General features: G+C 42.3%; 2 protein-coding genes and 2 long non-coding RNA genes across 11 annotated transcripts; 2 read left to right on the forward strand and 2 right to left on the reverse strand.

The window, feature by feature from the left end:
• Window positions 1-12,108: 12,108 nt before the first annotated feature.
• PKNOX1 (PBX/knotted 1 homeobox 1) lies at window positions 12,109-71,906 on the reverse strand. Of its 6 annotated transcripts, none has more exons than XM_063102502.1 (13): window positions 71,815-71,906; window positions 49,208-49,277; window positions 47,022-47,125; window positions 45,847-46,049; window positions 45,441-45,568; window positions 38,482-38,653; window positions 36,490-36,660; window positions 31,772-31,868; window positions 30,969-31,066; window positions 25,084-25,212; window positions 21,566-21,642; window positions 18,212-18,384; window positions 12,109-15,348 (listed from the first exon to the last, which is right to left on the reverse strand). In XM_063102502.1, exons 3-13 carry the CDS (start codon window positions 47,095-47,097, stop codon window positions 15,137-15,139), a joined length of 1,536 nt encoding a protein of 511 aa, XP_062958572.1. In that variant the 5' UTR covers window positions 47,098-47,125; window positions 49,208-49,277; window positions 71,815-71,906; the 3' UTR covers window positions 12,109-15,136. The 6 variants fall into 6 exon arrangements, with proteins under 6 accessions (XP_062958572.1, XP_062958554.1, XP_062958562.1 ...); XM_063102484.1 differs by having other exon boundaries at window positions 31,772-31,871; XM_063102492.1 differs by lacking the exon at window positions 49,208-49,277 and having other exon boundaries at window positions 31,772-31,871.
• Window positions 71,907-103,378: 31,472 nt separating this feature from the next.
• NDUFV3 (NADH:ubiquinone oxidoreductase subunit V3) lies at window positions 103,379-113,336 on the reverse strand. Of its 3 annotated transcripts, none has more exons than XM_063098800.1 (4): window positions 113,233-113,336; window positions 111,812-111,926; window positions 106,034-107,131; window positions 103,379-103,632 (listed from the first exon to the last, which is right to left on the reverse strand). In XM_063098800.1, the coding sequence occupies exons 1-4, from the start codon at window positions 113,278-113,280 to the stop codon at window positions 103,469-103,471; spliced, it is 1,425 nt and encodes a 474-aa protein (XP_062954870.1). In that variant the 5' UTR covers window positions 113,281-113,336; the 3' UTR covers window positions 103,379-103,468. The 3 variants fall into 3 exon arrangements, with proteins under 3 accessions (XP_062954870.1, XP_062954861.1, XP_062954880.1); XM_063098791.1 differs by having other exon boundaries at window positions 113,212-113,324; XM_063098810.1 differs by lacking the exon at window positions 106,034-107,131.
• LOC134379724 (uncharacterized) lies at window positions 106,706-109,104 on the forward strand. The gene is made up of 2 exons (XR_010023821.1): window positions 106,706-107,059; window positions 108,924-109,104. It is a non-coding gene; the product is annotated as an uncharacterized LOC134379724 (long non-coding RNA).
• A 140-nt stretch (window positions 113,337-113,476) lies between the features above and the next one.
• Window positions 113,477-114,220, forward strand: LOC134363520 (uncharacterized). The gene is made up of 2 exons (XR_010021755.1): window positions 113,477-113,693; window positions 113,815-114,220. It is a non-coding gene; the product is annotated as an uncharacterized LOC134363520 (long non-coding RNA).
• The last annotated feature ends 29,959 nt before the right edge of the window (window positions 114,221-144,179 follow it).

Below are 144,179 nucleotides of genomic sequence, written 5' to 3' on the forward strand. Positions count from 1 at the left end.
GGATCACCTCAACCCACAATCCACATCTTGGTGGGAGACAAGGTCACCTCCCAACCTCAGGACTGTATTCTCTACCCACCATCCTTGCAGCCAGGACTTGGGGCCCTGGCAAGCTGGGTGGATCAGATGTGCCACCCCAGACTGGCCACCAGGAGAACGTGGACATATGGAGGGTGGCACTTAAGTGTTTACTGGCAGTAGCAGCAGCGTGGCATCAGTCCATTCCTGGTGATGCCAGCTGCAAGTTGGCAGCCAGCTTCTGAGCCTGGCCCACCACCAGTTTCATGACCATCCAGAGTCTACCCAAGAGCCTTCCCAGGAGATCCCTTTTAGCTAGATGGGCCACAGGCTGTGTTTCTTGCAGCCAGCAGCCCTGGGTGGGAACACATTTCCTCCACCACGGACTTGGATGGTTGTAGTTTTAGTCCCTTCCCCCATTCTCTCTGACAGCCAAATGCACACTGGATTCCAGAAAGAACTTACTCTCTCAGGAGCCAAATCTGCTGGAGGAGGCATCAACTGTCCTCACGACAGTGTGAGGAGTGCTGACAAGACTCCGGCCCCGAAATAGTGCTTCCCAGGTTTTGTCACCTGGGCTTCACATATTGTTAACAAGACTTCATTTCTCAGGAGACTGGTTTGATAATGTGCCTTCATGCATGGTCAAGGACATGCAGGTTAAAAGCAAGATTCTTTTTTAGCTACCCAATTGAGGAGGACTAGGGAAGAGGAAGAAGGTACCCAGCAAAGGGGAGTACTGGGCATCCCCACCAGCTCCTGTCAACAACTGTAAGAGCAGAAATCAGTACAACCTTTCGGGAAGGCGGTCTGACAACACACAGAGCCTTAACATCTCAGTCACGCATGCATTCACTCATTCAACAGGTATTTACTGTGTGTCTGCTGTGGGTTCAGGCATCATTCCAGGCCCTGGAATTGCAGGGATGAATGAATCCCAACAAAAGCTGCCAGAGTTCCCCTGACAGTGGGAGGAACTGAAAACACGAAACAGATGAGTTGACGTGGTATGAGAGAAGGTGACCAGTGCTATCAAGAAGCAGCGAGAAACTGACAGGTGAATAGATAAACAAAACGTGGTCTCTTCATACAATGGAATATTACTCGGCCTTGAAAAGTAAGTTCTGACATATGTTACAGCACAGATGAACCTGAAGAACATCATGCCAAGTGAAATAAACCAGTCACAAGAGAACAAATACTGTGCAACTCACTCATAGGCAGTCCCTAGGGTAGTCAAATTCATGGACTCAAAAATAGAATGGTGGGTGCCAGGGGCAAGAGAAAGAAAATGGGGAGTGTTTAACAGGGACAGAGTTTCACTTTGGGAAGATAAAGTCCTGGAGATGGATGGTGGTGATGGTTGTACAATAGGAATGAACTTAATACCACTGAACTATACACTTAAAAATGGTAAGGGTGGTAAATTTTATGTGTATTTTACCACTATTAAAAAAAAAGAAAAGGTTGGTGAGTGCTGGCAGGCAGAGTAGAGTGACCGCATATCCCAATGGGCATCTGAGTAGAAGCTGGACAGAGGTGCAGCGGCTGCCCACTGGGGAAGAGCACTCCAGGCTGAAGGTGCAGCTGGAGCAAAGGCCCTGAGGCAGGAGTGTGGGTGGCCCTGTCAAGGTGGGGTGGGACATGCTGGGAGCTGGATTCAGAGGGTGACAGGGTGAGGGGCATCATCAGGACACGGCCTGCACTCTGGGAACAGGAGAGTCTCGACCTGACTGGCTGCTGGGTTGGGCCATTCTGGTGGGAAGATAGGAGCAAAGGCAGGAGCAGAAGGAGCTGTGGGTGCTGGTGAGGATGATGGAGAGGAGTGGGAGCAGGAATATCACAAGGAGGAGAGGCTTTTTCTGTAGGGTCTGCCGGCCCTAGCTGGCCGGTAACATTGAAAGTGGAGAGAAGCTGAGGAATCCCACATAGGGAGCCGCATGTGCTCATCCACATGTGGACTCTGATGGGCACGGAACTGTTGACCACAACCTGCATACCCATCCATAGCAGCCCTGATTTCAGATGGAGGTGATTGCTCATGTGCCTCCCCAGCTCTGCAGCTGCTTATGATGTGGCACCCCTCGGTTGTGGCTTTGGAGACAGTTAACTATAAATTTACCCCCAACCCACCCTGAAGGATCCTTGTACCCGGAGAGCCATGGAATAAAGGCAGTGAGGTGGCAGATGCTGATGGCTGATGCTTTTCCAAATGGCAGAGCCTGGTCTCTGGGCATCTCAGCAACTGCCTGAATTGTGCCTTGGCCTTGAACCTGCCCACGGGGTCGGGGCAGAGTCTTCCTATGGACACTAACAAAGGGCTCTTCTCTGCAGGGTGGTGACATCCCTGCTGGACTACAGTGCTGGCCTGGGAAGGCCCTGACACTCAGACCCTCCATCACGTGTTGTTCCTTGCAGCTCCTGTCAGTGGAGGAAGCCGACAGGTGTGGAGAGGCCATCAGGCCGGCACAACAAGGAACATACCTGGTCCCAGGCTAGCTTTCCCATCACAGAGCCCTGAGGCTGGAACCTCCAGCCTTTCCAGCACCCCAGCTCTCCGCAGGCACTTGGTTTTTGCCAGTGTTGAGCCCTGGCTAGTAGGCTTTTCCTAGGGCCAATGGAAAAGCTATTTTTCTCACCCTGCAGCCAAGTGATCCAGGGTCAGGCTGGCCAGTTAGAGGAAAGGGGACCAGGAATGGCTTCACCTGAACAGATTTCAAAAAATGGTCAGGAACAGGAAAGGGATGTGGAAATTAGGCAAAGAGAGACTCTTCCAGGAAACTGCATTTCGGTGTACTTGAGATACCCTGTGGGTGGGAAGTGGTGTGGACAGTCTTTGAGGGGTAGCAATCATTGTGCCTGCCTGAACCATGAGCTCACATGGGCCTCGGAGGATAGGATGGCAGGGCTCAGGCCCTGCACCTGCACACAGTCAGCACCCAATGAATGCATCAGTAACTGGAGGAAGAAGGGAGCAGGCCGCAAAGGAGAAGGGCACCAATCAGGAAGCCCTGCGGTGGGAGCCCTTGGGCATAGGGCACCGTGCTGTGGCTAGGACAGGGAGTGAAGAAACGGGGAAGGAGCTGAAATCAGCCCCTCGGGAGCTTTGCGGACAGGGAGGGCAGGAGAGGTGCCACTAAGTGAGGGCTCCAGCTGACCTTGGAAGGGAAGGAGGCAGGCAGGGCTTGGGCACCCTGCAGCTTCAGTAGCCCCTACCCACTCCAGTGCTGGGCGGCCATGCAGCATCTCAGCTCTGGCCTCTGCAAACTCTTTCAGGGCTGCAGCTTTGGTTAGATGACTTGATGTATTTTAGGCCATACTTGATGGAGTTTGGATGTGTTGTCCCTTCCAAAACTCATGTGGAAATTTGATCTCCAATGTGGCAGTGTTGGAAACTGATTGAGTCATGGGGGCAGATCCCTCATGAATGGATTAATGCTCTCCTTGGGGGAGGAGGAATAGTGAGTGAGTTCTCGCTCTATTAGTTCCCTTGAGACCTCATTGTTTAAAGGACCCTGGCACCTCCTCTCTCTCTCTCTCTCTCTCTCTTGCTTCCTCTCGCCATGTGATCTGCTTGTACCCGCTGGCTGCCTGCCACTTTCCGCCATGAGTAGCAGTCTGAGGCCCATGCCAGACAGATGCAGCTTCTGAGAATCGTAAAAGCCAAATAAACCTCTTTTCCTTATAAATTACCCAGTCTCAGATATTTCTGTTATAGCAACACAAAACAGACTAAAACAATACTAAAAACTGCAGACACCGAAATTCTCAAAAGCAATCTTTAAGCGTGGCATTAAATGACAAGTGCACCTGCTCCAGCAACCCTGGGGTGCTCACCTTCCACACTGTCCACCTTCCAAGGCCTTCTCTCCATCCATGGTGGATCTTGTGCATGGGCACAGTAGGAGCGAGCTGGGCCAAGGTTTCCACAGGGAATGCAGGGGAAGTGGCTGAATTTAGTCGTTCTTCAGTGCAGTCAAAATAGCAAGAGCTAAGGAATCATCCTAAGAGAGAGCAAAGCTGAACAGCGATTCTGCACGGTCAGCCCGTGTACATGTCTGTGCACATGGTCAGTTGCCCCAAGTGGGGGCCATCATTTGCACTTGCTGAGTGGGTGTGTGTTAGGCTCTGGAGCTGCCATGAGTCCCATGGACAGAGGCCCACTCCTAGCAGGCACTCATAGAGGCCACAAGTGCAGTCCCCCTTGTGGCTTGTGTCAGTTCCTCCGAGAGGCTGGGGGCTGTCATTCAGTTTGGCACTGTCTCCCTGCAGGAGGATCCTGGCTAGCGTGAGATTTCCTCGGCTGGGACATCTGAGGTGCCAGCTTCACTGGGGTCTTGCCAGCTCATGGTCGGGGTGTTCACACTGTTAACTGAGCAAGCTTGCAGTTAGAGGCCTTGGCCACCATCTTCTGACTCACAGTAGAGGCCACAACATCATGAAAGCAGAGGACCTTTCCAGGCCGGCAGAAGTTGCTCAGAGCGGCAGCACCAAGTACTTGTAACCATAAGAAAACCTCATCAGAGCAACTGTAACCATGTTCAGAAGAACAGGGGCAATGAGGACAGTGGGGAGCCTGCTGACAGCAGCAGCAGCTGCTAGGGAATCAGGGAGGAGGAGGAGCCAGATGGAGAAGGCCAGCACCTGGTGCTGGGGGTGGGGCGTGGGACTGCACAAAGGATAGCTCCAGTGTGCAGGTTGGTCCCCACTGGGGTCAAAACTGGAGGCTCTCTCCTAAGCGCACAGAGTTTTGCCCAGGCTCACCTGGGCAGGGTGCACACACATGCTCCTCTGCAGCCTGGCAGGAGCACCTCCTACTCATGTAGAGACCAACATGATGGGCATAAGGGTGGGGCAGGAAGGTAGGCTATCTGCAGGCTATTTCCTGAGGACTTGTAAAAGTTCTCTAAATTAATTTTTCTAGTTCAGAATTAAGTTAGAATTTCTGTAATATGTAATAAATGCATGTCAGCTATTTTTAACTTAATTCAGTGGATAAAATTAAGAATGGCCTCTAACTGAACATGTATTTACTTAATTAACGATTTACAACTTTAAAGAAATATAAAGACGAATGAAGCATGTGTGTGGACTTGGGAACTATGGAGGGCAAGGGCAGGAGACATTGGTCAGCTTGGATGCCGAGGCAACAATTAGAACACCTTGATGATGAAGACACACAGGGGAGAACTACTGGAAATTCAAAGAAGAGAATGCTACAGTCAACCCAACTACCACCAGAGACGAAGAACCAGCAGGCACAGCTGTGCCAGGTCTGCAACATACCTTGTAATCGCCATGGTTTGTGGGAATGTGAATCCATGCCAATCCCATTCAGAGACCCAGACACAGGGGCTGTGGGGTTTACTTTGATCCCATTCAAATTATCCAGGCACTTACTACCTAGTCACAGATTATCTAGGTACCAACTACCCAGCTGCAGATCAACAAGGCCTGACTACCTAGCCACAGATTATCGAGGTACCAACTACCTAACTGCAGATCATCCAGGCACTGACTACCAAGCTGAGGATCATCCAGGCACTGACCACCGAGCTGCAGATCACCCAGGCAATAACTACCTAGCTGCCGATTATCCAGGCAGTGACTACTTAACTGTGGATCATCCAGACAGTGACTATCTAGTTGCGGATCACCCGGGCACTGAATACCAAGCTGTGGATCACCCAGGCACTGATTACCTAGCTGTGGACCACCCAGGCAGTGACTACCGAGCTGCGGATTACCTAGGCAGTGACTACCGAGCTGTGGAAACTGAAAGTAGGAGCCAGACAAGGCTGATGTCAAACAAAATGCACAGGCTTTTAAAGAGAGACCATGTACCTAGGGACTACTAACCTTACTAATGTAAATTCCACTGATTTCAGAATGTGTAGTTACTGCCTTGGTCCAAAGTAAAATTCATATATGTACTGTTTAAAAAAGAAAAGAAAAGATTTTTTGAGCAAATGTCCCGCAAAAACAGTAGCACAAGAACACAAATAACCCACTTAAGATAGCAGATGGCTTCCGAGTCTCGGCTCATGTCCTGGTAGGGACATAGATGGTAGTTACAAATGGGCTCATTATTGAAATCAGGCCCCTGAAGACTTTGTTTTAGGGACACTTAGTTTGTAATCCTTTCCTTTTGCAAGTACTTTAATAACAGAACTAGTCTATTAGTATATATGTTTCATTCTTCTCATGAACTCAATCTGGCTTCTGTGATTTAGTCCAAAATAATCACGCTTTTCCTTCCCTGTGCTGAGCAGGAGCCTCCATCACTGCGTGCACCAGGTTGGCCCGTCCTTGGGAATCTTCCTCAGCAGATGAGGAGCATCTCGGGTGAGGGCCAGGCCGTTTGCAACCTGCATCTCAGCACCTGGCCTAGGGTGGGCTCTCAATAACCAGGGGCTGAATCACGTGAGCTGGCATGCAGAGCTGCCTTGCTGCACACATATTTGTAGTCAGGGCCCAGGCTGTCCCCCTGCTCCAGTCTTCACCCTTCTTCTCCAAGCAGCTGGTTCTGGTCTGGCAGGGGTAGCACACGACACACAAATGGAAGGAAGCCTCCAACATGCACCTTCAAGTGCCCTCAGTTCAGGGGAACGTGAGGAGCAGTGGTGGCTTCTGCCGGGAAGAACAGCCAGGCCTCAGTGGAGCTCAGATGGAGGTGGATGGCAGAGGACACAGGAAAGAACCTGCCAGTGGGCAGTGCGCCCAAGGGTATGGAGGAGGGGGCAGAGGCACTCTTTTTTTAACAAATGAGTACTTAATTGAGGCACATAGTGGCACTGAAATAACACTGAAAAAGATTTCTACAAAGATTTAGATTAACATATTTGACTTATTAAACCACAATTTTAGAAATGTTAAATGTGCACTTTTTTTCTAACAAAGTGTGCATGTTTCTCGGAACAGCTCTATCAAAGCTTCAGGATGCTGTCAGGATGAAATCAGAAACGGGTAGGGAGAACTAACTCAAAGTCCTCAGAAAGCTAGAGTGGGTAGTGAGCACCCCACAGCCAGATCCCCCATCTGCTCGAGTCCTTCTCCGCTTGCCTCCGCAGCCCTGAAGCGAGGGGAGCCCTGAAGCACGGTCTTCGGCTCTGCACATGCTGGAGATGGCACTGCAAGGGCACATGGCAGCTTCCCACATAGGATGGAACAGGTGAGTCCCTAGTGAGGCAGGCCATATGCATCCCATTCCCTTCCAGGCCCCTTCAAATGCCTCTTCATGGGCCCAACACCACAGTGCAGGCGCTGGTGAGTGATGGGATCCATTAATGCATAACACCTGGGTGGGCTGTGTGTCTTCCCTGTAGGTCCGCAGGTGGGCACTGGAAAGGCTGGTGCATGGTGGAGACGGCCCACCACGGTGGATGAAAGCAGGCCCGTACCAGGTGCGTCATACTGTGGCAGAGCACAGGTGACAAAGAGGCCTGCCCCAGCTGCATAACAGTCAGCCCTAGAAGGGCAGCTTTGAGCAATGACATTGCTTTTGCTCATGCATCTGCACCTAGAGAAGGCCCCAACGGGGGCCACTCACCCCTGCTCCACCACAAGTCAGCTGGCGCAGCTGGGCTCCAGGCGCCTGCAGCTTACTCTTTCTTGTCTGGCGCTTCTTGTTGGCTGACAGCTGGGATGCCTACACATGGCCTCTCCATGTGGCCTGGGCTTCCTTCCAACATGGAGGCTGGGACCCAAGGGTGAGCATTCCCTAACCTTTTAGTCATGTAGCAGTACCCACCCCATCCTGGTGAAGGTGGTAATGAAAACCTCACCCGGTGTCAAGAAAAGGGGACTCATTTAATGGGCAAAATTCTAAAAGCGCATATGGAACTAGAGGTATTACTGTGGCCATTATTGGAAAAACATACCCTGCCACAAGACCCTAGATAGTTCCAGAGAAAATATTCAGATACAAAGAATCAGGAATCAGAATGGCTTTAGATTGCTCAATAGTAAGGCAAAAGACATGAAACAATGCTTTAAATTCTGAATAAAAATGATTTCCAAACCCAAATTTTCCCCTTCCTCATTCCCATTTTGTTTAACTCTTGGATCTCAGGCACAGAGCTCAGTGCACACTCTGGGGCTCAGGACGAGGCCCCTCCCCCCCCACGTCTTAGGTCCCTCCTTGCAACCCACTCCTAATGCCCCCCTCCCCCGTGGGAATCCGTGGGGATGTACCTTTGGATGTGTGTGCATCCTTGAAAACTCAAGTGTGTGCACATGACTCATTTACCTCAGTGGGATGGTGGTGTAGGTCTGTTTCTGCTTCTTTTTTCTCCATTCAAACCTGTTTTTATTTTTGGAGGCTGCCCTGTACAGGGATCTGAACCCGTGACCTTAGTGTTATAAGGCTGCGCTCTAACCAGCTGCGCTAACTGGCCAGCCCAAACCTGTTTTAAAATCTTGTTTTTAATCACCATGTTGTGGTTCTGCTTCCGTTATGATGCAGAAGGTCATGAGAACACCGCTTTAACCCAACAAGGGGAAAAAATGGATAATGCACAAAATACTAACTGTTCTTGAGGTCAGAAACCTGTAGTTGCAAGGCCACCAAGTGGACAGAATTTCAAAGAGGGACAAACTCCTCCAAGGAGGGAGGGGACACAAACTGGTCCCCTTTGGCAGAACAGGGGAGGAGGAAGAGGATAGTTCAAACATTAATTAATTCCTAACAGTAAGTGTGACAGTTCAGAGTCACGAGGGCCCGGGTGCTGGTGAGGAGCATTGGGGAGCATGCAAGGGGGCTAGAGAGAGCCTCCTCAGATAGTGTACAGGCGCAACACACTACCTGCCATTCTGGTGAAGGACGATAACCTCCCTCCCCACTGCCTCCCAGAAGGACCCACTGCCCTGTGGGAGGAGGAGAAAGCCTTCTGGACCCAGGTCCTGCCTTGACTCAGGCACCCTCCTGCCCAAGCCCCTGCCCAGGTATAGGCAGAGTTTGGCAACAGAGGCAGGAGTGAGCATGAGCCCTGTGCCCCCCTATGACTGAGGCTAAGCCAGGAGAACTGAGAAGAGAGCCTTACAGAGTAGCCAGCAGCAGCCACCTTCTGCCGGGGAGGGGCAGGAGCAGGCATGCAGGCCTGCTGGTGCTGGAGGGGGCGCAGGAACATGGAGGAATCCTCCTAGCACACCATAGCAAGCAGGGTCTAGCCACAGCTGCTGCCAGAGGACACAGGAGCTTGTGGTGCCTAAGGTAACAGCAGCAGCACAAAACCTGAACCCAGCATGTCTGTGGACATACCCACACAAGGCCTGTCATAGGGGTGTGCCCATTTCTGGCCACGAGAACTATTTACCTTACTCTCTACTGTTCTACAAAAATATCTGCCATTCAATAAAAAATTATGACACACAACAAAGAAAAAACAACCCACTGCCAAGAAACAAAGTTGCCCACAGAACCAGACCCAAGAATACCCGCAGCGCCCAGCTCACCATGGCAGCGCACCCACCACCCCAGCGCACCCACCACCCCATTCACTTCTCCGCTCCACTCAGCACTGAAGAGCCAGGCTGCTTCTGCAGCTCCCTGCTACCACCACCAATGTGGTGGCGAGTGCCTCTGGGCTGAGACTGTAGGACCACACAGGGTGTGGCCCTACTGTGGTGTTCCTAATTTCATCAGGTGCTATTAGACGGACTCCAGCGACACTCCTCCCAGCAGCACACAGCGCCATTCCCCCACAAACACGATACCACCTTTCTGATCTCTGTCTGACAGACCCTGTGGTTCCAGTTTACACACCCCTGACTGCAGTGAGGCCGAGCACTTCTCCACATGCTTGTTGGCCACTGGTTTCTCCTTTCAGTGAACTGCCTATTAATGTCCTTTCATTTTTCTACTTATTTCCAGTCTTGTGGATTTCCAGGAATAGCCTCTTAATCCTAAATATTAACTCCTTGTCAGCTTTAGATGTTAAAAAACAAAGAGAAAAATGCTTCTCTCAGATTATTACTTGTTAACAGCCTATGGCATCCTTCATTGCACAGAAAAATCCTTAATTTTGATTTGGCCAAATCCACCAGTGTTTTGTCCTAGGATTTCTGCATTCGGGATCTTAAAAGAAGATATTCCTCATCCCAAGGAAACAAAGATAAGCTCCTACATAATCCCCTACTAGCTTCATAACCATTCCTCCTTAGAGCCCCAGTATCCGCCCTGCCCTTCCACGTCTCAGAACATGCTCCTCCAAGCCTCCACTCCTTCCTGCTGCCCAGTCCAACGTCCTCCCGTTGTGTGGCCTCCCAGCAGCAACCCGCACACCCAGTGCCCTGCCCCAGAGCTGCTGCTTCCCTGGATCCTCTGGCAGAATTCAGTGCAGTATTCCCTCAAACTCCCCTTGCCATTCTCCTCTAACAGAACTCTATGGTTTTGAAAACTCAGGTCTACACTCACACACAAGCTAACATAGACTATTAAAGGTTTCACAACTTACTTCTGACATGGACTGCTGTGTTACGATAATATGGAACAAAAGAGAGTTAATATAAAGCAAAACAATTAAAAATATACCTGGATTTCTCTAAAAGCCATCTTCTTAAATTGTCTAAGCAACTAAAGCCATCGATATCATTAAAATGTTTCTTTTCAAACATGCTGGAATAAAAGAATTCCTGATTTATATTAAAGCAATTATTGATTTTTACAGAGCTGAAGACCTGAGGTCATTCAAATAATGAGATAAAGAACAGAAACATCTGTGCAAGATATGATGCCTTCAAAATACTATTTGTATATAAAATACTAAATTATTCAATTAAGCAACACTGGTCCCTTATAGACTAGAAAGGTAAGACCCGGAAGAGATCTGGGAGAGGAGACAGTCCTGTAGCCACCTCTGTAGAGGCTAGACCTGGGCCCACATGAGGAAGAAAGAAGGCCTGCTGAAGGCACACATGTTTGCAGATGCCGCCTCCTGGGGCAACGCTCACATTTTTCAGTCACGTGTGTTTAGATGCTGTAGATCTACAGTTTTACCAATTTTAATTTAAAAATGATATGGAGATCCTACGTCTTACTGAAGGTGAAAAGATCTAATTGTACAGGGGAAAAATAATTTGCAGTAAAGAATTTCTTCTTAGAGCCTACAGAACCACATGTGGGCTAAACACAATATACGTTATTTATGATATTTGCATAATTTGATGAAATGCAAAACACTGAATATTTAATCCAAATATATTTCTTATTTTCAGGTTTTGTGAGATCATATTCATTTACTCGTCTCTCTCTAGATAAAATTTTCTTAGTCATAACCATCACCTTAGAGCTGAATTAAACCATATAAACAAAATTCTTCCTTCTCACAAGAGAAGTGCATGAAGCCTCCAGAGGCCAGGGCCAGCCCAAGGAACGACATGGATGAATTTCACATCCACTCTGCCACCTCTGACCCAAAGGAGTTGGTGAAACAATGTAGTGCCTCATTTTCTGTAAATCAGTCAATCAAAACATTTCCTGAAACAATATACTTAGCTGTCACTCCTAGTCACCAACAAGCTTCACAAGTTTAGAGGCACTTTTAAAAAGCATTTAAGTATGCTGACTTACTTTGGCCTCTGAGCATAAACAGTTGTTGGGAGTTATAACACCCTGAACAACCAAGAAAAAACCCTCTAAAATTATTTTAATGTGCCTCTGAAATATTTCCAGGTGCTGCCTTGTCATGAAATTTTACAATGTGAACTGTAAAAGGTAATATGTTATCTTACTGGTGAATCCTTTTCTTCTCATTTCTGTCACAATAATTAGATTTATAGAAAACTGCAAAAAGAAAAACAAAAAACCTGTTTCCAATTTTTCCCTGGAATACCACTGATTAACTGACATAAGCAATTTAAGATTCTTGAAAAAGTAAATGTATCTGAATGTTCCAGTGTGGTGTGATCCTAATCTTTAAAATGTGAAGGGGTCACTATGAACCCTAAGTGCCACCACAAAACATGTAAACAATCTGAATGTTTTACTTAAGATGGAAAAGCAGCTTTTGGTGACATGAGCTTTATAAAATAAAACATCCCAAAATCATGTTTCTATTTTTAATTTTTTTGCTTTGATAAATCAATTGCTTCACAAAAATCCTTATTAAAGACAACAATCCAAGAAAACATATTGTTACAGTATTCACATTTTAAAGATTGTCAGTTTCAAGACCGAACATAACCAAAACAAAGGGAGATTACTGAGTTAATTCTGTCACTAACTGCCAGAGATGGGCCTTCACGACGGGTAAAACACCTGCCGGGTATGCTGGAGTTTGAAAGAAAAAGTGCTCCACTGCTTCCTCACACAGGGAGGAAACGGCTCATTCAACAGGTTACACAGGAACAATTCCTGGAACCCTTGGGTAAAAGGGTTTTCTTTGCATACTGGATAAATACTTAGACTTATTTTACTATTTGGAATCAAAAACTGGACAGTTGAGTTAATCCACCAGCCAGCACTTGCTGGGATATGGCAAAGCCAGTCTAGCTATCTGCCCAACAGTTAAACAGTAGGAATAACAATAACATACTTACATACTTAAACTAGGTCTCATGACACACTCAAAAGGATCCTTTGTAAGGAAAGTATTTAACAAGAACAAAGTTGGGATAGAATCTGATCATTTAAAATGAAAGCTCAAAGGGGAGATACTTTCACAGATTCTCTCCACTGTCCGAGGGCTGGAAAACAGGTGTTTTTAAGGTTCGAATAACAACAAATACGCTGGGCAGCGATTTTATGAACCAAAACGGCTTGCCATGTGAAAGTTACTTAAAAGCACCTTAGTTATTCATTGAGACAGGCTAAAGGAAACTCAGGCTATGTCCGTAGGTGCCTTCTCTCTAAATGATCTTCATCCTAATTCCCCTGACTTTAGCAAGAATTTAGGGCTTAAGAAAACTGACTTCAGCCGGAGAGAATGCACACTGTTGTAAAGCATGGACGTTCAGACCTCAGGCCAGAGCCCCCGACATAGCCTTGGTCTTCAGGCAGGTGCAGCTCTTGTAGCCCTCTTACATAAAATCGACCGCTCCAGTGAACATGATTTCCAGTCGGGGAAAGAGGCAAAATAACCTCTACACGAGCCCATGTTCTGTGAATGTCTTCACCAATCTAAACTACAGAGCAGGGCAACTAAGAGACAGAGGGAGCTGAGGGAAGAAAGAAGGGAGAAGGGCTGGCAACTCTCACAGGTCTTAGTTTTAAGAAGTCCAACGAAGTTGGAATTTAAGTAACATTAAAATGATAAGACCTGACTTAAAATATTAAAAACTGTTTATAAATAAGGAATGCAATAGTTGCTTAAAAATGTTATTCTCTCCCCAAACCAGTTGATAACCAAGATGTTTTTAAAATTATAGATCCTAAAATTTTTTAAAAAAATTTCTATACATTTCTTGCTGACTTTTAAGTTACCTACGAAGTACTCCGCTATGATTAACTTTAATCCATATATTTGGGGGGGGGGGAACTCAGTTCCAGAAAAAAATCTGCACTAGCTCAAAATGTCCCTCAATGTAACCTTGGTCCATAACCAATCACTATGGTTGACTCTCAAGAACTGATGACGTTCCTAACCCTACAACTGTCCTTTATAAACAAATGGAACTTCGGGCACCCCATTTAAGATGATATAGAGATGTTCTGTATGAAACAAGGTGGCCTGTTTTCTCTCTGAGAAAAAGCCCTACTCCTGAGTAAATAAATGAAAACAAATCAAAAGCAAAGAAAACAAAACCCAGCCTACTCTTGTCTTGTCACCAAGAAACGGAAATCCTAAAATTATTCCAAATCTCATGTGATCAAGTGAGGGGGAGGGCTCTGGAAACCCTGAAGCAAAGGCATACAACAAGAAAACATTGACACCAGGAGACCACTGCAAATGTGTGTGACCCAGCTGGGTAGGGAGCCTGCCATCACAGTTATTCACTGCTGTGATTTCATGGTTGTCTGGTAATTATGTAATTAAGTCTAATGTTTGCTACCCTAGCTCTGAGCCAATGGGGTAAAACACGTTTTATATTAGTTTATAGTAAACATTCTATGCATAACATATTTTGACTAAAAATATTCTAAAACAATACACAGCTGACATGATAAAGCAACCGTGTAACTGTAGTCAAATTTAAATCAGACTGGAATATGAATGGTGAGAGCTTTTAATTGATTACTGGCTACCATTTCACCTCAATTACTTACCTGAAGTCCTATTTAGCAAATACCTTTAGATATATGTTTAGATCAAGTGTAAAATGCAATCTGAGCATTACATACAAACAAAAATTTGAAGATATCAAAATTTCATTAAATGTTGTTTTCTTTATAGTAGTAAATGTAAATCATTACCCAGGGAGAGCAGAGGGCCATGGGATGGTAGCTAACCTGGGGCAGGTTCATTAAATTGGGTCAATTCAGAACACTCCAAATTGCAATAACAAGCATGTATTGTTTCTTCTCTAGAAATTTTACCTTCGATATAGTCATAATCCAATTCATAATGAATTTATAAAAATAGCTTTTTATCCAATAATTCCAGCAAGGTAAAAATAGGAGTTTCTTTTTATAGATAGCAAATGAAACAGGCTCACTGGATAGGAGGGAACTTCAACTTGTTCCAGTCGCCACCCACTCACTATGACGTCGCACTCAGTCTGCTGTGTGTGCTGCTGACTCCTCACACTGGCAGTTTTAGGTGCAGAAGCTTCTTTCAAATCCATGGGCTACACAAATAAACCAGCCCACTGAGGTCTGCTGTAAACCACAGAACTAAATTTAAACTGCATAATTTTTTAGAAAATGGCAGCACTATTTCTTAATCTAATTAGGGACTTGGTGGGGGAGAGGGGTCATTCATCACTCCTCTAGAGTTAAACCCTTAAAGAATTTCTTTAAAAACCAAAACACACACACACGCACACACACGCGCACACACACACACACACACACACACACATTTGAAAGAAGTTGCTGCACCGGCAGAGATGCTCTTTAAGCTTACTATGAAATACAAAAGTGCACTCTTCTATATCTACATATAAAACATATTAGAAATAAAACTGTGTAAAATGTTTGCTGTGCAAACTATAAAAAGTCAGGCAAGTCCACGCCTCTGTCCTACTGCAGGGAATCGCTGTTCTCCAGGACGAGACTGCTGATGTGGGTAGGGGCCAGTGCACCCCCATCGTCTTCTGTGCTGTCCACAGACTCGTCCTCACTCTGCCCCGCCATCATGACCTGCTGCACTGCCAGAGTGGCCCCATCTGAGGACAGAGACTGGAGGCTGTCCACATTCATATTCACAGGCGTGGTGATGGTTACAACAGCTCCTGCAGCAGAACACAAGTTTATCACTATTTGAATTAGAACTCGTAGAGGAAAACATTTTATTGCCCAACAGGCTGCTGTTTGCTTGTTTGACTTAAAGTTGAGATACCGAAATATGTTTATGGAATGTTCGGCAGGGATTTAAGAAACTGTGTCTAGAATCGGCCTCACACTGACCATGCCTACCTAATAAGATCTTGGTCTAAAGATGGTCTCAGTGGAGGTTAGGAATATAAAACAGAACACAGATTCCCAGGGAAAAAATACTGCAAGGAGAGCGAAAGAAACCAAATGCAGGAGAACGACATACAAAAGAATATGAATGGGGAAGCAAAGTAAAAAGGAGAATAAGGTAAGAGGTAAGGAAAATCTGTTTGAAAAGAAAAAAAAGAAAACCGTGTTACATGGGTGTAAAATGCCCTGTTGTAGAGTCCAACAGCAGGAGATGGAAAATACTCACATATCTATGATCAGGGCCCAAATTAAAGACATTTAACATTGGAATGCTATGTTGCTATTAAATACAATACAGTGGATCTACATGGACTAATGTGTAAAAATCTCTAAGATGTATTTATTTATTTATTTATTTTATTTATTTATTTATTTTTTTAAAGATGACCGGTAAGGGGATCTTAACCCTTGACTTGGTGTTGTGAGCACCACGCTCAGCCAGTGAGCGAACCGGCCATCCGTATATGGGATCAGAACCCGGGGCCTTGGTGTTCTCAGCACCACACTCTCCCGAGTGAGCCACGGGCCGGCCCCCTCTAAGATGTATTTACAAGTGATGAAAGCTAGAGGTGACAATATTACATGATATGCTAATACACAGATAAAATGTTAAAAGGGATACATTCATTCATTCACGTCTATGCACAGACTATCATATTATATATCAGATATATATTATATATATCATATTATATAGACAGATGATATATATATGCACTGGAGAAAATACAGAAAGCTGGTAATAATGATTGTCTCTGGAAAAGATTAAAAGCCAGGATGAAAGAAAGATTTATTTTTCACTGGATATTCTTGTTTCAACTTCTTTCCCCAAAAGATAGATAATGCCTTTTGTGGGAAAGAGAGGAAGAGAGAGAAATGTTGTTGGGGCGGGGGGTAGAATAGTAATACCTTCCTAACTAATTCTCAGATGGTTTAAAAGAAAAAAGCAAAAACTTAAAGTATAAGGTCTTTAAATATAAACATAAGACCATTATACATCAAACCTAAAGGATGAAGCCAAAGCAATACTTTGGAAAACTTAGCTTTAAATGAATATGAGGGTACTTCAAAAAGTTCATGGAAAAATGGAATTAAAAGGTAGTATGAATCCTTCCATGAACTTTTTGAAGTACCCTCATATAAAACAACTCAGGAGAGGTTAAATGGAAATAAAACAAGTGTGATTTACAACCCATCCTAACCTCAAGACCAGCACTGCGTGGAAAAGTCCCCCCTTGTGCATTTAGCAGAGAACCCAGCATTGCACGCATGGGAGGAAATGACCCGAGGCTGGGGGAAACCATGTGAAAAGAGCACAGAGAACAGTGTGCAGAGCTCATAAAGACAGCCTGGAAAATCCATCACCCACAGGCACTGGGTGGAGAACTCAGGAAGGCCTGGCCTTGGTCGTGGGAATGATCAGCCCTATACTAAGCACTGCTGTGGACCACCAAACAAATCATAAAAGCCCGACCCAAAAGGATCAAACTGTTCCTAAGTAACCTAACTGCACTCCAGAACAAAGCTCAAGAAACTTACAGGAATACAAAAACATCCAGCACACAACAAGGCAAGATTCATAATGTCTGGCATACAAAGATTACCAGGCATGCAAATAGGCAGGAAAACCCATAATGAGGAGAAAAATCAGTCAGCCAGAACTGATCCAGAACTGGCAGAGATGTCAGAATCAGCAGAGAAGGACCTCAAAACAGTTACTGTATCGGTATTCTATGTGTTCAAAACTTAAGTAGACTCATGAAAGACATAAAGACTCAAATAAAACTTCTGGCGAGATGTAAACTACCATGTCTAAGATAAAAACACACTGGATGGGATTAATGCAAGATTAAACATTATAGAAGATTAGTGAAGTGGAAAGAGAGCAATAGAAACTATCCAAAATGAAACACAGAGAATCTAATAAACTGAAAAGAGCATCAGTAACTGTGTGAAACTTTTAACTACCTAATACATGGGCTATTGAAGTCCCTGAAAGAGGGAGGGTGGGTCAGAAAATATATTTGAAGAAATAATGGCCCCAAACTTCCCCTAACTCAATAACAGTATATTGCTGCATGAAAAAAGTAAGAAGCAGAATGAGATAATGCCACCATTTACCTACATTTAAAAATACATGCATAGAAAACAATCCAAAATATGAAGAACTCATGTGAACAGAAAGATGTGCATGAAACATACTAGAACGGTCACCTGTGATAAGGGAGAGACGGACAGAGGTCCAAGAGAATAAACAAAAGTAAGACGAGGGCACATGAACTAAGCAAGGGTAAATGCCAGGTTGGGAGAACAGGACCACCTCCATCCTCTGCACCCAAAGTCAGAGGGAAAAGAAAAGCAAAAATGGAAACAAAGGACAGAATACACTGTTGGTGACAGTGTCTTAGAGACAGAATTAATGACCTCATATACACAGTTTGTGTTTGTTTTAAACTCTCTACTACTGGTGCTACTTAACACCTACCTAGTGCTCCCTTTCGCGCACACCCAGAATGAAGCTGCCTCACGTCTTTGGTGCAGAGAACAGGCTGCACTCTGCTCCACAGCCCTCCTGAACACCGCAGCTGCAGCTGCAGCTGTGGTGGCCCCGCTGCCCGCCACAGCGCCTACCTTCTGGCATGGCCAGCTCGCTGGGCGGCGGCTGGACTGCCCCCGATGCGATGGAGTCGGGCCAAAACCTCTGCACCGGCCTGTTCTGAGCCGTTTTCTTCTTCGTTTTTGGGGTCTCTGAACAACTGGAATCTAACATTGGCTGAAGAATTCGTCTTCTAGCATTGATGAACCTGAGTGTCAGCAAATGGAAGCTCCCATCAAAAAGGCCTTTGTAAAAGGTGAAACTCAAAGTCCCCCTAATAACAAACACTTAAAAGGAATGGCAAGCATATTAATTATCTAAATGTCCAGAAAAATAGGGCCTGCTCTTTTAAAATAATTCATTGAAATAAGGACCAACTTTTCCAAGGTGCCTTTTTAAAAAAATTTTTTAACCTCAACTGATTTCCCTGTTTGTCAATTAGATATCCATAATGATGCTGACAATACTGTGAAATTTTCTCTAAGGAAAAAAAAAGGTTAAAGTACCAAACTTTATGTATCCTGTAGTCTTCTCACATCCAAAGACTATCAGGCAATCTGTCCCTGCCTGAACGTTATGAGCATGGCTTTGCCTCTGGCGTGGTGACAGGCCTGAGGCATCAGGGAAACATGACTGCCAACTCTGGTCTCAGCTCCCCACCTACCATGGATCTGAGGTAAGAGCTTCTTCTTTTCAAAAGACTATTCCAAGTGACGAGCCATTTCTTACATGATGGAAGTTTTAAGTCATTAAACTATCCTAAAAAGATGGCTAGCACAATACCTCCGTACTGGCCATCAGGAAATCTGAGGGACTTTGGCTGCTCTGTGAGACTGAGAATTCATGTCTACGATATGACCCCACGTAGAAAGAGACCAGCAAAAATTATAGGTTGGCAAGACAGGCTGGACATGGTTTCATGTCAAATGAATATGTCAGCAATCTTAAAATGATATGCTGAGAGAAAGAGTGCTTTCTTCAATCTCCATCCCTCCAACGGCCCAGCTATTGCCTTTAAACATGCGAAAGTTGGGGGAAAGGGTGCAAGTAGACCCAAATCCCCAAATCGGCTCTTCCTCCTGCAGTCACTGGGGCATGCAGACAGATCACATCCTAGATGTGCACTCTTACTGTGCCTGCCACTCTATGCCACGTACAGGGCTACTTTGCCAGAAAATGAACTGCAACAGACAGAAAAAGAATAGCCATCCCATAAAAGCCAATCAAATCAGAAACTGTTCAGATCTGTAACTAAAACAGAAACAGCTACACGAACCAAACTTAAGGACTTATCTGCCTTCTCTTCTCAGAAGTGTAAGTGATAAGGTAGCTTTTACTAGACTCATACATGCTGATCTATTAAAAGCTAGAGAGTGCTTTCACTATGGACAGCCTGCACATAGCTGAGGAGCCATGTTCACAGTGTCATGGAAATAAAAGCACTGATTTTATTTTTCTGTTTTGTTTTGTTTTTGGCAGCTGGCTGGTATAGGGATTGAAAAAAGCACTGCTTTTAGACTCAGATTCTATTTGGGTCTGTCACTGTGTGAGAACTTCTCTCTTTTAATGCCTTCTTCAGCCAAACAAAAGAATTAGAGCTGAACCAGCTCTAAGGTTGCTTGACTTTAAAATTCTAAGATTAAAAAATACCTAAAATTATATTAGGACACATTCAAATAATATAGACAAACTAGACTGATGCCACAGGGCTTCATTTGGAGTAAACTGTGTTCCTGGAGCACAAGCATGACTTAGAAAGTAGAACTCTGGACAAGAAGAGTCATGGATGCTCTACAGCCACACGAACCCAGTGGTGCCCTGGAAGGAAAGCCCCACTGCTGCTTTTCAATATTTGTTTCTTTATCCTTCCTATTCAGAGCTGCTAATAGGCAGAGGCATAAGCTAATGATGGTTATGTTCAATCTCATTCAAAGGTGTAATTTTTTAAAATATAAAAGGAAAGAAAATCCCCCAAAGTAAAAGTAGCTACAAATATTAGTAGATTTTAGAAATTTTAGAATTTAAAAAAGTCATGTTATTAAACTGTTATTAATTTAAAAAATTAAAAGTTGACATGAAACCTTCTAGATAAGACAATTCCGCTAACACAAAAGAATAGCAAGTTAAGAAACACAAGGAAGTCTTGAATGAGGACAAGTCGGGAGAGTGCTGAACACTGACCAAAGCACCAGAACATCAAGGAAGTGCATCTCTGTCCAACATTCATCTTCCATTGATTGATTGATCACTGTTGTGACTCAACCAAAACATGTTTCAATGTAAGACTACATAAAAACAACCAAGAACATGCTCAATATATTACAAACATCATAGCAACAACATACAATCTCTAAATTTTTAACACTCTATTTAAAAGATCTAACAGGAAATAAATCAAATAGTATAGTCTATTACTGCTACCCAAATCAAAAATAATGGCCCCAATGCAAGATAAAAGAAATACTTAATGCAGCACCAAAGAATAGTTCCTACATATATAATTGTATACATAGGAAGATTTTATCATTTATATTGGAACTTCAACATGTTTACATCTTAGCATAGTTAAAATAAAAAGGTAATAATGCTTATAAGTGGTAGAATTTGTGCTTTCTTTTCTTTTATGCATGCCAATTTTACTATGCTGAAATTGCTTCCTACATTTGAACAATAAGTAAATAAAAATGAGATAAATCTCTAACAACCAAAAGGGAAGTCCACCTATAAACCCTAACACCACTTAGTCACACGTACAAGCTCTTATTTAAGGGGAAACACGTGGCCAGGGTCCAAATGTCTACAACAATATGTGACAGTAGAATTACAAGAGGAAGTTTTATCTATAAATGTGAATGTCGTCCTGGGCATTTCTCTCCTAGGAATGGCTCCCAGGCCCTGCTGTGGAGCGGGACCACCATACCAACCAATGGCAAAGGGACTGCCTCCTCCATATGGAACTGAAAAAGTGACACAAGGTTTTAGGTTTTGACAGGTAGGACAGCAACAGAGGTTCTCATAAGAGGTCAGGACACCTTGCTCTTAACCACCCATCATATCTCATCCAAAGAGGCTCATCCATTAAAACATCACGGTTTTGAATGAATGTGGGGCATTGGGGCAATAATGCCATAGAGATACATGTCTAATGAGGCAAGTAGAATGTGGGCAAAAAGTCCATAGTGAGGTATGGATAATTAAAATGTAGGATGAAAGTGTATGCTGGTTTATTCCTAAGTATTCTGCCACTGATTCCAATACTCTGATAACGGAGTATTGCCAGTTAAAAGAACTCATATATTTTCAAAGAAATTTTACTACTTCTAGGTGTCAGGATTTCCAAGTGCTCTATTGTGTTAACAGGCATGATTTCAGAAAGCAGTGAATCTTACCAGTTGTTCACTTGGAGTAGTGTCAAATTTGTCTGAGCAGCAATCTGTTTTTTCTCATCCTCTGTTGGGTAGGGATGCTAAAAATAAAAAAGAGAGTTACCATGTACTTTGATTTTTAAAATGGAAATCAAGATCATCTAGGCAAAATATAAGCATACAAATAATCATTAGTAAAAGACTGCTAAGTATCAATAGTGCTTTTGGCCAACACCCAACTTTAGTCTTAAATCATTGTTCTGGAAATGCCCAAAACAGGATGAAGTATTTCTTCTAGCTGCCCAAGCATGTCCTTGCGCTGCAGTAGCTGATTTATACAGAGGTGAAGATGTGATCAATCACAACACCTAAAGGCTCAAAGGTGATGATAATCATAGTGATGTCACCAAAAGCAGCAGCCCACTGTGAGAGTGAAACTCTGTGCCAGGTGCTGTTCTAAGCACTTGATACAATCTGTAGATTTTGTACCAACTTTGTTGAGGTTGAATTTATGAACAATATACTGCATCCACTTAAAGTGGACAAACGGATGGGTTTTGACGCACGAAACTGCTGCCATGAGCAACACACAGCACATTTCTACAACCTCTGAGCACTCTATAGTAATTCACTGATTCCTCACAAGTACCTTCTCAGATGGACACGGTCATTATCTTTATTTTACAGACAAGAAAACTGAGGCACAGGGTATTTACATACTTCCCCCCCATCCCACAGCTGGTGGGATGGGTGGAGACAGGAAATGGCTAGGCAGGCTACTCTAGGGCCTGTCACATGGCAGTGACACATTCCTGTCATCAGTACCAGAAGAATAAACTGACACCAGAGCATGCTGATGTCATCTACAGCATTCTTAAGATCAATTCTCTGCTGGATTAATCTGTGTTGTCAGTAAAGAACTGAACCCAGGGCTGGGGATGCAAGTGCCCATTACATTATCCTTCTTTTATGTATAATGGAAGTATTTCACTTAAAAAAAAAAAACAACAGAATTAAACCTGAAGTAAACATCAAAATTCACAGACATACTAAAGAAATGCTGTTTTTGTCTATGGTAAGAATTTCTCCAAAATTGATTACTCTCTACACGTGGAAACCAACAAGACACTTACTCTAAAGTCTGCATGCACCAAAATCCCTTATTTTGGACCAACCGGGATCCCAGAGAGTGAATGGCACCTACTAAGTAAGAAGGTGGGAGTTTATTTTGGTTTTGAATTTAAATGAACACTCAATGATTTGGAAAAGTCACTGCATATTAGGGTGGGAATAGAATACCATCGGCTTTATCTCAGCAGCAGTCTTTGTTTCCTCAAACTAATTAACAGTCTAATTCAATTTCATATTGTGTATGAGTGTATGGCTCTGAGTTTGAAGTTATGGCAATATAAATATTGTTCTTACTCTTTAAAAAGCTTATCAAATAGAAACAAGGCAGGAAACATGAGCACACAGCCAGGGGGAAAAAAAAAAACTGTAATAAATGTTGCCCTGGCATGTGAGGAAAACCATGGGGGAGAATAGTCTTGCAAAGAAATGAGGGCAAGAAGGAACAGGAAAGGCTTTATAGGAAAAAAAGTGGCATTTTAATTGAACCTTAGGATCAGAGTTTATTGTTTTAGAAATTATTAAAACATTAAAGGAAACCTAAAAGGAAAATACTCACATAATCCCATCCCTTGTTTGTGTTATATCGCAATTATTCTATTACAGATATATTTACTGGTTGTAATTAATCACAGTATATGCAAAAATATGTGTTTTACTTTTCACTTACTGTCATTTACCTAGAACTTCTCTGCTTACAGCTCTCATTTACCATGTTAACTAGTTCTCTAATATTCCATCAAACTGACACGTCCTAATTTATATACCAACTCATCTTCCATTATTACAATGAACATCACTAATATTTTTATACACAAAACTTTTTGTTTTCTTGTGAGTAATCTTTTTAGGGTCAATTTCTAGCAGTGGCCACAGTGCTCAAAGGTAACACTGTTCCTCCTCTTGACATGTGTTGTTCATTGTCTGATACTGATGGACATGGCTCAGGAGAGAACAAAATACCACAGCAGGAGTGAGGAGAGAGGCTGGGGGACCTGGCACTTGGCAGTGAGGGGGGGTTGGGGGGTGGCATCCTGGGCTTCCCTTTTCCTCCCAGGACTGCTCAGTGACATCACCTGCTAGTTTCAAGCCCACAAGCCAGTGCCTCCCCAGACCCCTGCCCCCACCAAGGAGCCCGAATGCAGTCAGATCAAAGGGGGTTCAACAATGGATGAGGGCTACACCCTGCAGGGACACGAGACCAGCAAGACAGGGTGCTGGCTCAGGGGCTCCCAGCTAGGGGGAGGTGGAGACAGAGTGACAATGAACAGAGTGACATTGCAGGCCTCAGCCCCAGGCACAGGGTGCCTGAGAAAGATGATGGCAGGGGAGGGGCATGATGACTGGGGCTGCAGACGCCTCTGCTGACAGTAGAACACAGACAGGAAGATGAGAAGAAGTGACCACAGACCCAAGAAGACATGGCTCAGTGGCGAGGGCAGTGAAGAGCAGGGGACAGACTTGGGGTGGAGCTCGGCACACTCTCAGGAGCAGCCCAGTGGTGGCCAGGGTAGTGGCCTCGTGCTGAAGGAGCATGCAGAAGGAGCTGAACGTTAAATGGGGGCCTGCTGAAAGGCTGCTTCACCGTGCAGTAGAAGGGGCCAGCAAGAGGCCGCAGGGCAGCAGCCTGCCTGAGATGGACGTCTGTCCCTCTCCCCTCCTCCCAGGCACACCTGGGGCTCAGCAGGTTGCATCTACTTTCCCACCTTGGCCTCACTGTGCACTCCTCCAAGACCATACCTGCTCACTCCTGACCCTGGCCACCAGACCAGTGTGTCCCTCTGTAAGCCACCCTGGGTCAGTGTGCTGGCAATGACCATATTGCACAGCATGACGAGCATGTCTTCCCCATTAGCTCAGCAAGCATGTCCCTGCCCTGTGCTTCCCAAAACATCCCTGAGACAAGAAGAAGACACGGCTCCTGCTCACCCAAAGCTGAGACCCCAGGAGGAAATGGTGCACACATACGACTCATCTCAAGTTAAACAAGCCCACTGCTGGCCCCGCTGACGACATGCCTGACTCCACATCTCTATCTTCAGCTTTATCACATCTTCCTCTCAAATCCAGTTTGTAAAACCTCACTACTTTCCAAGGTTTTGCCCAAATGCACCTCTTCTCCACCCACTTCTCTAATTAAACTCACTTCGCCCCACCACTCTTCATAAGTAGGGTTTTCTCACACACATGCATACCACTACCATGAGCCTGATTTACTCCCTTTTCACCAGAGGGATCCCTTGTTGTATTTTAAGTTTCTTGAGCAGTGGCCTCTGTTTGTGGGTGACCCTCTTTCATACTGATTTTTAAAATCAGGCCTACTAGCCCATATAAGTGAATCGTTCCCATGACACATAAGCCAGAAACAAAGCATCACAGAGGGTTGCTAACTAGGAAATCACTTTTGTTCTTACCCCTATGTGCTGAAAGAGCCAGGATCTCATCACATTGGTTGCGTGCTTCGGCAGAACTCCCCTTTTATTCTTAGATGAGCCATCATCTTGATGCAAGATGCTTAGATCTTGGTTTAACTGTAACTGAAGCTTTTAAACAATTGAAAAATAACATTAGAAAACAGAAAAATATGTATATCCAAGTAGCTTATGACTTCAGATGGAGAAAACCGAGGATGTGACAAATAAATGACTTATTTACAGTAAAGGCAGATAAAATGAAACCCTGTACAGACTAATTTAGGGGGCACACGGTTTCCCCCACATTATTACTTTTTACACTGGTGACTCAGCTCTGCTGAGGCCCCTCATCTGGTGAGGCAGATGGGATGGACGCTAGGATGACCCCGGAGCCCCCTGCCAGCCATTGTACAGCAGGAGAAGCCTGCAGTCCTCTCTTCCACCGCTTTCCCACCCATGCTTCCTGTAGGGAGATAAGTGACACCCACTTCCTAGCCTCAAAAAAAAAAAAACATCTCAAGCAACCAGTGAGAATGGTCAGGGACACTAGAAAGGACTACTAACTGGAATAGGATGTGCCAGCTGAACAGAGGGGAAGAAACAGGAGCAGCACAGAAGGCAGCCCTAGGGACTGCAGAGCGCAAGGGGCTCAGGCTGACTCCTTCTCACTAAGATGCCCCGGGAGGCACTGAAGATCCCAACTTCCCTCCAGTTGCTGGGGAATTAGATTCTGCCACTTCTATTTTTTTTTTTTTAAAGATGTGTCTGGCACTTATTTAATAAACGTCTCATCACAAAAACACGAGGGAAGGCCTGCTGTCTACCAGGCTGTGCTCTAGCCCGTGCATGGCACAAGCATGAATTCTCCCTCCCAGCTCCACTGGGGGTGCTGCCATCATTGCCCACGGCACAGACCAGGAAGGAAGGGAGCAACCTGCGTGCCAGGCCTGCAACACAGCTAGATCAGGCCTATGTGAGAACTTACATAGGAACCTAACTTAATACATGAATGAACACAAAATTCTGCAAGTCAATCTCAGTATAATATACTTACAAACACAGTTTAAAGGATTTGGAAGTTTGGGGTTTTTAAAAATCTTTTAATTTTTTTAATGGCTGGCCAGTATGGGGATCCAGACCCTTGAACTTGGTGTTCTAACACCACACTCTAACCAACTGAGCTAACCAGTTAGCCCTATAAGTTTATTTTGGAGAGATTTTTAGTATATTATTTTACCTGTACTTCCTCTGGATTATACTTTTTTTGAGATATTCTTCAAAAATCTGGAGACCAACATCTAAGTAGATAGTAGACAGGGATGGAATTTTATGACCTTAATAGAGACATTAAGATCACCAACTGTATCTAAAATTTCCTAAAACTCAAGATTGTCACTGAGGGGTAATTATTTTTATGAGTGTGTTTTAAGGACTGAGGACAAATGGTATTAGGAACTGCCTATATACTCAAGTTTTTGTGTATAGGAAAAATAATGGAAATGAACTTTTAAAATGATTTCCAAAGCACCAGGGCCAAAATTTAGCTTGTTTGCTGTACTTGTCTCAATTTAATATACGATGATGATCTTAATGAAATATAACATGTGCCTCAGTGTTGACTGTTTTGGGTTCAGGATTAAAGCAAATGTGGTTGATAACAGGCAAAGCAATGACTTGACGCTGGCAGCACCACATAGAGGGGCCTGGGAGCAAGAACTAAGCCAGGGAAGGGAAGCAAGCTGAGGGCCTGAGAGGGGACTAGCCCATGCAGACCCCAGGGAATTCCAGAAAATCACAGGGACTGGACCAGGCAGGGGGACTTCGAAGCTGAGGGAACTGGCTGGAAGTCTGTAAGAACCCCTGCCCCATTCTCTGCAGCTAGATGACTCATCTTTCCCAGCCCCCAAGAGACTCGGGTTTATTTCTCAAAGAAACCAGAGGCTAGAGCTTTGGTGGGAGCAAGGGGCTAAGCTGGAAAAAGGGGTAATGAAATGGGAGCCCCAACCCATGCCTGCTCCAAGTAAGAAGTAGAGAGTATTTCTTTGGAGAGATGGAACAAAGAAAAGACTAACAAATGGCAGCGTCTGCAGGCCAGCCAACTGAAAAGCCAGCTTGCCACAACCCAGCACTGCACAAGCACCAACTAGCTTTCCAGTGGCTCACATTTAAATTTAAAAGGATAGCCAAGAGTCCCCAAATACTTGAAAGCCTCCATCACAAACAGCAGAGACCAAAGTGAATAAACTTGGGGATATGGGAAAAACAGAATGCAGAAACCAAAAGACAACTTCGACTATCCATGAACCAAGAGTAGAATACTACTTAACACACCCACACACACACAGCAAGGAAAAGCTCTTAGAAATTAAAAATATGCTAAAAATTTAAAATTCAGTAGATGGATTGGAAAATAAAATCTTTCAGAAAATAGAGAAAAAGTAGACAATTGGAGGAAGAAATATTAAAAAAAAAAAAAATCAAGTGAGTCAGTTCAGGAGGGCTAATGTTCAATTGGAAAGAATGTGCATGTTAAGGGGAGAAGGGGAAGGACTGTTGCAGAAAGTGATACGAAAATGCCCCAGAACTGAAGACCACAAGACTCCAGACTAAAGGACATGGAGGGTTCAGCATGACCAATGAAAAAGATCCACATCAAAAAATTCAGAGCACGGACGAGTGAGGAGGTTTTCAAGAGAGAGTAAAGCCGAGAAAGTAGAAGACATGAGAAAGGATGCTCAAGATGACATCCAAAGAAAGCGCCACACATGGTGCCCAGGTCTAGAGGGCAGCCCCTGGACACAGAGGCAGGGGCAGAGCACTCCAGGGAGGACCACGCAATGCTGATGAGTCATCTCACAGCTTGGACTGGAGGAAATTCCTGAGGGCTGCTGGAGAATCTGTGAAGAGTTAGCTACCGATGCAATGAGAACTTAGCAAACAGGAAGAAAAACACGAGCATGATTAACTTGGGTAGAGAGCACCATCTGAGCCAGAGGAGCACTGTGATCATGGCTGCACAATGGCTTGCAGGGCCAGCCATGACACTGTCAATGCTGAACGCTCATGTGACTCAACTGTGACAGAAGTGAAGCAGAGGACAGCAGGGGCCGTGAGAAAGCAAAGCCTTCCTGACCACGGCAAAAAGCCCGAACAAGGTATGTTCATGGATGAGTTAGGAAACAGGATTTTTATATAGCAACATGGAGGGAAACAGCAAAATAAATGGCTGAGAGATCTGGAGGGGCCTGAGGGGAGCAGAGATGTGGGGAGGCTGGGACCTGTGACAAGCACTCAGCATCCTGTGGCAGCTTGAGTTGTGACACATATCAACTTGATAAAAACATTAAAAATAACTGTACAAAGGAACACAGAAGTAAAACCTAAAATATATGAGTAACAGTTGTACAAATAAGCCTCTGCCAGGGAAAGGGGACGGGGAGTGAACTGATGAAATCTTACCCCTGGTTATTTCTCATTTTCTCAAGAAACGTTTTTCAGTGGGCTTGTCTAGAAGTACAGTTAAAGACTTTTCGGTAAAGACACCTTGGGAAGAGAGAGTCCAACCCGGCCTCCTTCTGCCCTGTGGTGAATGAGCCGGGGTTTCTCGCGTGGGCCCCGATTCCCTCCCAGGGAGCAGCAATGCTGCATTAAGATCACCCCATGCAAGCAAAAACACCCAACCCACCCAAGCCCACGACACACTGCCACCAGGCAGGGATCCCTGCGTGACAGAAGGGACACTGCTGTGGGTACAAGGTCACCAGGGTTACTTATGATTGCCACCACACAGCTGCTACTTCTGCTATGACTATTAATGAGATTCACCTGTAAATAGGGCTGACTGCTAGTGTGACACATGATCCAGAACAATCATCAATTTTCTTGACAAAATCAACAGAGAGTTTCTGACACAAAACACAGAAACCCTCATTGTTAAGTTACTCACCTTAATTACATGAAACATAGCAAGAACCCAAAATTTGGCCAAAAAAAGGGTGGGGGGGGGAACAGAGCCCAGCCTAGCCCAAATAGCTTTAATAGAATCATATATATGTGATGTACATATTTTATCGAAAGAACACCTCCCCGCAAGACCCTCAATCAAATCCATTTACTTTTAATATCAGAAACCCTACTCAGCTTATCTGGCTTCCCAGCTCTGCTATCCCGGAAGCAAGAGACAAAGGGGATGTGATACATGGGACAACAACCACACAGTGCGTTGCTGGGGACTCTGTGGACCAAAGCAGAGGCAGCTCACAGGCAGCAACACGGGATCATGTTCACTAGAGTCTGGTTAAGGGAGCTGGGGGAGTCATGCACATAAACCCTATGTGTGAGAGTGTCCTACTGAAATAATCCAAACATTGTAGGTTTGCTATTTAAATTAAACAAATTTTCTTGTAGACAAAAATTGCTAAGCAGAAAACTTCCTTCTTAAACAACAAGACAAACGAATCTCTACTATGTAAGTAAGGCATTTAACTTATTTTCTTCTACAAGAGTCTAATTTCATACTAGGAAACTGTTCTGCAAACCAGACACTGCTTTATTTTCACAGATATTTTAAATGGAAAACCACAGGGAAAGAAGGCTGGTTGGAGAACAGAGGGACAGTGTTGGTGGGGTCTAGCTCTTCCCCTTCCCGGTGCTAAGCCTGGGAAGCTACCTACAGCCCAGGACCACGTGTATCCAAAATGAGCTCTGAAGTCCCCCAACCTTCAGTGGCTCACTGCCCTGTCCCTGCTCCAGCATTCTATGACTGTGGCCAACTTTGTCCAACTAAACCTGTGAAGTCAAAGGAGGTAACCCCCAGATCTTTCGTATTTGCTACTGTATTCAGTAAAACCAACATCCCCAAGGCTGGGGACTCAGTTCTTAATAAGGATATAGAAAATATCTGTGCAGATGAAAGACAAAGACTTGACATAAAGAACAAATCAATGTTCTTAAAATAAGAACTGATAACTTAAACCCTGTCTTCCTGACTTAAACCTAGCTCAAACATACATATTTTTGTGTGCGTGTGTGTATGTGTGTGTGTGTGTGTGTGTGTGTATCTCCATAATTTAAAAAGGAGTCTTGCAGCCTGTCAAGTCCAATCTCCTTATCACAAAGGTACAGGGAGAGGGCAGGATGACCCCCAGATCACGGGCATGCCACAGGCATGCCACAGGCATCTCAGTTCTGTACCTTCTGCTTGTGAAGCTACCTCTCATGTTCTGGGAGCTGCATTTCCTGGACACCTTGACATCCCGGAGGCATGGGCCAAGGGGAGGGGCTGCAGTCTGGCCTCCTGGGAAAGGCCCTCAGGGGCAGTGTGAAGGGGAAGAGGGCTGAGAGCACTGCTGGTGGAACCATCTCAGGCTTCTCACCAGAGTTTGGTTTAACTGAGGTGCCCCAAACACACCGAGGACAGCAGAGAGGCCTGCAAAGCTTTCCAGAGCACGGCCCCGGCCCAACCCCACATTCTCACACTGGAGGTGTGGGCCAGGCCTTGATGGTCTGAAAAACTTGCCTGGCGGTTCTGCCATACCCTCCAGGGGACCCTGGGAAGAGGGCATCTGCAGGACCTCGAATCTCCTGATGGACACGCAAGGCAGACACACACACAATCCAATGTTCACACTGGAGCATGGGGCTGCTTCTGGGGGAATTATAAATGACTTTTTTTCCTCCTTCTTCAGACTTTTCTGAACTTTGCAAATTTTCTACAGTGAGTGTAACAAAGAGTAAAAAAAAACAAAACACTGACATTGAGATTAACTAGAGATTACTACGTGAGACAGATGATCTTCATGCAGAGGGATCGAAGCTTGTTCTGCCTGTGCCCCATATGTGTGCTCTACCCGCCCCAAAACCATTCCGCGAAACGGCACACGCACCTGGGAGTTCTGGATCCTAATCGTCCCAGGTGACAGTGCCTGAGTGACCACTTGGCCTTGAGGAGTGACAACCGTGACAGGCTGATACACTGTGCCACCTCAAAAGGGAGATGAAGAGAATTAAACTACTTTTAAGTAGCTGATAAACACTCTTCTCAATATGCTTATGGAAAGAATAAAATCTCTAGTTTTATGAGCTTTTTAATCATTTCAAATGATCAACAATACTTTGCCTGTTGACTTTTCACTATAAACTACCAAAACAAATTCCGTGGACTGGCCGAGACCAGGCATGTGGGGTGGTGGGCAGGTTGGCAGGCGCTGGGCTCCTCACAGCATGCCCAGCACAGGGCACCAATGACCGACCAAGGATTCACAATTCCCTTCTTCTGGCTTGCCACTGCTTTCTACTTTTTCCTTATATTAGTACATGTTAAGGATTTGGCCAAGTTACTGGATAATAAATAGTTTATTCTAGTTATGCTTTTTGATCAATGGTGCTTGTTTCTGTGAGGTTTCCCTTTGTGCTGCTTTGTGAGGTTTTTAGTGTAAGTTTCTACCCCTCCCTACATGCCCCATTCTGTTTTCAGGATTCTTTGTATTTGCAATGTTCCACATACACCAGGGAACTCTGAAATGTGTCCCCTTCCTGTAATGGTTTTTGGTATAGCAGTAACACTAAGACTAAGACTGCATTTTTACTTGATTATCATCAATTAATGATACAGCTTAAGATTTTCCAGGGGCTGCTAACAGCACAGTTAAACACTATGTCATCTGTTTCCATTTTTCCATCATCATACCTGCCATGGTTGCCATGGTTACGTTTCCCTGTTGCAGTGCAGAGGCCGGCACCACGATTCCTTGAGGGCTAAGAGTGCCTGTAATGGCACTTTGAATCTGCTGAAAGTCAGAACACACACATTGAAGGAGTTATTAGGAAACTTCAGTATAAGTGGCATAATGATATCATTAATGAAGGAAAGATGCTTGAGGCCAACTCAGATGAGGAGGCTTTTAGAAAGCATGCGTCAACCAAGAGGTGCAATGCTAACTGTGTATTAGATAAGATGACCAATCCTGAAATGTTAGTTTGCAATGTGACTTCCAAAAGATTACTTTTCATCTCACTGCCATATGCCACAAGTCTTAAGGCCCTGGAAGTGTGACTAGGAAGACCCTGCTTTCTGACTGCAATCGCTTAATCTGCTCAAATGCCTTTTTCGTTAGATTTGGCTCAGATGACTCTGAGTCTTTCATGGCCAAATCCTCCTTGACAGGATGAGCATGTTCAAAAGATTATAGCACAGACTTGAGAGGTAAGTGGAAGTGATCAGGGCTGAAGGTATTCCAAGCGGTGCTGGGGAGTCACCCGCTGGTGCCAGCCTTGACCACAGCACAGAACACGTGTGCCCCCCTCCCTCCAGGTATTTGTGTTTGTAGAGGGCTCAGGACTGGGCCTCGACTCCAGCCAGCTTCACACAGTGCTTGTAACCACCATATCAGAAACTTCATCCATCTGAAGTTAGATCTATATGGGCTGCTTTATCCATATACTGTGACGGCTAGGCTAGCGGCTGGCAGGGGAAAGGGGTGTCTAGCGCAGGCCTGGCATACACATGCTTCCAACACTTGAGCAGTTAAATAGCATAAGTGGATATCATCCAAAGGTGACTACTCTGAGGGCTACCATATGCTTAAGGCTGCCACCTTAATTTGGTCAAAATAAAAGTTAAGTCATCCAAATCAACAACCTAAGTTGCCACCTTAAGATCCAAGAAAAAGAGTCATAAAATGAACCAAAGCAAGCAGAAGGAAGGAAATAACAAAGACCAGAGCAGAAGTCAATAAAATTGAAAACTGAAAAACAGCAAAGAAAAGTCCATGAAACAAAATATGTGTTCTTTGAGAAGATCAAGACATAAGCAAACCTCTAGTAAGACTGAAAAAAAAGGAGAGAGAAGACACAAATTTCTAATATCAGGAATAAAAGAGGGGAGATCACTATAGTCCCTGCAGTCATCAAAAAGATTAAGAAGGGAACACTAGAACAATTGCATACCCCTAAATTTAATATCTTAAATGAAATGGACCAATTCTTCAAAAAACATAATCTACCATAACTAATCCAATATGAAACATAATTCAAATAGTCCTATAACTATCAACAAAATTGAATTCATAATTTAAAAACTCCTATAAAAGAACTCTTCAAGTCCCTGAAATTTCACTGGGGAATTCCATCTATTAAATGTTTAAAGAAGAATTAACACCAATTCTATATAATCTCTTCCAGAAAATGGAAGAGGAGGTAACACTTCCCAATCCATTTTATGAATCTTGTATTATCCTGATACCAAAATCAGACAAAGACAGTACAAAAAAGAAAACTACACACCAATATCTCTTATGAATATAGACATAAAAATGCTTAACAAAATATTAGCAAATAGAATTCAGGAATATCTGTAAAACAATTATGTGCCATGACCAAGTGGAGCTTATTCCAGGAATGCAAGTCTCATTCAATATTTGAAAAATCAATCCATGTAATCTCCCATATTAACAGGCCATAGAAGAAAAACCACTTGATCATGTCAATCAATACAGAATAGCATTTGACAAAATTCAGCACAATAAAAACTCTCAGAAAAACAGCAATAGAGGGCAATTTCCTCAACTTGATAAAGAGCATCTAGGAAAAATCTATAACCAACATAAGTAACAGTGAAAGGCTGAAAGGTTTCCCCTAAAATGGGGAACAAGGCAAGGAAGTCTGCTCTAGCCACTCTCATTCAAGACAGCCAGCACTGGACATTCCAGCCAACGTAAAGGCAAGGAGAGGAAATAAAAGGCATACAGATCAGAAAGGAAAAAGTAGAACAGACCCCATCTGAGGTGACTCTGCAGGTGACATGACTGAATAGGTAGAAAATCCTAAGACTCTACCAAAAAACCTCCTAGAACTAATAAGTGAGTTCAGCAAAGGCACAGGATACAAGATAAAGATACGAAAATCAATTTTATTTGTATATACTAGCATGAACATATGGACACAAAAATTAAATATAGGGCCGAGCCCGTGGTGCACTCGGGAGAGTGCGGCGCTGGGAGTGCTGAGACACTCCCGCTGCGGGTTCGGATCCTATATAGGAATGGCCGGTGCACTCACTGGCTGAGTACCGGTCACGAAAAAGACAAACAAAACAAACAAACAAAAAAACCCAAAAATTAAATATAAAATACCATTTACAATCACTCAAAAAAATGAAATAGGTGTAATTCTAAAAACACATGTATCAGACTTATGTCAAAAACTACAAAACATTGATGAAAGAAATCAAAGAAGAGGTAAATAAATGAAGAGACATACCATGTTTGTGGACGTGAAGACTCCACACACTAAAGACATCATTTCTCTGCAAATTGATACAGGTTTAAAACAATTCCTATCAAAATCCCAGTAGGATTTTTTTGTAGATGCAGACAAGATTATTCTCAAATTTATACAGAAAGGGAAAGGAACTAGAATAGCTGAAACAATTTTGAAAAGGAATGATAAAGTGGGAGAAATCAGTCTACCCAATTTTGAAACTTATGATATAGCTACAGTAATCAAGACTATGTAGTATAGACAATCAGTGGAACAGAACACAAAATACTGAAATAGGCCCCACAAATATGCCTGCCTAATTTTTGACAAAGGTGCAAAAAGCAAGTCAATGGAAGAAGGACAGCTTTTTCAACAAATGATGCTGGAGCAAATGGATGTCCATAGACAAAAAAAGGAACCTCAACTTAAACCTCACACTTCATACAAAAGTTAACTCAAAATGGATCATGGGTTTAAATGTAAAATGTAAAACTACAAAACTTCTAGAAAAAAATAAGACAAAATCTTTTGAATATAGGGCTTGGTAAAGAGTTCTTAGTCTTGACATCTAAAGCACAATCCATAAAAGAAAAAGTTGATAAATTGGACTTTATCAAAATTAAAAATGTTTGATCTACAAAAGACCCATTACTACAATGGAAAGATACTTAGCTACAGACTTTGGGAAAATATTTGCAAACTGTATGTCCAACAAAGGACTATTATCTAGTATAGGTAAAGAACTCTCAAAATTCAACAGTTTAAAAAAAAAAATCCAATTTGAAAATGGGCAAAGAAAAAAAAAAAGAAAATAGGCAAAAGGCATGAGCAGACACTCTACCAAAGATATACAGGTGGCACATAAGCACATGAAAAGATGTCCAACATCATTAGCCATCACGGAAAGGCAAACTAAAACCACAATGAAATATCACTACACATCCACAGAATGGCTAAAATACAACAGTGCTTCATCATGGATGAATCTTACGGGAATTAAACTAAGTGAGATGAGCCCGTCACAAAAGGACAAATGCTGTAGGATTCCACTTACAAAGACACCAGGAGTCATCTAATTCACAGAGACAGACAGTGGAAGGGTAGGTGCCAGGGGCTGGGGAGGGGGATGGGGAGTGAGTGTTTAATGGGGACAGAGTTTCCGTTTGGGAAGATAAAAAAGCTCTGGAGAGGGATGGTGGTGATGGTTGCCCGACAGTGTCAATGTACAGTAGTCTCCCTTATCTGCAAAGGATACAGTCCAAGAACCCCAGTGGACGGCTGAAACTGCAGATAGTACTGAAATCTATACATACTATGTCTTTTTCCTATATATACGTACCTATGACAAAGTTTAATTTATAAATCAGGCACAGTAAGAGATTAACAACAATAACTAATAATAAAAATAGGACAACTATAACAATACAAAATAATAGGAGTTACGTGATAAAAGTTATGTGAACGTGATCTCTCTCAAAACATCTTTCTGTACCATACTCACCTTCTCCTTGTGTACTGTCTATCTGATAACGAAGCAGGTAGGACATACAGTGTGGATACACTAGACAAAGGGATGATTCACGTCCCAGGCCAGAAGGAGCAGGACAGTGAAAGATTTCATCATGCTTCTCAGAACAGTGTGCAATTTAAAATATGAATTTTTATTTCTGGAATTTTCCATGTAATATTTTCAGACTGTGATTGACTGCTGGTAACTGGCACCACAGAAAATGAAACTAGAGATAAGGGAGGATTACTGTACTTAATGCCTCTGATCTGTACACTTAAAAATGGTTAAGATGGTAAATTTTATGTGTATTTTACATAATTTTTTAAAATAAAAAATTAAAATATTTTAAAAGAAAGAAAGAAAGAAATGAATGGTCTATATCTTCTGTATACATGGAACCAGGGCTCAGTACGCAGATTGAGGACTTGCTTCATACCCTGCAGGAAGCCCAGATAGACTGTCTCTCTGGATTGAGGGAGTTCATTCCCAAAACAAGCCAGGTTCAGGGGTCTGGAGGGTCCTTAAAAGCAGGACAGCCATTAAGATAGCCCAGCAATTCTGAAAGAACTGGTGGTATCACCAGTTAACACAGATGTCACAGTAACCAAGAAGTAGAGCAAGACCCCAAACATAAGTACCTGGGACTGTACGGGGGAGTATGGGCTTCCAGGCTCTCCACTCAACAGAGTTTCACTGTTCATTTTTGTTTTTAGACAAGCAATATATCGACTGCAGAAATCTTTGCAGAGTTCATTAACCTTTTCCAGCTCAAGAAGATGAATACGCAAAACCTGGATTGCTTTTACCATCTAGAAGCAGAGAAAATGAAGACTTTCAGAAGAGAAAAAGGTAGCACGATTATCATTATCACACATACCAGTTCTTAGTTATTAGATGAAACCATCTCTACTGCCGTCGACAGAAGAGGAATAACATCAGAACTCATACAAACTGACGAATCATTCTAGGGCCACTGACCTGTGCTTGGGTATTTGGCTGGATCTGCTGTGTGGGGAATACAAAGGACCACTGGGAGCGTGTCCCAGTGCAGTGAGTGTAGGCTCTGGCCCGCAGCCCAGCCCCACTACTGACTTGATCTGTGGCTGGGCAACCCTCGCTCACCCTGGCTCTGCTCCTGTCTCCGTATCCATAAATAGGGATAAATCTGTACCCACCTATAGGTGGTTCTTAATTTTGATATTTATCAACTCCACCTTTTATGGATCTTGCTTTTGGTATCAAGCTGAAGAATTCTTTGCCTAGCCCTAGACTCCAAAGATTTTCTCTTATGATTTTCCTAAAAGTTTTATAGCTTTATACTAAGTCACTAATTTGGGGGGTAATTTATCCCACAGCAGTAGATAACTAATACCAATAATGAAACCATTATTGTAAGCACCACTTGCCTGAGAATAACTCCAGGGCTGGCTGGTTAGCTCACACAGTAGAGCGTGGTGCTGATAACACTAGGTTTAAGGGTTTGGATTCTTATACCGGCCAGCCACCAAAAATAAAAAAGAGAACTCCAAAGCTGATCTCTTTGGCCTATAAGTGGTGGTAGTAATTCATATGTATTTGTGTAATGAATGAATGAATCAGTCAATCAATCAATCAACAAGAATTACCAAGCAACAAGTTCTGCTAGGCCCTGTGCTAAACACATGGCTGCACCACCAGGCAGGAGAACCTAGGTCCCTGCCAGCTTGGCAGGGTGTAGAGAACACCTGCTCTCCACTCACTGTGCCAGGCCAGGTGTGGGCCAGTGGAAGGAGAGATGCATGACAGAGAGAGCCTCTGATCATCAGCCCAGAAGGGCTCACACTGTTAATCTCATTTCAGAGAGGAGGAGACAGATTCAAAGTTAGTGAGAAATTTTAAAAGAAAAAGCTAAGACTTGGGTATTTACTCAGGAAGAAGTTTTCCAGAGACTGTTTTCTGCTATGGACCCCGTCTAAGGTTTTGATATGGGACCTAGAAGGCTCTAATGGAAATCCAGTGACCATACCCTGATGCTGGGTCTCTGTGTTAATCCCAGATCTGGGAGGCAAACATAGTTATGCTCAGGCAGGCGAGCAAAGACAGCGGCGTGCCCGACAAAGGCCAACAGCACTGCCCAAGCACCAAAAGGCAAAGCTTGCTTTGAGGTGCACCAAGGACATTAATGCCAAGGAAATCTCCATTTCCTCTATATAGCACAGAGAACCCTGGACTTTGGAGCCCTGGTTCTGGGAGGAGGGCACCACAAATCAGTGTCAGAGCTGTCTTGGAGAATAAAATTAAAGTCATATGTCCATGATTAGGGATAAGCCAAGAAGAGAAGTTGGGCGCAGACATGCTGCGTGAGCACCCCAACCCCAACGATCCTTGACAAATATTTAGAAGTGAATCCCCTAGACCATTTAGGATGAAGACTCAAATTATTTTATTTGCTTATCAAAGGAAATGGTAATAGAGAAGGCTGGAAGACTTGGGGACACTGAAGTTACACACCCTGTAAAATAAGTTATTTTATAATTGTACAATTCTCCCCTTCAGCAGAACTATGAAGAGTGTGAAGTTCTAATTAGAAGTTTAAAATTTCACAGATTTTTAATTTTGAAAAATAAAAATAAAACATTTACTGTACTTACTAAATTGTCAGTTTCTGGATCTTCACAAAAGAAGGGTTTCCCTTCCTTCTCTTGCTTCCTTACAAAATTTTCTATGTCCACATCAAAACTGGCAGAAGTCGTGCCTTCAGAGCCCTGAGTAGATTGTTCACATTTTTCAAACAACAAAGCTAATAATGGAAATAGTGGATGCCTGTGGGAGAAAAGAACAAAGAACAAATACATGTTCTACATCTCCATGAGAATGTTCTGGTGTATACTTATGTATTATTTTATAAAATACCTTTGCTGAGCTATAATTCACATACCATACAATTGATCTAGTTAAGTGTACAATTCAACAGTTTTTAGTATATCCATAGTTGTGCAACCATTGCCACAGTCAATTTTTGAACATTTTCATCATCCCCAAAAGAAACCCTGCACCCATTAGCAGTCCCTCTCCATTTTCCCCAACCGCAGCCCACCACGAATCTACTTTCTATCTCTATATATTTACCTATTCTGGACATTTTATATACAGATGTTCCTTGACTTATGATGGGGTTATGTCCCAACAAATCCATCATGAGTTAAAAACATCCTAAGTCAAAAATGCATTTAATACACTTAAGCTACCAAATGTCATAGCTTAGCCTAGCCTACCTTAACTGTGCTCAGAACACTTACATTAGTCTACAGTTGGGCAAAATCACCTAACACGAAGCCTAAAGTGTTGAATACCTCATGTAATTTATTAAATTCTGGACTGAAAGTGAAAAACAGAACGGCTGTACAGGTACCTGAAGTACATTTTTAGTGAATGTGTACCGCTTTGGCACCATTGTAAAGTTGAGGACTGTCTATAAATGGAATCATATGTGACCTTTGATGTCTAGCTTGCTTCACTTAGCATAATGCTTTTAAGGCTTATCAATATTGTAACACGTATCAGTACTTCATTGCTTTTTATGGCCTAACAATATTCCATTGTACGGATACCCAATATTGTGTCGGTCCATTCATCAATTGATGGGCATCTGGGTTGTTTCCATCTTTTGGCTATTACGAACAATACTGCTATGAACATTCATGTATAAGATTCATGGGAACATGTTTTCACTTCTATTGGGTACACACATGGGAGTGGACTAGCTGGGTCATATGTAACTCCATGTCTAGCCTTCTGAGGAGGTGACAGACCACTCTGCACAGTGGCCATACCACTTTACACTTGCACCAGCAGTATACGAGGACCTTAATTCCTCCACATCCTCACCGATGCTTGTTGTTTTCTGCTGTTAATGTCTTTTATTACAGTCACCCCAATGGGTGTGAAGTGGTATACGTCTGGAATTTATTTTTAACTACACAATGAATAAACACATACTTCCTGGAAATAATTCAGCATACCCGTCAAGCAGAAATCCTTTCAGATACCACTTTCACTCCACCCCTCCTTTCCTCTCCCCTCCTCCAAAAGGGATTGCTGTTAATGTTTGGGTATGTATCCTTCTCCAGAGGATGCTATACACTCACTCACATGGTTCTGTAACTTGGTTTGTTCTTCAAAATATATCATACAAACAGGGCCAACTTCAAGGGTGTAAGACTTGGGCAGCTGCCCAAGGCGCCATGCTCAGTTTAATGCTCTGCCATGGCTGATCTTAAAACTCTCAACACATTTGGAACAAGGAGTCCTGTGTTTTCTTTTTGCCTGGGCCCCACAAATCATGTAGCCAATGCTGCTTAAGAGACTATCCATGTCAGTTCACGAAAATCTGTGTGGTTCTTCAATGGAGCATGGCAACCTGTAGTATGAAACCCCAACAGTGTAACCATTTGCCTCTTGTTGGTCGTTTACATTGTTTGCAGTTTTCAACATTTACAAACAATGTAGAAGAGCCTAAGTTCTTGGGGAGCTACCTAGAAATGGAATTGCACGTATATTATAAAAGTTATTAGGGGCACACGCTACAACAGGGATCAACCTTGAAGACACTATGTTAAGTGAAACAATTTGTCACAAAAAGACAAGTATTATGATTCCACTTATATGAAGTATCTAAAATAGTTGAATCCATAAAAACAGAAAGTAGAATGGTAGTTACCAGGTGCTGGGGACAGGGAAGCGGAAAAGACAATTTGTATAGTCTCAGATTTGCAAGATGAAAAAATTCTGGAAATGTGTTTCACAACAATGTGAATATACTTTACGCTACCAAACTGTACACTTAAAAATGATTAAGATGGTAAATTTTATGTTATGTATCTTTTACCACAATTTTAAAAAGAAAAGAAAAAGAAACGGAAATCAGTTGGGGAAAAAAAAAAAAGTTAATGGCGTGCCAAAATGCTCTACAGAAAGGAACATGCCCAGTTATCTTCTCACTGACTGCCCCCAAACCTGGCCATCACCACGATTACTGATCTTTGTCTTGGCCAATCTGATGGGCCAAAATATATATCTCAATGTTGAACGTTTTTTCATGTCTGGCCATTTACTGTCCTTTTCAGAGACCTGCCTTCTTTGTCTCTTTTATCTTAGGCTGTTTGTCTTTTTCTTATTGATCACTTTAAACTTTTAGGATGCTAATACTTTATTACACAAATTTTCTCCCAATCTGTTACCTGTCTTTTAACTTGTTTATGATATCTTTTGTTATGTAACTGGTTTATATTGAGGTAATTCAAATCTATCAGTCTTTTCTTGTTTTTTGAGTTTGTGCTTTATTTAAGAAGGCCTCAATTCAAGGTTACATATATATTTTCCCAAAATTTCTTATATATTTTTAATCTTAAAAACATTTGGATCTTTAATCTAGCTGAAATTTATTTTTAATGAACAAAGTGAGGTAAGAATCTCAGGTTTCTTTCCAAATAGCCAATAGTCCTTACAATATTTATTAATTAATCTCTGCCAATCAATTTGAAATGCTCCATTTATCATACACTATGTTTTCATACATACACACAGCTCTTTGTCTGAACTCTCAATTCTGTTATACTGATCCATTACCAATATATTCTTTCATTAGTATCACATTAAATGACTGTGACTAATACATTGTTTTAAATTTCTTGGTGACTTTATTCATTTTTTTTCTTCAGGTTTCTCAGCTCTACTTGCACGTTTTCCTCTACCAGTTGAATTTTACAATCAGTCTTTTCCTTTTTTGATTAAAATCCTATTGGTCTTTGATTGTATTGCCTTAAATTTATAAATTAATTCAGGAAAGAGTGAAACCTTCATAACATTGTGTTCTCACCCAGGAATATGGAACAGCTCTCCACTGAATCAGGTTTTTGTGTACATTCTTCATTAAAATTTTTATAGTTTTCTCTATGTAGTTCATATATACTTGTTAGTTTTATTCCTAGTTATGTTATAGTTTTTGTAGCTAGTCTGAGTGGAATTGTTTTATAAAAAAATTTTAATTCAGTTTGTTCTTAGGTATATGAAACCAATTTTAAAAAAATTCTGATTACTCAAATTTTATTTTAAAAATTATCCAACAGTAAAGTTGGATAATGACTGTTGTTGGTGTACAGACACGTGTATATACACGTTGTGTACAGACACGATTTTAACACATGTATAGATTTGTGTAAGCACCACAATTAACACGCAGAACAGCTCTAGCACCCCAGAACACTCCTCTTGCTCTCCCTTTGCAGTCCCCCTCCCCCAGCCCCTAGTCCTGGCAACCACTGATCTGGTCACTATCACTGCAGTTTTATCTTTTCGAGAATGCCATATAAGTGAAAGCGTACAATATGGAAACCTTTGAGAAAACCTTCATTTACTCAGCATGATGCAGCTGGAATTCACTTAAGTTGTCGCATGTATCCACACTTCTTCCTTTTCATTGCCAAGTAACATTCCATTGCATGAATATACCACTGTTTGTTTATTCATTCACCAGTTGAGAAACATTTGGGTTGTTTCCAATTTTTGACAATTGTGAACAAAGCTTCTATAAACATTAGAATTGTGCAGTTGAATAAATATTTGCACACCTATGTTCATAACATCATTAACAATAGTCCAAAGGTGGAAACAACCCCAGTGTACAGTGGCAGATGAACGGATAATGTGGTATAAACGTACAGTAGAATAAAAGGAATGAAATCCTGACACATGCTACAACATGCATGAACCTTGAAGACTTGTTTTTGTCTTTTTCCGTGACCGGCACTCAGCCAGGTAGTGCACCGGACATTCCTATACAGGATCCGAACCCGCCACGGGAGCGTCGCCATGCTCTCAGCACCGCACTCTCCCGAGTGCCCCACGGTATGCTAAGTGAAATAAGCCACAAGAAGGAAAAACACAGCATGACTCCACTTATGTGAGGTACCTGGAATAGTTGAATTCATAGCGATAGAGACTAGATTGATGGCTGTCAGGAGCTAGGAGGAGGAGGATGAGAGTTAGCGTTTAATGGGTACAGAGTTCCATTTTGGGAAGATGAAAAAGTTCTGGAGATGGGTGGTGGTGATGGCTGTACAACAAAGTGAATTAACTTAATATCACTGAACTGTACATCTAAAAATGGTTATGATGGTAAATTTTATGTAATGCATATTTTACCATACAATTAAAAAAATATTCACATACAGGATTTTGTGTGAACTTAAATTTTCATTTTTCTAGGGTAAATACCAAGGAGTATTTGTGACTGCTGGGTCATATAAAAAGTGTATGTTTAACTTTATAACAAACTGACAAATCATTTTCCATACCGACAGCACTGTGTAAGGCTCTGGCTGCTCAGCACCATGTGTCAGCAGCTGGTGTTATCAAGATTTTTATGTCAGCCATTCTAACAGGTGCACAGTGCTTTCCTCACTGTGTCTTTAATTTGCATTTCCTGATGACTAAAGGTACCGAACACATCTTTTCATGTGCTGTTTGCCACCTGTGTATCCTCCTTGGTGAAATGTCTCTTCAAGTCTTTTGCCTGCTTTTTAATTAAACTGCTTGTTTTCTTACTGTTGAGTGTTCAAAGTTCTTTATATATGCTAGATACAATTTCTTGGTAGAAAATGTGATTTGCAAGTATTTTTTTTCCAACATTAGTTTGTCTTTTTATTCTCTTAACAGCATCTTTGGCAGAGAAGTTTTTAATTTTGATTAAGTCCAATTTACCAACTTTTTATTTTATAAATCATGCTTTTGGTGTCCTAAGAACTTTTGGCCTAACCCAGGTCTCAAAGATTTTTCTCCTATGTTTTCTTCTAAAAGTTTAGCTGTTTAAAATTTTACATTTAGATCTCTAATCCATTTTGAATAAATGTTTTATATAAGATGTAAGGTTAGGTTGAGGATCTTTTTTTCACACATGGATGTTCAATTGTTCCAACAGCATTTGTTGAAAAGTCTATCCTTTCTCCATCGAATTGTTTTTGCACCTCTGTCAAAGATCAAATGGATTATATATTTGTGTTGATCTATTTATGGACTCTCTATTTTGTGCCACTGATCTATGTGTCTATCCCTTTACCAATACCACAATGCCTTAATTACTGCAAATTTATAGTAAATCTTAAAAATGATGTAGACTGGTTCCATCAACTTCATTCTTCTTTTTCAAAATCATTTTTGCTGTTCTAACTCTTTTGTCTTCCATATAAAATTTAGAATTAGCTTGTCTATATGTACAAAAATATCCTAAGACTTTTTCTATAGTGAGTCTTCCAACACCTGAACATAGTATGTCCTGCCATTTTTCTTTGATTGCTTGCATCAGCATTTTATAGTTTTCAGCATAAAGATTCTATACATATTTTGTTAGATTTATATCTAAATTCTTTTGAAGCTCTTGTAAATGGTATTGTCTTTTTGATTTTCCAATTGTACATCACTAGTATGAGATAGGATTGGCTTTTGTGTGTTGCTTTTGTATCCTGCAACCTTACTAAACTCACTTATTTAGTTCTAGAAGATTTTTGGTAGGCTCTTTGGGATTTTCTATAGAGATAATCTCATGTCATTTACACGCACAGCCAGTTTTACGTCTTCCTTTCTGATCTGGTCTGCCTTTTATTTCTTTTTATTGCCTCCCTGCACTGGCTGGAACTTCCATTACAATGCTGAACAGGAGTAGTGAGAGTGGATATCTTTGCCTTATTCCCAATCTTAGGGAAAACATTCAGTCCTTTACCATTCAGTATGATGTTAGCTGTAGGTTTTCTGTGGATGCCCTTCATCAGCGTGAGAAAGTTCCCTGCTACTACCACTTGCTGACAGTTTTTGTGTGGTTGGTTGGTTTTTTGGCAGCTGGCCAGTACAGAAATCCAAACCCTGGACCTTGGTGTTATCAGCACCATGCTCTAACCAACTGAGCTAACCAGCCAGCCCCAGCTGACAGCTTTTAATCATTATTGGATGTTGAATGCTTTTCTACATCAATTGATATAATCACCGTGTGGATTTCATCGTATGACTTTTGAATACTGACTGAACCAGTCTTGCATTCCCAGGACAGACTCTACTTGGTCACTGTGTATTATTCTTTTTATATATTGCTGGATTTGGTTTGTTAATATTTCATCGATGATTTTTACATGTAAGTTAGTGAGAAATATTGGTCTGTGTTTTTCTTGTTTTGTATTGTCTCTGTCTGGTCTTAGCAGAGTGATGTTCAATTCATAAAATGAGTTGGGGAGCATTCCTTTATCTTCTGCTTTCTGGATGAGATTATGCTGACTTGCTGTTCTCTTCTTCTTCATATGTTTGGTAAAATTCTCCAGTAAAACCATCTGGGCCTGAAGATCTCTTTGTGCAAGGTTACCCAGAATGTAGATTTATATTCCAAAACTTTTTTTTAGATATTAGAAAAAAGTCATAATCTGAGAAAATTTTCACCCAAGTAGTTACCACATCATAAAGGCACCTCTCTACTCTGCCCAGCTAACAGCTCTAGTGTTTCACTTAACAAGGCTTTCTATTCTCTTTACTTCTCTGAAAACCCACAGGCTCCCCTCTCATGCACTACCTATAAATGGCCTGCTTGTCTGCATCCATTGGGGTCTGACACTCCACAGGGGGAGGGCTCACTCCTTCTGCATCAGGTTCAGAGCAGTTTGGATCTTGCTCTGTTTTTAACTCTGTTACTACTTGCATCTGTAAAAGAAGGACGACAATTTTTGTCACCAAACACAAAATAAACTGCTACTAAGTATTCTATTCTCAAACAGGAATGCAATCAGAATAGTAAATTGTCAGTTACATGACTGGCACAAATACATAAAGAATACTACCAACAAAAAAACACCTTTGAATTTAATATGCTTTAAAAATTGAAAGAATAAAGGTCAAATTTCAAGCTGTTTAAGAAGTGAGATGACCAATATCTGTGAAATGCTTATGATTTTTAAAATAAAATAAAAATAAATACATACCATTGAAGGGACCTGTACACATACAATCTCACTCTTGGATCTCTTCTTGCTACATATCCTCATATTTAGTAATACAATAAGAGTCGGATAAATGAATAGTCCAGCTCTTCTTATCTTGTCACAAAAATGACTCAAGCCCAATATGCTACTCATTTGTGACAGGGCTGAAATTCTCCCAATAATGAATCTCCCTCTGTCAATGCCTATAAGAGGCAAAAAACACTTAAAAAAAAAAAAAAAAAAAAAAAACCAACAAAAAAGGCCACAAAGGAAAGGGAGGCACAGCACACCTCAGCTCCTGACCACCCTTCTCACACCCCACTGGTGTGGTTCCAGACCCTTCTCACTAAAATCCTCCAGCTGAGAGAGGAGAGAGCCAGGGGTGCTCCATTACTCCTTCCTGACTCTGTAACAAAACCCTGTTCAGCAGGAAAGCAAACGGCAGGGCTGGATCTCTTCCGTGGAAATAAGCTTCAGGGCTCCAGAAGAAGAGGGAGAATGAAACACACCCAGCAACAGAGCCTGGAATAAGACCCCAGGCGTCTCAAGAAAGATAGCAAAGGCCTCAGCTGAACCTCTCCACCTGCTCCTCCTCCTCCTCAATCCCTTCAGGTCACAGAACACAAAATATGGTAGCTTCAAGTCTCACACACAGTCTTAGGACAGTCCAGAAGCCAGCTGTCACGGCACAGTCATCCAAGCTTGTGCAAGATAAAACGATCAAGCACTGAAACTGCTAAATATATTATTGCACAGTCCCCTCTCAAGCTTATAACTGGGGAGATGAAATCACAGGATTCCCTTTAAAAAGCTGATTAAGTAAGACACTCAGATTAGCAACTGGTCAACATGAAAATCTGTGATTATCCAAACGTTCAGCTTTTCTCTAAAAGCAACAATACTAATTAACTCTGATGTTAAAGAGGTAAATCCCCAAGAAACTGTCATATGATTTCGGGAGAATCAAAATCACTGGCAATCTTAGTATTACTTAAGGAAATAATGTGAATACTTCTATAGCTTATCCTTCTGAAAACCAACAGGTAACAAGTGAAGAGTATTCTTAAAATTGAGTGTGCGACCTCACAGAAACTGAGTTATGGGTATGCGCAGCGCAGCCATTCTTTGGCACCAGGCGGCTGCAACGGAGTGCAGAATAAAGCCCAAGCCCTCACCCGCCGCCCGTCCGGGTAGCTGTCTGCGCTCAGTGTCTGCGCAGCCATCATGGTCAGCAAGAGGTTCATACGACATCAAATCATCTTGAGCAGAAAGGCGGTGTCTGGGGAAACAACAGAAGAGAATCAGTTAATAGTTATAGAACATTCTTTTGTTTCCCTTATTCCACAGCATTCATACAATTTTTTTAAAAATACATATTTTTACAGGGGAAGAAAAAAACCATCCTAGCACTATGGTATAAGCCAAATCCTATCCCGTAGCCCTTCACCTACTTAGTGATCACTTATTTTACTGTCCTGGGCTCCCACTTGCTATATTCCATTTCTGGCCATATTCACTCACCACCCAGTAAACATGTGGTGAATTTCTACACATGCAAGACACTGTTCTGGGTCCTGGACACAGCAACAAGCAAGACAGGCAAGGAGGAGAGACAATAACCAGGAAGAACCTCAGGCTGCCACGCACCGAGAACAAGTGTGGGTGAAGCGAGAGAGGGTGCATGGCAACTTCCCTGGCTGGGTGGTCGGGCAGGCCTCTCTGGGAAGATGCCATTTAAGCCAACACCTGACTGCCATGCTGAGATCAGGGAGATGGGTGTTCCAAAGGGAAGGAATGGCTAACGCAGGGACCTAAGACAGGAATGAAAAGGACGTACTCAAAGGAGGCTAAGGTGGCACTCTTGTAAACAGGTGTATGTGATACAAATATGTAAACAATGGCCTATTTGCTCGATGACAGCATGAAACCTCAAAAATACACTGGTGAGCTGGAATGCTGGCCCAGGGACCCTACCAAGCGCCTGTGATGTGAATGTAGAAAGGCACTGCAGGGCTGGCATGGGGAGTGCGGGCTGGACCACATCTGGCACAGACTGGCAATGTCATGGTGCATGTCAGAGACTCCCCGAGAAGGTCATGTGGAGGTCAAGGGCAACCACATCACTTGTTCTGCACTAGCAAGACCACCAAAGGTCACTAGAGAAGTAACGCTTTAGGAGACTGTGCTAAACAGAAGCAAATCTAGTCCAAGCTAAGCAAGACGGGGAAAGAATCAGCAGCATGATCTGAGGGAGACAGTAAAAGAAATGGGGTGTTCAGTCCTCTAATAGTAGCAGTGGTGTCAGCAGCCAGGCCACCTCCTGAGCACATGACACATCTTAACTCAACCAGCCTTCACACCCACCCTGGTGGGAGGTACTCCAGTGTCACCCACTTTACATCTGAGGAGACTGAGTAATGTGGCCCAGGACACAGAGCTGACCAGAGGCCCAGCTGAGACTCAACCTCAGCAGCACGTGTCTGGGGCCATCACCAGGGAACAGAGCCTCTTACAGGCCTGATGTGCTAGCATGTGAGGGCGGGGGCTAATGAGGCAACTGCATGGAAAGCCATGGGGTCAAATGAGGTCATTCCTTCCTTCCTTCAGCAAATACTCATGTGTTGGGCACTGTCCTATGTACTGATGGAGTGTGGGCTCTAGGAGGTCACAGACACAAACAGGTAAACAAGGACCCAGGTAGGAGGCACAGACTCAAACAGGTCAACAAGGACCCAGGTAGGGGGCACAGATGACAAGGACCCAGGTAGGGGCACAGACAACAAGGAAACAGGTAAGGGGCACAGACACAACCAGTCAATGAGTATGCCAGGAGGTGATAAATGTCAGGAGGTGATAAGGGAAACCAGATGGAGACAGAGAATGATGGCGGAATGGGGAAGCTGGGGACAGTGAAGGCACCTGGGAGGAGAGACCTGACTGAGTGAAGGAGTGAGCTGCCTGGGAGACCTGGAGGCAGGAGGAAGCCTGGTGACAGATGTGGCTGAGCAGAGGGGTGGAAGAGGAGTGGGGTGGCAGGGAGGAGGGAAGGTATCTGAGCACGTGACATGGAACCAGACCACACAGATTCTTATGGACTGCGGTGAAGACTCTGGGTGCCATGAACACGATGAAAACCCATGGCAAGGTCGGAGCAGAAGGTGGAGTGTCTTATGCTGTGTGTGTGAAGAGCAGACTGTGTGACTAGGAGGGGTCACAGGAGAGCTGGGGCAGCTGCTGCCATGGACGGGGTGGGGGGCTTTGGCCAATGGGGGAGTCAGAAATGGAGGTGAAGCCAAGGGGTGTGGAGATGAATTGGAGTGGGGTGGAGGAGAGGGGTCAGGGATGAGTCTGAAGTTCCCACCTGAGCACCTGGAAGAGTGGAGCCACAGGTCCTGAAATGGAGCAGACAGGTGAGGAGCAGCTTCTACGGCCTGGGAGGGGAAACAAGTCAGGGCATTTTAGCTTTGAGATGTTTCTCAAACATCCAAGTGGAGCCTCTAAGCAAAGGAGTCTGGGTTGGAAATACAAACGTGGTTGTCATCAGAGTGTGATTAGTGTGTGCAGAAGCTGGGACCGTGTCCTCCGAAAAGACGTGTCCCAAGTCCTAACTCCTAATACCTGTGAATGGGCCCTTATTTAGAAGTAGAGTCTTTACAGATGGAATTATATTAAGGACCTTGAGATGAGATCATTCGGGCCTTAGGATCCAGTGACTGGTTGCCCTTGTAAGAGAAGGGAGAGGAAGATTTAAGACACACAAGGGGCACACCATGTGAAGATGGAGGCAGAGACTGGAGTGATGTGTCTACAAGCCATGGAAGGCTAAGATTGCTGGGAACCATCAGGAGCTGGAAGAGGCAAGGAAGGAGCCTCCCCTGGAGCCTTCAGAGAGAGCGTGCCCTGACGACACCTTGATTTTGGACTTCTAGCCTCCAGAACCATGACAGAATAAATTTCTGTTATTTATCCCACCTAGTTTGTGGTAATTTGTCACAGCAGTCTTAGCAAACAAATACAGTATGTAAAGCCACAGACTGGATGAGACAGCCAGCAAGAGGCAGGAGGCGGACCATGTGAGAAGCCAGTCTGGAGGTGGGAAAGATGGGAGGACGCAGCACAGGATGGGAGTAGCAGCCACGGCAGAGTAGAGCCATGCGCTGCCACTGGAGCCACGTGGAGGAGAGGGCCAAGGAAGCAGGAGTGCTAGCCGTGTTAGGGGCAGCTGAGAGTCAAGGAAGAAGAGGGCTCAGCATGGCCACCGTTGAGTGGGAAAGCCTGCAGGGAGCAGGCAGGGAGCAGAGCCAGGACCCAGCAGCCCCACTGCCAGCAGTGAGCCTCTCAACATGTGCACTCCCGAGACATGACATGAGAGCCTTTGAGATAGAAAAGGCTGGAAACCACTTGCAACAGAAGCCAGGTATAATGGATAACAATCACCCATAAAATGGAATATGTGCAATTATAAAAGCACAAAGAAACTCTTCATGAGCTGATATGAAATCATCAAAGTTGTCTTCCATTCCCCCTAGAATCCCCCATTCTTGACCCCATATATCTCAAACTCATCACTGAGCATCTCATGGTCTCTGCCTTGACCAAAACCTGCCTCTCTCCTGAATCCTCTGACGTCCTTGCCACTTTTGCTTCCATCTGCTCCCCTCCACCTGAATGCAGCGCCATCACCGTATACTGTGATCGTATACCATGATCATGGTAGTAGTCTCCTATATGGTTCCATGAGCCTCTAGGCTTGCCCTCCTCCAATCCATTCACCACACTTTCTAAAATGCATATCTGGTCATGTGACTCACCTGCTTAAAATCACTTCTGCCCACCACTCCCCTCAGGCATCAGTACCCCCTCACTGCCCTTCCCCCACGTCAAGCTGTACAGACAGTCAAAGCCATCAAGCTCAGCTTCTCCAACATGTCATGCTCTCTCCCACCCTGGGGCCTACCCAGCCTGGGAGCTCTGCCCAGTAGTCTCCCTTCTCTGGGCACAGCTAGCTCACGAACATGCTTCATCACCGCATCACCTTCTCCAGAAAGTATTCCCAGAGTCTCACTCCCACCCAGGGTGCAGGATGTCTCTCCTGGGCCTTCACATAGCACCTTCTACTCAGCCCTGCAGTATTTCCATGGTTTATTTAGACTATATGCCTCTTAAGGGCCAAGGGCCCCATCTTGTTGCATCCCCAAAACTACAAATAGCACAGTCTCTCATGTGCAATAAGCAATAAACATGTTTCTGGGCTGGTCAATTAGCTCATTGGTTAGACTGTAGTACAGACAAAACCAAGGTTCAGGGTCCAATCCCTTTATCAGCTAGCCACAAAAAAAAAAAAAGTAAAAAAAAAAGCTTCTGGGCTGATTGGTTTGCTCAGTTGGTTAGAATGTAGCCTTATAACAACAAGGTCAAGGGTTCAAATCCCATACAGGCCAGTCACCCTGCCCCCCCCCCCAAATGTTTCCAACAAACAACCTGAAACTAATCATGGATATAACAGATTTTTGTACACATAATTTACAACAGCTCTGCCTGCCTTGTGATACAGTTTGGATAAGTTTGTTCCCCTAAAGTTCATGTTCACATCTGATCCTCAATGTGGCAGTGTTGGGAGGTGTTTGGGTTATGGGGGTGGATCCCTCATTATTGATTAATGCCCTCCCTGGTGGGGGGAGGGAGGTGGTGAACACTGAGTGAGCTCTTGCAGGAATGGATTAGCTGTTAAAAGGAGCCCCACACCTCTCTCTCTTTCTTTTGCTTCCTCTCACCATGTGATCCTCTTGCACCCGCAGGCTGCCTGCCATGAGAAGCAGCAGCCTGAGGCCTGTGCCAGACGCAGCTTTCCCAGAATCATGAGCCAAATAAACTTCTGTTCTTTATAAATCACCCAGTCTCAGGTATTCTGTTATAGCAATACAAAAACGGGCTAATACACCTTGACACCCCTATCACCTTGTTCCATTTAAGGCAGATTTTAATTTTTATTATTGTTATTTAGAAAGTTGCTAGAGCATAAACTCCTGAGACCAGGGTCTGTGTCTGAGCCAACTTCCATCTATCCCCACAGAGAAAGGCAGATGCTGGCTCACAGCACTAGTCCAATAGAGAGTTACTGAAAAACAGTTGGAGGAGGCTTTGTGGGATGATCTGCAAGTCCCTAGCCTACTTAAGAAAAAAGAAAAAAAGAAAAAACGCCGACTTCTTTCCCCAGTAAACTTCTGTACAACAGGCAGATACTGAAAGTAACTCCGTGAATTCACAGCTTTACTTCCCTAGCCACAGGAGACCACTGAATAAGGGCATGAAGAGGAGCACGGGCATTCCTAAGTGCCCTTGTTAGATGGATTTGTCCACAGGTGCTACTCTGACCCTACACGTGCAGTAAGGAGGTACTGACTCCACCCTACAGAGAAGGCAAACAAAGCTGGGCAGCTCCGCCTGGGGAATGATGGAGCCGACATAGAACCTGGGAAATGGAGGTTTCTAGCCCTCAGCCAAATGGTGGTACAAATCTCTCAAAGTCTGAGACTGTTCAAGATAGAAAAGAAAAATATTTCACAAAACTTTCATTCCAAAATAGCTAAACTAAACAAAAAGATACAACTCCCTTATGTGGATGAGTTCCTTACCTGGCTATGCTGGGTAAACAAGTCCAAGTGACGAGCTTCTGCTGTTAATATCACCATTGCGGATTTTCTAGGATGTGGCCCAACACTAAATGCAATTCTACAGTGGACAGTTCTATGATAAAAGTTATGTCAGTCTACAAATATCAGTATCAAAGAGTCAACATTTATTCATTGACTGGTTTCAAAAACTTGTATTGGCTTCTATGCAATTGCTCTAGCTTCTAAACAGCTCCAACTAAACAAAACTTTCAGAATTAGCATCAGGAAAGGTCTAGATGAAGACAGAGCCACAATAGTCAGCCACTTTGTTGGGACATAATTGTCCATGAATATTTTCAAGTCTCATTGTTCAGGCTTTCTGAGCAAACTTGGTTAAAGGATGATGGGCCAACAATCACACCTGGGAAGCTGGGATCAGTGTATTTCTCAGGAGAGATTTAGACTCCCCCAGTTTTTATGTTCCAGGCATGCTAGGGACCTTCACCCTTCTCTCCCCCAAAGTAGAACTGTTTACAACCCAGAGTGAAGTGCTCTCATGCTCTCCTATGAACACACTCTTGCACTCTTTCTCTCTCTCCAGTGGGCAGGATGGGCCAGTGTTCAGCAGGCCTATATAAGCTCACAGTCTCATAACTTTGGGATTTCTCTTCTGGGGTACAACTCTGCTGCATGTGCAGGTGAACATCTGGCCTATAGTGTATTGCCATGTGGGGAACCAAGGGATAGGGAACCAGAGCTGACAGAGAGAGAGAGAGAGAGAGAGAGAGAGAGACACACACACACACACACGCACGCACGCACGCACGCACGCACGCACCATGTGCTTATCTACTGCTCTAGAAGTAGATGGAATGTTCAGCTGCAAAGCAAAAGCACCAAGGTAACGAGGCAGCACTGCTTCAGTTCCACATTTCTCCCTCAACATGCACAGAGCACATGAGCCCAATTCTGAGATCTCTCTTCCTTATGGTGACAATAATAGGTATATCACTTCATTTAGGCACTAAGTCACAAACATGTCCGATGGACAGGAAACTGGCAAGAACACTTACACAGAGCATCCTGTAACAATCAAGTGACATTCAGATTTAAAAAGTATACCTCCTTGAGTTTTGTCTTTTTTACTTAAAGGTTAAATAGGCAGAAGTTTTTTAAAGACTGGGGTAATTGTTCTAGCTTGAGAAATATAATGTATACTGAGAGCCAGGTTCTCAGTAACAGAGAATGGAGTGACAAACATGGAAAAGGGACAGGCTGGAATGTACCCCGTGGTGTTGGAATGGGAACGGAGGTGTCAGTGTGAATCCATCACATATATACATGCTTGTGTATGCATACAGGTGTAAAAGGACACACATACATAGTCCGCCTAGCTCTGTCCACTCAAAGGGGCTGGAAGTAATGACATCCCTGTCACAATGAGCACTTAGCACCTATATTTTGGTTGATAGATATTCTCCAGTAAAGGAAACCAAGGCTCCTTATAGAAAAGGCTGATTCAATTCCAGGCTTGGGACAGAAGTACAAGATCAGCCTAGAACTTATTGTGCTCAAAAAATCATGGGGACACATCAAAGGGACAGAAAAAACATAATGCAGGAGCTCTCCATGGCCAAATCTGAGACAATCAGAGCAACAAAATATGATAGTAACTGGAACTAAAATAAGAATCCATGAGTCCATACTGATATTAACAAACTATCTCTCCTTGACTAACTCTAGTCTGGCTCCTCTGAATTCTCTTTCCAACTAGGCCTCAACTTTTGAAATTCTGCATCTGTCTTTGTGTTACTTAATTTTAACAAAACACCTGTGTCAAGTAGTTTAGCCAGAACCCCCACCCTTGACATGTGATCACTGTCAATATCTAATCAAACTCCTCATCTCCCACCATCCCCCAGTCGATGTCTGATCACCCTGACCTGCATTTGAGAAGAATCCTGTTAGGTCAGTTTAGCAAGAATCCCCCGTACCCATGATGTTTCTTTTTAATGATTTTCTATCCACTGACCCTCACCCTGCTTCTTTGCTATAAATTCTCACTCTTCCTTGTTGCATTTGGAGTTGGGTCCAATTTCTCCCCCACTTCAAAGCCCCACTACAGTGGTCCCTATGCCTAGCTCAATAGTCCTGATGATACACCTAAACTTCTCAGCCTTACCATCTTCAACAAATGTCAGATTTTTTCCTTAACAATATAAAAACATAAATAAATAAATGGGGGAAAGAGAAATCTCTAAATTACAGCAGAATTTTCTTATGTGTTGATATAGTTTGGATATGTCTGTCCCTCCCAAAATTCATGTTGGAAACTTAATCCCCACTAGACAGTGGTAAGAAGATGGGAAATCCTATTATGATAATTGAAAGGTGGGGCCTTGAAGAGGTGGTTAGATTGTGAGGACCATGCCCAAGTGAATGGATTAATCCACTGATGGTTTTTGGTGGTTACAGGCATGGTTCTGATGGCTTTTAAAGGAGAGCATGAAGAGCTCTCTCTCTCTTGCTTCTGCCATTCTCAGCATGTGACACTTGGCCATGTGACACCCTACATTGCTGTGAAGAGTCACCAACCACCAGTGAAGGCCCTCCCCAGATGTTTTCCCTGGACTTTGGACTTCCCAGTTTCCATAACTGTAAGCAATAAATTTAGTTTTCTCATAAATTCCCAGTTTTACATATTTCCGACATAAGCAACAGAAATGGACTAATACAGAAAATTGGTACTGAAAGAGAAGGATGATGGTTTTTGAATATCACCACTTGGCAACCAGCACAGTAATCACTGTTTCAGGCAAGAATCATCAATGGGTGCTAACACTAGTCTGTGAAGGTATAATGAGAAACAGGAATGAATAAAATCTCAAAATATCTGCCACAGATACTTACTAATTACAAAGGGAAAAACAGTAACTTTACCATTGAAAGACCTTTCAGAAAAACCTTAACCATATGGTAAAAATTAAGATCACCAGTAATGAGACAAATTAACATCATGGGCCTCCCAATACAATGCTCTGAAAAGGACACCATATTAAATTTCTGTGTAGTCCTGCTGTAGTGGATTGAATTGTGTCCCCCCAGAACTCACTGAAGCTTGAACTGTGTGCCCCAATGTGGAGGGTACTAACATTAATAAAGTGCATGTATTTCACAGGGCCTTAACCTTTAGCTTAGTAGGACCACAGCCCTTAGAAGGACCACAGTCTTTAGATCAGGCTGTAGCTTAGTAACACCTAACTTTTTAGTACTGCACATAGAAATACTAAGCTAAAAGGTATGAGAGAAATTTACCAAGACTGTGAACATCCCTCATTTTTTCAAGGTTATGGGCTGCCAGGCACTCTTTCGGGCACCGGAAACATGACAATGAGCAGAAGTCAGTTCTGACCCCCAGAGCTCACTTCCTGGTAGATGGCTTTGCAAAGTGAATCTGTATTGAGATTCACTATATGCAAAATTTTAAATTATTAGATCTACTTGAGAAGGTTTCATTTGTTTGGTCAGATATTTAAGGTGCTTAAGAAGAAAATTACATCTACTAAACTTAAAACGATAGTTCAAAACATGTAAGAGAATTTAAGTTGTAAACGGAACAGATCATTTAAAATGGCATATTTAGTCTGATCAACTTGGGTTGTTCAATGGCTGTCTTAAAGGTGAAAGTTAAAACTTACTAAATTTGTAAAGAGAATAATAAAATTTGTAAAATTCTACATAAAAGCATAGAGAAAAACTAGGCCTGTAACTTTGTAGACTTAATAACAGTTTTTTTTTTTTGGTCTTTTTCGTGACCAGTACTCAATCAGTGAGCGCACCGGCCATTCCTATATAGGATCCGAACCCGTGGTGGGAGCGTCGCTGCGCTCCCAGAGCCGCACTCTCCCGAGTGCGCCACGGGGTCGGCCCTAACTGTTAATTTTAAAAGAACCTCAAATAGTCTTTTTTTGTGTTCAAAAGCTTCATCTCGAAGGGCATTAAAAACTCATGGCAAGAAAAGCCAGATGCTACAGACATTTTTTTAACCACAATAATAAAAAATGGAATTGAATCTACATATCCATCACTGGGAGAATGCTGAATCAATTACAATCACCCATGCTGTGATCTCTAACCATGAGGGCTAAGTGAGAAGGCAGCGGGGAAGAGAAGAGAGTGATGTCAAGTGAGAAGGCAGGGGTGCATCCTGCAGGCCTCTGACCGAGCTGCTGCTCCTCCCTCCCTCAAATATTTACTGGAGGTCTCCTCCAGGCCAAACTCTGTCTTAAGTGCTGGGATGGTGCGACAAACCAAACAAAGCCCCTGCTGTCGAGAAACCACTTTACAACAACTTTTGAAAGGTATTTATAGACTACATGGGAGAAGAGACATCTTTACAATGCCAGGTCATCCAAGAGCACAGGACTCTCTTCACATATTCAGATCCTTGCTTATGTCCTTTATTAGATTTGATGGTATTCTCTGTGGAGGTCTTCTGTATTTTAGTTTTTCTTGCTACTGTCACAAATATCACATTGTAATGACACTTTCTGGTGGCTGCTGGTTTAAGAAATGTCACTAGTTTTTCTCAGTAGATGTCATTATCTATAAGTCATGCAGATGCAGTCCCAATCAAAATTCCTGTTGCTTTTAAGAAATTCAAAAAAAACTACTCTCAAATGGAACAGAAGAAATAAGGCATTAGACTTGCCGGGGCTTAAAAACAGTGCCAAAAATGCATGAAGCTTTGTAATTTTGATGACTTTACAAAAATCCCCATAAGAACAACCCACACACAGACTGCAGGAACTGGGAGATGGGTCAGGCACCCAGGTGGGGCCAGCCCTGCTTTGTCTTGTTCAACAGTGTGGTGTGACCTGGACCCCCACAGGATGGACAGAACACCGTCTCCAAGCTTGCCATCGCAGTCTTGTGATGTAGTCCATGCTGATGCAGAGATGCACAGAGCAGGTTTTCCAAGAGGTGCAACCTTCACCTCGTAGTCAGTAGAAGAATGGGGCTTGTGGGGGGAGGCAGGGAAAGTGGGGGGAGGCAGGGAAAGTGAGAGAAGACAGAGCGCCTGGGTATCTACTACATGTCAGGACCAGTATGTCCCCCACTTCTCTGGCACTACTCCCATTGAGACATGAGGTCTTTGTCCCCTCCTCTGCAATCTAGGTTGACCTTAGTGACTCACTTGGGACCAAGAAAATGCAGTGGAAGTGATGGTGTGTGACCTCAGGGCTCGGTCATAAAAGGGAATGCAGCTTTCACCTTGTTCACAGGGACACTCACTTCTGGGCCCCTAAGCCCAACGTAAGAAGCTTGACTACCCCAAACCCCTGAACTGTGAGGAAGCCCCCCACCATTCCGTGGGGAAGCTGCTCCCCAATGCTATGAGGAAGCACCCCTCTTTCAGTGAGGTAGTCCTGACCCCTGCTTTTGTGAGGAAGTCTTCCCTTTCTGTGAGGAAGCCCCCCCACTCCCACTGTTGTGAGGAAGCCCCCCCACCCCCACTATTGTGAGGAAGTCTCCCCCGCCCCCACTGGGAGGAAGCCCCCCCAGCCTCCATTAGGAAGAAGTCCTCCCTTTCTGTGAGGAAGCCACTTCATAATGCTGTTAGAGAGCCCAGGTTACACAGAGAGGCCACATATAAGTGCTCTGGTCAGCAGCCCTTGCTTACGTCCCAGCTGACAGCCATCAACTGCCAGACTTGAGAAAATGCCTCCAAAAGACACCATCCCTGAGCCATCAAGTCACCCCAGCTTCTAAGTCTTTCCAGCTGAGGATGCACCCTTCATGGGGGAGAGACAGACCATTTCCTCCATACCCCGTCCAAATTCCTGGCCCACAAAATCCAAGCACGTAATGAAATGGTGGTTTTATGTCACTAACAGGGTACCTGGGTTCACCCTAGTAGTAACCAGACACTCTAGCAGATGCTTTGTAACATATAGAAAGTTCATGTGCTAGTTTTACTGATGAGGAGATAGAGGTACAAAGAGGTTAAGTAAATTTCTGAGACCTGCCCAGTTCCGAAGCCCTGCCACTTCTACACAACATATTCTCTGAGAATAAAATAATTTTGCTTCTAAGATAACACAGAACTCACAAGGAAATCAAGACAGTATTAGACAGTCTGTACAACGCTGATGCCTATAAAAGTTAATTTCATCAATCTATGAATTATGGTGTTATTAAAAATATGAAATGCTATTTAAGAGTTGATACAGAATATGATCCATTAGGTAAACACCACGAATGACTTCCAATTATGACAAGGATATATCTTTTGGTTTGCACACACGTGTAATTCTGGTCTACAAACATTTACTGGAATCTAAGGAAAATGATGGCCTGGTGCTTATTTGTTGAAGTGGCATCTCCTGATAACGGTGAAGGTTTGGAAGTTGGGCATCTTCAAAATACCATACCACAAATTACTGAAAAGAATGCTCCTCCTTCATGTCCCGTCAACACACATAAGAAACATAAGATGTAGCAAACATACAATGACAGTATATCATGGACTCCTGACACTACCCACGTGGGGTTATTGCAATCATGAAGGTATTTTTCAGAATTTTACTCTGGAGAAGGGTCATTGAGCTTTGATTTAACCATTCAGTTCACAGAAAACCTCAATGGCCTCACTGAAGAGTGGGTGAAGGCTCCCATCTCGTCACCATCTCCTGAACCCCCAGCACCAGCCTCCAGACCTTTCTTCCACATCATTCTTCCCACCCTATCCCAGAGCCCATTCTTCAACTCTGTAGCCCTAATGATGGGATTTTTAAGGTTTGCTTCTTTTCCTTTAGTTATCAGTTTTCAGAATAATGTGCCGGTTCCCTAGCATTCTCCAAACAGTGACCTGTGAGGCTGTTTTTAGCACATTATGATCTCATGGGTTTGAACATTTTTTAAATGAGTTTTATACATACAGTATGCACATATTTTTTGGTGCACCAAATTATACCATCTTTGGGCAATGCAAGCTCCTTCGATTAGCTCTTATAGCCTTTAACACAACCCTAATAATTCTTGATAGCTTTCTTGCTTTCAAGTAAAATGAGATACTCCAGGCTCATCTTGTGCATTTTCTGCACCAAACCTGGGCTCTGCCATTTACCCAAGGGGCTCTGATTCTTCACAGTGGGGATGATACTTCAACACCACAAGCTAGGGGCTATGTTTGTTCATTGCTACTGGTTGGTCACTGTTTCTAGGTCTTTTTAGTGAATGGAGATAGAAAATATTTTATCATAAACATTTTTTTAAAGCAAGTTAACATTGATATATCCAATTCAAATTTGGGATTAAAGGGTATTTGCTTAACTGCTTTGATTTCATATCTGTATGTCTTTTCTCTTACCCTGGAAATCTTGTTTCCTAATGACAAGTAAGATAATGACTTATTTGATTTACCATATGATATATATAATAGTTTCAAAATAACAATATAAATATTACTACTAACAATATAAGGTCTGAACAACTATGATTTCTTTGTAGTTCCTTTGTCTTTAGGATTTATTCCACTAAGATATCCAATACAATTTGTTTTTAGTCACTTGAAATGATCCCTTTCTGTATAGTTAAACCATCAACTCAATTCCTAATTAGATTCTTTGTATTTTTTGCTTTCAATTTTTAGACTACTTTTCCCACCATTTTAATTTTATTTTAAAACTATATAAAAATATTCATGGATTTTGATGGGGTTCAGGACATGCTGTCCCAAAATATGGCACACTGGCATATTGAAATATTTTAAGCTGAAAGACTTTGAGAAACAGTATATGCAGAAAAATTTCTCTGACCTACCCCTACCGTCCTCCCCTGAAGCAGGACATAAAATCTTGGAAGGGTTTTCTAAATTTCTTGGAAGCAGGTCATAAGACCTTCATGTGAGAGGTGCCCTTCCTGTACCTGGAGGAAGGGAACATCCTTACCTCCAAGACACAGAGAGAAATCGCAACGGGCCTTGCTAAATTTCCCCGTTTACTGCATTTCGCTCTACTCCCTTTGTCCTATCATATCCCTCCACGACTTTCCATTCTTCATCAAACCTAGCATAAAAACATTCGGGTTTAACCACTTCCTCAGGTCTGCATTTCTTTATGAAGGCTCCCATGTCACGTGAAACTTGCATTAAATAAACTTTTGTGGCTTTCTCTTGTTAATCTAACCTTTGTTACAGCCAATGAACCTAAAACAGGTAGAAAGGAAACATTTTTTCTCTCCTACTGTTACACAATCAAAACTATAGAAGACATGTCCATAAATCTAAATTACAACCCTGTCATCTCCCTACTCCACAGGGCACTCCATTTTTACTAGACGGGAAGTTAGCCTTCTTTTCTTAATCATAAGCAAACATTCATATGCCTTTCTTAAATAAAAGGCCATACTCTACACATAGTTCTGAGCCTTACCTTTTTTTGCTTACTATAAACCCAGCAGGGTAGAGATTACCTTCATTCCTGTTTAAAGCTGCAGCATTCTCTACTATGCTGACTGACCACAGGTTATTCAACCAGTTCCCTACTGTGGACATGGGCATGTTCTTAAGTCTTTGAAGAGCTTCTGGAAATCTCAATCTGATCATGATACACCTGTTTAAAAACCTTCAGGGGATCCCTACTGGCTACCAGATAAAGATCATAATTCTTTTTTGTATTTATTTTGTTCTATCCCACAGGCATGGACATAATTTCTAACAGTGCCAATGACTCTGGGCATGACTGGGCTCACGCCTTCTCTTCCTCCCTCCCTTCCCTGCCACCATCATTTCCTCTGCACTGCTGTCTTACTAGCCCCTTCCAGGTTCCTCTGAGCTCCACACAGTTCCCCAAAGCCTGTGAACACACAGTTCCCTCTTCTATCTGGAATGGCTTTACCACTCCTGTTCTCTTCTACAGTTCACATCAGTCATCCCCATTTTAGGAGAGCCATCCCTGACCTTTGATCCATAGCTCAGCAAAATGTGCCTCTCTTTTACAGTCCTTATCATGGTTGTGACTGTCCATTTATTTCGATGGGTCTTTGATTAACTTGTTTCCTCTACTACTTCCCGGCAGGCAGGAACTCCATCTGTTTTTGTTCATTACTGTATTCTTAGCCACTATCATAATGTCCTGTACATAGCTGGTGCTCAATTTTTTTGTTTAGTGACTGGTTGCTATAATTTATACAAAAAAAAAAAAAAATTACATGTTCCATGAAAATTGATCTAACTCACCCATCTGTGCCTTTTTAAAGAGAGAAATCTTTGACTGCCTTCCTTGATCTCATCTAAAATTTCTGGTCTGTACAGGTTTTCTACCCCAAAGGTTAATTCTGGTCTTTTATATCTTCATAAACACAGCTCCTCAAATTTACTGCCATCAAGTTATATAGGGTGTGTTCCTACTTGTAAAATTTCCATGTCTATAGTCACATCCCTTTTTAAAAAGTATTATGTTCTCATTTCTTCTTACTCAGATTTGCTGAAAGCAAAAACAGATTTGGCTCTATTTTCTCTGGGTTAGCTTCATTTTCCTAGTTTCTTAAGTTGAGAGCTGAATTCGTTTATTTTTCTTCTTCTCTAACACATGCACTTAAAGCTACATGCTTTCTTCCTCCTGAGTACTGATTCTGCTGCATCCACGGGTTAGGATGTGCAGCCCTCTTACTGTCACTCATTTATATTGAGTCTGAAGACAGTTTTTGATCTCCTCTTTAATCCAAGAGACATATAGAGGAGGGTCTTAAGATACCCAGGTAGATGTTTTTAGCTACCTTTTTCATCCTTAGGTTCTAACTAGGTTGCATCACTGTGGTATGAGATTCTGGCTTAAAGTTTACTTTTTGAAACTTGGGATTTTCTTTGTGTCCTAATATATGACCAGTTTTTGTTAAATGTCTCATATGATTAAAGAGAATCTATATTTTATGTTTGTTGGGCACAAATAGCTACATATCCATTAGCTCCAACATATTAGCTGTATTATTTAAATTCCCTATTTCAGTGGTTCTAAACTTGAGATGATTTTGGCCCGCAGGGTACGTTTGGCAATGTTCAGAAACATTTCTGGTTACCACAGTGAGGGAGAGGGGTAGCTATTAGAATCCACTGAGTTGAAGGCATGACACTGCTAAATATCCTACAGTGCACAGGACAGCTCCCCAACAAATAATAATCTGGCCCAAAATGTCACTAGTGCCAGGTTGAGAACTCCTACCCTACAGCCTCACTTCTTTGTGATCTGTTTGGTTTATAGATTGCTGAGAGTCACATTAAAGTCTCTCCATCTGTGTGTAGAATTGTTAATTCCTCCTACTTCTATCAGTCTTTATAAGTTTTGTTGTTAGGTATTATAAATGTTTATGATTTTTAACTATACGTTTGTTTAATATGTTAGCATCCCTTTAATGCTTTCACCTTGAGTTCAGCTTTGTCTGACACTAATATTGCTAAACCTGCTTTCTTTTTGTTAAGACTGATATACACGTTTTCCATCCCCTCATTTTCAATCTATTTGTGTTAGTTTTAGATGTATCACTTATGTAGAACATTTAGCCGGATTTCATTTTTCTACTAAATCTGGAGTTTTATGACCTGGGAAATTTACATTAACTGTGGTTCCTCAATATGAGGGTACTCCAAAAAGTTTGTGGAAAGATTTGTATTATCTTTTAATTCTATTTTTCCATGAACTTGTTGACATACCCTTGTATTTGGGCTTATTTATGCCATCTTAGTTTTTTTGTTTAAAAATACACCATGGTTAGAGAGCACAGCCTTGAAATATCAAGATCAAGGGGTCAGATCCCTGTAGAGACCAGTCACCAAATAAATAAATAAATAAATAAATTAGATAGATAGATAGATAGATAGATACCAAGCAAGCTTTTTTTTTTTTTTTCTTTCTCCTTAACTCTCTCTTGTTTTTGTTTGTTCTATTTTTTCCCTCTGGTAATTTGGGAGTTACATATCTTCAGTCATCTAATGGTTACTCTCACACTACCTAAAATCAACACTAATACCTATATCCCAATCTGCTTCTAGAAACAATCCTTGTAAAATCAATTAAATATAAAAACAGTTCATTATACTTCCAGACTTAAATTTGCTCTCTTTGGTGGCAGGGACTACGACTTTATATGCTCAGTGCTGACAACAAGTACACAAAAGTTTGGAAAGGTAAACGCATCTGGGATCATTTCAGAAACATTTTTTAAACCCTTAAAATAAATTTCAGAGCATTTAGAGGTTAAACTTTATTATCTGTCTGGTTCACTTTGCTGTAATGCTTCATTCCGAATTGATGCCTGTATAATACCATACACAAATTTAATACTGTACATATTCATCAATATATTCGTCAATACAGTATTAAGATGTCTCCTTTTACTGGGGGACCATATCAAACTTAACAAAGCATCTTATGATAAATATTTTTGATCATCCGATTATTTGGGCTGGCTAGTTAGCTCAGTTGTTTAGAGTGTAGCCTTGTAACACCAAGGTCAAGAGTTTGGTTCCCTGACCAGCCATCTGCCAAGGAAAAAAAATCTGATTACGTAGACTAGATAAGAATTAAGATAATTTTAATGACACCCTACCAGGAATATAGCTAAAAAGAGAAAATATTAAAATCTTTTTTTCATACTATAATTGTCACTTTCAATATTACTTAATATTAGATGAGCAAATTACATTAGAAAAACATTTTTTAAGTTTTGAAGGCAGAGATACTAGAAAGATTCCATAATATGTTATATTCCACTCAGTGAAAATAAATTCGACTGAATTCTCTACTTGGAACATAATTCACATAGAATACTTTTTTTAAAATAAGGAAAAATAACATATATTAAAGTGCAAAACTTTAAAAAAGATTTTTAAAGTTGAAAATAGTTACAGATTATATTCTTAGGATACACTGAACTGACATTAAAATTGAAACAGAAACAAATATCTAAATAAACAACAAGTAACATACATCCTCAGGCAAGTTAACTAAACATTACCCTGACCAGTCAAAAGGTCCATGAGGAAACTACAAAGTACTGAAAAAGAGCTGGGGATTATTCAGCCACCTTTTAAAATTCCTTTTACATAAGAAATGCTGAGATATCAGTACCAAAAAAAAGGGCGGAGGGGAATTCTAGAAAGAAAGGAGCCCTCCTGAGAAGCCAAAGATCAGTGAGGGAGACCCTCACCTGGTCCTCCTGGGCCCCCCTTCCCTACCCCAGCCTGCAGGCACTGACCAGCGCCCCAGACCTCCCCTCCCTCAACCAACCCACTAACATCTCACTCCTGAGCCAGCCCTGACCAAGCAGCCTTCCCTGCTTTCCCGGCAGCCTTGGGGTCTCAGCACAACTGCTCTGGTTGAGGCAGTGAAGCCACGGGAAAGAATATGACCCTCCATGCTGACTTCATCAGCAAAGCAGGGTTTCCCAGCACTCAATGGGAACCAGTCAGTCACTAAAGCAGAGTTCTAGACTGAAGCTGTTAGCATTTACTCACATGTATTCCTTTGATTCTAACGATGACTTCAGAGTTATTTCTACAGGCTCTATTTTTACATAGACAACATTATCCACTCATTACAGCAAGGTATGAGTGCACTGAGGAAAAATATTTTACCAATTCTCCGTTTGTTGTCCATATTTCCCTAAGTTATGCTATTTGATTCCACTTAGATCCAGACCTTCAATTTGTTTCAGTTAAAAATTGGGGCGGGGGTAGTGGGGCCAGGGGTCAGCAAACTTTTTTCTGTAAAGGGCCAGAAAGTAAACATATATTTTAGTTTTGCAAGACACATACTGTCTCTATTACACATTCTTTTTCTTTCTTTACAGCTCTTTAAAAATACATAAACCATTTTTAGCTCTAGGCCATACGAAAACAGGCCACAATGGCATCTGGCCTACAGGCCTCCAGTTTGCCAACCTCAGGCCTAAAGTATAGCTGTCCAAGGAGACATGTTATAGTTTTTTAAAATCTTACTATATTTCTTTTAATCCATCTAAAATGGGCTCTCTCACTTTTGTGACATCGTGTTGTGCCCTGGAATGTAATATACTAAACACTACTATGCCCGATGAGTCCAAGCAGCCCGGTCCCCCTCTCCAGCTGCCATACCTAGCAAATTACCTCCAGCAGCACAACCTCCTATCTGCTATCAGCAGCTGCATTAAGTAATGAGCACGCACAATTCCACTAACATAAAAACGCTCAAAATTCTAGGGTAATTTCGGTTCTAGTATCTGCAGAAAGCAAAGGATAATACTAAGAGAGACACTTATGAAGCCAGAAAAGAACTGGCAATGACAGCAAGACTCCAGAGACTCTCTCTCTAGAATTTTTGTTACTAATTTTTCCCCAAAACATTTAATTGATGATACTTTTCCAGACTAAACCTGTTTATTAATAAACCCACAAAAGCTGTCAAGGTATCTAAGAAACTGTCAAAATTCTCTATTCAAAAAGATACCTTCTATCTATTTTATTACGGTGGCTGGCCAGTACAGGGATCCAAACCCTTGACCTTGGTGTTACAAGGCCGTGCTCTAGCTAAGTGAGCTATCCAGGCAGCCCCAAGGTACTTTTAGAATACTAACTACCTCACTACAGATCAGTGAGTTTTCACGTTGTGTGTGAGAAGTTTTAGGCAACTGTGGCTCAGAAAACATAAGCCAGCTGTCCATCTGTTTTCTACCCTGGCCCTTATCCCAGAGAGGTGTTCAGTCAATAAATTACTCATTCTGAGCACATCTGTCAAGAAATCACTTTATTTTTCAAACAAGGTTTGGGGTGGTGCCACTTGAAGTTTAATATTTGAATAAAAACACACATATTAAATCCTGTAAAAACAAAACCCATGCCAAAAAAAAGTGTTTACAACTCAAAGGTACATGTATATACACTAAAGACAGCAAAATTCTAATAACAAAGGCATTTTAATAGTTTTAGAGTTTAATAGTCTCTGAGCTGGATGGTCTATTACAGCTGGTAAATTTAAATTCATATCAAAGCTTTAAGGCTCTGGCTGTCATTGGCATCATTAAAAACTGACACCAAAGCTTTCATAATGTACGTGTTTTATTAAGGGTCAATGAACGGAACCCTAAACCTTCGAAGCAAGGGCCCCTTTCACATGGACAATCTTTCTCTCTTCAGCACTATCTATGCTGAGGGACAGAGCACTGTGGAAATGGGCACCAGCAAGCCCTCCTTACCGACAGCTGCTGTCCTTCCTACCCACACTCTCTATCAATCTGGCTAGCACTAAGTTCGGGAGGTCAGAAGAAACCCAGCTTTCGGATGGCAAAACATAAAAAATGCCAAAACCTAAATGCTCAAAAGGCTCTGCAACATGAGGCATGGCCATAAAATAATACAAAAAAACCCTCAGATCACAAAATTGTGTGAGAAGAAATCAAATTTTTTAAATGAGAAATGTGTGGATTATATAAATACATGAAAAATACATAATGCTAACTAAAAATACAACACAAAATAGCTTAACTGATTAATATGTAAAAATGTATGTGTATAAACAACCAGATTCAAAAATGGGCAAAGGACTTGGATAGATATTTCTCCAAAGACACACAAATGGCCAATGAACACATGAAAAGATACTCAACAACACCAATCAGAGAAACGCAAATCAAAACTACAGTAAGATACCACCTCACATCCATTAGGAGGACTACTATTAAAAAAAATAATAATAATAATAGAAAATAACACGTGTAGACAAGAATGTGAAGAAATTGGAACCCTTGTGCACTGCTGATAGGAATGTAGAATTTTACAGCCACTGTGGAAAACAGTATGGCGAGTCTTCAAAAAGTTAAAAGTAGCTACCATGTGATGTGGCAGTTCCACTTCTAGCATACACCTAAAAGAATTGAAAGTGGGTCTCGAAGAGATATTTGTAACCCATGTTCACAACGGCCAAGAAATGGAAGCAACCCAAGTGTCCATCAATGGATGAATGCATAAACAGTGTGGTACACACATGCAATGGAATATTATTCAACCATAAAAAAGGAAATTCTGACACATGCTACAACATGGATGAACATGTGCTAAGTGAAATAAGAACATTAGGCTAAGTGAAATAAACCAGTTATAAAAAGACAAATACTGTATGACTCCACTTCTATGAGATCCCTAGAGTAGTCAAATTCAAGAGACAGAAAGTACAAGGGTGGTTGCCAGGGGCTGGGAGGAGGAGGAGTGGGGAGTTAGTATTTAATGGGTACAGAATTTCAGTTTTACCAGATGAGGAGTTCCGGAGAGGGATGGTGGGGATGGTTGCACACAATGTGAATGAACTTAATGCCACTGAACTGTACACTTAAAAATGGTTTAGATGGTAAATTTTGTTATGTTTATTTTACCACAACTTTAAAAACTGGGAAAAAAGTATGCATAAACACATAATTGAATTTAGAAGGATGTAAAGTTTGGCAATTTAATGTTGATCACATCCCTATTCCTGTAAAGTTAAATTTCTAATTTTTTTAATGCAAAAAAATGCAAACTTTCATAAAATGTCTCAGACAAAATATAACAAAATAGATTAAGAGCTTACCAAGCTCTCATTAAGGCATTATTTCTGTATAAGTTTCATTAGACTGTTCTGGCAACTGCAGTCACAATACCTTCCAATCCACAGCCCCTTCTGAGTGACCCAACTGCAACTGCAGACACCTCTCCCTGGCCAGGCAGCCCTCCAGCCCCAAGAGGCCAGCCCTCGAGTCAGTGCCTGGGAGGTGGTGTGCGGAGAGAGCTCAGTCACTCTCTCTGAGGTGTGTGCTGGGAAAACAGAAGAGGATGAGGCAGGTATAGTTGAGGACTGAGAGAGGCTGTGAGGCAGAGTTGGGTGGGGCCCAAACTGGGGGGGGGGGGGCCGGGGCAGCCAGCATGCCGAAAGGAGCAGACAGCGAAGAGCAAGTCTAATTTAATGGAGAAGGCCAAGATCCCTGGTGGGCAGCTGGATCCTGCCAGAGCCCAAACTGCAGTTCCACGTGCCCAGAAGCCCAGCAATATGGTGATCCCAGGGATCCCACTAGATTCCTGTTTTCTTTATTCCTGCATGATCCTAAACCCCCTGTACTTAGCCTGCTCCTTGCCATCTTTAGAACCTGACTAAAACAATTATTCCCGTGTTAGTCACAGATGGCAAATGGTAAAATCATCATGTTCAATACATGTCCCTGTGCAGCCTCACCTGTAGATAGCTTTACTCTGCTAGAGGGTGGGCCAACTAGCAGGACTTTTGGGTGATGAGATCACCCTGAGCAGAAATAATCTCCCCCAGAGATTATTTCTAACAATCCATGTGGAGCAGTGTCCCCTGAAAGGGAAGGCAGGGCCTGGAAGCCTGACCTGTCAGCATGACTGCACCATATCATTTTAGAGAAAGGCCCAAGACAAAAAGATGAACCCAGAATTGTTACTAACTTATAGACTCTCAGTCTCTCAACCCAGTGGATCAGTGGTTTTTAAGATTTTGAAAAAGCTGTTAACCCTTTTCCCAAAGAAGTCTTAGAATTAAGAAGTTCCTCTGTCCGCTTCCCAATACCCGAGGCATGACCTCAGAACTGCAGAGCTTTAGAGAAACAGGAGTTTTAAATCACAAATTAGACAACACACTTGCTGTAGTATCACGCTGCCTTCTGTGTGAATTTTCCAGAACAATAACTAAACTGGCAGGGGTTAACAAACCAGACCAACAGGCTACCATCTGCTGTGGGCAGGCAGCAGGCTAGGTGCTTTGCACATGCCCTCACTAGCAGGACAGGGCACGCGTCAAAGCCTCACTGACAGCCCTTGCAGCCAGGCCTATTGACTCCACTGAATGACCATGTCTCCCAGTTCTTTAAGATTTATTCTAACAATTTCCATAATGAACTTTTTCTACACTATATTTCCGCTTTGCATGTTGTCTTAAACAGCCTATACAAGATACAACTGTTAACTTATCCTTTCCGAGTCATCACACTGATGCAAAATGGTACTCCCCATGTGGCACTGGCTACTTCCCTCACGATGACCCCACACTGCCGAGTCCTGAGTTCCCTGTGCTGTTTTTATTCCCTTGTCATCTTTGCCATCAATATAATCATCTGAGGAAGGAAAAAAAAGGACACATACATATTCCTACTAATGGACAGGCTGAGAGTAAACTGACTTCTAATGAAGTTTTTAACTCGGTATCTGGGAACCTGAATGAAAGAAAAAAGTATCAGATCTTTATTTGCAATAACTTACAGCGAAAATTCAGCATTCCTTCAACTAGGAAGGCAGACAATAAGCCCTGGAGTTTTAGCAGGACCAGTGATAGGAAATTTCACAAAGCATTAGAGTTGTCATAGAAATTTCATCACTCTTCCTAAAGGAATTGCAACAAACGGAAAAGCCGGAAATAGGACGTTACTACTTGTATGTAGTACCTTTGTTTCTTCAATTCACAAGCAGTCCTTTTCTAAAGTTACAATACACTGCCACAAAAATATAAATATATGTAAACTAGAGGACAGGAATCCCAACAAAATGCGTTTGCACCCAGAATCACTAACCATGGAATCTGCTGACACTTAAACCATAAACACAGAACGTTAATCTTTGAAACAAGTCATGCTTCACCGACCATGTCTCATCAATTTAAAGCACACTCTTAAATCTCTGAAGATGGAAGCGTCTTTCAACTGCTGTGGTAAGAGAGCACTCCGTCAGGGGGTATTTGTCACCATATTCTAGCGTTTATTACACAATGGTGCATTTCAGATCAAACTATCGCAACTAGATGATCTACGTCACTCTCCACGCTAAGTAAACGAAGGAAAAAGTGATGAGAGGCAGATTTGAATCAATCTGCCATCGTCTAAATCAACGTAAAAAACAACTAGATTTGAGTGCAACATCAGCAACTGTACTGGCAAATATGTTCACATTCCACCTCAACGACTCCTCATAATATTTAGAGCAAACCCCCTTTTCAATATGCCAGGAAAAATCATAAAATTATACCTAACTAAAGCTGGGGTTTCTTTCACCCTGAAGTGGAAAGTACCCACTTCTTACGGACAAATCAGTTACTTTTATAAAATGCTAACTCTTACCCCCTTACATATGCCAAATATATCCTAAATTGTTGCAAGGCCCTGATCGAATTTAGCAAATGCACGTTTGCGTCCGTGCAGGCGCCCCCTAGCCCCCTCTGTGACTTCTCCCCTCATCTCTACAGACTTTTATTCTAGCAACACATTCTAAGATCCACTTTAGGAGTCAAGTATCACAAAGGAGAACGTAAGTGGTTAGGTCTCAGAGCCACTATCAAAATAGGGCGTGTCAAGACCCACTAAGATGAAATAGAGCAGACTCAGTTTTTCTCCATTTTTCTTAAGTGACACCACCTTTCTGAAAAGGAACGTGAAAATCCACTCAGCAGCCAGACCGTGCCACACACTTCGTGTTATCTATTTTAAATTAGCTGTTTTATACCAGTGTAAGTGATATATTTGTAATTCCAGAAAAACTGGAAACCGAACCCCACGACAGGAACCCCAAAGCACGTGCCGTCAAAAGACACCCCGGGCACCCCTGAGGTCAGCGCTCCAGCTCGGGGACTCCGAGCGCCCGCGCGCCCTCCGTTCAGCCCACCCGGGCCGGCTACCGCCCAGGACCGTGCCGCTCGCTCCCACCGCGCCAGGGCAGCGGGGCCAGGGTCGACAGCCGCCATCTTCTTGCCCCCGCAGGCCGGAGCAGAAGCCGCCGGGCAGGGACGCCAGCCCCGCAGCCCTGCGCTCCACCCGCCCCTGACACCGCCCCCGGCCCGCCCTAGAACTCCCGGCCCCGCCCCGCCCCGCCCTTGCCCGGCGCGCCCCCCTCAAGACCCCCGCCAGCCCGCCCCTCAAGCCGCCCCGCCCTCGCCACCCGCGCGCCCCCGCGGCCCCCGCCCCCGCCCCGCGCAGAGGCGCGCGCCGCGCTCCGAAGGGGACGGTTAGGAGCACGCGCTTCGAGCGGGCCCGGCGCAGCGGCGGCGGCGCCTTCCAGAAATTTCCGCGTCCCTCAACCCACACTGAGAAACTGGGCGCGCCCCCGCGCCGGCCGGCGGGCGGCGCCCCCTCCCCCGCGGCCGCCTGCTTCCTTCCATTCGCGACCCCCTCCCCGCCCCCTGCCCCGGGCGGCGGGTCAAGCGCGGGCCCTTTGGGCGCGGCCGGCCCGCCAACCGGACGGCAGCGGCGGCAGCAGCGGCGGGCGGCGGCCTCGGGCCGGTGTGATTGATAGGGACGGTGGCGGCGAGAGCGGCGGCGGCGGCGGCGGAGCGGTTGAGTGACAGCTTACCTGGGTGCCAATCTTCATCACACTGACAAGCGGCTGCAGCAATCGGGACCCGCAGTGCCGCGCCCGCGTCCAACCGTCACGCCGACGCTAGGCCACGCGACACAGCCTCGCTCAATGGGAGGAGGGCGACGCTGACGCGCGCCGCATCAATATTCACCGCGGGGGCGGGGCCGGCCGCGGCCCGGCCCCGCCCCCTCCCTGCGTAGCGGTGGGCGCGGGGCGGGGCTGGCGCTCAGGGGGCGGGGAGCGGGGCCGGGCGGCGGCAGGCCCCGCCCCCGCCTCGCGCCCTGCGTTGGGCCCCGCCCCGCCGGCCGCGCCCGGGCACGAGGAGCGGCCTGTCCCGCCCAGAAGGCCGGGCTTCCCGCCTTGTGGGTTTGCAGTAACAGGGCGGGGCCTCCGGCGCGCCACGCCTCCTCCTCTCGCCCCGCGCCCTGCCGCCCGGGAGAGGCGTGCGCAGCAGCCGGGAGAAACCATGTGCCGCGGTCCGGCGGGGAGCACGGGCTGAACCATCCGAGGCCCTCACCACCCTTTGGGTGCGGGCCCTCGGCAGCCTCGCTGCCTTCCTCCCCGGGCGCCGGGGCCGGGTGGGCGCGGACTGGGGCGGCACAGATAGAGCGCACGTGCGCCATAGCCCCCGGCGGCGGTTGTGCCCGGCTCCTGAGGTCTGTGCCCAGGGACGCGGCCTGACCACGGGCGCCGTGTTCCCGGGCGAGGGCTCCGGCACGCGCTCGTGATGTCCGCGCGGTGGACATGGGTGCTTCGGGCTGGCCTCGTGCGCCCGGTCTGCCCAACTACTCCTTCCCGCCCGGGTGTCCAGGCGGGCCGAGCTCCAGGTGCGGTTGGCCTCCCGCTGGGGCGCCCGCGCAGCGTGGTTTGCGTTTCACGCTGTGCACTGCGTGCGACCAGCGCACCGAGTCCGTGCCCAGCACGGAGAACGGCAGTTCTGCTGGCCCTCGCACTCCACCCGGAGAGACGCAGAGCCGGGACGGGGTGGGTCCAGCATGCACAGCCCGGAGTGACAGATTCCATGGAGCCACCGGCAAAGAGCTGGGGTGCTGCGGAGCCCAACTTCCAGAAAGAAGGGCTATGGCAGGGTCCGCCAAGGGGAGGCCAGTGAGACAAGACGGGAAATGCTGCTACATAATTTGCAGGACTGGTACAAAAGGGAAATGCAAAGTTCCTTGTTCAGAGATTGTTAAGAATTTCGAGACAGTGACAGCAGACCGTGACGCAAAGCACAGGCCCTGTGTGACCCATTTGAGGGGTGCCCATGAAGCTTACTCTTCGCAGTCCTGGCCCTGGTCTGAAGCTTTCAACTGGTTCCCATGCGGCCTGTGAGGCACCTGGCGTTCACAGGAGGACCTGGGTGCATGTGGTCACCCAGAAATGTCCAGAGGAAGACTGAGGCCCCCCCACCCTGCCCACCCCACTATCCGGCCTCAGAGCTCTGGTGTCATCAGCCCAGAGCTTTTTCTGCTGCATTCTTTCACTGCCCATGGCCTGCTGCTGCCGCCACCTTTACACCGGGCTGTCTCCAGAAAAAGGTGAAGGTGCTGGAAGCACTGTTAGTAATCACTTCCTCCAGGGTTGGGCCCAAGGCTCATACATTGAGGGGGCCTCCTTAAGAAAAATAAATCAAAATTAGGTATGTATGGGGCTTTGGAAGGGGCAAAGCCTCTTCTCTTCCCTGTGAGTCCACCTTCACCTCCACCCACCTGTCAGTCCGCACAGGGCCTCCTCCCTAGTGTTGAGCATAAGGGTGGCTTCTAAAGAAAACAAAAACACTTGTGCATTTAATTCAAATAACCAGCCATTCTGCCTATTCTCTTTCCAATATGTTTTCTGAGATTTGTTACTCTTCCTCAAGAACCATGTTTAGGTATAAGAAAATTTAAAAACATAATTTTGTATAGAAATATGAGTAGAATTCCTGCTTGTTGTCAGTTACACTGTACACTGGATTGAGTGTTCCCCCAGAAATTAGCCCCCACTGTGACTGTTTAGGGTGGGAAGGCCTATTATGGTAATTGAAAGGTGGGGCCTTGAAAAAGCGATTAGACTGTAGGACCCTGCCTAGTGAATGGATTAAAAATGGTGGTCATGGGTGTGGTTCTGAGGGCTTTAAAAGGGGAGCATGAAGAGTCTGTCTTTCTCTGCTCTCTCTGCTTCCACCATCTTGCAGTGCGGGAACCCTGGGTCATGATCACCACCTGTTTCTTGGACTTTGGACTTCCAGCCTCAGAAACTGTAAGCAATAAATTTTGTTTTCTTTATGCCATACCTAGTTCCGTGTATTTTGTTGTAAACAAAAGAAACAGACCAATACACACTAGGTACAACTTGGGGTGTTAAAAGAATGATCTTGGGACTTTTACCACTTACAAAACATACTGACATGCTCTTATTTAGTGATGAATACTCTTATGATTGTTCTTAAAATTTATCTTCATACTGGCCAGCTGCCAAAAAGGAAAAAAAAATTATTTTGTGTGGTTTTTCTAATTTTGTTTCACTCACTCTCCTCATTATCTGAGAGGGGCATTTTAATCCTAGGTGTGTTGATGAAGGAATATGTAAGCCCCACAGGTGAAACGGAGAAGGTGAGTGAACGGTTGACCACAGGAACTTAGCATGGCCTGGAGACGGTGCGCCTGGTGGAGGGTGAGCAGGCAGATGGAGGGGAACTTAGAAGGAAGCCACAGGAAGGGCAGAACCCTTTGCCAAAGTGCCAGCCAGAAGGACAGAGCACCCGTTGTGTGCTCAGCCAGGTCTCAGGCTGGTAGGACATATAAAAGAAAGGCAGAACAGGGACCCTGCCTGGCAGAGCTTATGACCCAGTGCACAAGGCTAGCAGCAGCCCAGATGGGCACAGTACACTCTGGTGCTGTATCACATGTGGGAGAAAATGAGAATAAGTCAAGAGGTGGGAAAAGGCAGGTCTTGGGTAGTCCCCCGAGGATGGTTATTATCTGGAGAGCCTTTAGTGAGAAAAATGAGCAAGAAAACCACTTAAAAATAGGGCAAGTCTCTTTATTTATTAAGGCGGCCAGTCTGGCTGATGGATAAAGTGCTCCATTTTGCATAGGCGGGCAGGGTGTGGGGAGTCACCAGCAAGGACCGGGTGCTGATCATTTTGAAAATCTATCAGACCACATCACTGCTCTACCCAACTCCTCAAGGTAAAAGCAAAGTCCTTACAGTAGACCATGAGGATCTACATGATCTTCGCTCTGCTCCCTGGACCTCTGACCTCAGCTCCCACTGGCCTCTGCCTCATCTGCTCTGCTCCTTGATCACTCCAGGTGCAATTCAGCCTCGGAGACTCTTCCCGAAGATATCTGCATGGTTCTCCCCACTCATTTCCCTGAAGTCTTTACTCAAAGTCACTTTCTCAAAAAAACCAAAAAATCACTTTTCTCAGGAGAGGTTTAAAACTGCAGACTCCCAACCTACTGCCCATCCTCCTGGCCCTGCCCTCCTCTCCATGGTATCTGAGTGGGCACACCTAACATACTCTGTAACTCTGGACTGAATGTTTGTGTTCCCTGGAATTCATATGTTGAAGCTCTGATCCCCCCCACGTGGTGATTTTTGGAGGTGGGGCCTCTGGGAAGTTATTAGGCTTGGATGAGGTCATGAGGGTGGAGCCCTGTGATGGAATTAGTGTCCTTACAGGGAGATGAGGGGACCAGAACTTTCTCTTCCTACCATGAGAGGATTCAACAAGAAGGCAGCCGTCTGTGAACCAGAATGAGAGCCCTTACCAGAACCCAACATGCCAGCACCCCGATCTCAGACTTCCTGCCTCCAGAACTGGGATAAACGAATGCCTGTTGTTTATAAGCCACCCAGTCTGTGGTATTCTGTTACAGTAGCCCAAATGGACTAAGACACTATATAACTTATTTCTTATGTCTATTGTCTAACATGCACTTCCTCCCCCCATCCCGCCCCCAAACACTAGAATTTATGCTCCATGAGTTCCATGTTCACTGATGTATGCCAAGCACTTGGACTAGTGCCTGGCAAACAGGGTTTGCTGAATGCATGAAGGAATGTTTCTAAGACATGGTGTATTAGTTATCTATTGCTGTGTAAAAATATATCTCAGACTTCATGGCTTAAAACGACATATATTTATGATCTCGTTTTCTGTGAATCAGGAGTCCAGACATGGATTAGTGGGTGCTCTGCTTCAGGGCCTCTCACAAGGCTACAATCAAAGGCTGGGGTCTCATGTGAAGGCTCCACTGCGGAAGGTTCTGTTTCCAGAGTCACATGGTTGTGGGCACCTTCAGTTTCTTGTGGGTGGAGGGACCAAGGGCCTCAGATCCTGCCTGGATATTGGCTGCAAGTCACCTTCAGTTTCTTGCTATATGGACTTTTCCATAGGGGAACTTACAACATTGCAGATTGTTTCATCAAAGCCTACGAGGAAAACAGTCTGCTAGAAAGATGGAGTTACAGTCTCACACAATCATGGAAGTGACCTTCCACCCTCTTTGCCATATTGTATTGGTCAAAAACAAGTCAGAGGTCCTGCCCACGCTCAAGGGGAGAGGATTACATGAAGACATGAATACCAGAGGAGAGGATCATTGGGGATCATCTCGGAGCTGGCTCACAGCTGGCATTTTCTATATAAAAGAGGCAGTTGTATAGAAAGAAGAGCCCTGAACTTGTGGTTCAAGGTCCTGGATGTGAAGCCTATCTTTGCCACTTACTATGTGAGTTTAAACAAGGTTATCTCACCTCCCTGGGACCCAGCTCCCTCCATCCTCAAGTGGGGGTGGTAGCCCATCTCTTATGGGATTATGCAGAGGAGGAAATGAGCTTCCACAGGCACAGCACCTGGTGCACAGTAGGCCCTGAGCTGAGCAGAGCTTCCAAAGCAGCAGCTCAGGCTGTGATGAGGAGGATCCACAGTTCTCCATCCCTGAGCTTTGGATTTTCTCAAGAAAGCGATTTCAGCACTGAAGTCCCTAAAGAGATCAGGGTAGGTGATGCTGCCCCAATAGGCTACAAAGATCCCAGCCAAACGCAGCAGGGAAATGGCAGCCACAGCCAGATGCAAATCTCATCAATGTTTTTTTTTTCTTTTTCTTTTTTAAAAGATGACCGGTAAGGGGATCTCAACCCTTGGCTTGGTGTCGTCAGCACCACGCTCAGCCAGTGAGCCAACCAGCCATCCCTATATAGGATCCGAACCCATGGCCTTGGTGTTATCAGCACCACACTCTCCCAAGTGAGCCACGGGCCGGCCCAAATCTCACCAATGTTAAAAAATAATTTTTATCACAGAAAGAAAAAAAATCATGACTCTTACAGATATGCAGTGAACACATGGCAAGTATCTTATTGGAATCATTAATTGAACAAGGGAACCTGTACAGTGTTACAACCAGTTCAAAGGAGAATGCAAACAACAGACACAATTGCCTCAAAGGCAATGAAAAGCGGAGTCAGATAGCCCAGGAGGATGAGGCGTGAAGAATGTGCAGTTTCCCATGGGAGACACCCAGTAAGTTTTTTTTCTCATTTCAAGTCTCCCTGTACCAGGTGTATTAGCTTCCTGGGGCTGCCATAACAAAGTACCACAAAGCAGGTGGCTTAAACAACAGAGGTTTAGTGTCTCACAGTTCTAGATACCAGAGTCTGAGATGAAGGTGTCAGCAGGATTGGTTCCTTCTGGAGCCTCAGAGGGACAATCTGTCCCATGTTCTCTACAAATTCTGGTGGTTGCTGGCAATCTTTGACATTCCCTGGCTTGTAGAAGCATCATCCTGATATTAAGGCTTCATCTTCACATGGCATTCTCCCTGTGTCCAAATTTCTTTTTATAAGAATACCAGTCCAATTGGATTAGGTCCCACCCCAATGGCCTCATTTTAACTTGGTAAAGACCCTATCTCCAAATAAGGCCACATTCTGACGTACTGGAGGTTAGGACTTCAACATGTGAGTTTGGGGGGGGGGGCAAAATTTGCAATACTATGATTTATAATAAGAAATATATATTTTGGTTTTTTTCCCTGGTTCCTGGCACCAAGCTTCTAAAACCCTTGGGATTTTCTGAGCAATAGAGGTGCTAAGAGGAACTTTTGTACTAATATTTGGTTTATGACCCCAGTTCCTGATGCAGAGCTCCTAAACCCTCGAAATTTTCTGGGTGATAGGAGTGTCTTTTGTTCTAATGAGGAGACTCTTGGTGGGCTTCTGGAAAGGGTGCTGGTCACCAGAAAGACCAAGTAATGTTCAAAAATTTGGAACTTTCAGCTCCACCCCCACATCCTCCTGGAGGGAGAGAGGGGCTGGGGATTGAGTTAATAATCATGCCCATGACATGAAGCCTCTATAAAAGTCCCTGAACTATGAGGTGCAGAGAGCTTCCAGGTAGCTGAACCTGTGGGAGTTGGTGCACCCCAAGAGGGGAGGAAGTTCTCCATCCCTTCCCCATACCTTGCCCTGTGCATGTCTTCCATCTTGCCGTTCCTGAGTGCCATCCTTTTATAACAAACAGGTAAGCATGAGTAAGGTGTTTCCCTGAGTTCTGTGAGCCATTCTCGCAAATGACCAAACCTGAGAGGGTGAGAGGGCAGGGGTCACGGGAGCCTCCAATTTGCAGCAGGTCAGTCAGAAGCACAGGTGTGGACAGTCTTGTGGGATGGAGCCCTTAACCTGTGGGATTTGATGCTATCTCCAGGTAGGTAGTGTAAGGATTGAGTTGAACTGTAGGACACCCAGTTGGTGTCTGCTGGAGAACTGATGCGTGGGAAAAAAGTCCACATGTCTGAGGTCATAGAAGCTCTCTGTGTTCAGTGTGTGTATGGTAGGAGAAAGCAGCTGGCTCTTTTTTCCTACTATACAAATTCAACCTGTGAAAGTTGTCAGAATCAACATGGAGGCGCTTGGGCCAAATCCTGACAAGATGGAGTTAGGAGGCCACAAGGGGGAGCTCTCACACACACATGCCTGTGATAAAACTAACAGGAGCACTCCGAAATCCACAGCCTCACACAAAGCATACTTCTGAGAGGACGTCTGCCCAACAGCTGCCTGTTCAACTTTGGGCTGATGCCGAAACAATTTATGAAACCTTCCCTGTTTTGCTTTTAAAAGCTTCCCCTTGCCTCAACTTCCCCAATATGCCTATGATCCATCTTAGTGTACATAACCCAGATTATAATTCCTTGCTCGTTCCAGAATAAACTCCTTGTTTCTTCAGAGAGCTCTTCTCTATGTTGTTATCTAGGTTCACAATCCCATGTCATCAGGAAATCTGGGCCTGTTGGTTGAGTAAATCCCAATCTAGAAACAGAACTGGCCATGCAGAATCGCAGGGGGAGGCCTCTGCCTAAGCTCTGGCTGCAGCGTCCAGTGGCACCAGGTCCTGGCTGTCTGAGGATTCTCATTGTTCTTCACCATCAATAGATCTGCACAGCCTGTGGCCCATCTCATGACAGGCCACTGCATGCCCACACTCGCCCACACCTGTCCATGCCAAGGGCTCTCCAATCAGTGGGCTCCAACCCTGGCACTAGAATGACATGGTTTGCTTGAAGCATCTCACGGTCAGGAACTTAAAATCTGCTCTTCAGTAAAATGCTTGCTGAGGGTCCACTCTGGAGAGGGGGCTATGATTGGCCCTGGCCTCTTGCTGGCAAGGCATGTTTACCTGAAATTACACCCAGCAGTCCAGACCCCTCGGGGTTCTGACTTCCATGGTTCCTGGCTTTACCCTGACTGCGCAAAGCTTTGGACAGCTTTCCAGGTGAAAAAGCCTTTGCCCCAACTGCCTGCCCCAGTACAACTGTGCTTCTCTGTCTCCCCTGTCTCCTTGGTTTCAGCCACGAGGTCATATACACGACAGCTGCCCACAAGCGGCAGAGTGGCCACCCTGCTTTCTTGCAAGCTGCAGCTTCCTGAAATGAGCTGCTGCTTCAATTTCCTTTAAGATGGGGTCAGTGTCTAAATTAGATTCACAAACAAGGGATATTGTTAGGGATGCCATTTTTGTAAAATCTTTTTCTCCTTGAAGTTACAAAAGTCACTCCAGGTCTTCGCAGGAGGAGCTGATTTTGTTCTACATCATGCCACCCCGCGTGGGGGCTGGGAGGCTGGTAGACAAAGCCCCCAATCTGCCTGAAGTTTCCTGCCTGGCTGTGTCCTGCTTGGTGGTCTGAGAAATGGAACCAATAAGTAGAGTTGAACTTCTCTTGGTCAATTACTGGAAGAGTGATCCATTTTAAGCCTTTCTCAAAGGCCACTGGCTTTTCACTTAGAGTAATCACCTCAAGGTCCATCCATGTTGTAGCGTGTGACAGGATATCCTTCCTTTTTAAGGCTGAATAATATGAGGGTACTTCAAAATGTCCATGGAAATGTTTTTATATCTTTTAATTCTATTTTTTCACGAACTTTTTGACGTGTCCTTGTATCCCATTGTATGGATACATCTTGCTTATCCATTCATCCCCCATGGACACTTGGGCTGCTTCTGTGTTTCAGCTACTGTGAATAACGCCGCTATGAATGTATGTGTACAATATCTCTTTGAGATGTTGCTTTCAATATTTGGGGGCATGTACCCAGAGGTGGAATTGCTGGATCATATGGTAATGCTGTGTGTCATTTCTTGAGAAACTGCCATACTGTTTCCACAGCAGCTGCATCATTTCGCACTCCTGCCAGCAGTGCACAGGGCTCTGTTTCTCCGCATCCTCGCCAACACTGGTATTTTCTAGCTTTTACTGGTAGTAGCCATCTCTCATGGGAGTGAGGTGGCATCAATGATTTTAAAGATCCTTTTGGTTCCAAAGCTTTTTAGCTCTCTCTCTCTCTCACCTCCTGAAATACTCAAGAGGTTAAATTTATGATAAAGAATTTCCTAAATATTAGGAATTGGGAAAGTTAGACTTAAATTTCCCAGAGCCATTGGGATGAGTCTATTTACACCATTGTTAGCTCTCCCGATTGGGGGCTGTGATGCTGCCCCTCACTGCCAGTTCATGGGTTCATGAAAGCATATGGCATGACAAATTAAAACTGAGAAATTGTTTTAGAAATTTTTATTAAGTTATTTTAAATTACAGTAAGAAATCGATTTCACGTTATCATATGATAACATAAATAACATTTTATGAGAAATAACTATTTTCCAAAACAAAAAATGATTACTGAGAAGAGTGGCCTTGTTTTTCATTGTTGCAAATCTCTTTAATGTCTGGCTGCATAGAAGACAGCTGGATTCTTCTCTCTGCTTCTGCTTTCAGTCTGTTGTGATCTACTGTTTTGGTTGACGTTTGTGAAGAAAATTTGACATATGTAAAGATTTGTAGTTGGAAAATGGAGGGATATTTATATAGTCTTTTCAGATAATCTGATACTCTGCCAAAACTCGGCATGTGGATGTTTCTTAAAGGTCTGTTGCAGTGTGGACTCCGACACCACATCGGTGCGCTGTTCTGCTCCGTCAGCATAAAAGCCACTGGTCTTTCTAGCATTCTGGATAGATCTATTACTCATGTGATTTTGTGACACGGCCATTGAAATAGGCAGATCTCACTGAAATATGCAGATCTTCCAAATAGTGACTCATTTCACCAGACAGTATAAAAAAAGCACAGTTATTAACATCACCACCTGCCTTGTCAGAAAAGTCATACAATATTGGGAAGTGGTCAAGTTCACAGTAGGAGATCCAAGTTTTCCAGAATCCTAACTTTTGTTTGAAAGTTCAAATTTTGTCATTGACAGCACATGCTGACCACTGGTTTCCTTGAAGCTCACTTTGCTCATTTCTAAAGAAACGTATGCCAACACCCAAGTCTTGAGTAACTAAAAGTTTGCAGGTCAGTTGTTCTTTAGTAAAAACGGTGTTCCATGAAGAGCCAAGCAGCCCATGGAGCATAGTTCGATCCCTGAACAAAGCTCTCCCGCCGGCAGCATGTGCACCGTCTGCAGCAGAGGCACCCTGTTGCCTCCTTCATCCTCACACAGGACATTAAGAAGTTGAGCATTCAAATTTAATAAAATAAATAAATTAATAAATTCTACTGCTCCATCAAGGACGTTCTTAGTGAAATTGTCGTGTTTTTTTTACAGCGAGTGTGTGGTGCTAAAAACAGAGTGCCAACTGGTAAGTTTCTTGCCACTGCCTTGATCCACGCTGAGGTGCCCACATTTGTACCCGGGACTGCTTTTGTGCCATCATTGCAACTGTCACCTTGGAAAAGGTGAGTAACAGCTTAGTACTATTGTAAAAATAGTTTTGACCATGCAGCCTCCCTGAATAGGTCTTGGAGATCCTCAGGGCCCGTGGACCACTCTTTGAGAGGAGTTGGTTAGACTTTTACATTACACAGAAGAATGAAGTTCTTGGAATTGATTTCTAACTAGTTGTTCAGCAGGAGCTCTTTTCAAAGTTGTTTTTTCCTCCCGTATGTCATGCGCATGCTTATAATCTGTCATTGGTGAGGCACCAGGTCCCGAGCTGGGGGCAGGCATGCCTGCTTTAGATCTCAAGTGCAATTCAGTTCTTACATGCTCCTCCAGCCTCTCACATGCCACATGCCAGGCGCTGTTCAAATTTTGTAAGTTAGTGCATGCTCCAATAATTCTCCAAATTACTTCATTCTATGATCCAATAAAAGCCAATTCTTAAAAGATATACTTTCTTGACGCAGTCGATGGACAGTTGTAACATGATCACCAACAGTCCAACAGAGCAAATCAGCAACGGAGGAGACCAGAGCAGGAGGAGGGGATGGAGAAAGCAAGACAGGGCCTAGGTCCCTGCCATGCAATGGCTGGGCCTGAGCCAGGCATGCTTCTCATTCCAAGGAAGGACACCAGCAGGGTGCCCAGGCGGGCATGAGGAAGCTCAACAAGCAAGAGCCTGATGCGTTCTTCCCGCACTGGGACAGGAGGACATTTCCTGAGCTTTAGTTCCTGAATCAGCCATAGAAAGGGTGCTTTCAAGTTCCTGTCATCCCACTTCTTATCTGCCCACAGCAGTGTCACTTAGGAAGGTGACTTCTGCCCTTGATGGCCATTCCAGGGGCTTGGGTCTGTACAGCACGTCTAGGGAGGTTGAAGGTGACCATGCCGAGGGCTGGGGCAAGCGGGGAGGGGGCTGGCACCCTGAGTTCCTATGCCCAGGACAGCACAGAGAACCACAGAAAGGAGCAACAAGCCGAAAAAAATTTTTTTTCTTCTTGCCTCCTCATTCTTGGCTGTTTCCTCATCATGCTGAAATGAATGTTTACCATCTCTTGAGACATCTCTCAGAGAACACAGTTCCTGTTTCTGCAACATATTTTCAATAGAATTCAAAAGAAAGAAGCAAGGTGAGGGTGGCCTTGTGGGCTTGGTCTGGACAGTGCGCCTACCTCGGGTGGCTGTGTGAGCCACCTCTCGCCTCCTGCCTTCCTGGCTGGACAGTACTCTTCTGTTGCCACTTCCACAGGTATTATGTTTCTGCAAGTACGTGCACTTTTGTGTATGTGCGCATACCAGTCAGGAGATGGAAAGATTAGAGAATAGAATTGTTAACAGGAAACAGAACATGCTCACGGAATTCTAGAGCTGGAAAGAACCTCTCCAGTTACTTTTATGTGGGAGAAAACTGTTCAGGAAAGTTAAGACGGGCTCCAGGTCCTGGTCCTCACCCAGGCTAGTGCCCTTCATGCTTAAGTGTACTGTTGCTTAGTACTGTTAGTGTGTAGGGGAGGGGAAATCTTTCTTTTTCTTCTACTCTTCTAGGTTCTTGCCGGGGCACCTCTTAAAAACACAGATTAACAAGAGAAAAACAAACATGTTAACTTATTAACATGGATCCCTCATATATACATGGGAGAAACTCAGGGATGAGGAAACTTAAAGAGGTGGTTTTAGAATTTGGGCTTAAATACTATCTTCAGCTAAAACGAAGGAAGAAGGGTGTTTTAGTCCATTTTGGTTGCTATAACAGAATTACCTGAGACTGTGTAATTTATAAAGGAAAGAGGTTTATTTGGCTTACAATTCTGGGACAGCTGCATCTGGCACAGGCCTCAGGCTGCTTCTCCTCATGGTGGAAAAGTGGCAGGCAGCCAGCAGGTATGAGCAGATCACATGGCGAGAGAGGAAACAAGAGAGAGAGAGAGAGAGAGAGAGGAGGTGTCAGGGTCCTTTAAACAATCAGCTCTTGTGGGAACTAATAGAGCGAGAACTCACTCACTACCTCTTCTCCTCCAGGGAGAGCATTAATCCATTCATGAGGGATCCGCCCGATGACTCAATCAGTTTCCAACACTGCCACATTGGAGATCAAATTTCCATATGAGTTTTGGAGGGGACAACACATCCAAACACCATCAAAGGGCATTGGGGCAGCAAATTAGAGGAAGGTAACCCATCTGGGAAAAATACAGTAAACAAGGGTAAGGTTTGTTGTGCAGATTCAAATCTCCATGATTTAATGTCATCCTTCTCTTCCTGATATAGAAAGAGAAACATCCTTACAAGTGGAAATTGCCTTTATAAATCTCCCTTACAAAAGGGTAACTTATACTCTGTTTTCAGAGCTTCTCCTGTGTCTGCTGATTCTCAAAATAATCAGCTCAAAATAACTTTTATGCCAAAGAGGCATATTTTGGATGGCACCTTGTGGCCTCCTGCAGCTGGGTGTCCTCCTGTGCCACTTTCAGTATGAGTAAGGGCCACAAACTCTTGCCCAATAAAGACCTTCAGAAGGCTTGCTTAACAGCTAGATGAAATAATTTATAGGTAGCTTAGCTTTTGCTGTTGTATATAAAAGTTTTCAAGGTCCTTTAGAAAGCATTTCTTACTTATTCAATGGATCCCCTTTGAGCCTTGTTTATACTATCTTATGACCCCATGACCAGGGAGTTTGCTTAACAAAGATAAGCTTCCATCCCTGTCTTGTTTCAATCATCAGCAATCGTGAGTTACCAAAGACTTCTGTATATTCATGTTTGCTTTATATTTTTTTAAAATTGTGAAGACCTTGAGCTACAGAATAATTTTACGTACTTTTTTCCCTCCAAAATGCAGCAAGATCTATACTGTCTTTCTTCATGATTAGCATCTCTGAAAACAGTTATGGATTCATCACTGAGGCATCGAGGACAAAACTGTGCTCTCTCAGCAGATTCATTCTTAGCACAGCAACATACATCCAACTCTGTGAGGGAATGCTATGGACGGAATGATGAGGCATTCTGTTCATTTCTGAGTGTTTTATAATAGAATTACTACGAGTCTCTAGATAGTTATCTTTACACTTTTATAGAAAGCTCAGGGATTTCAAAGAAGCCAACAATAATTTATTCTAAAATACATTTCTTTCCAAGAAGGGACCGGGTTATTCTTACTGATTTTTAATAAGTAACACATCGTTACGTTGCATTAAATGCTCTATCCTTCTATGTAACTTATCACCATACAGAGTTGGTGTTGTGATAGGCACAGTTTCCCAAATTTATGGAACTCTCTCATTTGGCTTCCTAATTTCTTAAACTCAGCAAACCAAAACAGGATAAGATGAGACAGTTTGGTGGAAATTAACCAGTTCTGCAAGAGCTTCTTTTTGTTTGGTGCACTCATCTGCCTCTGGGAGCCAGAGACTTATAAATAAAAATGTATAATTTATCATTTATAAGACTGGAAATGTTACACGTATGGAACTCCAGAAATAAACTGTCAGCTACTGGGCAACATAGTTTTGATATATTGCGAGTTTATTTCCTACATCACCAATTTGTCCAGATGGGCTTCCCATATTTTGTACTGAGATTAAATCCTCTGAGTAGCATCCCGTGCTTTGAAAGTTTTATCTCTGTCTTTCACAGCCATTCTTCCCATGGGCTCTAATCTATTTCCTATCACCTTGTCAATGATACCTCAAGGTGTGATGCCATCATTTTAGGGCCACAGAGTAATAACTCAATCACATGTTTATGCAGCATCTTTCTCCAGGGAGTGCTAGGTGCTCTAAGGACAGTGCCTAAAGTTACAGCATTCTTATGCATTAGGCAGGGCCAGGTATTGCATTTTTAAAAACTTTTTATTTCAGAAATTTTCACATACATGAAGGTAAAGAGAAAAATGGGCCCAGCATTCAGCTGTAAAATTGTTAACACTGTGCCAATCTTATTTCATATTTTTCCCTTAAGTATTTTAAAGCAAATCCCACTCATAATGTTATTTCACTGCAGCAGGGGTAAGTATTATTAATTCAATTTTATGGGAAAATAGAGGCATTGAAAAGTTAAGAATCTCATCCAAAATGATATACAGTCTGTGGAGAACTTAGATACCCAGATTGCTTTCCCTCCATCTAATACCTTACTCCCACTGCAAGCTAAAGCAAACTATCCCACAAGCTATCTTACTTAGTTACATACATAAAACTAATTTACTCCGTTACATATATAAAACTGAGTTACTTAGTTACATATATAAAACTAAGTTACTTAGTCACATATAGAAACCTGTTTATAAGCCTGTATACCTACTACAAAACCTCAACATGGCAATGACATTCACACAGATTTGTTTCAGTCCAAGTGTTTACTTCCTGAAACTGAAAATCAGAGTCCCTTTAAAGAATAAAGGGGAAGCTAAATCCCCAAAGTCACATACACTCATAAGAATATTATTAAAATCCAAATGTAAGGAGTCGTAAACAATACGCATGTGACCCTTTGGTCAACTGCAGCTCTAAAAATACTTTTTGTTGCTGCTGCATTGGCAATACTGGTGTTTCTGCAAAGATAATTTTTAGCAAACATCTCCTGCCAAGTCTTAATTCCCTGGGGTTTCTCCTGTCCAGTGATTGAGCATTGGTTACCACTGGCAAATCAGGGGTGCACTGGCAGACAGTTCAGCTCCCTGGGTCTCCCACAGGGATCTGGCTTTCAGGAGGGCTCCTAGAGGGGAGAAGGCTGCTTTGGGGGTTACTCTGGTCCCATGCATTGCCACTGGGAAGCTGCTTTATAACAAATACTTTGGCTGGTCTTTGTTCCTGTTTCCTGGTAGACAGCCTCTAAACCTCTGGAATTTCCTGAGTGATAGGAGTGTCTTGTTATTCATGGTGGACCCCTAGATATTTTCAGGAGGGAGCCAGTCATGCTGAAAAAACACAACCATGTCATTGGAGGGTTGGGAATTTGAACCACATATCAGGCTGAACTTCTGACCTCCTGGGAAGGGAGGAGGGCTGGAGATTGAGTTCCATCAGGTGGCCAGTTCAATCCATTATGTCTACAGAATGAAACCCCAATAAAAACTCCAGACACAGAAGCTCAGATGAACTTTCTGGTTGGCAACCACATTCTAGACTTACCTAGTCACTGTAAGTCCTGCAACCACCCCCAGGCCCCACCACAGCATCCAGCAGCCAGTCCTCTCTCCTTGGCCTACAGGCAATGCAGAGTCCTTTTAGAGAAGACAGTGGGAGATCTTTCCTGAGCAGAGGGATGGGCTCTCAGCTGCTCTAGCATTTCTCCCTGTGTTACCACTTTTATTGGTTTCTGTTTTAAAACAGTTGTATTAGATTTTATTACCAAATAAAACACACATTGTTGACAGTTCAACTATAGAATCAAATAAATAAAAACAGACAATCCAATACATGAAAATATCCTGTGTCCCTGAAGCCAACCACCACCCCCTACAAGCAGTGTTCCCATCAACTGTCTTCCAGGAGCTCCAATTGATTTGAGGAGGACGGTGCGGGGCTGGCCCTGGTTCCCATGGAGAGGCTGGCGGGTGATGCTGGCATTCCCCAAGCCCACCTGCTCTGTGCCCTGTGGTGCCACCTGCACAAGCTGCTCCCCAGGCTGCTCCCCTTCTGGCTTCCAGTTGGGTTTGGCCAATGGAGGAAACTGCCAGAATTCAGGGATAGGAGGAAAGTGAGATCAGGGATTTACACTGGGCTCACCCTGAGCACAGTGTCCTTCTACCCACTGCCACAGCTTCCTCCACTCACCTACTGCCCTGGATGCTGCTAACTGCTCCCTCCCCTTGGTCTCCAGGTGGTGGACCCTCAGCTCTTGCTAACCCCAAGGACACTGCAACATCTCTTAGCCACAGCTTGGAGACAGTGCCTTCTTGAAGTGTCCTCAGATTGCCCAGTCTGAATGTGCAGTGTGTCCTGCTGGCCTCTGAGTGACACACAGGAATGGGGAGGGAGCAGCAGAAAGCAGCCTGTGCTGGGGCTGAGGGGACAGGTGGCCCAGGGCCCTTTGGGAGCAGCCTATCACCTGCTCAGCACTAACTGTTGTCATGGAGATGTCCAAGCTGGTTCTGGTCCGACCAACTCCAGGAGAAAGGGGCAGGGGCCAGCGAAGGTCACTGAGGAGAGAAGGCAGAGGCCAAGTTCTCCTGGCTGGGCAGGCCATCCACACTATGGACCCTCTGTGTGACATCAGTCATGAGGCTCTTATCCATCATGGGGAATGTGCAGGATCACAGTCTCTGAAGTTTAAAAATCAGCATCATGAGCACAAATAACAGCAAATGCTGGATAGAAGCTGGGTGAGCCCTAGACAGCCTCACCTTGGGTCACCTTAGATCTTCACACGAGGGGCAAACATCAACCAAGAAGTGCCACAGGGAACCTGGGAGACACAAACGGCACCTGCATTGCTGTGCTGCCCCAAATCAGAGTTTCTCAAAGTGGGGTCTGGTTCTGCCTGTCCCTGAGTCACTGGGCGATTGCCAGAAGTACAGATTACTGGCAAGCCAACAATGAACTTTACCTGACCCTGTGCTCCTGCAAAGCAGGGCCTTAAGAAGTTCCCCGCGCTTTGTGTCCCCCCTTCCCATGTGACTCAGGAAGATGCCAGTGGTCACCTGTTATGAGGCTAGACCCAGACTCTCCGACTTCCCGTGTTTTGTCCCATGAACGGTTAGATTGGTGTGTCTCCCTGAAGCCAGTGAGACACAGAGATGAAGCTTTCCTACTCTGCCGACTGAGACTGCCCCTGATTGCGAAACAGGCCTTGCCATAAGGTGCTTGGCGCTGCCCTGCCTGGTGCGCACTGTGGAGGGGAGGCCCAGGAGACTCGCCACCCGACTCCGCCCTGCGGCAGCAGCCTGAGGACGATTCAGCCCCTTACCGGCTAGGTTTTGTCTTTGAAAGCACACACCCTGGGCATTTTAGCGAGTACCTTGGATGGTTCCTGGCTCAGGTGAGTTTGAGCAGCACCGCTGTGAAGGGCATGCTATCATGCGATGGCACAAGGGCCGTGCAGCTCACCTCACACCTGTTTTGTGCATTTGCAGGTGAGGGCACCTGCGCCCTGGCTGGGGCACCAGCTCTCTGAGTTGTGTTCTGTTCTCTATCTTTTGCTTGTAGGCTGCTCTGATTTGCCCCGAAGAAACAAACGTTGTAATAGAAACAGATCTAAGTAAATCAACAGTAGAGTTTTTGTTTTTGTTTTTTGCCACAAAACAAGTCTTAATACATTTAAAAGACTAAGATCATAGAATATATGTTCTCTGACCACAATAACAGAAGAAAATTTAGAAAATTCACAAATGCGTGGAAAGTAAACAATGCTCTCCTAAATAAAGTGTGTAAAAAGAAAAATCACAGGGACATTAGAGAGTACTTCGAGATAAAAATCAAAGCACAACATATCAAAGTTTATGGGATGCAGGGCTCAGGGTGAGAGTTTTGAGGCCTGAAAGCAGCTCTGAAAATGGCCTTCTCAGCATGGCTGCGACCCGCTCCTCTTTCTTTGCCAGGCTCTTCCCAGTCAGCCTGTTACTGGGTTGTCATCGTCACTCCTGCTGACAATGAACCATTTCCTCACTGGGAATATCACAAGAACTGTAGACGCGGCCAGAATTCTTTGGCACGAAATTCCTCTCTGAGTCAGAGCTGAATGCCGTTAGCGAGGAAGGTGCAGCTGCGCAGGCCAGGCATCTGCGAGCCATTTGAAAATTTTATGATGAATAAAAACTATCCATTACACAGACTTATACATTATATATTAACTTAATACCTCTGCAATTACGCTGCCAAGAGTCTCTTTTTGTTGTATGTTTTTTTCTAATGACCTTCTAACTCCAACAATAAATTCAAAAATCTAAAACTTTGAATATCCAGTAACACTAAATAAAATTTCCTACTCTGTTGTCCAATCTTTAATAATAATAATAATAAATATTGCATTCACTCAAAGGAGAAAAGAGAAGTGGAAACCCCCCAAATGCTAAAAGCATGGAAAGAGAATTTTGCATTTTAGGTTAAATAAGTGAAAGATTGAAAAAAATACAGAGAACATAAAGATGCTGAAAAATAACACTTAAAAATATTTCAAGCACCATAAGCTCTCTTAAGTTGTCTCCTGCATGTAGAAGACCTTAGTTTGCAATCTGTATCCGGAGATACAATCAGGATCTTTTAAAGGACTGGTGGCACATGAAAAGGGAGGAAGGATGGAAACAGAGCAGCCAGAAAGACAAGAAACTGCTCTAAGTACATGCAGCTGAGAAAGGGTTCCTCCAGCAGATGACTGTCACTGAGAGCAGCACATGAACAACTACTACAGATGTCCCCAGCCTCCTCCCCTTCCCTTTCCTGTGTAGGTATCTCACATAGGAACGATCAAATCCCCAGTCCTTAGGTCGGTTTGCAGGAGCTCCTTTCCCCTTTTTCTTTCTTTCTTTCTTTTTTCCTTTTCCCATAAACTCCATAGTTTAAATGTCTTCTCCTGAAAAATAGCTTTTGGTGGCATGAAGCTTTGCCTATTGTACCAGAGCATCCTTTCTAGAATTTCTCCTTTATTCTGGCAGCAACGACTTTCCATATGTTCTGGAAAAGACAGTGTTTTACTTTGGCTTCCCCTGGTTGGCTCAGAGCTGAGTATAATGTATTTTAAGCTCTACATTTAAAAATAAAAACCCTGGCAAGGGTTCTGATGAAATAAAAACAATATGATAGAGTCATCCCTTGGTATCTAGAGGGGGTATTGCTTCCAGAACACCCTTCTGATACCAAAATCCATGGATGCTCAAGCCCCTTATATAAAATGGCATAGTATTTGCATATAACCTACACACATCCTCCCATGTACTTTAAATCATGTCTAGATTACATACAATACCTAACACAATGTAAATGCTAGGGAAAGGGTTGTTACACTGTATTATCTTTTCATTTGTATTTTTAAAATTTTTTTCTTTTTTTGAGTTTGTTTTTTTCCTCTCTCCTTCTCTTCCCCCCTCCCTCCCTCTCCTTTCTTTCTTTTCCTTTTAACTTTTTTTTTGGATGGGGGTGCCGCTGGCCAGTGTGGGGATCTGAACCCTTGACCTTGGTGTTACAACACCTGCTCTGACCAACTGAACCAGCTGGACAACCCCATTGCTAGATATTTTTTATTGTTTTTTTTTTCAAATATTTTCCATCCGAGTTGTTTGAATCCACAGATACAGAGAACCAGCTGTATTTGTTAACCTGGGCTCCCATTAGCTTGGATTTCATAAGATTTCAAAGCCAGTGTTTGAAAGGAAAAAAAAAAAAGACTAGTGGAGAGGCTGATCCCCATCCCTTGGAGCATTTGTCCCACTTCCTGACACGTGTGCTGGCATCACTGTGACAGAGAGAGGGCTGGTCAGGAAGCTATGCTGTGGCCTTCAGGAGCCTCCAGGAGGCTCTTGCCATCAGAACCCAGGTGATCAGGCCTCGACTAACTAGGAAAGTGCAAAGAAGCTTCCCTTTTTCAGTGACTTTCTTCCTGAGTTTGCAGCCTTTAACTTGGTTTGTAAGATGCAGGTTTCCTGTTTCAGTCATTAGACTAGGAATGGCTGCTCTTGGCTGTGTTCTGTCCCTGGATTTGTCCCACCTGCTACATCCCTGGTAGGCTCAGGATTCAGCAGGCAGGGACAGCAGAAGAGACATTTTCAACCTTCTTTGGTAAGAAGAGTTGTTTCTCAATTGGAGAAAAAGCAGTTCACTCTCTGGGACACCCACTTTCATGTCTTCACCCTCCACGTGACTGTGGTCCACCTGCAGCGGCTAAGGGGGGGGCATTCAGTTTTCCCATCCATCCCCAACATTACTTATGCTAATACCTGCATAAAAGAGGTATTTTTAATATGCAACAGAACAGCAGTCTCCAAAGGTACACAAAGACTTTGTCAGGCGCACCTAGCACGGGTCGTTTGGAGGGAACGAGTTTGCAGACCCTCATCTTCTCAGCATGCTCTTGCTGCACAGCTGATGTCCTGGAGAAGCCCACAGCTGTGGCTGCTCTGGCTGACCTCCTGTCACCAGCATCATCCTCCTTTACAGAAGGAGCGCTCACGTCTCACTCAGCTGGAAGCTTACTTTGGAGCATCACCCCAGGGGTATAAAAATCTCTAGGGCACCAAGCAAAGCAACAATTCAAAATGTTGGGCAAAGCCTCCTTTCATCAGGGTGCCATGACTACACATGCTCATGTCTCCCCTGGTCTTATATGTGGGTACTTCAAAAGGCCTGTGGAAAAATAAAATTAAAAGATAACACAGATCTTTCCATAAACTTTGGAAGTACCCTCATGTGGAGTATACATAAGGCAAATGTATTTCACAGGGTCTGGTTTTCCAAAGCCTTGCAGTTTCAAATGTTAACCTTGCAAAAGACAGGAAATTTTCACCAGGCTATATAGTCTCTGTTGTAAGATAAAGAATTGTAACACAGCAAGGTTGCTGGTTCAAAGACAGACAAGTTACTGATTTATATGTAAAAATACTGGGAAATTGCTGTAAGAAGAGAATGTTTGCTAAAATCAAGCTATTGTTGGTGGATTGACTTAACTTCTTGCAAATTGCATTATGGAATGTCGCCTTGCTTGTTTCACTGAATGTTACCAGCTTCTATTGTTAAACTTGTTAAACTATACTTAGCAAAAACCCCACCTATGTTCTCTTCCTGTAACTTCCTGGTCTGGAGAATAAATGAGGGGAGAGAATCCCAATTCGTGGTTAATTTCCAAAATGGAAGGAATTCCTCTCTTTTGAGGGTTCTGGGAGATTAACCCCTTTTGAGGCTTCTCACTGCTCAGAAGAGATGGGCTTTGATTAATCTTTTGTGGCTCCATCACCCAGGGGAAACGGGGTGACAAATCCGTGGAAGGCAAAGCAACACCCTCATATATATATTTCTGTTAAGAACAAAATGTGGTGCTAGGCATGGGATATTTTGTCCTGTGCTGGCATGTTGTGTATTCAGGTGTGCGTGCTGTATGGATGAGGATGGTTGCTGATTGTGACCATGCCTCTTCCATCTAGCAGAGAGAACTAGTCAGAAGCACTGAAGAGCACAGTGCCTCGGTTCATCCAGGATAAAACTTTTGACAAATCCAAGACCTCACCTACTCAGTATCTGCAAAAAGCACTCTGGAAGCACCAGCCAAGGGGTGTCCTCTGCGTTTTTCCCATGAGGATGGACTTGGTGAGTGCTCTCGCTAACTGGGTCTCAGCTGCATATTTTGCATGATTTCAAAGATACAGGAAAAAGTGTATATTCACTTCTAATGGATCAATGTGATATCTTCAAGTAAAAGAAACAGATATTAGAGATAATGAATGTTTTGCATTTTCTTTAGGCTCACAGGGAAAACACATTCATTGATTTTTGCCAAAAGATAAATCCACACACATCCTTTTAGTTGGGGCCATTTTCCTTGCTGTCATGCATCAAACGTGTCACTCACTTAACCTTCATATGCAGATTAGATTTAGATAAACTTAAAAGAGAAGTGCTCTGGCTTTTAGTGTAAGCAATGCACTTAACCATTGTTAGTGCACGAGTGCAGAGGTGGATTTCCCATGTAGCTAATGGGGGTGGGGTGGGGCCCAGCAATGGCTTTACATGGCCATATACTATTGCCAAATCTGCAAACTAAGATATTTTAACCACAAACAATTGGAATGGATGTTTCCACTCCAACTTCCTCAGTCACATTCCCCTCTGTCTGGCATCAGAGTGTCAGTAGGCATGGTGGGACCTGGCCAAGAGGAAGTTGAGTTGGGGTTGTCAGAGCTGCTGTAACAAAATACTACTAACTGGGGAGCTATAAACAACAGAAATTTATTTCTCACAGTTCTGGAGGCTGGGAAGTCCAAGATCAATCTGCTGGCAGATTTGGTATCTGGTGAGGTCTGCTTCCTGGCTATTTTGTATGGGGATGACCAAAGGATGATTTCACAAATCATGTAGTTAATTGCCATACAAAGAGAATTTTTCTTAGGTTCACAGTGCTTGAAGAGGCATTAAGCATTGTGAACCTAAGAAAAATCTCACAGGGAATATACTCGGCAGATGTATTATCCACATGGTGAGTGAGTGCTGACATTACTAAAGTCTCACTCCTCAGTCAGGATGGGGGCAGGCCTCTGTGGAGGTGGAGTCTGAATGAAGCTTGAGACGTGCCTTTCTACGAGAGGGTTTCAGAGAGACTGGCATGACCAACACAGCAGAGACCCTTGAGGACATGCAGGTCCCTCCACACTAGAGGGCTGGTGTTGGTGGGCAAATCTTTCAAGATCAGCTCAAAGGCCAACAGGGTGCAGCCTGCAGTAGCCTGGGCTCTCAAAGTGTCCATCAAACTCCGAGGTTTCTATGTGTTTTGGAGAGGGTCATAGATCCCACATGGGGTTTGATAAGGTTGAAGTTACATTCTCCAGGGGATGGGAGAGTTCATGCCAAGCTCTTGTCACAGCAAAGCATGTGTCACTCATGTAGCAAACCATGGGTTTGGAATCATTTCAAAGCTACGTAACCCTGGTTCATAGATGGTGCCTTCTCACTGTGTCCTCAGACAGTAGAATGGGCAAGGCAGCTCTCTGGGGCCTTTCTTAAAAGGACCCTTATGATTCAATCACCTCCTAAAGGCCCCAACCTCTTACTAATACCATCACCTCGGGAGTCAGGATTTCAAAATATGAATTTGTGGGGGGATACAAACATTCAGACCACAGCAAGTGTACACTTCCTTTGGGTTCAGTGGGATGTTTGTGTGGGTGACACTTACTTCCCTGTGTGGCTAAGCTGCTGATGGGTGTCTGGTGTGGGAGTGTTCTACTTCTCGTTGAGCTGACCCCCCTGTGCTCCAGCACCCTGATGTGAAGGTGATAAGTACAGGGTATACTGTGACATGAATATGAACATGATATGACCATGTCCTGCAATGCATGGTACACGAAGTAGGTGGAGGAGGAGGACAAGCAAGTTTTGAAATGCACAGGGCCAGAAGCTAGTCAGTGGAAAACTGCTTCAAGTAATGAAAAACTGTACACACAGGATTTGGTCCCCAGCCAAAAATGGACAAGTAGAATTTCTCTCCTGTCAGGAAATACTCCATAATGCAATTAAATATAGCCTTACTTTTTATGTTTTGATGGGATCCATGTGAAACAAAATTTATCAGAATTCCTGTGTTTAAAGCTTTATTACACACAGCAAGGACATCTGCTTGTGAAGTAATTTTCTATGTATCCAAACTCTCCAAAAGAAAAAATGCAGGAGAAAAGACTGAATTATCTTTACATTCTAGCAAAATAGAACTATGAAATTGTCATGTGAAGGCACAATCAAAAAGTATGCAGAGAAAAGTTATTTTTATTAACTGCCTGAAACACAAAGAACCATGTCAGACCATTAATGAATAAAAATGCTATTTTTCTGGGTTTTCTGTTTTTTATGGTATCTATCAGCTTTTAAAATTTGTAAATTATTTTTTCTCATTTAGATAACATTCACTTTCATACCTAATTTTGAATTCATAATTCCATATTATTGTTTTTTACAGACAGTTCCTAAATTCTATAGGCTTCAGGCCCCACAAGACCTGAATCCACCCCTGATAGTGGCCTATACCTTCTTTTCTCTTTCCATTAATTTTGATTGAACCTATTAATTTTGATTGAACCTTAAGCCTCATTTATGTATATATACACTAAATTGAAGAAATCCATACTCTGGTTTCTCTTCAGATCGTATAAATCTTTCGCCTTTTACTAAATTGAAGAAATCCCCTTACTGGCCAGCTGCCCCCCCATATATATATATATATATATATATATATATATATGTTAGTATATATGTATATATTAGTTTATATATATTTATAATTATATATTATAATATATAATATACTTATATTTATATATGTATATATGTATATATATAAACTAATTGAAAAAAAGAGTTCTCATCCACCTCATTAAGAAATACATGTCCAATAAAATTTTACTTTTTAAGTTCAAAGTATGTGTTAAAATCTTACTATATTTATATAGATTAATAATATTCGTAAACTTGAAGCTTTAAGAAAAATAAGGTTTTTAATAAGATCACATATTGTTGTCTATAAAAAGCCCTAGATTTTCTGTTCAAGAATATACTATCATACACAAAAGAACTCACTCAACACTTTTTAAAGTGAAAAGCATTATTTGTGGGCTCTGTATTCTGTCCCATTGGTCTATGTATCTTTTTATGCCAGTACCATTCTGTTTTGATTACTATAGCTTTGTAGTATACTTTGAATATATTACCAAAGAGAGCCCAGAAATAAATCCATGCATTTATTGTCAGTTGATTTTTGACAAAGCTTCCGAGAACACACAATGGGGAAAAACAGTCTCTTCACTAAATGATGTAGGGGAAACTGGATATCCACCCACAGAAGAATGAAATTAGACCCTCACACCATATACAAAAATCTACTCAAAATGTGTTAAAGCCTTAAATGTAAAACCTGAAACTGTAATATTACTAGAAAACATAAGGAAAAGCTCCATGACATTGGCCTGGGCAATCATTTTTCTTAACCCCAAAACACAGGCATCAAAAGAAAAATAGACAAATGGGATTGCTTCAAACTAAAGAGCTTCTGTACAGCAAAGGAAACCGTTAACATAGTGAAGAGACAACCTAGGGAATAGGAGAAAATATTTGATAAGGGGCTAATATCCAAAATACGTAAGCAATTCAATAACAAGAAAACAAGTGGATTAAAAAATGGATAACCTAGGGCTGGCCCATGGCTCACTTGAGAGAAAGTGTGGTGTTGATAACACCAAGGCCAAGGGTTTGGATCCCTGTATAGGGATAGCCGGTTAGCTCACTTTGGAGAGCATGGTGCTGACAATACCAAGTCAAGGGTTAAGATCCCCTTACTGGTGGTCATCTTTAAAAAAAAAAAAAAAAAGGATAACTTGAACAGACATTTCTCAAAAGACATACAAATCATCAACAGTTATATGAAAAAATTCTCAACATTGATAATCATCAGGGAAATGCAAATCAAAACCACAGCAAGATATCACCTCATACCTGTTGAAATGGCTATTATCAATAAACCAAAAGATAACAAATGTTGGTGAAGAGGTGGTGAAAAGGTGTACCCTTGTACACTGTTGGTGAGAATGTAAACCAGTACAGCCATTCTAGAAAACATTTTGGAGTTTCCTACTAAAATTAAAAACAGAACTATCATATGATCCAGCGATCTCACTACTGGGTATATCTCCAAAGGAAATGAAATCAGTATGTTGAAGAGATATCTGCACTCACATGTTCATTGCAGCAGGATTCACACTAGCCAAGATATGGAATCAACCTAAGTGACCATCAATGGATGCATGGATAAAGAAAATGTGGTATATGAAGGTTCTTCAAAAAGTGCACAGAACATGTGTATTATGAAAAAATTATTCATGGATTTCAAAATAATTTTGCACCAAAATAAATGTGCACTAACTTGTTATAACATGTATGAACAGAATCTAGTTTGAGGCACTAAGAAGGATCAGACGTCAGTTTAAAAAAAAAGCCCCTATCACAGCAACCTGAATTCTGCTGCAGTTTAAGCAACAACAAACATCAAATTTATGGTGAAGCTTGGGGTGGAAGAATGGTGAAGTCATTAATGCTTTCAAAAAGTTTATGGGGATAATATCCCAAAGAAATCAGCAGTTTGCAAATGGATAACTCATGAAGGGACGAGACGATGTTGAAGGTGAAGCCCACAGCAGCAGACCAGCCACATCAATTTGAGAGGAAAAAATTAATCTTGTTCACGCCCTAATTGAAGAGGACCAACAATTAACAGCAGAAACAATAGCCAATATCAAAGATGCCTCAATTTACACAATTATGACAGAAGAGTTACAGTTGAGCAAACTTTCTGCTTGATGGATGCCAAAACTGTTACACCCAGATCAGCTGCACACAAGAGCAGAGCTTTTAATGGAAATTTTAAACAAGTGGGATCAAGATCCTAAAGCAATTCTTTGAAGAATTGTAACAGGGAATGAAACATGGTTTTACCAGTATGATCCTGAAGACAAAGCACAATCAAAGCCATGGCTACCAAGAGGTGGAAGTGGTCCAGTGAAAGCAAAAGAAATCTGGTCAAGAGCAAAGGTCATGGCAATTGTTTTTTGGGATGCTCGAGGCATTTTTGCCTGTTGACTCTGGAGGGCTAAAGAACAATAACATCTTCTTATTATGAGAGTGTTTTGAGAAAGCTAGTCAAAGCTTTAGCAGAAAACCGCCAGGAAAAGCTTCACCAGAGAATCTTTCTCCACCACGACAATGCCCCTGCTCATTCCTCTCATTAAACAAGTGTAGTTTTGTGAGTTTCAATGGGAAATCATTAGGCATCCACCTTACAGTCTTGAATGAAAAAAAGATTGCATTGACATGGTTAAATTCTTAGGACCTTCAGTTCTTTAGGGATGGAGTAAATGGCTGGTATTATCACTTACAAAAGTGTCTTGAGCTTGATAGAGCTTCTGTTAAGAAATAAAGTTTAGGGCCGGCCCGTGGCTCACTCGGTAGAGTGTGGTGCTGATAACACCAAGGCCACGGGTTCGGATCCTATATAGGGATGGCCGGTTTCCTCACTGGCTGAGCGTGGTGCTGACAACACCAAGCCAAGGGTTGAGATCCCCTTGGTCATCTTTTTTTTAAAAAAAAAAAAGAAAAAAAAGAAATAAAGTTTATATTTTTTATTTTTATCTTTTAATTCCAAGGGTTTATGTCCCAATAAACCCATTGTAAGTTGAAAATATTGTAAATCAAAAATGCATTTAATAAACTTAACCTACCAAATGCCATAGCTTAGCCTAGCCTACCTTAGACGTGCTCAGAGCACTTACATTAGCCAACACTCGGGCAACATCATCTGGCAACACAGTGGACTGTAGAGTCCCTACCGCTTGTTCACCCTCGGACTGTGTGGCCGACTGCGAGCTGTGGCTCCCTGCTGCCACCCAGCATCATGACAGACTATCACTATCCCAGGAAAAGGTCAAAATTCAAAGTACGGTTTCTACTGAATGTGTATCACTTTTCTCACCATTGTAAAGTCTAAAAATCGAAAGTTGAGCCAGTGTAAGTCATTGACTAGTTTGCTCTGAAAGCTGAGCTTGGCAGCTCTCTCAGGCTGCCTCTCAACGAACTTTCCCTCCTCCAGATTCTTCGGTTTACATTGTTTTTACTTTATTAGTGTTTATAACAGTTTCATTTTGTCTTGAAACCGTAATTCCCCTAGTTGTTTGGTGTAATTCTATACATAAATTCATTCTAGAGTGCAGCTCTTTTACTGTAGCCCTTCAATTTTTGAGTTTTTAATGTTAATTCATCTTCTGGTTGGCTGAATTTCATTGTCAGGTTTTCCTCCCACATAGGGCTCACAGGCGATACATTTTCTGAATAAAGGCAGCGAGAAGGTGGTATATATGAAGCATAGACAAAAATGATATTACCAAAGGTTAAATATTCAAACAAATGAAAAATAAATAAAGAAGAAAACATATTTAGAGATAAATACATACAGAGATTCAGGAACATTTGCTCAAAATGAAGGAGGAATTATATCAAATAATTGAAAGAACATGTAAAACAGACACATGATTATTATCAAAACAACTTGCTTTTTATGCCTCTAAGGCTGAAGAAAATATACTCATTCACACTAACACTGGGATAAAAGTTATTTATCAGACCAACACATATAAGACTGAGGCTGCCTACTGTTGGCAAGGGTATGCATGTTCATAAACACTTGGAAAGGCTGTAAACTGGCCTGGCCTTGCATGATGGCAGTTTAGTGTCTCCTTGGCCACTGGCCGCCGGTCCCCGGCCGTGGGCCATGCCGGAGTGCACAGGGCCCTCACCACTCCTTGCCTGGAACTGCGGTGTCCCGTTCCTCTCTCTGCTTCAGTTCCTTTTCCTCCTCCATTCTCCCTATTACTAGTAGGATTTTAAAACTTGTTTTTATTATGAAAGTTTTCAAATAAATAGTAGAGAGAACAGAATCATGAACTCCCATGTACCCATCACGAGCTTCAGCAATGATCAGCATTTTCCATTCTTTCATCTCCATCCCCCACCATTTTTCTGTTTTGCCAGAGTGTTTCTAAGAAATTACAGCTTGTTTTTTTATAAACATGGTAGCTAAGTTCTCCCAAAGGCTAGAGCCCTACCCTCATGGTTTGGCCCAGCCTGATCCCCTCTCAGACCATGGCCTCCAGTGATGCCCAGGGACTGTGACTTCCTGAAAACCAAACGCTGTTTCAGTGTCCATGCCTTTGCACATGCCTGTCCCGAGGCCTTGAGGACCACCCTCCAGGGCCCCCTCCACTAATTCCACAGTACTCCTGGTAAATCCCTGGTTACCTTTCAACATTCTGCTTAGACATCATGTCCTATAAAGCCTTCTCTGATAAATACCCATCTTCGTCTCTTCCCCTCTCTTGTCACTTCTGTTACTATAGTGAATGGCATGTCACCTGGGATTGGCTTTCCACATGCCTCCCTTCCTGGGCTATCAACTTGGAGGAGACAGGCTGTCTTCAGCATATTCAACCTGTGGCCTACGCATAGTGCTTAGCATATAGTAGGCATTAAAACCATGTTCATTACAGGCCTGTAGAAGGAACACTGCTGTAGTTGTTAATTTTTTATATCCTAGTGTTTCAGATCCCCTGTAGAATAAAGGCAAAGGAGGTGGGGGGAGGAGGGTCAGGGAGAGAAGGCAGTAGAACCAGGGCAGCTGAGCACCTAAAACACTTACTTTAATCTCATCTCTGGCCAGCTCTTTTATTCAGTTAAAACTATCTATGGCAACCTCTTTAACAACAGGGTCAACAAGCTATGGCTCCACAAACCCTGCTTACTGACCCTTTTGAAAGCTATAAATGGTTTTCACATTTTTAAAGGGTTATTAAAAAAAAAAAATCCAACAGAGACCAACTGGATGTGGCTGGCAAAGCCTAAAAATTAACTATACAGCCCTTTACAGAAAATGTTTGCCACCCTTGTTTTAAAGGAACAAACCAATCTTATGTAATTTGTGTCTCACACATCTTCCCTGTAGGATGCTGTACATTCTGTGGTGCTGACCTCATTTTACAACCTTTGAATGCACCCTGTGTGCAAGGTATGGGCCATGGTCAGATACCGCTGGGTGGTGGTTGTGATCCAGGGGGCACCTCCCTGGGTTTTGAATGTAGTTGAGAGACTGGCAGGATATACACATTAAAACACAAAGCACAGACTTAGAAACAGAATCAGAAAAGCTGCCAATCATCTGCTGCTTGTCAATCAGTAGCCAGCTGCCAGCACACACTTGGGTGCGTCTGACTTACAACCTCCTCCAGCCCAGGGCATCTGCCCAGGGGTAGGAAAGCAAATGTCTAGAAAAATGCCAAGGTTCAGGTGACAGGAAAGATATAAAAGGAGGTAAAATAATTACCATTTAACTCATTATCAATGACACTGGTTTAAAAATCTAGCAAAAATGAAAGCAATACTAATGCTCATACTCTTGTGATTCATCAGATTGGTTTCCAGAAATTCATCTTAAGGAAATAGTACAAAATACAAAATGAGTTATATTCACACAGATGTTTCTGGCAGCACTCTTTAAAGGAAAACATGGGAAATAACATAGACCCCCAAAATGGACTCTTTGGATAACCATCATATTGCCACCAGATGGAGCATCAAGGAGTCATTAGCAACAATGGTTATAAAACGCAGAACCGTGCCTGGTGATGGCTATCATTGTTCTTAAGCCTTTTCAACAGCAGAGGAGCATCAACCAAACTCCCAGGGAGACTGAAATGCTAGCCCAATGGGACCAGTTCCAAGGGAAAATCTTTATTCAAGTCTCATGTTTCCTCTTAAAAACACATGCAAATTAAAATGTATTCATACTCATTTTAATATAAAAAGAATTTCGACTGGGGCATTAGCAGTCCAGGATATGTGGCTTCCCATCCCCCAATGCATCACCCCACATCACAGGGGTTCCATGGACCCCCACTTGAGAAGTGAGCTATTCAATGAAAAAACAAACAAATCCAAACAGTATAGAAAACTGTATGTACATTAAATGGTTACACCTAACTAAAACCACCATCACTGGGGAAACGTGTAAAACGTTAATAATGGCTGGGTTAGTGTAGTGGATTCTAGTTAATTTTAATCTTTTTCCTTTTCTTTCATCTTGATGTGGTTTTATTACTTTTATAATAAAAAATGTAGATAGAAAAATCTTGCTGAGTTGCTAAGCCTCTTGGGTGGTGACAAAATCTGAGGCAGATGATCACAATACTAGTTTTCAATTTTGGTATTTTCTCAGACTAAATTTAATTAATGTGGGAGTATAGAAATGTGAGCCCTAAGTTACAAACATGCTATTGAGTGTGCAATAAAGTGACTAGAGGCCAAGACCAGAATTCAAGTGAGGTAAAACACACAAGTGCAGGGCTGTGAACAAGCCCGTGCAACGAAGTGTGAGGACATGAAGCAAGTGTGAGCAAACGTCCCCCACGTGCAGATGCTGCCTCCAGGAGCGCCTATGGAGAGCAGCCACCTCGTCCACACCTGCCAGTGTCTCCAAGTCAGAATGGTGGCCATCCCCACTGGGAACCTGGTGCGCAGGCACTGCATGATGCGCAGGAGCCACCTAGGCCGCTCACCACCTGAAGGTGTGAGAGAAGTTATCATAAGTGATAGGTCACTCCGCTAACTCAGAAACCCCGAATAGCTAAATTAGCTCACAGTCTGCCGGTGGCCATTGTGAGGCAAAGCTGCCGCTGGACCCTGCAGAACTTCCAGGTCTCATTTCACCACTGAAAACTTCCCACATTCACAACAAATACCTAACAGAGGTGAACAAGATGATTCCGTTCCTTCTCTGATAATAAAGTGCCGTAACTTAATACTATAATTTCTTTGGAATGCAGTAAAATTAGGAAATCTCTATTTCTAATTTATCTGAAACTAGGCCTATAGAATTAGAAGTCACTATCACATTTAGTTTAACACTGAACTGCTAGGTTCAGCATAGAATCACACTGCTTGAAAGCACTTAAAATTCCCTAATTTTATGAATTTGTCCAGTTAGCCATCATCTTATAATTAAAAGAAACAATCCTTACACATAGTAGATATTCCTAAGTATATGCTGAATAAATAATCAGCATTAGTGTTGCTAATTCACTATTTACTGTAAAACGTGTAAAAGGAAACCAGTCATACATGTTGGGCTTTGTAATTCTTGAGCGAATTTTATTGTTTTCAGGCAAGAATGCAGCAAAGACAATGCAAGGTTAATCTTTCAACTGAGAGCACTCAGTGTCGAGGTGACTCTCGTCCTGTAGAGGGCTGAGGCAACCTGAATTTTGAGAGGTCCAGGTTTAGGTCTAAGAAGGTGAACATGGTGTAGTCATGGTGCTGGAGATTCTTGTAGGTGGTGGTGTCATACGGCTCAGCAGGTGCCAGGGTTGGTGTGGCCTCTGTGGAGGAAACACGAAGCCCGTGAGAACACCAAGGAGGAAAGATATTGTGAACGACTTTGCTCACACTTTTCTACTGAGCTTTCTTCATAAATCCTGCCTGTGATGAATACAGTGTCTAATCAGAAAAGCCCACGAAAGCCAAAGTATTTTCAAAAGCAAAATAAAGGTATTCAGTGAACATTTATTTTAAAACATACAGCCTTAACAGTTTAAGAAATTAAGGCATTATTACAATAGGTTTTAATATGTTACTCTGCATAAGGCTCTGGATTGCTCAAAAGTTTGAAAATGCCTAGAACAATTATAGAGGGACTTTGAGGTTGCTATAGATGCATGAAAAGAAATTCCCTCTATTAGAATTCTGCCTATAATAGAAATAAACCATTTATAGAAGAAAATTTCAAGTCTCTGAATACAAGAAAATTAGATAAAATCTGACTGTTATAATAACAGTTAAGGGGAACTAGAAATGAGATGTGCATTTTAACGTTTTTTGAAAAAATTGTCAGTATACTTTAGATTTGCAGACTAAAAATACTAATTCACCTTTAGTTCTCTGAATGGAAAAAAAATTAAAATTCACACATTTAAATGTGGTAATCTTAAAACTACAAGCATGGGGCTGTCACAAAGAAAACATCGCTCTCCTGCAGCATGACAGGCAACACAGCATTAAGGGCAGAACAAAGCTTGCGTGGGATGGTGGGCTAAGGTTTGGGGTAAGATTCTAACTAAATTTCTGGAAATCAGGTCATTAGGGCTATCTCAACTTCTACTCACACTGTACAAAAAATAACTTAAATACATTTTCCCCCTATTTCAATTAATACCAAAGGCTCTGTTTTTCATTTTTTAGTTGTGTTAGACAAAAACAATGGCTTTAAAAGAGCTGACATCTTTCCAATCTCAACAAGCTGAGTATCTTCGAGGTGGAGGAGGTACACCCTCACAGTGGAATGGATTATTATAGTTCATACAAGGAAGGTGATAACTGAAGGGGCTATAAAACTCCTAACCACCACTCCACCTGGAAGGCAAGGAGCCCAGTACTTGGGGCGGAGACTACTCAGTGAGACTCAGTCTGCCCTCTGTGGACATCGCCCCACAAAGTGGGCTGTGCTCTTGGGTGTCTTCTTCAGCTTTCGAAGGGCAAAGAGAATACTTGAAAAACAACACATCTGTGAAATATTAGGAGCAAGTTTTTTCAAGAAGGTTTACAATCTGAAAACCCCAAATTATCTATGTTTTTATCGCACAGTTTTGATATTCCTCTCCATTTCAGAGCAGAATGACTGAAAATGGCAGCATCAGGAAATGAAAGCAGTTCTTGAGGTCTTGAGAAGCCTGGCAAACGCTGGCACTCCGCATATTAATGAAAGAGGGAGCAAATGCAAAGGGAAGAAAATGTGTAAATCCTGTCAACACAACACAACCAGTAACAATCACGTACCAGGCAACGCAAATCAGGCAAGGAGAGGCTTTAAAAAGAATAAAGAATAGACACAGGAAAGAGTTGGATTTGTTAGCAATAATGCATTTTAAAGAAGTCTTGAAGGGCCACAGATTCCAAGATTGAAGACCTCCTTTTAATGTTTCACCATGACCCACCTGAAGCATATTACATTTTATAAAGTTTAATGCTTGAGAAAATGGTAACATAATAGAAAAGTTTTTCTTAAAAAGCTCTTCATAAATTTTTTTTTTCTGCTGGCCAGTACAGGGATCGAACCCTGGACCTTGGTGTTATCAGCACCATGCTCTAAACAACTGAGCTAACCGGCCGGCTAAAAATTCTGTATAGAGCCCATTGTTTTTCAGGTAAATCAGAGAAGGAAATATCCAGTGAAAATACTCATACAGTCCAAGGTGTCTTTGTATGACACTCACTTTAATTCCTAAAATGTGAGTTTTCCCTTATGCAAAGGATGCTGAAAGCAATCATCTAGTTAATTCACCTGAAGACATCATACCAAGTTTAACTTCTGCTCTTCACCTATGCAAGTTAAATAGGAGACTCCCCTTTCTCACTCAGTGAGATGCTCTGCACGTTTATGAAATGAACACTTGGACACCCTGAAAAGTTAAGGGTGATGATGTTAAACTGTCAATTTTCAAAAATTATAATGGTTAAGAAATAGTCAAGAATGCCAAGAGCATACTCCTTCATTTTAAAACAAATTTAAATATTTTAGGGATTTTGTACATAAAGGTGTATATTATGATTACTTAAGATACACTTTTCTGCTTAGCTGAGACAATGTTATGGGCCATATATCTATTATGGAATCTGATTAATTGCAATACTTCTTTATAATCATATAGAAATTTAAAATAGATCTTTAGAGTCTAAACATCCCTAAGTGACAAGAAAGGTTCCGAGCCACAAGTCGAGGTATACCCTGTGTGCAGTCTGGGTCTTCCACGTGAGTAGCTGAGTCTTCTCCTCCTTCACCCTTTTCCTCAAGCCTTAGAACTGCTGTCTTCTCATCGAAAATGTCTTCATTCTCAACAGGAACCGTCTCCAAATTTCTTACTGGTACCTGATCTTCCAAGATCTCTTCTGTGGCTTTCATATGTCCTTCTACTACCTGCTTCCCCAGGTTTTCTTTTTGGAACAGGGGAGAAGCCACCTTCCAGTTAGGCTCTGGCACTTGTTTTTCCAGCTGTCCTTCTCCAGCCCCAGGAGGAGTGGCTTGTGGCTGCCCTCCTGCTCTGGTTTCTTCTGCCAACAGTGTGGGCACTGGGCTGCCACCCCGCTGGGCAGACAATCCTGGTTTCGTGTGGTTGGGTAAGATTCCTTTCACTTCAAACGGCCTTTGTCTTTCTTCATCTATTTCCTCTGATCTAAGTATTTTCTGCAATTGTTTTTCCTTTACATTTTGCTTCAAGCACTCATCTACTTGTGATTTGGGTATTGTGGTTTTTGGTGTAGCATCTTTTCTGTCCTCTAATGTCTTTATGGTGGTTCCTTTCTTCTTTGGCTGATGGTGATTCTCTGGACAGGCGAGGCCCATATGTGGCTTCTGCAGCCAGGTTTTCTCTTTGGCTGACATCACAACTTGGGGGGCTCTGTTTTCAGAGGACCGGGAAGCGTCTAGTTTTGGAAATCCTCCTTTGCCTTTGCTCACCACTCGAGGATCAGCTTCTGGGATGTCACCCTCCTCGTCAGACTCTGAGTCAGAGGAGCTGGATGAAGATGAAGATGAAGATGAATCATCCCTCACTTCCTGGCCCTCCCGATCAGCTTCTGAATCAGAACCCTGTTTTCCCAATGGAGACGAAACTTTTTGAGGAAACTCTACCAAAGTCTTTCTTGACAAAAATTTCGGGAGCCCTTCATTTGTGAACACCATGCTGTCATCGGGGCTGGGGCTAGCTACCATCTTGCCTTTATTCACAACTGATGGATAAGAACTGGGTGAAGGTAAGTTTTTAGACAATTCAGCTGCTGTTTGGGTGGCTAGTAGCTTGCCCCTCTCCTTTGGTTCCACTACATCTAGGAAATGGCATAAAAAGGAATATTATTTTTAATATTTAATAAAACATAAACAGAGTCATAGACATTTTGTTATATGTCAACTCATTATTTATAACATCTTCAGTGTAATCATCCTAAGACAGGCTGCACAGAAACCCCATGAGTGAAAGGGAAGTGAAAGCCAAGCCCCATGAGCAAGGCAACAGAAAGAATGAAGATACTTTTCTTCGCAGCGGAAAATTTTTAAAATGGGGATTTTTACATACAGGAGTAACAAACTTGTCTCCATTTTTCACAATGACAGCTTCTCTGATGATAATTAATTTTTAAAATATCACCCAAATTTAAGATAGTTAAATTGTAATAAAGATATTTTCAGATGACTACTGAAGTTTTACAAATGTATAATTTCTTGAATCCCTAAAAACCTGGTGCTTCTCAAATATAAAAATTTCAGAACTAGAACTTTCTGAACAAAATAGCAAGGCAAAAATATAGATAAGAGCTTGGTTTGGGTTATGCATGTACATTGTTTAAAAGTGGGGGGAAGGTGGGAGGGGATAATGCAGCTCAAGTAAAGTTGCCCTAAAAAGGAAGAAAAGTCCTTCAAAATCACACAAGTCATTGGGGATTTCTTTAGCCAAGAAAACAAAAGTAGTATTATTACAATACCAGAAAAGTCCAAAATAATTAGATGCAATGATCATACTTAAGATTGGAAACGGCAGATTTTAAATTGTAAGAAAAAAAGAATGCTAATATAAAATTCTCATTTTGCAGTCAATTATGAAAAAAAAATCAAATAACATATTGATAGAGCTAATTTCATTCAATTTTCTCAGGTGATAATAAATCTTTCCAACCCTACAGGTTAGAAGAAAGACATAGGACAAGTTTTTGTATTAAATTACTTTTCAAAACTAAAGCAAAACTTTTGAGAAATATTACTGATGAGTAGACTCTAAATCCAGAGTCTTGAAGTCTGGGAGTCTACTTTATATTAAAAAAAAATATTGATCCTACTTCTCTAAAGTGGAAAAAATGTTCTCTTAACCATTCTACTTTAACATTCTCCAAACAGGTTTTTAATTGTTTTCTGAGCTCAGGAACCTGTGTCTAACAGACTGATTGAAAATGATTAAAGAAAGCTGAGGAATAACCAACAATCAGAAAAGGGACAAGAAAGGTTGAAAGACATCATAAAAGTAAATGACTGAAGAGTTAGAGCAGTGGGCGACTGTTTAAACCATCCCCACATCTGTCTGAGTCTGTGGCTCTGCACTGGCCTGGTATCTGCACTGAGACTGCACAGAGCAGGTGCTGAATTGAAGCAGGGCTCACACAGAGCTCCAGCATCGTGGCAAATAGGAATCCCCAAAAGCAATGTGTAAGACATGCTTCTAGCCCACTCACCTGCACCATTAATCCACCTTTATTTTGAGCATGAGTTTTCCAAGTATGAAAAATTACTTAAAATAAGGCTTATCTCAGGCTGCTTTGAATAGAAAAACTATAATGACTAAATCTTCCAAAATTCGTTGTGGAGATGTTTTAATTGTAAAAAAGTTATTAAACTGCATTATAGGTTGATTTATTACCTACAGAAAATGGAAAGAAAATTTCAAATGGGATTAACAATAATGTTACTTAGAAATTTTGTTTGAAATGAAAATGTTCATCCATTGTGTGAAACAGGAACTTTACAGTTTCTAGTGTTCATGCTAGTCACTGGAAGACTCCCATGGAAATGCTAACAGACGACAGTAACACATGCTGCTTTTCATTGAGAGCCATTTCTGCCCCACTGCAGCACAGGCCCGTCTCCTCTCCGGGACTCAGAAGGACGCGTGCCATGATGACCTGTAGCTGCCACCAGAAACTGCTTTACCAAAGTCCCAGGATCCACCTCAGGTCTGCATTCAACAGTACAGCAACAATGTCACTGAGAAGATAACACTATGATAAAAAGGAAAAATGGCTCTCACTCTGAATGCAAGTATGGCTTTGTTTCTTTTCATTAAATGTCTTACATACGTCTAGAGGCAGGATGACAATATACTGACAATGTTTTAGTTTTGCTAGTGGATGTCCTTGAAAGACAAGCATAATAAAACCCAAAGCTACCTAAATAAGACTAGCCATGTAGGCCTATCTCACAGCATAAGATGGGGACTTTCAGGGCCTATTTCTGATTGCTGAGACCACAGCAGCCTATGTAAAGTGAAGGTCTACAAACACTAGAAATAGTGCAGGCATGAGTTCGCCTTATTGCTTCCCTATTTCCTCTCAAAATAGAAGTTAAATTTCCTGAATCTCTTTTCTGCTTGGTTGAAAAGTGAGGGCATGACCTTCAAGTTTTTAGCGGTTCCTGTATCAAAAGCAAAAATGACTACTGCATTTGAAATGGACTGGCAACCTTAAAATATTTCCATTATCTTGTCAATAGATCACAAAACTTATTCCAGAAACAAAGCACATTCAGAGACAAAGGTGCATTTAAACATAACATGAAGAATAACGTCACTCAAACATTACATGAATTAAAACTTTTTTTTTTTGTTTAAACAAGCACATGAGAATAGAGATTTTTCAAAGGCAGGACAGCACAGTGATTAAAGTATGGACTGGTGAGCCACAATGCCTGGGTTCAAATCCAGACCTCACCAACACCTGTGTGACCCTGGGCAGCTCCTGAGTCTCTCCATACCCCCAAATCCTCATCTACACCACAGGGCAGTAGTACTATCTACTGACAAGGTTGCTTGAGGGCCAGATGATGTCATGTATGTAATGTGCTCAGAACAGTGCTTGGCACTGTTTGCCATAATTAAATACATCAAATCTCTATTTCCAGAGATTTCTCACTTTTAAAACTGAAATAAGGACTTGAAATGGATAATTAACTTTGGCTTCCTGGCATACTCTTTAAAAAAAGCTACATAGGAATTACTCAGTCAACATTTTATTACTGATTGTTGCAAAATTCAGTCTGGTGACTGGATTCAAGAAACCACAATCTTCACACCTAAAAGCACTGTGCAATTTACAAAGTACATACACTGATCGTTATACCAATCAGTCTCAGAACCCAATGAGGCTGGCATGCTGATCCTGCTCAAGCGTGAAGGAACCAAGACTCAAAGGACTGCAGAGACCGCCTTGGCCAGAGGCAGAAGCTCCAGCAGAGCCCAGGGCCAACTCCCAGGTCAATGTTCCCCTCCATAACTGCACCCCAAACTGTCACAGGATGAAGCACCCACTTCCACTCACGTATAAAAGCATGTTTCTGAAAAGGGGGCTCTTTGGCTTTGCCATATCTTAACATCCATTAAATCCAAATTCATAAATCTATTAAGTAGGATTGCAGACACAATACTGAAATTCACCAAAGGATAGAACAACATTAGTAATGACATCAAACTAACTGTTTGTGAGTAAACTTTCAAAGAATGTCAAAAACGTGCCAGGTATAATACAGAATTTAACTGATGCTCTTATTGCAAACATTTTTTAGATGTGAAATGGTATTGTGATTATGTTAAAAAAACAAAAGTCCTGTGTTTGAGACACATGTTAAAAACTTTATGCATTGAACACTGGATTTAAAATGAGGCAGGAATGGGCAAGAATTAAATAATGTTCTTGTGGAATTCAGGCCTTAAGTCTTGACGGGATGCACAGACACCACCAGGATGGTGAGTTTCCACAGCCCAGATCCACTCAGTGTGAGAGGCAGTTGGGGGCTGGCACTCTCTACAAAGCACAAATATTTCAAAACCTACTGATGCTCTGTGCACAGGCCAAAGAGGAAAAAACCAAAAGAATCTAAATATTTTCAAACATTCAAACTGGTATGGAAGTGATATTTTGATGAAAATTAAGACCAAATTCAATTATCATACTACAACCCATATGAAGATTTGCAAAGAGACTGTGATGTACTGTATATTCTTTCAAGAGTAAACTGGAGTTTCATCAATCAAGACTAAATGCAATGAGCCTGGATCATAATCAATTATCAATAACGAGCAGGGTAGAAAAAATAAAATTATTCCCACAAGAGAAGCATTTAAAATATATGGCTGCGTTTCCTATTTTCCTTCGATAAAGATATGCTACACTGGTACACAGAGAGGGACAAAAAGTTAAAAACTAGTAATAAAAGTCAGAATGACTGTGTAAAAAGAGCTGGAAACAGATCAGAGACCACACAGCACGAAAGTGAGTCACACTGGAAAACTGTGCCTACTCTTAACTCCCTCTCCACGGTCATAAAATGATGCCTGCAATCCTGGACTGTGATTGAGCAATGCCTGGGAAACCACAGACCAGTGTCAGACTGAAAAGGTCAGAACCAGGATAAAGAAAGTAAGATGGGGTTCCTGTTGGCCTCATGCTCATTGGGGCCATCGAAATGCCACAGAGCCTTTGCACGCTGCATCACTCGCCTGTGTTGGAGTTTGGCATTTTGAAAAAACAAAAAGAACCATTTCAGGGCTAAATGATGAACCAAACACTATTACATTACTGAAGTGTTTACTCTAAAATCTGTTACATATTTTATGTCTGATTACAATCTGGACACTGCTGAAAATGAAGATCCATAAACTATGTGGCTAGTAAAACTTTTCATGCTTGGAAGGCAGACTGATCTATTTACTTCACATTCTTTCCCTTATGACTACCATTTAGTCTTACTTTTTGGTGGACTTTGCTTCTTGGAATTCGGTCCCCTTTCACTCTTCCCTGATTCTGCAGAGAGAGAAACTGTGGAAGAAAGTCCTCGAGACACCCGTGCTGCTAGGAGCAGAGTCTGACAAAAGAAGGGACAAATATTTAGAATAATACTGTCACAGCTATTCTACATATATTTCTAATTGTTATTACAATTTTCATAACACATGTGTATTATAAAAATTTTGAGGAAAAAACCCCAAAAAGCTGCAAGAAGAAAACACCCCCGTTAAAGGACAATCACTGTTAACATTCGGATTTATGAAAGTCCCACCAGACTTTGTCCCGAATTTATTTTCTCGTAGTCTCCAATTACCTACAAACCTACAAAATACTGTTTCTTTCGGCAAATATTTTCCTATACTTAGAAAGTAAAGAAATACTATTCAGCCATTAAAAATAATGTAATTAATAACTGCTTCAAAAGTGTTTACAATATAAGTGAAAAGCCCATTTTAGAGGCCGGCCCGTGGCTCACTTGGGAGAGTGTGGTGCTGATAGCACCAAGGCCATGGGTTCAGATCCCTATATAGGGATGGCCAGTTGGCTCACTTGCAAGAGCGTGGTGCTGACAACACCAGGTCAAGGGTTAAGATCCCCTTACCAGTCATTTAAAAAAAAAAAAAAAAAAAAGGGAAAAGCCCATTTTATAATATGTAGGTTGTGTTAATCGACTCAGTAGATAGTCCTTAAGGCCTGCTGCATGCTAGATAGTACAATGTTCTAGACGCTGTACACAGAACAGAGGTGCGCATACGAACAAGTATGAACAAGTATTTGTGTTTATGATTATAGGCAAGTGTGCACGTGCTTATACTCACATACAGAAGCTGAAAAAATTGTTCAGAACTAGATACTTGAAGGAATAAACAGTGGTCTGTCTGACAATGGATTCTCCGCTCATCTGTACTTTATTTTGCAGTGAATAGTTACTGCTTTTGAAGAGCCGTCTTAACTTCTAAAACACGGACATGGCCTTAGCTTTTCACACGTGTTGAAAGAAAGCCCTTCTTTCTTCCCTCCCCTTCCCATGGGTCAGGTACTGTCAGTTGGCTTCCTGACGGCCGCCCGGGAAGGCACCGGGCCCACCGGGTCCCTAAAAGCGCCCGCATTTCCTCCCAGCTAAAATAAATACAGATACTGTCCTCAAAAGCCGTGCAGTGTGACAGGCCTTTTCCGTCCCCACCCAGTCGGGACGCTCCCCAGGCCAGCGGTCCGGCCCGGGGACGAGGGTGGAGGGGAAAGGGCGTGGCTCCAAGGCCGCCCACCCGGCCCAGCTTCCTCGTCCTCGGCCCAGGGAACGGGGCTAGCAGCCAACAAGGAGGGCCGGAGTTCGCCGGCGGGCTCCCGGCCGCCGGGCCCACCTGGGCAGGCTCCTCGTTTACCTTCAGCGCCCGGGCTCGTCCTTGCCGCAGCAAAAGCGTGGCGGCCATGGCGCTGACCCGAAGGGGCGGTGCCCGAGGTCACAACGGGCAGAGAAGGGACCGCTGCGCGCACACTGCGACTTAGGGCCCGCCCCTTGGACCGAGCTCGCCAATCACAGGCGGGGCGAGGAAGCGACCGCTGAGCGCAAACCGCGCCTCAGGGCCCTCCCCTTGGGCTGAGCTCGCCTATCACAGGGTAGGTGGGGGCAGAGCAGAGGTGGGCCTGCGCGCATCTCTCGGCACCTCTGTGATCCGCGCGCCACACCTCGAGGCCACGCCCCTGGCTCGGGGCCACCTGTCAGAAGCAGAAGAGAGAAGGGTCCGCCCCCAGACAGGTGCAGAGCCCGGGAGGTGCGGGATGCTGGTTCCTGCAAGTGCAAGGTGACCTGCGCGCTCTTACTGGGGTGCAGTGGAAATCTGAGGTACCAGTCGGGAGTAGCACCCTCCTCTCGATGTTTGCGGAGGGTGGGACCGAATTCCCACCTTACCGCTTCTCACTTCTTGGCTTTGTCCGCTCAGCCTTACGCCTGAAATCTTTCCCAGGTGCACCACCTTACAGATTGATGGATCTTTGTTGCGGCCGGCGCCATGTTGCACGCGGCCGCATCATCTTGGACGCGACTGGCGTCATCCCAGACGCGACCGGAGCCATATTGAGCACAAAATGGCCGCCAGTCTTTACCCTACCTCATGGTTTTCTTAGACAAAGAATCGCTTCTACTCCCGCCTAGAGGTACCTCCCATCTTGATTACATCAGCCCTACCCACCACAACAGCAGCAATCGTGGGCCTTTTCCTACACACCAGCACCCCCCCCCCCCCGCCTGCGTTTTTTGGTGCCCACCAACCGGTGTAAGCCTGTGGACTCCATTTAGCTGCTGCTGTATGCCATTTTGAGTGCAGCCTGGCAGATTTTTCTTCCCTTAATAAAGCTTGAACGGTACCTGGCTTTTCAGCTCACTTTCTTTCATTTTGGTGCCAAAACCCAGGAAGGGTTTTGGCCAAAGTTGCTGGACAATACCCTTTCTCTCCCTCGGGGTGATTGGCTGTCGGCTGCCCTTCCTGGACCTGCCCAACCAGGTGCCTCTGGGACACTCGTTTTCGCCCTGCTGCCTCAGACTGACACATCCACCACAGGCTCGTTTGGGGTGAGTTAGGGGAGTCTTTCCTATCTACTCGTACGGGTTTTTCTCGATTCTCGGTCTGTGACCCCAGTCTCACTCGGAAGACCAGGAGCCTGGCTGAGAAAACTCTTCTCCTGCCCCAGTTATAGGGGACGCCCTCACACCGGTGGCTGCCCTGCGTCCGAGGGGGCAGAACAGCAACAGGGATGCCTTATGTTGTTCCTGCCCTCTTTCTACTGGGATATCTCTTTCTCACCCTCAGCATGGGATTCTCTCAGTCTAAGCCCCCCATCTACCCCTCTGGGATGCCTCTTGGCCAATCTACAACCTCTGGGCTTTCAAGGAGATATAAAATCCAAACATCTCCTTTTTTATTGCAATCAAGTCTGGCCTAAAATAATGGATCCCAGTGGCCAGAAAACAGCACCTTTGATCTGGCCACCCTAACAGATCTTGATAACTTCTGTCACAGAAGTAGCAAGGCAGGAGAGATTCCCTATGTTCAGGCTTTCTAATGGTCACCCATATACATTCTGCTTTACAAAAACTTACTGACAAGTCAGTTAATCATGATAAATTAAGAGAAATTACTCAACAATCCATTGAGAACCCCAGTGAATTCCTAACCTGTCTCTTGGAGGTGCTACAAAAATATACCCACATAGATCCCTCTTCCCCGGTCGGGATGGCTCTCCTTCATTCCCATTTTATCACTCAGTCTGTCCCAGACGTTTGAAAAAAATTTTAAAAACTCGAACGTGGCCCTGATTCCAGCCAGAGAGACCTCCTCAACCTGGCTTTTAAGGTTTTTTAACAATAGAAAGGAAGGAACGATACAAATGAGATCAGGCCAAATACCAGCTTCTGGTTAATGCCATCCTGGGACCCTCTCCCCAAAGGGCTCACATATCAAAACCTCGAAACATGCCACCTGGCAACTGTTTCAAGTGTGGGCGACCAGGCCACTGGGCTTGAGCCTGTCCCAAACCTAGGCCCCCTCCTGGGCCTTGCCCACATCACAAACGGGGGTTGAATGGCCCTCTCGCCAGAGAGGGAGTGGGCCAGTCCCCACCCCACCAGTAAGACCATCCTTGCCTGAACTTCTTGGCTTTGCCCAGGAGGAGGACTGATGAGGCCCAGGGTTCGAGGCCCCCACAGAGATCACCACACATGAGCCCAGGGTAACTTTCCTCATAGCTGGTAAGCTGATCTCTTTTGTTATCGACAGTGGGGCCACTTACTCCACTCTCCCCAAATATTTGGGGCCCACCACTTCATCCTCTATCTCTGTGGTGGGTGTTACAGGATCCAAACACTGCCCTTGAGTGACATCATCCCTCTCCCACACCCTTCACCACACCCACTTTTCACATAAATTCCTGGTTATACCCCAATGCCCTGCCCCGTTAGTGGAGCGTGACCTTCTCTCAAAATTGAGGGCAACTTTAACCTTATATGATCAAACACCTTCCTTGCTGTTGTTGGCCCAAGCCGCCCCAGACCTGGGCTTTATGGACTCCACCTTTCCATTTTCCTCTAACCCGGTCAACCCGATTATATGGGATACATCTTCCCCCTCTATAGCCACTCATTATTCCCCCATACATGTTTTTCTAAAAGATCCTTCCCTTTTTCCTAACACACCTCAATATCCCATCACTCTTAATCATCTCATAGGGTTAAAGCCCATCATTCATAAACTTCTTTCCTCCAATCTTTTACAACCCACTCATTCACCATACAACACACCCATCCTCCCTGTAAAAAAATCCAGTGGCTCATACCGCTTGGTTCAGGACCTCCAAGCCATTAATATGGCCGTTTTACTCATAACCCTGGTTACACCCTTTTATCCACCATTCCTTCTACAACTTGTTTCTTTTCAGTTCTTGACCTCAAAGATGCTTTCTTTTCTGTTCCCCTTCACCCCTCCTGTCAAGACTTGTTCACCTTCATGTGGACCGATCCCAACACACATCCATCCCAGCAACTCACCTAGATGGTCCTGCCCCAAGGATTTCGGGATAGGCCCCACTTCTTTGGCCAAGTCTTAGCTTGAGACTTATCCAAACTTCTGCCCACTTGTAGCACTATGCTACAATCTGTAGATGACCTTCTCCTTTGTAGCCCCTCATATGAGGACTCACAGCCCACACTGTTGCTCTCCTTAATTTCCTGGCTTCCAGGGGATATTGAGTGTCCCCCAGCAAGGCCCAAATTTCCTGCCCTTCAGTCACCTATTTGGGAGTCCACCTTACTCCCAATACCAGAGAGATAATGGTGGATTGCAAGAGTCTAATTTCTGAACTCCCTACCCCCACCACAAAGGGTGAAATCCTTTCTTTCTTGGGACTTGGAGGGTATCTTCACCTATGGATTCCCAATTTTGGCATGCTAGCAAAGTCACTTTACAAGGCAGCCAAAGGGGATCTTGCCATTCCCTTAGAGCCCAGAAAGCCCATTCTTTCTCCCTTCCAGCAATTAAAGGCTGTTCTCCTCACAGCCCCAGCTCTATCTTTCCCAAACCTGTCTCATCTTTCTATTCTAGACGTCACTGAAACCCAAGGATTGGCAGTCAGGGTTTTGGGACAAGAGGCAGGAGATATTTTTTCCCTGGTTGCATACCTCTCAAAACAACTAGACACCACAGCCCGGGGATGGGCCTCTTGTTTACGGGCCTTGGTGTCAGCCACTCTTCTAGCACAAGAAAGCTCTGAATTAACCTTTGGACAACAAACAGTCATTTGTTCCCCCCATCATCTTCAAGACCTTCTTAGTCATAAGGCAATGTCAGTTCTCTCCCCCTCCTGCCTACAACTCATCCACTTTCCTTTCATTGAAAATTCAGTTTTCTTTTAAACCTTGCCCTCCCTTGAACCTAGCCACTCTCATCCCAAGGCACTCTCAACCCATAGAACACAATTGTATGGAGGCCCTAGACCTTTTCTTCAGTCCCTTTCCACACATTTCACCACACCCCATTATGGAGCCCCAACACACATGATTCATAGATGGGAGTGCCACCTCTGTGCTGGCCCCCCGAGCGGGATATGCCATAGTGAACTTAACACAAACCATTGAGGCTGCTCCCCTTCCTCCCAATACCACCTCCCAACAAGCAGAACTGATTGCCCTTACCCGCGCTCTCACCCTGACCGATGATAAATGAGTTGGTATATACACTGACTCTAAATATGCCTACCACATTTTACATTTTTGCGCAGCTATGTGGAAGGAGAGAGGATTCATGACCACCCAAGGAGGGCCCATAAAAAATGGACACCTCATCAGGATGCTTCTTGAGGCTGCCCAGCTTCCAAAGGAGGTTGGAGTTGTACACTGCAGGGGACACCAAACCTCTAATAGCCCCATAGCTCAGGGTAACAAACGAGCAGACCTAACTGCAAAACAGGCCACTCAATCATCAGATCCCCACACTTCCCTCACTCAGGTTCTTATGACCCCTACACCTTCACCCCAGGACACCCCTCGAGGTGCACTGCCTCCTAGAACTGGGGGCACAAAAGAAAGATGGGCTGGTATATTGTTTCTGATCGTTATGTTCTCCCTGAAACACAAGTGAAACCAATCCTCTTAGATTTCCACAATACAATCCACATAGGCCATGAACCCCTATCACACCTCCTCCGGCCTTTATACTATTATCCCCACATGACCAAATTAAAGAAATCACCCAAAACTGCCCCATATGTTCCCATTGCTCCAATCAGGGTCGCCTCCAGAACCAATCTTTTCCCACCCATCAGGCTGGAAGCTGTACTCCTGGCCAAGATTGGCAAATTGATTTTACCCACATGCCTCCCTACAAGAAAATGCACTGTCTCTTAACCTTAATAGATACCTTCACAGGATGAGTAGAGGGTTTCTCTTCCACTTCAAAGGATGCAGCTGCAGTTACATGAGCTCTCACCTCAGAAATCAGCTTCCATTTTGGCCTACCCACCAGCCTGTGGTCAGACAATAGCCTGGCATTCATTTCCCAAGTCACACAACTCATAGCCCAAGCCCTAAACATAAAGTGGAACCTTCACATACCATATCGGCCTCAGTCATCCAGCAGAGTAGAGAAGGCTAATCACCTTATTAAAACACACCTCACCAAGTTGTCCATGGAACTTCATCTTCCCTGGACACAGCTCTTCCCTTTGACACTAGCTTGGTTATGGCTGCCCCCCAGAAACCCACTGGTTTTAGCCCATTTGAACTCATGTCTGGCAGACCTTTCACTCTCATGCCACTACCCCCTAGTTCATCACCTTTAGGTCAGTATCTCCCTACTTTTTTGCTTATCAGGGATCTCCTTTGGGAATAGGCCAACCTTCTATTACCTCATCCTTTCCCCACCACCTCCTCAGACTTTTAAACTGAGCCCGGGACAGCAAGTGTATGTTAAAACCCAAATCCCAAAGCCCCTCTCACTGTGCTGGGAAGGGCCATATACAGTACTTCTCACCACCCCCATGGCAGTAAAAGTACTAGGAAGGGCCCTTTGGTATCCCTTATCCTTGGTAAAATGAGCACCTGAGACTTTACCCAAATATCTGTTAACACCAAGCCAGAGGGGTCTATTTTAGGACCTACAGAACTGAAAATTTCCAGGACCTCCACTCTTTCCTCAATTCCAGAAGAAAAATAATCTTTCCACTTGGCAATCATCCGCTCACTTTTACAGGCCTACCTCACATCGCTCATACAAGAGCCACTCCAAGACTGATCCCAACCTGCTATTGACCGTTTCATGTCATTTATTCAGGATCTAATCGGAGACAGGTCCTAGCCTGCCTCCTTTGACGTGGACAACATCCTTGAATGGGTGACTGAGCTAGCCTGGTAGGCCATCCTTTGCAATTACACCCCTTACGAATTCACACTTTACTTTTTTTTTCTACTATGTGTTCTCGTAACCTCCCTCCCCCTCACATTTTTCCTCCTCCTGTTTCTGTGGCTTTCGCCATTAACACAGGTTTCTGCTTCACCATGCACACAGTGCATTTCCCAAGTCAGAATCTTTGGGTCAGGGTGGACAGTTGGTGCACACGCACTGGCTAGACTTGCGCATGGGACTATCTAAACTAGTTTCACAGCTATTACACATCTTCCAGCTCCCTGCTATGATAGGTCCAAAGCCACATCATGTTCCTACAAGAAGAGGAGCTACTGGATGGTTCTTTCCAAGGGGGATTCTTCTGGAGCCCAGTGCCCTCCAAGAGGCAAATATGTGTGCTTCACCAAGACCACGCACCTAGGTTATAGTGTTGGGGGAGGACTCCAGAACCAAACACATCAAAAACAAATCGAACAAATCATTAAAAACCTTACTCCCACCCAGCCAAACTGACATCCTCTCTGGCTCCCTCAACCTTGATGTCCATTTCAAATCGACCCCAAAGTTATACAGCTCATCAATGCCACCCACCATTTACTTAATTATGCATCCCCCTCATTAGCAGGGGAATGTTGGCTTTGCCTACAATCAGCCCTTCCCCAATTTCAGGCTACACCCATATCTAATTTCAACCTGTCTAATTGGCCTACAGACAACCATACCTCAGTTCTCTTGGGTATGGTGGCCACCCACATCACCTTAACTCAGCCGGCAGGGTATTGTCTAACAAATCTTACTGGCAGTGTAGAAATGGGCAATCTTATAAGAAAAGATTGCAACCAGACCATTCCAAGGGACATCACAAACATAACCTGTAGCTCCTGGAAGGGAGTCTACTTTGTTTGTGGACCATTCTGATACCAATGCCTCCTGGAAAACTGCATGGGAATTTGTACCTTAGCAATTTTAATACCCCAAATTAACATTGTTCCTGGCAACCAAATTTTAGAGATCCCCCTGGTGGCTCATACCCAGGTGAAACAAGCTGTTCAGGTCATTCCCCTGCTCCTTGGGCTTGGTATAGTGGCAGGAGTAGGAACATGAGTGGGAGGCGTAGCTACCTCAACAGCTTACTATCATAAAATAACCTAAGAGCTGGCCAATGGAATTGAACAGGTAGCCCAAACTATGATAGCCCTCCAAGACCAATTAGATTCCCTGGCAGAAGTCATCTTACAAAACAGGCAAAGATTAGACATGTTAACAGCAGAGAAGGGAGGTCTCTCTATTTTTAGGAGAAGAATGTTGCTTTTATACCAATAAATCTGGCATCGTTAGAAATATGGCCCAACAACTCTGTGACCAAATGGCAAAAAGGAGACAGGCTGCCACCGACTCTTGAGAATGGTGGAGTGAGTTATGGAAATGGACCCCTTGGCTGATACCCCTGCTGGGAGTCCTTACCATATTGGGACTTCTCCTGCTGTTTGGCCCCTGTCTTTTCTGGTGTTTTCCCAATTTTTTGCAGGATCGTATGCAGGCTTTCTCCAACGAAAGGGTGACCGAACTGTTCATGGAACATAAATATCAACCTCTCCCTTCAGAAGATCTCACTCTACGACCACACGATGGCATTTTGTGTGGCCAGATTTTTCCTCCTCACCCACTTTCAGCAGGAAATAGTGTCAGAAGAATGAGACCCTCGCCCCTTTCCCCTTTTCCTTATACTTAAAAGGCAGGAATGATGGATCTTGGTTGCGGCCGGCACTACCTTGGATGTGGCTGGCGCCATCTTGGATGTGGCCACATCATCTTGGATGTGACTGGCATCGTCCTGGACACAACTGGTGCCATACTGAGTACAAAATGGCTGCCAGTCTTTACCCTACCTCATGGTTTTCTTAGACAAAGAAACTCCCTACCTCATGGTTTTCTTAGACAGAAACTCTTCTACTCCCACCTAGAGGTACCTCCCATCTTGATTACATCAGCCCTACCCACCACACCAGCACCAATCCTTGGCCTTACCCTACACACTGGCACCCCCTTCCCCCTCCACCTGTGTTTTCCCATGCCCACCAACCCATATAAGCCCACACACTCCCTTTAGCCACTGCTGCACGCCATTTTGAGTGCAGCCTGGCAGATTTTTCTTCTTTAATAAAGCTTGAATGGTACCTGGTGTTTTGGCTCACTTTCTTTCACAGATCATGTCCTTAGCATTTCTTGTCGTACTTGATCGTCTGTGGGTTTTAAAGCTCCTCAGCACATTACCCCTCAGTTCACACCACACGTCCAGCCTCCCTCCATGTCCGTAGCGGCGGCATCAGATCAGACCCTCACCCTGTGTGGTCAACGTGGTCACCTCCCATCCTGCACGGCACGGGCTGGCTTTTGGCCCATGGTAAGACTGATACCAGAGTTAGGAAGATTAGAAATGAAAGCGATATTTTAATGGAAAGAAAGCCCTTTCTTTCCGTTAAAGATGCAAAGATTTTGCCCCCAAAGTGAGGCATAATTGTGGGGTAGGTGTAATTAGTTATCAGCTTCCTTCTCTTATTGATTAAAGCTCACTGCCCCCCGCCCCCCGCCGCCCAGTGCCCATATTTCATGAAAGAACGTGCCCACACCTCTAACTTCCACAGGGAAAGAGGCACTTTCCCAATTTAAAGGGATCCTTGACTAACAGCTGGGATTCATTCAGGGGCCAAGATGAACTAGTAGAAATGGGTGCCCCCAGATCCTTATCAAAGCAGAATCTGGGATCAAGTAAATTCAACAGAACCTGCTACCACCCACCCTAGAAGGCAAGGAGAATAAATAATCTTAGCTCTTAGGGTATTGTCAGGGCTGTGGCAGTAGCTACACCAATTGTATGGCTAAGTGACTACACCAATACATAACTAAAGCCAAAACGTTTCATTATTTTAGTTATACTAAGTTTCCATTTGGATTGTCAGGGCTAGGGCTCAGACCCTTCAAAAACCCATTGTACAGACTGGGTCACCCGACCCTCACACGCAGGTCCACACTAGGTAATTGGGAAAGATCCCAGGAGCCACTGGCAGATGACATGAGCTCAGTCCTCAGCAGTAGCAGTAGCAGCAACAGCTTACAGCAGCCTTCAGCAGTAGTGGCAGTAGCCTCCTGGAGGGCACCTTGGGCCCTGGGAGCAACAGCCTTCAGCAACAGTGTCCAGCAGCAGTAGTGGCCTCCAGAGGCCCCAGCAACTCTGCTTCACCCCAGGAACTCTGCATGTTGAGGCTCTCACTGGGAGTGACTTGAGAGACTCTTCACTAGCCCTGGGAAGCCCTCTGCTCACAGCTCTTGCTGGTAGAGACTTGAACACCGCTATGCTAGCCCTGGGAGCCCTGCCCCATAGGGCTCCCACAGCAATGACTTGAGTTCCTCCATGCTGGGCTCAGGAACCCTGCCTCTCATAGCTGTCACCAGGAGAGGCCTCAGAGGCCCAGTACCAGCCCTGGAAGCCCAACCCCTTGTGGCTCCCACTGGGAGTGACTTGAGCACCTCTACACCAGCCCTGAGAACTCTACCCCTTGTGCCTCTCACCAGGAGAGGCCTCAGCAGCCCAACACCAGCCCCAGGAGCCATGTGCCTCTCAGCTCTCACTGGAAGAGACTTGAGTGCCCCTACACCAGCCATAGGAGTCCCGCCTCCCATGGCTCATACTGGGAGAGGCTGTAGTGGCCTGACACCAGCTCTGAAAGCTTCACCCCTCACAGCATTTGCTGCAAGAAGCCTAAACACTCCTGCACAGGCCCTGGGAGCCCCACCCCTTACAGCTTTCCCTACAAGAGACCTCAAAGGTTCAGTATCAGCCCCAGGAGCCTTGCACTTTGTAGCTCCCACCACAGGAGGCTTAAACCATTGGACAGCAGCCCCAGCAGCCTCTTCTCCACTGGGTATCTTCCACCATAAGAGCCTCAAACCTCTAGGCAAGAGCCCCTGGAGCCCCACCGCACATTTTCTTCATCACAGAAGCCTTTAGCCATCAGGCAGCTGCCACAAGAGCACTGCCCCATGTGGCCTCTGCCCAGCTACACCCTCTCTAGCCTTGTCCCACGTGGTTCAGTGACAGAAATCTCATACCACCAGGCCACAGCTTCTGGAGCTCCACCCCCCCACAGCTTCCACTATGGGAACCCAGTACTGCTAGCTGACAGTACTAGGAGACACACTCCATGTGGCCCCAGTCACCCTTTGTTATATCACACCTGTCAGCACTCCTTAGTCTGCTGACTATTGGGAACACCTGAGTATTCCTGAAACTTCTGGAACTATAGAGTTTACATGGAATCAAAATTGAAACACCTCACCCACAGGCAACATAAAACCGATCTTCAGGAGAGATTCTCTCTCTTCAAAAGCAACTAGAGTAACTGAAGAAGTAAGTGCTCCACCAGATAACCAAATATCAATATAGGAATACTAGAAATTTGAAAACAAACAAACAAACAAAAACAAGAAACTATGAAATCCTCAAAGGAATGCAATAACTCTCAAATACAAGAAAATCACATAGACAAAAGTTACATAATGAAATGAGAAAAAAATCCAAGAAATGATGGAGGAAATCTACAAAGAGATTAATGCCATCAAAAAGGATGCAGCAGAACGCTTGGAACTGAAAGACTCATTCAGAAAAATGAAAACAACATTTGAGAGCCTTAGTAATAGGCTACAGAAAGCAGAAGAAAGAATTTCTGATCTCGAAGACAGTGTTTTAAAATAATACAAGCAGACACACACACAAAAAGAACTAAAAAAAAAATGAAGAAAATCTTTGCAAGCTATCAGACAGCCTCAAGCATACAAATTTCTGAATCACATGTGTTCCAGAAGGGGAAGAAAAAGTAAAAAGTGTTGAAAACCTGTTGAATGAGATAATAGCAGAAAACTTCCCTGGTATTGGTTGGGAAATGGATTTCCAGATTCAAGAAGTTCAGAGATCCCCAAACAGATTCAGTCCAAAAAGGTCCTCTCTGAGACACATTGTAGTTAAACTGGTAAAAGTCAAAGATGGAGAATCCTAAAAACAGCAAGAGAAGATTATCAAGTCACTTATAGGGGAGTCCCCATCAAACTAACAGCAGACTTCTCAGCAGAAACACTACAGGCCAGAAGAGAATGGGATGATATATTTAAAGTACTAAAAGAAAAAAAACCTGCCATCTGAGAATACTATAGCCAGCAAGGCTATCCTTCAGATATGAAAAAGATATACTTTATTTCCCAGATAAACAAAAACTATGGGAATTCAGAACCACATGACCAGCCCTACCAGAAACCCTCAAGAGAGTTCTGAACCTAGATCACCCCCCAAAATAATTACCACCATGAATACACTAAGAAGAACAAATCCTACTGATAGAACACATAGGCAAATGAGAAAGAGGAAAAAAAAAAAAACCATACCACTTCCCTAACCAACAAACTCCAAAGTCAAAGAACAACAGGGAAAGAAAGGAGCAAAAAATACTTTAAAAATCCACACAAAAGCAATTAAATGACAAGAATTAGACAATATCTTTCAATAGCAACTCTACATGTTAATGGATTGAACTCCCCACACAAAAGACATTGTCTAGCCAGTTGGATTAAAAAACTAGACCCAACTATATGCTGCCTAAAAGATATCCACCTCACCCTTAAAGACTCTCACAGACTAATAGTGAAAAAGATATACCAGGGAAAAAGATATGGAAAAAGATATACCATGCAAATGGAAACCAAAACCAAGTAGGAGTAGCTATTCTTATAACAGATTAAATAGACTGTAAACCCAAAACTACAAAAAGAGACAAAGATGGCCATTCTATAATGATAAGCAGATCTATCCACCAAGAAGACATAACAATCATAAATATTTATGCACCCAACATTGGAACACCCAGATATATAAAGCAAACATTATTACACCTAAAAAGAGAGATAGACCTCAATACTATAATAGTTAAGGAATGGAGCATCAGCCTGTCAGCACAGGACAGATCATCCAGGCAACAAATCCATAGAGAAACACAGGATTTAAACTACACTGTAGACCAATTAGACTTGGTGCATTTATATAGAACATTTCACCCAACAACTAGATAATATATATTCTTCTCATCAGCACATGGAACATTCTCCAAGATAGATCACATATTAGGTCACAAATCAAGTATCAACAAATTTTTAAAAAACTGAAATCATTTCATGTATCTTCTCAGGCCACAATGGGTTAAAACTAGAAATCAATAACATACAAAACTTTGGAAATCACACAAATACTTGGAAATTAAACAATATGCTTCTGAATGACATAGGGTTAAGGAATAAATCAAACAGGAAATCAAAAATTTTCTGAAAACTAATGAAAATAACATATACCAAAACTTATGGGACACTGCAAAAGCAGTACTAAGAGGAAATTTTATTGCAATACATGCTTACATCAAGAGAATAGAAAGACTTCAAATAAACAACCTAACATTACACATCAAAGAACTAGAAAAACAAGAACAATCCAATCCCAAAGTTAGTAGATGGAAAGAAATAATTAAAACAGAGCAGAACTAAATGAAATAGAGACCAAAAATATGATATAAAAGATCAATGTAACAAAAAGTTGATTTTTTGAGAAGGCAAACAAAATAGACAAACCACTAGCCAGAGTAAGTAAAAAAAAGAAAAGACCCAAGTAACAAAATTTAGAAATAAAAAAATAGCACAGAAATACAAAAAATGATTAGAGATTACAATGAACAACTATACACCAGCAAATTTGTAAACCTGGAGGAAGTGTAAAAGTTTCTGGAGGATGTGCAAAAATTTCTAGACACACACAAACAACCAAGATTGAACCAAGAAAGCACCGAAAAACTGAGCAGACAAATAACAAACAATGAGATTAAAGCAGTAATCAGAAATCTTTTAACAAAAGAAAGCCCAGTAATGAATGGCTTCACTGCTGAATTCTACCAAACTTTTAAAGAGGAATTAATACCAATTCCTCCAACCTATTCCAAAAAACTGAAACAGAAACGATTCTCCCAAACTCATTCTTGAAGCAAGCATCGCCCTGATACCAAAACCAGATAAAGACACACAAAAAAAGAAAACTACAAGCCAATATCCTTGATGAACTTAGACATTAAAATCCTTAGCAAAATACTAGCAAACAGAATACAGCAACACATCAAAAAGATTATACACCATGATCAAATGGGATTTATCCCAGGCATGCAAGGATGGTTCAACATATGCAAGTCAATAAATGTAATATACCACATCAACAAAGTCAAGAACAAAAACCATATGATCACCTCAATAGATGCAGAAAAAGCATTTGAGAAAAATCCAACAGTCCTTCATGACAAAGACTCAACAAATTAGGTATAGAAAGAAGGTATCTCAACATAATAAAAGCCATATATGATAAACCCACGGCCAATATCATCCTGAATGTGGAAAAGTTGAAAGCTTTCCCCTTAAGATTAGGAAAAGACAAAGATGCCGGCTCTCACCACTCCTATTTAACACACTATTGGAAGTACTCATCAGAGCAATTTGACAAGAGAAAGAAAGGGCATCCAAACAGAAAAATATGAAATCAAATTGTCTCTGTTCACAGATGACATAACTCTATATGTAGAAAGCCTGAGAGAGTCTTCCAAAAAACTCTTAGAGCTGATAAACGAATTCAGTAAGGTTGTAGGATACAAAATCAATACAAACAAATCAGTAGTGTTTTCATACTCCAACAGCAAACTAGAAGAAAAACAGGTTAAGAAAAACTACAGGAATTTAACAGTCACCATAAAAAGAAAATATCGAGAAATAAATGTAACCAAGGAGGTGAAAGATCTTTACAATGAGAACTACAAATAACTACTGAAAGAAATTAAAGAAGACACCAATGAAATTCCTTCTTCATGGATTGGAAGAATTGATGTAGTAAAAATGTCCATGCTACCCAAAGCCATCTACAGATTCATTGTGATCCCCATCAAAATACCAATGATATTCTTTACAGAAATAGAAAAAGCAGTCTTAATATTCATATGGAACAACAAAAGATCCCAAATAGCCAAAGCAATCCTGGGCAAGAGAAGTAGAGCCAGAGACATTACACTTCCTGGCTTCAAACTATATTACAAATCTATAGCAGTGAAGACAGCATGGTACTGGCATAAAAATGGACATGTGGACCAATGGAACAGAATAGAGAACCCACAAATCAACCCATGTATTTACAGCTAACTGATGTTTGAAAAGGGCATCAAGAACATACAATGGGGAAAGGAGAACCTCTTCAATAGATGGTGTTAGCAAAACTGGATATCCACATGTAGAAGAATGAAACTTGATCTGTACCTCTCACCATATACCAAAATCAACTCAAAGTGGATTAAAGACTTACATAAAGACCTGAAACTTTAAAACTCCTAGAAGAAAACATAGGGGAAAACACTCCAGGATATGGGACTGGACAAAGACTTTATGAGTAAGACCCCAAAAGCACAGGCAACAAAAGAAAAAATAAATGGGATTATATCTAAATAAGAAGCTTCTGCACAGCAATGGGAACAATCAATAGTGTCAAAAGACAATCTACGGAATCGGAGAAAATATTTGCAAACTACACATCTGAGAAGGGATTAATATCTAGAATATACAGAGAGTTCAACAACTTTACAGCAAAAAGCCCCAAATAATCCAATTTAAAAAATGGGAAAAGGAGCTAAATAGACGTTTCTCAAAGGAAGGCATACAAAGGGCCAACAGGTATATGAAAAAATACTCAGCATTACTAATCATTAGGGAAATGCAAACCAAAACCACTTTGAGATATCACCTCACCCCAATCAGACTGGCTATTATAAAAAAGACAGAAAATAACAAATGATGTAGAGGATGTGGAGAAAGAAGAACACTTCTGCACTGTTGGTGGGACTGTAGACTATGGAGAACAGTATGGAGGTTCCTCAAACAACTACAGATAGAACTACCATATGATCCACTAATCCCACTAATGTGGGTATATCCAGAGGATTGGAAATCATCATGTTGAAGGGATACCTGTACTCCCATGTTTATCACAGCTCTATTTACAATTGTCAGGCAATGGAACCAACCTAAATGTCCATGGGTGGATGACTGGATAAGGAAGTTGAGGTATATATACACAATGGAATACTACTCAACCATAAAAATGAATGAAATTCTACCATTTGCAACAACATGGATGAGCCTGGAGAAAATTATCCTAGGTGAAACAACCCAGGTGAAGAAAGAGAAATACTGCATGTTCTCACTCATAGCAAGGATCTGAATCCATAAATAAACAAATAAACAATAAAGAAGATAGAGAAAGAGAAAGAAAGAAGCAACAATCACAGTAATATATTGAACTTTTAGAAAGAGAGAAAAGAACAGTGGTTATTAAAGGTGGAAAAGGGGAGGGAAAGGGCAGAGAGAGGGGAGTTAATGAGGAATTGATTAACAAAGAATTGTGGCATATTATAATGATGAATAAGCTCACTGTCCTATCTAACCATCGCACATTGTACATAATTATTGAAAATCAGTGTTGTACTAACATGTATGCATAATAAATTATCTTTAAAAAGGGAATAAAACAAAACATACACTTTCAAAAAAAATAGAACATACATTTTCTTACAGCCAAGTACTCTTTTACTCTCTCTTTTTTGTCATTCTTACTCAATTCACTTTCTTCCCATTCATTTAGCTGTATTTTTCAGAATCAACAATTAGTTTATTACAACAGGAGTTCCAGTGGATAATATAGAAACTATGCCCTAAATCCATGCTCTTAAGATTCTTCTGCTGTCATTGATGGAAAAAAGTTAACACCACCTGTAATAACAATAAACAATATTACATAGATTCTTTTTGTGTGTGTGTGTGTATGTGTGGCACAAATAATGCTTTTTAAAAAATTTAGAGTTGGCTAGTAAATTAGGGTATGTCAGTCATGGAAGACTTACTGGAGGAGGTTGTGTTTGAGAAAGGGCTTTATGAGTATCCAAGAAAAAATAAAAAGGTACATTATAGTCACTAACGAAGATAAAAGCTTGTAAAAGGTCTTGACTGTTCCAAGTTGGAAAACTCTTTGTCAAGGTGAGATAATTCCCCTCTAGTCCTAAATTGTTGAGAGTTTTATCATGAATGGGAGAAAATGCTTTTTCTGTGTCAATTGCTAAGATGATATGACTTTTTTCTCTAGCTTGTTATATGATGGATCATACTGATTGATTGTCAAATGCTGAAGACTGTGTGCCTGGAAAAAATACTACTTAGTCATGTAGTATATAATTCTTCTCATACATTGATGGCTTTATTTGCTAGTATTTTGTTGAGAATTTTTATGTCTAAGTTTATGAGATATATTGATCTGTAGTTTCCTTTTTCGTATTGTCTTTTTAGGCTTTTGGTATTGGGGTAATACTGGACTCTTAAAATGAATTGGGAACTATTCTGTTCTCTTGTATTTTCTGGAAGATTGTGTGCGATTTCCTTTAAGTGGTTGGTGAAATTTTCCAGTGAAACTGTATGTGCTTGCAGATTTCTTTTTCTGGAGCTTTTAACTTATCAATTCAATTTTCTCAATGGCTACTTAGTTACTCAGATTATCTGTGTCATTTTGGTTAAGTTTTTTGAGGAATTCATTCATTTCTCTCAAGGTGTCAAATTTATGAGCATAAAGTTGTGTGTACTATTCCCTTATTGTCCCTATTGACTGGGATTTGCAGTGCCATCTCCTGTTTCATTCCTGATACTGGTGATCCATGACTTCTCTTTTTGTTTTCTTTCTGTTTTTATCAGTCTTGTTAGTTGTTTATCAATTTTCCTAATTTTAAAAAAGGATTCAGCTTTTTGTTTCATTGACTTTCTCACTTGTTCTCCATGTTTTGATTTCATGGATTTCTGCTTCTGTCTTCAAACAAGAAGTTGTCTTATAAGAAGATATCTTTCAAAATCAGGGGATGGCTAGTAAGCTCAGGTGGTTAGAGCTCAGTGTTATAACACCAAGGTCAAAGATTCAGATCCCCATACTAACCAGCCATCAAAAAAAAAAAAAACTTTTGAAATATAAACAAACACCTTCTTTCTGCTTGTATGGTTTATTTTACTGTTCTTTCCCTAGTTTTCTTTCAAGTAAGAACTTAGGTTACTGATCAGAGATAGACCAGCCTTGCATTCCTATGATAAATCTGACTTGCTTATTTTGTATTATTCTTATTTTTTATTGCTGGATTCCATTTGCTAATCATTTGATAAGGATTTTCATGTATATGATCATAATTGTATTGTTCTCTACTTTTCATTTCATTTGTTATCTTTGTCTGATATTGGTATCAGTATGATGCAGGCCTCATAAAATAAATTTGGATGGTTTTTCTCTAATTCTATTTTCTCTGAAAGAATTTTTATAATTTTATATAATTTTTCTTCTTAAATACTAGGTTGATTTCAACAGTAAACTTATATATGCCTAGAATTTTCTTTGTGGAAAGGTTGTTGAACTCAATAGCTCATATAGAAATTGGACTGGCCACTACATGTAATTTATTTTTGACTTTGATAGTTTGTGGACTTCAAGGAATTTTATTTTGCCTATGTTATAAAATTTATTAGCATAAAATTCCTCTTGACATGATAGTATTATTCTTTTATGGTCTGTAGAGTGTGTATGATACCCCCAAATTCATTTCCTATATTTTGTCAATTTGTGTGTCTTTTATTTTTTAGTTCATCTGGATAGAAGTTGTATTTTCTGTTTCTTGTTTTATTGATTTTGTTTCTAATTTTTAGTATATGCTTCTTTTTTCTTACTCACATTTAATTTGTTCTTCCTTTTCTAGTTCCTTTGGGTTAAAAACCAAATCATTGATTTGAGACATTTCATCAATTCTAATATAAAAATACTATACTATAAATTTTCTTCTAAGACCTGTTTCAGTTGTACCCCACAAATTTTGAAATGTTGTGTTTTTGTTTTCACTTAATATCAAGCTTTATGTAATGTCCAATGTGATTTCCTCTTTGATTCTTGGATTTGTTCAGAAGAATGGTGTTTAACTTCTAGATATTTGAATGTTTCCTAAATATTATTTTGTTATTGATTTCTAGTTAATTCACTTTGATCCAAGAATATTCTTTGTATGTTATGAGTTCTTTTAAATTTATTAAATTTTGTTTTATGGTAAGGATATGGTCTATCATGGTGAATGTTCCATGTACACTTAAAAAGAATGTGCATTCTGCTGTTGTTTGGTGAAGTGTTCCATAAATGTCAATTAGGTCATGTTGGTTGATAGTGTTATTCAGGTCTTATATATCCTTAATTTTCAGTCTTCTTGTTTTATCAGTTGCTTAGAGAGGATTGTTGATGTCTCTAACTGTTCTTGTGAATTTGTCTATTTCTCCTTTTGGTTTAATCACTTTCTGCTTTATGTATTTTGAAACTCTGTTTTTTGTACTGTCTTTTTTGAGTTTTGGTATCAGGATAATACTGGTCTCATAAAATAAACTGGGATTTGTTCTGTTTTCTGGTATTTCCTGAAAGAGATTGAGTAATATTAGTGCTAATTCCTCTTGCTGGTTCTGTCCACCTGTCCTGGAGTCTCCTGGTGGGGGAAGGACTCTCAGGCCTGTGGAGACAAGGGTCTTTCTGGACATGCTGCTTGTTGTGGTTGGATCCCTCTTGCTGATTCCACCTGCCTATCTTTGTATCTCTTGAAGGGGGATGGAAGTCTCAAGCTTGGTGGACAAAAAGAGTTACTTCTTCTGGCCACTTATAATTGATGGGGCTAGTAATTAATCCCCCTTACTTGGGGTGTTGGACTCTCCTGTTGTCAGATGGACTCCCCTTGTCTCTTGGAGAGGAATAAGCATACTTGGGCTACATTCTGTTGCTAGGCTGGGGGTCAGGAAATGCAGGGTGCCTTCTTCTGTTGAGAGAGGAACCTAAGATGCCCTCATGCTGTCCTGTTCCTCCTGTCCTGAGGTCCCAAACCAGTTTACCTTCCTTTTCCACCTTTCCCACCTCCCCTTTGGTTGCCTCCCGTGTTATTTCCATACATCACAGTTGTTCTTTGTGGGAAAGAGCAGGAAGAAATGGATTTACATCATCTTGTCTTGCCACACCTTTTTGCACATTTTTATTTACAGATATATCTTCCCAGTTTCACTGTGCACTCTTTAAGCAAGGTGTGAAGATTTTATGTATCTGTGTGTTTCCAATGCCTTGGACTGCACATGCAATGCACTATGCACCTATTAAATGATGAATTGCTAGAGTGACAATTTTAAGTTGGATGGATAAAAGGGAAGAGAATAATTTGCTCATTAGGTTATGCTAGTAGGCTATTCTTTGGAATTATTTAAAAAATGTTTGGGATAATGAAAGGGGATTAGTGATAACATATTTCCATAACCGAGATCAAATACTTTGTAGTAATGACATTCAAGCCCTCACTCACCCACCAATACGCCCAAGTCTTGTTCACAGGGCCTTGGTAGAGTGGTGCTTCATGAGTGGCCCTGCCTCTATCATCTTTACACTCATTCAATCAAGCAACTATTAGGGATGGGAAAAATCTAAGTTTGGAGGAAAGCAGGGAAAAGAGGTAACTTCCAGGAAAGTGGAAACAGGATTACACATTTAATCAGACAATAACATCAATAAAAGTTCATAATGAAACCAAGTTCTAGAGGTGATAGCATGTGCCTTATAGGAATTATTAAAAGATGGAGAGCTACTGGTAATCGATGTCATGCTTCAGTTCCAGTGTGCCACTTAGAGTTGTGTTTACTTTACCCCTTTCTCTGTATATTCCTGAATTACTAAAAGTGGAAAGCTAAGTGCTAATTAATATTCATTTAAACATTATGTGGATCAGTGCTCTGTGACTGGAGGGGAGAAAACACCAGCAGAAGCTACTTCCATGTTTTCCCAAAACTAGGTTTACTGTGAATTTCTAACCATGACTGCAGCAAAAGGGAACTCACTCTTTGGGGGAACTTGGTGAAGTACTGACATTTTGCAGATATGATTTGCAGGATACCACCTATCTCACCCCATCACCCAACCCCACTCCAGTTCATGTGTCTCAACAGCTGTGACTTGTTTGAGACTTTATTGGTGAGACAATCATTTTGGGTTAAATTACTGTTCTCTTAAGTATAATTCCTCAGAATAACCCTGGAAGCAAATGGCCTTCAATAAATCATCAATTAGAAGTTAATTTCTTATGAACTGGGAATATATCTTAAACTGTACTGTGCCCTTTTGCCTCTTCAGTGTCCTTGGCTATAAAGCACCTCTTTGGGCTCTAAGGCCAGAGCATTGTGAAATGAACATATTTTTTATATGTGGGAGGTGCATAAGTTTGCAATGTGAGTCTGTGCCAAATGAAGGCAGAGCTGAGTAAGAGGGTCTAGAAAGTCTGGACTGGAGGTTCTGCAAAGCTAGGTGATATATGCAATGAGGATAATTGGGGGTGGATGCCATAGAGGGGTGCTGGTTTGGTACTTTAGCCAGTCCCTCCCCAATACTTGGCCAAGTCTGCATGCTTTCTGAAAAAAAAAAAAGCCACTATTGGTTCAAATGTGGCTTAAGGATTTGCCTCCCATCTTTTGCTTAAAATGTCTTTCTCTCTGTCATGTCTGTGTTTTATTCTTTTATTTATTCAATATTTTTGAGCACTTTCTCTGTTTACTCACTCTTCTAGGAATATAGAAGGAATAACATACATAAAATCTCTGTCCCCATCATGCCATCTTTCCAAAGGAGGAAAATAAGTAAACAAATAAGTAGAGCTGATCATGTGTTAGTATGTTTTATATCAAGAAGCCCCTTTCCACTCCAACTCTGTTCTATGATTCACATGAGCACCCTGCCTGACTCCTTGTTTGGGTGGGGGGACTCCAGGACCACTCCTTCCACCCCAGGGACCACAGCCCCAAGAACATGACACCCACCATCCATCATGCCCCAACTCCTGCCTGACCCAAACTTCTAGTTCAACAGACCAGCTAGAGACCCCATGTATCTGGGAAAGGGAATTTGGTATAGGGTGCTTTCACTACCATGCATATGTTGGGAGGCAGAGGATGAGTCTAACCAAGTAGCAGTGAAGATGGTCCCACTGCAGGCATTGAAGGGGACTCTGCTGCTGTGGGAGGGGGTTTCCCTTGTTTGTCTACATGTCAATGATGAAAAATGTAACACACTTCCTAGGGCAAGAGGCTGGGCTGGATTCCTTATTCATGGGTCTGAAAGCCTGTTAACTCACACAGAGTTCCTGTACTCATCCAGCTCCACTTCCCACTGTCCAACCCTAAAGTCTCAATTCCAGGTTTTCCTTCCCCAGATCCATGTCCCCAAGCACCTCGATTCTTCCTGATTCTCTTCTCCATAAAAGAGTCTTATGGGTCTACTGCAATTTCTCTGCCTACTGTGCCTCACCCAATATTCCCAAATATTAATGTGTGAGCAGGTACTTTGTAGGTGATGAGTCTTCCCTTGTGAGATTCATAAACTATTTGAGTTCTTCTCAAACTTTAGCGTGCATCGGAACCCCTGAAGGATGTGTTGAAATGCAGAATCCCAGGCCCCACTCAAAGATTTTGAGTTAGCACTCCTGTGGTTGGGCCTGGGAATTGCATTTTAATAAGTTCCCAGATGATGCTGGTCTCCCGAGCACACTCTGAGGGACAGAAAGATGAATGATCGGATATATTAGTCAGAATTCTCTATTGACTATGATAAAGATCAATTAATAAGCATAAGCAAAAAGGGAAATTACTAGGACTAGGACTTGGAAAGAATCAAAGCAAGAACTGCCTGAAGCAGAACCTCAGGACTTGGAATCAAGTACTCACAGCCTTCTGCTTCTCTTTGCTTTTCCAACCTCTGCTTGATTCTGCTCAACTGTGTTCTACAGAAAGGCCTTTTCCTTAACCAGTGAATTTGGTCAATGGTAACCTGGACTCCCATCTTTTCATTTAAAGACTTCAGCAGAAAGAGACATCCATACATCAGTCCCAGGAAAAGGCTCTAATTGACACTACTGAGGCGTATGCTTACCTTTTAAATCCATTACTTTTCCCAAGGGTGTGGACCATGCCTAGTTTCAGAGGGGAGTGACCCAATGTCAGAAGTGAAAAGAAAAATGCTGTCAGACAGACTTAAAACAATTGTTCCCATATCCCCTGAAAGTTACTTATAATTGATGGGTGCTCTAATGGGTACTTAATGAGTACACACAGGGTGTTTAACAAGTACTTTGGATGACCACGAACCAGACAATAAAGGTTCTTGAACAAAGTGACATTTAAAGCTGAGACCACTGGTGAGTGTATTAGGTATGTAAAGACAGGTGAGAATATCCCTGTCAAACAAGAAGATGGAATGCTGCAAGGTCATCTGCCAGAGGAAGGAGGAAGTGAGGAGTGAGGGAGAGGGAGGGAGTGAGGGAGAGGAAGACAGGGAGAGAGAGAATCTGTGTGATTCAGGTTGAAAGGTACTGGTTCACTTGACTGGCCACTTCTGTGCTGAATAGGGCATTTTGATTGCAGCTAAACTGGAACTAATAGGAAGGATTTGGATTTATGGAGGGAACAGATTCATAGAAGATATAGAAATGATGACTGGAGCAGTAGTGGATACTCTGCTGATGGTGGAGAGTCTGCTGGTTTGACATCATGCCTACATGCCATTATGCCTGTGATGGTAACTTTTATTTAATCACTAGTAAAATATCATAGACCCGATTACGCCAAAATCCTGTAGCCTGACTAAGGAGTTGCTCAAGGCTGGTGTATGATTACTTTGTGCATTATTTGCATTCCAATTATGGCTATAATAAAAATAATTAGTGCTAAAAGAAACCTCTTTTAATGCATTGTAAGTTGCTGCAGGACAGTTTTTAAATACCTGGAAAGACATCGGGAAATATAAAGGCCTGGTAGCTCTTAAAAAAGAGACTGAACAGGAAATTTCTGCTGTTAGTGGCTGTAGAAAATCAGAACGAGACCTTACTTAACACTATACATAAAGTTGTATGCAAAGTGGATTCAATATCTAATTATGAAAAATATATATGTACAGTCAGCCCTCTGTATTTATGGGCTCTGCATCCATGGATTCAACAAACTGTGGATCAAAAATATTTAAAACAAAATAACAATGCAACAATAAAAACCAATACAAATAGAGCACAATGTAATAACTATATAGCATTTAACTTGTTAGATATTATAAGTAATCTAGAGATAATTCAAATTATACAGAAGAATTTGAAGAGGTTATATGCAAATATTCCACCATTTTATATCAGGGACTTGAGTATCTGCAGATTTTGGTATCCTGGGGGTAAGGGGGAGTCCTGCAACCAATTCCCCATGGTCGACTGTATATGCATTTGTATATGTGTATGTGTATGTATTTGATAGAAGAATATACAGGAAAACATCAATTCGAATGAAGAGTTTGGAAGAACTTTTTAGAGAAAACTTGAAAAGTACAAAGTGTATGTAAAAGAAAAATAATTGACTTGAGTACATTGAAATTAAAGATTTTGGTTAAGGAAGGAATGTACGAACTGAATGGACAAACATGTACATCCATACCTACCTACATTTTTTATCTCAGGTGTAAAGGTTTGTGTATATAATATTTCTCAACTCAGTTATCATGGCAGTCAATGCAAGGTTCCTCTCTTTATTAATTTGTTTATGTGTTTGTTTGCTTGCTTTTCTGTGTGTCTAAACTCTTTATCTGCATTCTTTACTCCTATTTCTCTCTCCCTGAACTTCTAAGCAACTGTTCTAAAGTGTTTGGTATATATGTTTTGCTTGTCCTCACCTGTGGTGTAAATTCTGAAAATTTATTTTAATGTTATTAAATTATATACCTTAGTTTCATTTTTTCTTTTTTACCTTTTTCCTTGAAGCTATGTGGCTTCAAGTTCCATCCATGTTGCTCTATGTGCAATTAATCTCCTTCTTCTCACGGTGTTCTATGTGTCCTGTATCCTATCTTATTCATTTAATTAAACTTAGCTTCAGGAAGTCTAATGAATTGCAAACAAAAAGAAGAAATTTAAAAAATTTACTCCTAGACACATCATGACGAAACCATAGTGTACCAAAGGAAGTGAAGTATTTAAATGCAACCCTAGAGAAAAAGATGTACCAACCACAAAAGAACGTTATTTATAATGATCTGATTTATTAAAAGCAACAATTGAAGCCAGAGAACAATAAAATATTATTTCTAATGTGTTGAAGTGAAATAATTCCTACCCCAGAATTTTATATTCAGCATTGTTTTCAAGAATGAGGAACTTTTTTGGAAAACAAACAAAAAAACCCCTTTATTATCAACAGATTTATATAAGGAATTCTAAGGGATACATACTTGGCAGAAACAAAAAATCTCAGGTATAAGATTTAAAATGGAATTTGAAAGCAATTATGCATGTACATTAGTTAACATATAGTTAAAATGCATTGAGACTGTTAATGTATAATCTAAGCATTCATTGATATATTAAAAATGGTAATACCTAATGTGTGTGTGGGAAGAAGGGTGACAGGATAGAAAAAATTGAAAAAAAATTGGAAAACAATATAATTTGAGATGAAAGAGATCATAAAAATTAAAATATTCTAAGACTCTTTTGGGAGGAGTGTTTTAATTAACTTTATACTGTATTATATATATGCATGTATATTTAAATTTAGGCCATACACTAAAAGCATAAAGAGCACATGTAACTTCCAAACAAGTAAAAAAAATTAAAAAACAATGAGAATAAGGCTAAAGGAAAAGAAGCTTGAAACAATCCAAAAAAAGAACATAATGGGTAAAGAAAACTTCAAAACCAAGTTGACAGAAATCACTTAATGAGATGTTAGAGATAGATACAAATGTATCAGCAAAAGTAAAAAAGTTATACTAAACCTTCAATTAACATAAAAAGATTTTAGAAAGAACAAAAATTAAAAACTAGACAATACATATGCTGTTTTCAAGAGAATAGAAAAAGAACAATGTAAAGAGTTAGAGGGTGGGAAAATATACATGGACAATGCTAAACAGAAGAAAACTGGTTCATTTAGATAAATTTCAAAGAAAATTAATAACATTAAAGAAAATAACTCCATAATGATATATATTCAATTTAGTAGGAAGATACAATTCTAACCTTGATAAATTGAAAAGCAAGGCTTGGGATATAAAAAGTATTAATTGGTTGAACTACAAGAAATAATTAAAATTCACATACTGAGTTTTAAACACATATCCCTCAGTAAGTTATTTTTTCTAGCAAGCAAATGAAAATAAAGAAGAGAAAGAAAGATAAGTAAAATTATAAAACTACAAGAAATATTTAGGTTTCTGAGTAGGAAAATAACCTTGATTGATCATATGTAAAATATTGCACACGATGACTGGCAAATGTACTTCTTTATAAACACGTATTAATCATTTTTGAAAAGTTTTATCTGCTTGAACTCTTAATACATTTCGAAGATTTGTACCATATAAACCACATTCTCTGACTACAATACAATTGTGAGAAATAAACGATTAAGAGAAAAATAGAAGAAAAAGATAATCTATACATTTGGAAACATAAAAGTGAACTTTAAAAAAAACTCATGGGTCAAAAGAGAAATTAGAAACTATACTGAACTAAATGAAAATGAAATATTATCTGGAAAATGTGAGATGCTATATTCAGAGGGAAAATATAACTTTTGCTGCAAAAGTGGAAAGGCTAAAAATTAAAAGCTAAGACAAATAGACTCTAACAAAATAAAAAGAAACAAATATTAAAGGAGAGAGTGAAATTAATATGGGGAAAATTACAAGGGGAGAATTAAGAAAGCCCAAAGTTTCTCCTTTGAAAAGATTAATGAAATGTGTAAATACATAGTGAGATTGAACAAGAAAATAAATACTGAAGGCACGAATGGACAATATCAAAAATGAAAAAGGGAACATCAAACAGATTAGATACTACAAAGAGTGTCAGAGGATATTGTAATAAATCTGAAAAAGTATGTGATAACTCCTAGAAATACAACTTTTCAGAAGTAACATACAAGTCACAAAAAATTTATTTTTAAAACTGCTTATAAGTTGAATCTAAAAGTTAAAACTTTTCCACAAAAATATTCTAGGCCCATATGGATTTACCGATATATTCTATAGAAAATTTAAGAAAGAATTATGTCAATCTTACATAAATTTATTCAGAGAATGGCAATGGAAAAGAAATACACTTCCAGCTCAGTTTATGGAGCTTGTATTATGTTGATCCCCAAACCAGGGAGAAAATTAAAGCTAATCCATTTAGGAGTACCTACTTAAAAAAAAAAAGAAAAAAAAAAATATATATATATCTATGTATATCTATACACACACACACACACACACACACAAACACACACACACACACACACACATAATATTAACGAACAGTTGAGCCAACCTGGATTTATCCAGAATAGCAAGGATTATTACTAGAAAATAATTATTATAATTTGTCATATTAACTGATTAAGGGAGAAAACTGCATGTTTAACAGATAAAGAAAAGGTGCTTCAATAACATAATAGCTATTTATGATTTTCCAAAAATGATTCTTTAAACAAACTAGGAATAGAGAAAAAAAACCAAACCTTCCTTAAATAGTTACTGATAGATAATATCTAAACAAATAAAAACTTACAGCAAGTAGTATACTAAATGGTGACATGTTGGAAACATTTTACTTATGATCAGGGACAAGATAAAGACACCCATTATTATCATTTTTATTCCTTTTAAAAATAGAATTTGCAGACAGTACCTTAAGTCAAGGAAAAGTAAAGTTATAAAAATTGAAAAAAGGGAACAAAATTTTTATTATTTGTAGGTGACAATATTTTCTATGTAAAAAACCCTAAAGAATCTATTAATACAGTATTAGAATTTATAAGGAAACTTAGCAACTTTACTGAGTTTGAAATCAATACAGAAGTCACTTGCATTTCCACATACCAACCAAAAAGCTGTTAGAAAAAATGTAAGTAAAAAACCGATAATATTGTTATGGATTGAATCATGTCTCCTAGAATGATATGTTGAAGTTCTTACCCCTGTTACCTGTGAACGTGACTTTATTTAAAAAGTGTCTTTACAGATGTAATCGAGTTAAGACGAGGTCTTTAAGGTGGGCTTTAATTCAATATGACTGGTGTTCTTATAAGAAGTGGAGAAGAGAGACAGAGATAGACACAGAGAAAGAACACTATGTGATGACCTATGTAGCTCCAATCTTGGGATGATGCAGCTGCTACCAAGGAGTGCAGAGGATCTAAAGCCATAATGACATGCTAGGAAGAGGGAAGAAAGGATTCTACCCAGAGTTGTATAGGAAGCACGGCCCTGCTGACAGGTTGGATTTTGACTTCTAGCCTCCAAAACTATGAGAAAATAAATTTCTGTTGTTTTAAGCCACCCAGTTTACTGGGTGGTACTTCATTATAACAATCTTAGGAGTCTAATACACATACCTCATTTATGTAATACTAATAAAAAATAGATAAATCACTTAAGTAAATCTAGCAATTGTTATGCAGTCTTTATGCAGAAAATAAAATAATATATTGAAAGATATTAAAGAAGGAGTAAATAAATAGAAAATCATACTATCATAAAAATATTCTTTCTCTTAAATTGATCCATAGATTTAGTGGAACTACAATCAAAATTCCAATACACTTATCCTTGGAACTTGGTAAGCTAATTTTAAAATTTATTAGGATGAGCAAAGGACAAAAAAATTAAAAACTTCTCTGAAGAAAAACTAGGCAAATGAGCTTGCCTTACCAGATATTAAATCTTGTTACAAAACAATCGTATTCAAGAGTGTAGAGCTGGCTTATGGATGAACAAATGGGCCAATGTAGCAGAACAGAGATATTGGAAACTGACCCATCAATGTATCATAAAGCAGACATTGCTGAATAGTAGAGAAAGATGGAGTATTTAATAAGTTGATTTATTACCAAAATGGCAAAATATAAAATTATATTCATACCTTATACTATATATAAATTCCATGTACATTAAACACTTAAATGTACAATAAAAAGTTATAAAACTATCTGAAGTCAATATAGCAGAATATTTTACGTTTCATATATTCTACAAAAAAATTGAGAATTTTTGGAAGGAGTGATGTCAGCAAGATGGCAGAATAGGAAGCCCTGGATCTTCCTTCCACCACAGGGACATAGATTTAACAACCAAAAAAAGGCCGAAATCCTCTTTGAGAAACCCAGAAGCCAGTTAAAAGGTTTCTACACCCCAGGTAACTATGAAGACAATCACATCAAAGCCTGATAGGAAATTTATGACACTGTTCATTATTTCTCTCAGAGCCCCTTCCCCCAGTTCACAGATTTTAAAAGGAAACCCCCTATTCTAGTCTTTTTGGTAGGAAGAGAAAGGAATAGATGTACTTTGTACTAAGTACTTTGTATTTCCTATATTCTGACTTTTGGGGAGCTGCCTAAAGGACTTGTTTCTATAATGCCTTTATCCAAGTACTAACAGAAACGGAGCACCAGGTTGGGGGTCTCTGAAAAAAAAGACAATCAATCATACAACAGAATCTATAGTACCACAAATAGACAGTAGTGAAACACCAGTACTGTAATTTACTACAGCACCAGAGAGGCTGAAATATCATAGACAGACACCAGAGAAACCTCCTTAGTAGAAACTGGCAAATCTCTTCAAACAAGCAATTATATGCACATGGCCAGAGACATTGCATATGCAGAAAAGGCTTGAGAGGTCTTCAGAATCTCTGAAGATAGCAGAGTGTATAGAAGCAGTCTTCCTTGTATAAAACCAGACCACAAAGTCTGGGAGAATTGGCTGATTCTTTAAATGCTGAAATCTCAGCAGCAAAAAATAACAAGACACATGAAGTAAGAAAGAATTGTGACATATTTAAAAGAACCAAATAAATATCCAGAAACTGAACCTAAAGAAATGGAGACATATGAATTGCCAGATAGAGAATGCAAAATTACCATGATAAGGATGCTCAATGAATAAAAGAGAGCATAGATATTCAACCAAATGCAGTCAGGAAAATAATCCATTAACAAAATGAGAACATCAGCAATGAGGTAAAAACTGAAGAAGAACCAAACAGAAATTTTGGAACTGCAGGATACAATAACTGAATGGAAAAATTCACTGGAGAAAGTCAACAGCAGATTTGACCAGTCAGAGAAGACAAAAAATAAATAAATGAATAAATAAAAGAGCCTCAGGAACTTATGGAACATGACCAAGCAGACCAACATATACATTATGAGAGCTCTAGAAAGAGAAGAAAGGGAGAAAGGGGCAGAAAATATGTTTTAAAAATAATGGCTGAAAAACTTCAAATTTGAGGAGTGAAATTACCATATAAGTTTAAGGAGCTCAAGGAACTCAAACTAGGATGAATCTAAGGAGACATAGACTGAGATACATCATAATCAAACTGTTAAAAGTCACAAAGAGAGAATCTTGAAAGCTGTAAGAGAAAAGTGACTTGTCATGTACAAGAGAGCAGGTCCTATAAGAGAATCAGCAGATTTCTCAGGAGAAACCTTGAAGGCTAGAAGGGAGTAAGGTGATATATTCAAAGTGTTGACAGAAAGAAAGAAAGAAAGAAAGAAAAACAAAAACCCTACCAACCAAGAATACTATTTCAGCAAAACCCTCCTTGAAAAATGAAGGAGAAATTAAGAATTTCCCAGGCAAACAAAAGCTGAGGGAGTTCATCACTATTAGACTAGATTTATAAGAAGTCCTACCAGTTGAAGTAAAAGGATGATAAACAACAACACAAAACCATACAAAGATATAAAATTCCCTAGTAAATGTAAACATATAAACAAATCTATAATCTTGTAGTACTGTAATGTAGGTGGGAAAATTACTAATAAATAGGGTGATAGAGTTTGGATGTGTTGTCCCTACCAAAACTCATGTGGAAATCTGATCCCCAATTTGGCAGTGTCAGGAGCTGTTTGAGTCATGGGGGTGGATCCCTCATGAATTGATTAATTCTCTCCCTGGGTGAGGGATTCCTGAGTGAGATCTTGCTCTATTAGTTCCCATGAGAGGTGGTTGTTTAAAAGACCTTGGCATATCCTCTCTCTCTCTCTCACTTCTTCTTGCCATGTGATCTGCTTGTACCCACTGCTGGCTGCTGTTTTCTGCTATGAGTAGAGGCAGCCTGAGGCCCACACCAGATGCAGCTGTCCCAGAATCGTGAGCCAAATAAACCCCTGTTCTTTATAAATTACCCATTTTAGGTATTCTGTTATAGCAACACAAAACAGACTAATACATAGGGTATTGAATTTTTTTAAAGCATAAAAACTAATTATAAATCTATAAATTATAAATGTTAATGGATATACAATATAAAAAGTTAATTTGTGTCATTGATAAACGGATTAAACACACCTATTAAAATACATAGATTGGCTGAATGAATTTAAAAATAACAAGATCCAACTACATGATGTCTATAAGAAACTCATTTTAGATCTAAAGACAAACATGGGCTAAAAATAAAAGGCTAGAAAAATATATTCCATATAAATGGGAACCTAAAGAGAGGAGTTGCCATATCGATATCAAACAGAATAGACTTTACAACAAAAACTATCAAAAGACACAAAAAAGGGCATTATATAATAATAAAAGTGTTAATTCTTCTAACTAGGAAGATAGAAAAATATTAACTAATTAATTAATTAAATGTTATCATGTATTAATGTTAGATGCTAACATTAGAGCATCCAAATACATGAAACAAACATTGACAGAA

Source organism: Cynocephalus volans, chromosome 1, assembly GCF_027409185.1.
Source record: "Cynocephalus volans isolate mCynVol1 chromosome 1, mCynVol1.pri, whole genome shotgun sequence".
Taxonomy (NCBI): Eukaryota; Metazoa; Chordata; class Mammalia; order Dermoptera; family Cynocephalidae; genus Cynocephalus; species Cynocephalus volans.

Bases quoted from the DNA above. Each gene is read 5' to 3' on its own strand.
- PKNOX1 (XM_063102492.1), bottom strand. From the start codon at position 47,097: ATGTCGTATGAACCTCTTGCTGACCATGATGGCTGCGCAGACACTGAG. The intron at 38,654-45,440 runs GTAGTGCATGAG...TTTCTCCCACAG, and splicing joins GACAAGCAGGCCATTTATAG to GCATCCACTATTTCCATTAT. The intron at 18,385-21,565 runs GTAAGATTCACT...GCTGACACTCAG, and splicing joins CTACTCCAAGTGAACAACTG to GTTCATCAATGCTAGAAGAC.
- NDUFV3 (XM_063098791.1), bottom strand. From the start codon at position 113,280: ATGGCCGCCACGCTTTTGCTGCGGCAAGGACGAGCCCGGGCGCTGAAG. The intron at 111,927-113,211 runs GTGGGCCCGGCG...TTCTTTTGTCAG, and splicing joins TAAACGAGGAGCCTGCCCAG to ACTCTGCTCCTAGCAGCACG. The intron at 103,633-106,033 runs GTATACCTCGAC...TTTCCTCCACAG, and splicing joins AGACCCAGACTGCACACAGG to AGGCCACACCAACCCTGGCA.